Source organism: Streptopelia decaocto, assembly GCF_964273445.1.
Source record: "Streptopelia decaocto genome assembly, chromosome: 13".
Lineage (NCBI taxonomy): Eukaryota > Metazoa > Chordata > Aves > Columbiformes > Columbidae > Streptopelia > Streptopelia decaocto.
The window spans coordinates 612,906-754,685 of NC_138668.1; the positions used below are offsets into that span (position 1 = coordinate 612,906).

At 45.4% G+C, this 141,780-nt stretch overlaps 2 protein-coding genes and 1 long non-coding RNA gene across 13 annotated transcripts; 2 read left to right on the forward strand and 1 right to left on the reverse strand.

The window, feature by feature from the left end:
* Nucleotides 1-17,449: 17,449 nt before the first annotated feature.
* Nucleotides 17,450-27,766, reverse strand: TMEM130 (transmembrane protein 130; the record flags this gene model as incomplete). The annotated part of the gene is made up of 8 exons (XM_082064672.1): nt 17,450-17,982; nt 18,721-18,833; nt 19,663-19,865; nt 22,013-22,097; nt 22,741-22,910; nt 23,448-23,616; nt 24,180-24,470; nt 27,658-27,766. 8 exons carry the CDS (start codon nt 27,764-27,766, stop codon nt 17,806-17,808), a joined length of 1,317 nt encoding a protein of 438 aa, XP_081920798.1. The 3' UTR covers nt 17,450-17,805.
* Nucleotides 27,767-28,504: 738 nt separating this feature from the next.
* TRRAP (transformation/transcription domain associated protein) lies at nt 28,505-99,525 on the forward strand. 10 transcript variants are annotated; one of them, XM_082064061.1, is made up of 72 exons: nt 28,505-28,649; nt 29,113-29,180; nt 29,657-29,807; nt 30,164-30,213; nt 30,618-30,728; nt 31,262-31,366; nt 32,041-32,124; nt 32,821-32,877; nt 33,505-33,630; nt 33,959-34,036; nt 34,262-34,350; nt 34,984-35,080; nt 35,410-35,548; nt 37,225-37,303; nt 38,288-38,522; nt 40,161-40,488; nt 40,611-40,708; nt 41,084-41,278; nt 41,518-41,709; nt 43,397-43,562; nt 44,772-45,028; nt 45,885-46,085; nt 46,508-46,686; nt 47,698-47,897; nt 48,554-48,771; nt 48,911-49,108; nt 49,319-49,579; nt 50,532-50,693; nt 51,929-52,025; nt 52,435-52,556; nt 53,977-54,147; nt 55,051-55,119; nt 56,427-56,546; nt 56,870-56,989; nt 57,343-57,507; nt 57,890-58,071; nt 58,355-58,553; nt 58,964-59,092; nt 59,711-59,977; nt 60,557-60,763; nt 61,577-61,735; nt 61,819-61,953; nt 62,090-62,200; nt 62,756-62,902; nt 63,483-63,696; nt 64,366-64,491; nt 66,296-66,442; nt 67,317-67,519; nt 68,170-68,291; nt 69,102-69,315; nt 69,575-69,754; nt 70,113-70,259; nt 70,864-70,983; nt 71,264-71,551; nt 72,163-72,300; nt 72,687-72,799; nt 73,293-73,428; nt 76,278-76,469; nt 79,100-79,328; nt 79,547-79,812; nt 80,552-80,652; nt 83,201-83,402; nt 84,480-84,644; nt 86,526-86,616; nt 87,980-88,179; nt 88,943-89,204; nt 92,362-92,587; nt 93,168-93,385; nt 94,703-94,887; nt 95,584-95,787; nt 96,669-96,863; nt 98,291-99,525. In XM_082064061.1, the coding sequence occupies exons 3-72, from the start codon at nt 29,708-29,710 to the stop codon at nt 98,573-98,575; spliced, it is 11,574 nt and encodes a 3,857-aa protein (XP_081920187.1). In that variant the 5' UTR covers nt 28,505-28,649; nt 29,113-29,180; nt 29,657-29,707; the 3' UTR covers nt 98,576-99,525. The 10 variants fall into 10 exon arrangements, with proteins under 10 accessions (XP_081920187.1, XP_081920190.1, XP_081920193.1 ...); XM_082064064.1 differs by having other exon boundaries at nt 67,320-67,519; XM_082064067.1 differs by having other exon boundaries at nt 67,320-67,519; nt 79,100-79,295.
* A 4,426-nt stretch (nt 99,526-103,951) lies between these two features.
* Nucleotides 103,952-107,197, forward strand: LOC309445754. Of its 2 annotated transcripts, XR_014185331.1 has the most exons (4): nt 103,952-103,974; nt 105,312-105,417; nt 105,542-105,749; nt 106,820-107,197. It is a non-coding gene; the product is annotated as an uncharacterized lncRNA (long non-coding RNA). The 2 variants fall into 2 exon arrangements; XR_014185332.1 differs by lacking the exon at nt 105,542-105,749.
* Nucleotides 107,198-141,780: the final 34,583 nt, after the last annotated feature.

Here is a 141,780-nt window from a genome sequence, read left to right on the forward strand (position 1 = left end):
TGGATTCAGATGTGTACTCATAGCAATTATATAAGTGAATGAATCAAAAATATATATCTATAAAAAGACATATAAATATGGTGATTTAAAACTGTTTTGTGAACATATGCATGGAGTTTGAATCAAATCCCTTTTGAATCTTTGGGAATCTTTCCACCTTTGGTTTTGCTTCTTAACGTCTTCCTATGAACAGTTCAGGCTGTCAATCCCAGCGGCTGCTCTGGACGGTGGTACCGAGAGCGACTGTTAGCCGCTCTGGACGGTGGTACCGAGAGCGACTGTCAGCCGCTCTGGACAGTGGTACCGAGAGCGACTGTCAGCCGCTCTGGACGGTGGTACCGAGAGCGACTGTCAGCCGCTCTGGACGGTGGTACCGAGAGTGACTGTCACCGCTCTGGACGGTGGTACCGAGAGCGACTGTCAGCCGCTCTGGACGGTGGTACCGAGAGTCACTGTCAGCCGCTCTGGACGGTGGTACCGAGAGCGACTGTCAGCCGCTCTGGATGGTGGTACCGAGAGTGACTGTCACCGCTCTGGACGGTGGTACCGAGAGCGACTGTCACCGCTCTGGACGGTGGTACCGAGAGCGACTGTCAGCCGCTCTGGACGGTGGTACCGAGAGTGACTGTCAGACACTCTGGACGGTGGTACCGAGAGCGACTGTCGTCCGGTGCCGCGGGAAGGGCTGTTCTTCCGTTCGGCTGAGGGCAGAGCCGGGGCTGTTTGAGGACGGATGAGGGTGGAAAGACTTTCCACAGACTGGAAGAGGATCTCCAGAAGAGTATTCTTGTCCAACATGCTTTAGGATTGATACTTGGCATCAGCTGCAATGAAATGGCCTCTCATTAACACTAATCACACCTCTTACTTTTTGTATTAGATAATTAACATAGTTATGGACTGGAAAGCCCGCTCTCCCTTTTTCTGCTGTGACAGCATTAGATTGCTGTGATTTATACTCTTCATATAGGTAGTAATATGGTTATTCAGTTAATCTATTATTCATTTCACTCATGATCTATTCTTTTCACATTCTTATTCTGTGAGTCAATTTCTCTCTCTGCTGTTGTAATAGAGTAGCATTTTAAATGGTGAGAACACAGCATTAAACATGTATAAGATTTAATCTAATTTAAAATGCTTTCTTCTAGCAGGATATGCCTAATAAGCATAAAAACAATAATGTTCAAAATGCTATGGCATATTACCATGACACATTATGAAAGATCCTTTTTTCAAATAAAGCTAAGCACTAATGAATATGTAAAAGACTTTCTTGTCCGTTATCCTGAAGCTGTACGATTGACACAGATCTCCTGCAGAATACTATTGCAGACAAGCTGCCTTCAAGTTTACAAATACTATTTCTTGCTGTCTAATGCGATATCTTTAACGTAGCACAAAATGTGTGATGTCTCACAGCAGTAATGTCAGTCGGACACCGAGGTGCCCGTGAGTAGCTGATTTGCACCTGGTGCCGTGCTGGACGCGTGTGTGATGCAGTGGCTGAGCTGGGTTTGGGTTTTCTGGCTTTTCCTGCAGCCCCAGCGGCACAGCCTGGCTCTTGCCTCTTAGGTTGGAGTTTTAGAGACTCTTGCCCGAGTTCATTTATCTGGGCAATAATTATTTTTGTTAATATTTTTTTTGCAAAAATGCAAGAGAAAGGTCCCTGACAATTTTGGGAGGCTTTATAGAACAAGGCTATTGATGGCTGCTACTTCTTCTATAGGCATTTGTAAAAATCCTTGAAATGATAATTGGTGGCTTGGTGAAACAAATTATTACTATGGTAACAGCTGCTGAAATGTTACAGGAAAGTTTATTTCTACTTCTCTTTGTTGTTTTTTGTGCTGACATGAAGCCGTGCGGCCTTATTGCCGATGTGGCGGCACGAGCGCGTCGGTAACATTTGTTATGCGGCTCAAAAACAGACAAAGGAGCAAGCACGTAAAAAGCTTTGGATTCGGGGTCTGAGCACGGCAGTGGAAATTAACACCGTGTTACTGAAAGAAATTCAGAAACTGGGAAGAAACAGCTACGCACATCAACTGGAGGAATCTGATTTTTAAAGCCAGTGATTTTTCAAATTAAAATAGTATTTCTTATAGAATTTATATTGCAAATCTACAGTTATGAGCTGCTATTGTGTTACAAAAAAATCCCTTTATGGTAGGAATTTCCTATTTCTGCCAGTGTGTCCAAATGTGCCTTATGGCAGTTGGGTGGGCGGTAGAGGAGGAAGAACTGGCTGCTGTGCCTCAGCGGCGCGGCGTGGGCTGGTGCTGGTGCTGGTGCTGGTGACCAAAGGAAGGTGCCGGTCTCCAGGCTGTCCTCAGGACCCCTGAATTATTATATATTAATTGCATTGCGGGAAAGCCTTGAAGCAAACTTGTGTCTGAACAAGGTGAAATGTCACAGACTCTGCAGTTTACAGCCTAAAGTTGGGGCTGGTCCACGTTGCATGTGATACCCACTTCTTTTCTTTCCTTACATCTTCCTAACGCTTTGGATCAGGCCGGTGACAGAGGCAGGCGCAGCGGTCTCGGGAGAGCTGAGGGCCCTGCACGTCTGCAGCGCCGCTGTGAGCACAGTCCCACCGCTGCACCGCGGACCCGGCGGAGTCCTGCAGAAGCTCATCGCTGAGGGACCTCAACCCTGGTTCGAAATACAGATCTATCTTGTCGATGGGCAGAGAGGCAAAGAGGAGCCTGCTCCCTGGAGTGGTCTCCTGAAATTGTGGGCAAGTTTATGCACAAGTTCGTATCGTGTTTGTGAGGCTCGTGCCTTGGCTCCAGCGGGCTGGCCCTGGCGTGGGGAAAGCTCTCCAGGTGGTTCATCATTTAACTCCTTGTGACATTGCAGCCGGAATTACTGTCCGTGCCAGACCAGTGGAGGGGGTGACCTCAAGAAATGGCTTCTGCTCTGTTCTTTTCAGAAAGTTGCCTCTAGTGTGCTTTTAGAGGCTAAGACCTTTGGTGATGGATAAGATGATGGGCTTTGTTCTAAGCCGCAGGCACTCAGGAAGATTTGATTGGAAATGACAGCCAGCAAGCTTTGAGACACTGCTGTCAGTTCTATCGCAGTGTTTGGGGTTAGTCCGCCTGCAGCAGCGCGGTGTTTCAGCGTTTCGGGTGCTTTATCCTGTGCAGCAGTGGCTGGTTGGGGCTGGCTGGCCGCTGCCAGGCTGAGGAGCGGATTGAGGAATCTTGTGCGTGGAGAATGAAAAGCTACGAGTGGATTAGACAGTGGGAGGAAAAGTGGGTTTTGTTCGCAAACACCCACTCGGTTCCAAAGTGCTGGCACCAGAGATGGTTTTTGACAAATCCTGATTCATATCCTGTATAAATCAGTGGCAATTAGGAGCAACTTCACTGAACTGAATGGGATTGTCCATGTAAATATAGGTGAGATCGGAGTTATGCTTCTGTGCAACCAGTCTTAGTGGGGACTGAATCCTGAACAAGACTAAAAGATTCGCGGTTCAGTGCTTTTTCTTTTCTCGCTCTCCTTCCCATCGCTCCTGTCTCCTTAAATCCAAGATGCCACGTGGAGCGCTTCCATCAATAATTCACCCTCTGCCTGACAGCAGTCGGGAGGCACAAAGCTCCCTGTGTGCTCCTGCTGCTTCAGAGCTCGGCAGAACCGCGGCGGGATTGGAACTGAAAATCTGAAGGTTTTTGTTGTTCTGTGAGGATGGAAGAGGTTCAGGGACTCTGAAAGAGTCAGTTCAGGCCCCAGCACATCAAAGACTCTCTGTGGTGTTTGAAAGGCACCGCTCATTGATGCTGACCCCCAGAGGGACGCGGTGACGTGGGGAGGCTGCCCTGCGGTTAAGGGCCTGGGTTAACTCGTGGGATTTTGGCTGCAGCCCCTGCCCTGCTTTGGGTGGCGCTGAGCGAGCACAGGCAGCCCTGTGCTGGCAGCAGAATGGGAGCACTGCCGGGTGCTGTGTCCCCGCTGCCCGGGGGGTTCGCTGGCACAGCACGTGCGTCTCGTTTTCCCAATGACCTCGCAAAATCACGAGATTTCCATCCTCCCAGGGAGAGTCGTCACTGAGCGAGCTGTGGAGTTGGGGGCTGGTTTTCCGAACGTCCCGCGTGATCTCGAGCAAATCACTTCGGCAGAAATTTAGTGAAGTATTAAAGCATTTCAGTCCTATTGAGGGCTTATCTCTGGTTCATTTCAGTGGGATTTAGGCTTCCACTTTCTATTTAAGTACCTAAATCTCTTTGTGATGCACATGAATCTTAAAGTTTCTCTTTGCAAAAAGGGCACCATAAAATGTCTCATGGGATGTTTTGAGGAGAAATTAAAGACTGTGAAAAAATACCAGGTTTGACTACGAGGCTATGTGGATTTGATAGAGAATGATCATGCATTTCCTGAACGAACTCCCATGTACCTGCTTGGCACGAGTGTTGAACGAGTGTTTGCGAACTGGCAGCAGCACCCAGTCTCCATGTCGCATAAAGATCGTTCTATAATTCACAGCAAACCTCTGGAAAATATTTCTTTCACTTAAAACGGGAATACAAAAACTCCTGCCTGTGGCATGGCATCTGTAACACGCTTAGCAAGCAGCATCAAGCTCTTTATAATTCAAAAAGGCCACACAGATAACGAGATAAGGCTCCTTGCTGTACCTAGATATTCCTTCCCAGTGCTGCTTCAGAACAGCAGCACCGCAGGGCAGAGGGGCAGGACCCGTCCCAGCGCCGGCCGTCCCGCGGGCGAGAGCTGCGCGAGCTGCGCCGGGGCCGGGCGCCGCGCGTCGGCTGCTCCAGGACGCTCCAGCCCAAGTACCAAACAATAAACCTCTCCGGCACAGAACTTGGGCTGAAATGTCCAATCTGGGGCTAAATGAGCTTCAAACACTGTCCGAGCTGCCTTGGTGGCTCAGCTGCTGCCCTCTGCCACCCCCGCGCCTCCAGCCCAGCCTGGCCTGGGCGAGTCTTCTGCCTTCGGGCAGACCCAGGAGACATTGCAGGAGGAGAGGGAGAGCCGGGCTCTGGGCTTGCTTTGTGTCAGGATGACACTGTGAGCAAGGCTGAGCTGGGCCTGTTTGTGGCCCTGGGGAAAGAAAATGTCTGTGGGAAATGATTCTTTCACTTGGCACTGTTTCCAGTGGGAATCAGTGAGGATTTCAAAGATGCTCCCCCTGATGTGCTAAAGCTCAGCTTAAAAAAGCCACAGAGATGAAAGGGCAGCCTCCTCTGGCGCGCGATGGGATGTGACAGGGTGAGCGGCTGCTGCTGCAATGAGCTGTAATGAGTTCCTGTAAGGGTGGGCACGGGCGCTCAAACGTCAGCTGAAGAGAAGTGGCCTTGTGCAGTGATTGCAGCAACCCTGCGCTGCCCGTACGCGTGGGGTGTTCGGCCCCGCTCCTTCTCGTGGCTGTGCCGTTCTCCGGGGCTCTGCAGGGACCTCTGGGCTGTCTGGAAGGAGAGGGGTGTCCCTGTGCTCTGCACGCAGCCGCCTCCCTCGCTCACTGCTTTCTCCTTCTTTGTCTTTACCTGTAAGCTGCAGACTGTGATGCTATAGCAGAGGAGGAGGGTTCGGTGGCTGTGCTCTCCTGAGGGTGTTGGGGTATTTCCTGGTCTTACAGCAGTCCTTTCCAGCCTGTGTTAACACAGCTGGAGCTGTAGCGCAGTGGTGTGTGATTTCCCATCACGTTGCATGGATTGGCAGGGGAGGGGGCTGTCAAGCTCTGTAATTCTCCAAACCTCAGAAGCACAGGCTTCTGAGTTTGGGGAGTTTGGGGTCTACTTTCTCCCACGTGGCAAACTTGTAGGTGGAACGTGTTTTTATCAATGCATCTATGGTTTCCTTCTCCCTTCTCTCCTGTTTAGTTTCATGAATCTGCCAGAAATCAGTAAGGAAGACTAGGAGATGATGCCCACATCCCTCTGGCTGTGGCAAAGTCAAATGGAAGAGGGCCCTGAAGGAGAAGAAAACACAACAGTGGGGAGTGTGATGGCGTGGAAGTGCTTCCAGCTGCTCTGCCTTCCCTGCAGAAGCTCTGCATCTGATTGCAAACTAAAGAATGGGAGAAGCAACATTAGAGAGAGGTATAGGAAGGATCTGATAATGGTTATAAGCAGACGTCTGCTTTCCCTTTCCCCTCCTTCGGTTTGGAGCGTGTTCTATGGTCCCAGTAACACACGGACTGAGCAACGTGCACTTCTGCCTTGTGGCTGATAAATGGCACACAGCGACTGGGAATGGTGTTGCCTGCATCCGCTTCCTAAGCGGGTAAACAACCAGCTAACTCTATACACACTGGAAATGTAGGAGTTATTGTGGCAATAACCTGTTGAGTCACTGTTTTTTATTATACAATTATTTGTGTTCAGATGTGATGCCTAAATGACGTACAATACTGAAACGCTGCAGAAAAGGAAATGAATGCAGAGAGCATTATTCCATGTGGCTGAATGTCCCTGCTGAATCAAGTCTATAGCTGTTTCCCTTAAGCTCTAGTTAATAAGGTTCTAAAAATGATGGGTGAACTCCTTAGGGGCCGAGTGCAGCTCAGGAGAGCAGCCCCAAGTCCAGATGCTTCTCTAAAGCTTCTCTCGTCCTTTTGGATGTCGCTGGTCCCAAACCTGGGCGGCAAGCCCTGCGCGGACACGCTTCCCGGCACTGCCTCAGCTTCTCACGCTCCCACCAGAGAGCAGAACTGCAAAGGCACGCAAATCTCATGCCATTTCAAGCTTATAAACCAAAGCTGGTGGTGTGCTGGAAACAGGCAGAGATTTAGGGTGGAGGAACATCTTTGTAAGTGGTTTCAAACAATGGGAAAACCTCATCTTTGTCATTGTGTTAATGCAAAGGCAAAACGCACTCCTGTGTTTGAGCTGCCGGGATTGCTCTGGCAGCTCAGGCGGCGCAGGCAGGTTGTTCAGCCAGGGGGCCGGGGCTCAGTCCTGTCACACCGAGGAGCGGGCAGGGCCCCGCTCCAGGGCAGCGGTGGCAGCGGCTCCTGCAGCGCCGGGATGGGGTGCGCGCACCCCGCGTGTGACCTGCCTGTGTGCAGATCCGGGCTGTGCCTCTCCGTGGAGCAGCGCCCCGAGGAGGGCTGGCAGGTTTCCATAACAGATACGCTAGGAACCTCCTGTTCTGAAGAGAGATACTCCTTTTGTGTGTGAGAGAGCAAGCCACGCAGAGCCCAGCAGCTCTGGGTTTCTGGATTGCATCCCTCAGTGCAAGAGCTCGCAACCTGTCAAGTACAGTCTTTCAGAATATATATACATTTTTTTTTGCAAAGTGGCATTAACCATGGTAGCAGAAACCTGATATAAACAGGAGATGTTTCCAATCAAAAGTCAACATGTGGCTGGTCCGGCTCATCGTAGTATCTGGCCATGGGAGGCAGCGGGTTGCAGTTCCCGGCTCCCATGGGGTGCCGGACGAGGGAGGCAGGGGCTGAGGAGCACTGCAGCTCACTGGCACTCTGCCTCTCTGATGATGCGGTTCCTGGCTGGGGTGCAGCACCGGTACAGGGGAAGCAGGGGCTGAGGAGCACTGCATCTCACTGGCCCTCGTGCCTCTCTGATGACGCGGTTCCTGGCTGGGGTGCAGCACCGGTACAGGGGAAGCAGGGGCTGAGGAGCACTGCAGCTCACTGGCCCTCGTCCCTCTCTGATGACGCGGTTCCTGGCTGGGGTGCAGCACCGGTACAGCAGCTTGCTGTTCAGAATGCGAGCTCCATCCCTTGGCGTCCCGGGCTTTCCTCCTGACCACTCTTTTGTGTCCTTTGACACCACTGTGAGTTCTGAACATTTAATTTTGCCTGAACCTCACAAGACAATTTAGGAACTGGGTGACTACTGTGATGTGTCAAATGTTGTCTGTTCTGGGCTTTGCAGGAAAGTACCTGCGGGGGAGCGAGGAGGAAGTGTATGAAAACCCCTGACTTGGCTTTAAACAATGATGACTAAGGATTGTCTACACAGGGTTTTCATGTGCAATGAGGCAGGTTTGAAGCGAAGCGCTTTGCTTAGCTACCATTTCCATCTGTAATGTCTGCGTCCATCGTATCCCTCCTGCAGGTGTCTGGGGCAGTAGCACAGCTGAGTTAGCCGGGGACAGGAGGCAGAGAGACCTGAGGTGGCTGCTTTTAATGGAGACTTTGCACAGAGTGTGTAGAAAGCTGGAAATTCGTATTCATTTACAGCATTGCAGAAAAACCTTTGTGTTCCTTTGAAATGTTCAAACACAGACTGGGAGGGTTCACCTGCAGTGCTTATGGAGATGGGTCAGAGGTGGGTGGAACATGCACTTTATCATATGCCTATACATGTTCGGATGCACATACTTGGTTACTCAATGTCTGTAGCGCTTTGTGACCTAAGAGCATCTCTGCTACCTGTCCTGAGTTCCCGGCAGACCTGTGGTGCTCTCAAATGCCTGAAAAGATACAGCTGATATGGTATTCTGGCAACAGAGTTGTATACAAGTCCCAGTAAGGACAAAGAACTGCGAAGGCGTGTGAAAGATCAGTGAAATTTTGGCAGTGACGCAGTCTTGGGTCAGTGACTTTGTGAAAGCGTCTTGATAGGCGGGAGCCCAAACGGCAGCTTTCGAAGGCCGAGCTGGGGCTGTTCCCAGCAGGGCCCCTGCTCCGCCGGCTTCCAGCGGCACCCACGGCCCGTGTGCCCCTTGGCCGCGGGAGGTGGCCGGACACGGTCCCACGGCTCTGCAGGGAGAGCCTGAAATGACGTTTGCAGCGAACTGGCTGTCAGGGGTGGAAATGCGAGGACCCTCCCTGTGGTGTCTCTGGCCCCTCCAGGGCACCAAAGCTCGTCCTCCCCAGGCCGGGAAGCCGCGGAGTTTCAGTGCGGTTTGCGGGGTCCTTGGTGCACTCTTGAGGGCTTTTTGATTGCAGTGATATTTCCTCCCAGAGCCAATGTGATTCCCTCTGTGCCACAGAAAACCACTTAACAATCTTTCTTCCCTTTCAGAAGAAAGGAAGCAATATAAAAGAATATATAGCCACATATATCTCCAGCATTTCTAGGCTAAAAAATATATCACGTTTAAAATGTTGTGGCTGCGGCTCTGCAAGCTCTCCCCCATTGCACAATGCAATGGCATGCTCCAAACTCCATGACCTGTGAGACTCGGTGCTGCGCTGGTAACAAACATCAGACTTTTGGAAAAGTTACAGCGCTGCCGATCATTAGAAAGAGAGAATACTCATTTGTCCTCTGGTATCGAGTGCCGTGTCATTAGTTGCCATGTCAAATCTGAATTACTAATATTTTAAACTGTGGCACTCACCAGCAAATAAAAGGTGTATTAGATTATTTTAGAATGCTTTTATGGCTCCGTGTGAGTAATTCAACAGATGGTACTGAGGCGCTTGGTCGTAATGCTACAGGAATATTAAAAATTGTCTTGCTTAAAATAAGAAAGTAAATTCTTAAAAATTCTACAACAGTTTCAAAAGTGTGACATGTGCAGCATAGATAAAGAAGTGAATGTGAATCCTTAGAGCCACAGTCTGCCTCAGAGCCCAAGGAAACTCAGGCAGGCAGCAGCGCTGTCCCATGCGCGGGCGGTGACACGTTTGCGCCCCGTGGTCCCCTGTGCGCCCTGCAGACAGCTGTGTGTGTCGGTGCTGGCTGCGTGAGTTAGGGAAGCACATCCAGCTGCTGTGAAATCGTGTTCACTTCGTGGCAAACATTGGGTGGAAGTTTTCTGGATTTGTATTTAAAAATGGCATACTCAAGAGCTTTGGAACCAAACAAGCCCCATCTGTTTCAGAAATTATACAGCACTAAGAATGTGCCCCAGCATACATCAGAATTTGGGATGTTGTAGAAGAAACAGCAATTTCTAAGATATCAGAAGATTTCAAAAAACTTTTGTATATCTCTTCTTGAAGCGGTTGGTTAAATGCACTCATTGCCTAAAACTACTGAGCTTGTAGTGCTAATCATGAACTACTTTTGAGTCTGATTTTTGACAGAAGTGTTGGGCACATCCCGTGGCTGAGCGTGTGAGCGGCGGGTCCCGCTCAGCCAGGCCAGGCTCGCGCTGGCACCAGCCGACCACGGCCCATCTGCTGCACAACACCATCTCTGAACAAGGACGCTTCCACTGGAGATACCTCTGAACTCGATTGTGGCTGGTGCTGCTGGAGGGGAATATCCAGTGCCATCTGAACTTCCCATAGCCTTTGCATCAGGTAACTGTTTCTCTTGAGACACGCTTGGAGCACCAGGAGAAGGTCACTGGGAGCAGTCGGCACAGGCTGGCCAAGAGTGAACGTGCCTGACCGACCCGATTGCCTTCAGTGACAAAACAGCAGGACTCGTGGATGAGGGAAGAGTGTCCCTGTCATTTAACCTCCCTTCAGCAAGGCTTCCAACAGCCTTCCTGGTACTCCTCTATCTGGTGAGGGACGTTACATTCTGGATGGACAGACAACTCAATGGATGAAAAAAAAAAGAGGGTTGTATGATTGGGTTCATTGATCGTGGCTCCAGTGCTGCAAGATGTTACTGTAATAAACAGCACAGTGGCCACGCACCCGGGGTTTGCTGGGGGATCTCTGCACGTTCATTGTACCCAGGAGACACCGTATTGCCTGGGTTACTGACAGTGAAGCTGATGTTCTAGGGAGAGAGGGAAGAGAACAGAAAGGTTATGTGAGCTTGTGTAAACAATTAGTTGCGAGTAAACCAGGGTGTGAGCCGACAGCACATCAGTTGACGCCCTGAATTCCTTTGTGTGAAGCAGCTTACGTGATTGAGAAAGTGCAGTGAGGCCCTGGACAGATGCCCTTTCGGAGGCCCAGCTGAGCCAATGGAAGATGCCATTGATCTGGATGCTCCTCGGTGCTTCTCTGCCAGAGGCTGCTGCCTGTTCTGTTTGCTGGCGTGAGGATCTCGACTGTGGTTCAGGCAGCATCTGTAGGGCTGGCGCAAACTGGCCGTGCAGTTGGTGTGAGCCAGCCAGGGACTGGCTGATGGAATTAGGAACGCTCCGTGGGGTGCTTGGTGTGACAGGGACAGGGGATTAGGAACGCTCTGTGGGGTGCTCGGTGTGACAGGGACAGGGACAGGGGATTAGGAACACTCCGCAGTGTGCTCGGTGCGGCATGGACAGGGACAGGGGATTAGGAACGCTCCGCGGTGTGCTCGGTGCGGCAGGTGCACACCCCGGCAAGGCAAACGGAGGCAGCAGTTAACACATGGATGGAGCTGCTGAGTTTTCAGGTGGTACCACAATGGAAGTAGAGGTGCCGCTGGGTCCTGGCCAGCCCTGACCCCCACGGCAGCCCAACATGTGCCTCAGGGATGATACACCCGCAGAGGTGTAATTGTTCCCAATTAAAGCGCACGTTGTCTTGGAAGTGAGGTCTTTCTTTACTGATCAGAGAGCTGCCTTTGATTAATCGGTCTGGAAATGAATGAATTCCTAAGTTCTTATGTTTTTGCTTTTCTTAGGGGACATATTTCAAACGCATTCTGATCTTTGGTGGTTGATAGTATCTAGTAAAAGGCAGGTATGCTTCTACAAAAAGAGCCACGGCAGCCTTGTAAGGAGCGCTGTGTTCAGAGCCCTGATCAGAAGGCGCTCAGGACGCGCTCGGCAGGTCCGCTGGCCTCGCGGGCCTGTGCGCGCTCACCGGCTGCGCCTGTGCTCCTTCCTAGCACCATCAATGGCTTTAAAGAGGAAAATCAGGCTGCTGGTCTGCCGAGGAAAAAGAAGAAAAGATAATATCTGCTGCAAAGGTCAGAAAATATTTATGTGGCACCTACGCGAACAGAGAACAGGCAGCACAAACCCTTACAAACAGGCGTCCTGCTGGTACCAACTGAAATGCAGGAGGCAGTTGGTGTCTCTCAGTTCTGAGTGTCATTTGATCCCCAGGGAGGCATTTAATGGATGATATTTCCCTACTGCGCTTCCTGTCTTTTTTTTCTGTACTTCATTAGTAATAGTGGAGGGTCCTCCTGTTCATAAAATATGTATGCACTGCTTACCTGATTCTTCACATGCTGTACTATGAAAAAGGATGTCGTTGCTACAGAACTAAATACAATACTTTACCTGGAATTATACTTCATGTCTGCAAGCAGGTTTCCCCCACTACTTATTACCAAGTCAAGGGGAAGGAGAGAAGCAAACAGAAAAGATAGAATAAAACCTGACTAAAATAAAGGCTCTTTGTACATGCACTTGCCTCAGAAAGCTCCCCCTCCCATGCGAGCCGCCCGGCCTGGATCCGGCTTAAGGACACCCCAGAATGCAGCTCCTGCCTGGGGAGAGCTCTGTGGGAAACGGCGGAGGCGGCCTGTGATGTGACACACTCATCTTACCGCCTATGAATAATTTCATCCGTAAGTGAAATCTTGCAGTGGTTTGACAGGGGAGAAGAAAAAAGTCACAAGTAAGAACTCAAAATATCACACGTAGATCTACCTGGAATAAATTCCGATTCGAAACTCAAGCTGTGACCAAAATCGAAGGCTCTCCCAGGCGGCTCAGGGCACCGTATCGACCCAGCTCTCTTCCCCAGGATCGGGGCTGCCGCTGCCTTGGTCAGCAGCTCTCCTGTTTTCCCAAGATGTTTTCATTCAAATTTACTTTCTATGACCTTGATCAGCTCCACAAGTGTATAGATTACTAACAGGAATGCCTCACTTCAGCGGTAAATCAACAGAACAGTCTAACGTGCAGGTGCGGAGCTCCCCAGGAGCTGCTCCGGAGCGGCCGCGCGGCGCCCGGCGGGCACAGCTGCCCCCGCGGCTCCCGCACGGCAGCGGCGCGCGGGCGGGGAGCGCGCGGGCGGGGAGCGCGCGGGCGGGGAGCGCGCGGGCGGGGAGCGCGCGGGCGGGGAGCGCGCGGGCGGGGAGCGCGCGGGCGGGGAGCGCGCTGCCCGCCGGACGCCGCCCTGGGCGCCGTGACCCCAGGGGACACTCAGGATTCACTGCGGGTGGGAAGCGCACGTGGGAAAATCCTGATGGTGGGTGGGCCGAGACACGGGTTTAGCGTCAGCCAGGGGCTCCCGGCGCGGCTCGGCCCGGCCCCGGGAGGGGTGCGTGCCGAGGGGTGCGTGCCGAGCGGGCCGCTCGCCGGCCCCGCGCCCCGCGGCCGCTCCGCGCCGCTCCCGCTCACACCAGAACGCGTCGGTGCTTTGCTGAACCAGGATCAGCGGCCGCTTTCTTTATTGGCTCGTTTTTGTCAAACTGAACACGTGGTTTTGTTACATAGCTCAGGGTAGTGAGAGAAATCCATTAAACTTGAAGTTAATTAGTATGGGAGAACTGTCATTTATCAAGATTGCATGAATGAAAGCAAGGGCATTGCTACTTAATTATCGAGTACATTTGGATTTTTTAGCTTTTTTTTTTTATTTATTTAATTCAAAATATTTAAATAAGCCCTTTGAAGATAGTGAAAGTAGATTAAGGATAGGAAATTGAAAAGACATTAAAAACCTGCAGCATGTTTTTTTTTCCTGTTAAGTACATGCTGTTAATGGGATGAGAAAGCTTTTATTGCTGTGGTCTGCTTTCATTTTGTATCTAAGTTGTTGCTGTAAAGATGCTTTAAATGACAGAGTCCTAATCTACACCACCAGGAAGGACTGAGCGTATAGAGCTGTTAAACCTGAATGTGCCTGTTTGTTGCTGCTTCTGCTTCCCTGTTTCTGGGACCTTCCGCTGAAGCAACAGGGATCTCCAGGTGATTTCCAGAAGCATTTACACTCGGTTGTGTTTTGTACTGTGGGCTACTTTCTTCTTCATTTTTCTTAATTGAAGATAAGTCATCGTAGATTAAAACTTGCCAGTTGCTCTCCTTTACGGAAGGTGATGCTGCTTCCACTCACACGAATGGGCCTCGTCCCACCAGTTTCTACGCGCGCCGTGTCCCACTGATGTAAGAGACCATGGAACGGGGTTTTGTCGTGTCGAGTGCATTGAATAAAGCACAGAGAGCTCTTTCCCAGGAGCGCTGCTGCCGGCACAACCTGCTCCGTCTGTCCATGTGTCGGCATCCGGGGCCCACGCTGCGCGGGGCCGGCGTTCTGTGCGGGTGACCCACACTGAGCCACTTTTCACGGCTGCCTGGGGCGGCACCCACAGCGGCGGTGCTGAGCTGTGAAGAACATGCATCTTTTACCGAATCTGGGTGTGCATTTAGCTTAGATGCCACAGCGAGGCGTGCACAAAAATACTCACTGAGAGTGTTGGCAGCATCTCCACCCGAGAGCCCGGGGATGGAAACGCTGCAGTGTTCTCGTGCTTTGGGAGACACCTGCTGTGCAGCACATGAACCACAGCTCCGCGCCGCACGTGCCGCGCACAGGCTCCTCGGTACAGCTGCGGCAGGTAGGCGCGGTATTTACGTTGGTTTATGTGAAAGACAACCTGAATGTCGGGCTCGCTTCACTCCACGGACTGCAAAAAGAACCGAGATTGGGCCAATGGTCTGCATGGTTATTTAATCTTTTGAATCTTGAATTTTATGCAGGTGTCTACAGCTGCCTGTGCTCGAGCAAGCTCCCTATCTCTGTACGGCTCCTTTTGCCTCCTGCGAATGGTGATAATATCACTTCCCTGCCTCCCAGGACTGCTGTAAGTGCATTAGCAATGTATTTGGTTGGGGTGGTTTTTCACCAGTGCTCTAGCACAGTTTGCTGCTGTGTCAGTTGTTGTGCTATGCTATGGGATGTTGCATATAACCCACTGCGTGCTGCCACTGCCGTCCTCAGGCACGCTGCTGCAGGGGTGAGGCACGCTGGGTGAGCGGATCCAGAGCTGAGAGAGGTTTTGGAACTCCTGCATTCCCCACGGGGGTGGCTGCGATGTGAAGCTCCGCGGTTGTGGTGCTCGTGCTCAGAGCCCAGACCTTGGGATCTAAACCCATCCGTGGCAGCTGCAGGAGAGCCCTTCCGTTTCCACGGAAACTGGCGCTGACTCTCCAAAATCAAGGTGGAGCATTGGCCCATTATCTAATAATGATGCTGAGCATTTAAATACGAAGTTCTTCACCTTCCTCTTGCTGAAACAATTTCCATTCCTACAGCAGCCAGCAAATGCAATAGAGGTCTTGTGAATTCAGACTGTCTCACAGCTTGGGTTGTGTAATCTGCTTTCCAGAGATGGAAGAATTCAGCCTTGACCCATTCAGCCACTGAGCCCTATGCTCTGCTCTTAAGATAAAAGGCTAATTTGTCCCTACATCTGCTCCACAAACTGGTACCATTGCGTGTATGACAAATTACAAAACAGCAGAAGTTCTTTTGCTTTACCGTGTGTTTTTATACTATGACTTTCCAGAACATTTTTGTCCTCAGGTGTATTTCCTTGTAAATAATTCTCATTGCATAAACTTCTTATCTGCTCGCGCTGTTGCTTATCACCTGAACTTAATCGTGCTCTGGCTCTGCACTCACTGGGCTCCTGTTTCGAATCAGTGAGTTCCATCGTTTTGCTGAACGTTCCTTTTTCCAGGTCATTGATTTCTAAGGTTAACAGAATGAATCCTCCTGCTGATCCTTGTTGCGTCCCACTAATCTCCTTGCTATATCCTGAGCTGCTCAATTACCTTTTGTCTTCAATTTCAGAGGTGTTTATTGAACCCACAGATCAGTCTTTTGTGCAGGAAGCACTTTCATATTGGATTCAGGAACATGTTAAGGCGAATATTTCTCATACTTATACCTCAATTTGTTAAGGTTGTTTAAATTTTCTTGGTTAATTTGGTTTTTGACAGGCCCTTTTAAGTGTCCTTTCACCAGTGCTTATTTTTTGCAAAAGATGTCTTTCTAACCTCTGTTCTTTTCTATCTGCTCTTGAATAATCCACTGTTTGATAGTGTTGACTTTCCACTTTGCAGCACCTGATCTTTTCTACCCTTCTGAATCATTGTCTCCTTTGCCATCCGTTGTTCATTTTAGGACGAGAATAAGAGCCAATATTGTTCTGAAGGACACTTGCTCTGGATTTGTCATTAGGAAACTGGGGATTTTCTTAGGCTTGTCTTTCATATCACTAGCTCCATGTCCCTCTTGTTTCTGATGAGGGTTTGCTATCCACTTTAGCCAGGTTTGGCATGGCGAGCTGTATTTCAGCTGGGATGGACTGGGGAGAGCACGGCGGACTATTGGGGCTTCGTTCTGCTCCCCGTCCCCGTCTCCCGGCTCCGGGGTGCGTGACTTGAAGCACAACTGGTTTCACTGTTAAGGACTGAGGCAAAGAAGGCGTTGAGCACCTCGGCCTCCCTCGTCCTCCGCACCGTGTCCTCCCCGCATCCCCCAGGGGCTGGACAGTCTCCTTAGCGCCCCTTTTGTTGCTGATGTATTTACAGAAGCAAAGAACCACACACACACACAAAACCCACAGAAACCAGCCATTGCATTGCCTTGCATTGTTTTTGGTGTTGAGGCTTGCAAGCTGATCGAACAAATATGTGCAGCTAGGAAGGTTTTTGGCCACTGAACATACATCAAAAATGCTTGCTTATGTTTGCCATCCTTTCCAAAATATGTTTTTAAAGCATGTCTGTTTGTTGTTTGCTGAGCTTATACAGCAACAGACCACTGGATACATGTTAGCAAGGAAAAAAGGAGATGAAAACAGACATCTAAATCATAGTCAATACCGAGGAGCTGGACACGTTCTCTCTTGGGGCAGATCAGAGGCTGAGGCTGCTGGAAATCACAGGTCTCCCCGTTTTCATGGCACAAGACTGACCTCCCGTGGACACCGACAAGTGTCGTTGGCTTGTAAATCTGGGCGAGATGTGTACAACTCATCTTCAGAGGCCAAGCGCTCCGGTTTCAGGGCAGCTGTTTGCTCCTCGGCGCCTCTGGGGCCTGCTGGCATAGACCCAGCGCTGAGGAACAGTCTCCAACTCGGCCGATAAGTGCAACGTGGTTACACTGAGATGGGTGACTCTGAAGATGTCGTAGTGAGGCAGGGAGGAATTATTCTACCTGTGCCCTCTTCCCATAGAGCAGAGAGGGACACAGCAGACTGAGGAGCAAGCAAGGGGCAGCAGAGACAGGAAAGGGCCCAAAGCTTCTGGAGCAGAAGGTTTCATTCTGAATGAGGCTTTATCCCGCAGAAAGTCGAGGACTAAGGGCAAGGACCTGAGTGCAGTTCATGTGGTGTAGTCTCCCCACAGTAATTTGTGTCATTTCTTGGTGATCTTTCGTGTGTCGTATCTTTGTAGGCTGAGGGGACACACATTCCAACCTAACCTGTGGTTCCACTCACCAGGGTAACAAAGGGCTGGGCAGCAGCGCTCATCTAAATTAGGGGGAACCGTCTGTGTAAGGAATCACCAGGGTATTCCTTCCTTCCCACAGACCACGGTCGGAACACCGCTCAGCCTGGACATGTCAGTTCCCTTTTAGAAGAAATACACATGCAACAGCATTTTGGGTGAATTTCATTTCCAGTAATACTGTTTTAACATAGGAAAGAGAGGTATGTGTGTCTTAAACATTTTCTTCTTTAAAACAGACAGCAGAAGGAACAGAGAAATTACAAGAGGTAGTGAGGTTAGCAAATCTGCACATAAAACCAACTTTCATAAGAATAAAATGCTGCATTTACAGCTCTAAATGTATACACCCGTATAATTTAAAAATAGAAAGCTACTTGGACTGTGTTTCAGGGCTTGCTCTCTTCTAGTTCAGTGAATGAAACGCCCAGGTGCTGGACTAAAGGTGTTTAACCCCATTGCATGGGCAAACCCAAACCATTCATGTAGCGTGGGGCTTCCAACCCGGTGAGTGAGAAGGCGGCGGTTCGTGTAGCCAAGGTGCAATTGTGTTCCTCACACCGTGTACGTTTTGACTGGCTTGTAAAAAGAAAGTAGAAGTTCATGACTCTCTCTGGCGGCTTCGTGAGATGACTGAAGGAAACATGATCTGCAGCATATTTGGCCACAGCCTGACTCCGAATGAGGAGACGGGTTTCTGTCAGACAGTGGAGAAAAGTCAAAGTCAGCTACCTGGAAAAAGAGCAAAGAGATCAGTTTTAATTCAGGTCCTACTGGATCGAGTGAGTCCAGCAAGAATGCTTTGGGCCAGAACTGGCACTTGGTCCCCAACCAGCTTCAGTCGGTCACCAGCTTCAGGCAGCCTGCTGGTTTACACCCGCGCACACGCGGCTCACGGGCAGTCTCTTACAGGTCTGTTATTCACATTGTGCCATGGTGTAAAGTGTATGAGGTGATTTCCAAGGGCCATGAAAGCTCCTTTTGATTTAGGAGCTCATGCTTGTTACAAATACAATAACACAGCAAGTGAAAGCTACGCCAGAAATGGAGAGTCCTGGGGAGATAAAGGTCACATAGTAGGGTCCGGTGACAATTTCGAGCTGCTTTGGGTAACACACGCACTCTTTGTTACTGTCCTGTACCCCCTCCCACTGTCCCCCTTTCTCTCATGGAAGCACTCCGAGGCAGATCCTCTGGAGCGATATTTCAGTGCAAGCACCTGCTTGGGAATGTTAACAAGCAGCCCAGGGTAGCCCTGGCAACTTGAATTATAGTTATAGTTCTCTGCAACAAGCTAGAGCAGGAGTGTTGCTTCAAGTGTTTGCCTGCGCTGTTCAGATTTTTCCATGGACCGGATCAGATGCACCAGGGAAATGCTCCCCCCGCTCTGTTTGTCTGGGGATTAAAGAAGGGACGTGGCTGAAAGGTATCTCGTTACTATCCCGGCTCGAAGTAAGAGAAAGCGAATACCTCCACGAGATCTTTCTGTTGTGTGGTGCTTCGAAAGGTTGTGTACAGCACCAGCCCCAGTGCGACTGAAACCGCAGCAATGCAGAGCAGGACGAAGAGAGCCGGGCGGATCCCTAGGACAGAGCACAAGGGCACGTTCCTGGAGTGATACAATACGCTGGGAAGAGGTGATGGTGAGACGGAAATTAGGTTTTAGATGTGTTTGTATTTTTAGAATAAGGGACATGTGTGTAACAGGGAATCAATTTTTCAGCCTGGATCACATCTTTCTGAAATCTCAGAAGTGGGAATATGGGGTTGTGAGGGTCTTTCCCTTTTTACTCCTCTTTTCCCTTGAACAGCATAAAAAACCCCGCTCAGTTACTGATGTGAGCCCTGACGGCCCAGGGTGTCTGTACAGTGAGAGGTGTGACCGCCCTGCTCCCAGCCTGGCTGTGCCCTGCTCACTGGGCCACTGGCCACTCGGCTTCCTCAGCGTCCCGGGGCCCGCAGGGGGACGTGTGAGCACGAGGGACAGCCAGCGGGACCCGGCTGCGGGGACGGAACTGCTGATGAAACGGGGGCCTAGAAAAGATCTTAAAGACATCATAACTAAAATGAACAAAAATAAGAGTTGAGACTGCTTAATTAAGGGAGTGTTGCAGATGTATGTATTTTCCTAGTTATCGTCTCTAACTACAAGAGCCAGACTATTTCAACTGAAAAATATGTAATTTAAGTAACTCAGCCTTCCCAGGAAACTCATTCGCTTCAAGATGCTCTGGAGGCTGAGGGTTCAGCAGGATGCAGGGAGCTCAGAGCTTACAGTAGGCACGTTACAGCCTCTCCTCTCTCTTCTTCCTGTGCTTTTAGAGATGTATTCCAGATTCCAGAAACCTCATCCGCAGGCTGGTGAATCCACAGCTGTCCCTGACGGGCGGGGACGCCCGCGCTGCTCCTCACCTGCCGGCCGCACGCGGATCGGGTGGTAGGTCTGCAGCGCGGTCACGCCGCTCTCCACGCGCACGCTGAGGCAATACTGCCCGGCGGAGCGGAACGTGTGGCTGAGACTGTAGCAGGAGCCGTTCACCACCACGAGATGGCATTTCTCCCCGTCCAGGGGGATGCACTCGGCTTTTATCAGCCAGCACAGGGCCAGTGGAGGGCTGGAATTGTGAGAGCAAAAATTATAAAAAAGCAAAAAAACCAGTGAAAATTTTGCAAAAATTTCAGCAAAGAGCTGATGAATCACTTGGTAAAAATAGCATAATAATTTGAAAATAATGAAGTTAACCTAAATACAAATAGTGATGTAATTAACTGCGCAATTGTTTGCTTTGTAGCATGTGTGGATTCAAACAGCTCTCTGTGGTGCTTCTACAGGAGCCAGATACCTGCGGGTCACAGGAGGCCACGGTGCAGGAGCCCCGCGGTCCTCCTCCAGCACACAGAAAGGGCATCTTTTCTTTCTGCACTTCCAAGGGAGAATAGGTTGTTTCTCCTTTGTTCTTCTCACACAGAAGAAACCACTGTCCGTGCTACTGGAGAACACCCAAGATTTTTCTGATCAAAAAACCCACAAGCAAAACAGGGAAGAATGTAAGATGAGCTCGGTACAATGGACTAGTGGCTGGAAAGGTAAATAAATCGCAGGGATCACAGCACTTACTCCCTTACAATAACAAAGAGGTTTTTATCTGCTGTCAAGCAATGTAGGTGCACTCCGCTTTGTGACTGTCTGTCTTCTCACCATGTCTGCTTTGTGCCTTTTATTTACACTATCAGGGCCTTGTTCTGATTCTTCCTGGACTCACCTTAGGCACTGCGGACTTTGGTTCTGACAACAGGTAGAGGTTTTTTTATCCCATCTTATTAGTATTTTGTTCCTTATCTCTTTAGGACCTTCTCTGCTAAAGAAAGCAGCACATTTATGTGTTTAGCTTGTTTTCTAGCTTTGTTTTTGATAACCCATCTCTCCAGCCTTTGTCACTGCTTCTCTATCACAAACTCCCATTGCATGAGTCCCAGTCCTGTGGCTGGGAGGGGAGGGCTGGCAAACATTGTCCATCCTAAGTCCAAGCCTGCTTTCAGGATCTCACGTTCACCCAGAATGGTTCTGGCTGTTCGTATTTCCTGCTATGCCACCTGCACAGCTCCAGTTTCCCCTGCTGCCAATGGACTGTTCACTTCTGAATGCAAACTCTGCTGCTCTGTCTGTTGGGACCATTAATGCCTTTGGCAAATGGCCCTGTGCGGGTGCTGCATCCCTACCACCGGCCCTGTGCGGGTGCTGCATCCCTACCAACGGCCCTGTGCGGGTGCTGCATCCCTACCAACAGCCCTGTGCGGGTGCTGCATCCCTACCAACGGCCCTGTGCGGGTGCTGCATCCCTACCAACGGCCCTGTGCGGGTGCTGCATCCCTACCAACAGCCCTGTGCGGGTGCTGCATCCCTACCAACGGCCCTGTGCGGGTGCTGCATCCCTACCACCGGCCCTGTGCGGGTGCTGCATCCCTACCACCGGCCCTGTGCGGGTGCTGCATCCCTACCAACGGTCCTGCTCTTTTCTCCTTTTTTTTAATCTGGCATTAACCTAAACATCTCCCAGTAGCAGAATACGAAACGGTTACTCTTCTGAAGAATAAATGACTTCTATGGTCATGGAGGTTTTGTGGTGAAGGAGCTTTCCTGAGTGTTTCAATGGTATTTCAAATGCTTCTGCCATACAACAAGCTCTGGTCTGCTCTAAATGCGGCAGCTTGAGAGAGCTGGTGCTAAGGTCGAGGTGCTCCTGACTCTCCTGTATTCCTGCGATCCGCACTGCATGGAGCGTCTCTGTCTCAGTCATCCTGCGGCAAGCTGAACTTTGCCAGAGTTATTCCCTAAGCCCGTCGCTCCCGTTTGCCAGTCCAGGCTGCTATGGCACAGGGCTCCGGGTGTGGTTTAATGGCGGGGAGACTGGCCAAGGAGAAAAACTGAAAGGGAAGTTTTAAACTGATTTTTTCCCCCACTTTCTTCCTCTGGCTATTTATCTTTTAGCATTCTCTTTACAGAGATCTAAAATGAAGATTTGCTTCACGTATGAGGATTCTGCTTTGCCGTAAAGGTGTGGGCTCTTCCAGGCTCTTGGAGTTCACGGTATTTCAAGTCAGGAAAACGCAATATTCAACAGCATTTCATTCAAAGGAGCTTTTGTTTCTGCTTTAAGAAGCAGTTCTGTCGGGTGCAGCTGGCTAGTTTAAGGAAACAGTGGGGGAAAACCACTCAAATAGACAATGCTTTTTGGAGAAAGAAGTTGTGTTTGCTACTTACGTGCCGTTGATGTGAAGAGACAAACTCAAGTTTTCCATGACGTGGGTCTCTCTGGAGCCCACGACGTTAACGCTTCTCACAGCATCTGAGAGGGAACAAGAAGGGCAGGTCACGCTCCGCGGGTGCACTGCAAAGCCGCTGCTTCGCCAGTCAAGCCTTGTTTTAATACCTTTGCCCATTTTAGGTCCATCAGTTGCACAGATAGTAATACTCACTTCATACCCAAAAGGAAACCTACCGCTAGAGTTGTAAGTCTTCTGAATGTTTTGTGATTTCTTTTTAATACATAATCAACTACTTTATTAATAATTTACAGTTTTATTTATGTGTTTATTTACTCCTGAAGCTGACCAAACCACTGAGACTTTCCTGATGCTTATTTTAACTAATTTATTTTTTAGGGATAGCTGGCATTAATTAAACAAATCCTCTGTAAGTTACACTAAACATTTTATTGTAAGTTTTAAGTGTGAGACGTTTACAAAAGACAGTTAAACTTCTGGTAAATGAAGAAGAACCAGAAGATTTTATATGTAATATTTACTCCCATTATTCCTGTATTAGAACAGTGCAAAGTCCACTTTGTAATGGAAACTTTTCATTGAATAACGTTGACTAGTTCTTGTGTGCAAAGCAACACTGAGGTTGTACTGTCACATGAAGGCTGGATTGTATCTGTACATACACAGCAAGTTCCGTTTTGAGTACGCAAAATGTTCTACAATTACCGGACAGCTCCAGAGCGGTGGTAAAGTCACCGGTTTTCTGCACCGTTTCTCTTTCGTGTATGACGCTGCCCATCTGCTCCCATTCGGCGATGACTTTCAGGTGCACCGTGCGGTTCCCCGGGGCAGAGCAGTTATAGTAGACAAAGGGCTCCTTGGTGATCTGGTAAACTCTGTGTGCAACATGAAGAGATTTAGAGTCAAAATTGCCTTTTACTGAGTCCTTGTGTATTCCTGATTTTAAATGGAACAAGCTCTGACATATTTTCTTTATGCACAATGCTACAGTCGGCTGTGATTCTAATTCTACTTTATGTCCATGACAATGAGCATTAATGTCTGTGGCACTACCACCACAACTACAATCAGGATAAGACCCAGGGTAAATTATGAAATAATGACGTTTTAAAATAACAACTTACAATAAATTAGTTTTGCCAGTTCACTCAGTTCAGCTCATTGCACACACAGTAATACACCCACGCATGGACTTGAAGAAGAAATGTAGGTCTTTAAAATATCACCTTTTTGTGAGTGCACAGTGGCTTGTGCCAAGGTTTCCGTAGTTCACCTGGCTGCTAAGCTGAGTGTGCCAGCTCACAAAGGTGTGCGCTTCGTCCTGTGACTCGAGCAGGATTTTCCTCTAGATGAGTGTCTGAATCGGAGCCATCCTCAATCTTTGTTAAAGCAAATAAAGTAACCACACCTACCCATCTCCGAAATCCCAGTTGTAGACAAATGATGCTGCCTTGAAGAAATGACTTGGGTCATGAAGACAGAAGGAGATCCGGGTCACAGCCCCCGTGGAGGAACTGGAACCACGCGTGGTAAGTCTACTGTCTTCTATCTGGGCAATGGTCAGGTTCCCTGTGACAAATTCTGTGAAATAATAAGGTGGAAAAAATGTAGCATTTAGCAATATTTGGAAATGCAAACATGACTTCTCATCCTATTTCAGTGCACTCAGTCAGAACTTTAAAAGAACATGTAAGGGCCCTGTTGTGTTGGTGGCCTGAGCTTTTGCTCTGTCGTGCAACAGGGAAAATCCGTAAGTGATCACTGCTGCTGGTCACCCTAACCTTAGCACCAAAAATGCCGGGAAGCAGTACAAGCACCATTGTTTCAGGAGTCTGGGCATCACTGAACAATGCTGGTGTGTCAACTGCAGCTGCTGACGCAGCTGCTTTCTAGTTCAGTTTCTCTAAGTGACAGAGGCAGGAGAGCAGGGGCAGGATCACGCTTGGCTCCTGGGCGCAGGGAGGCTGCAGCACGGCCACTGAGTACAGTGCCGGCCAAACCACCTCCGATCAGAGCGCCACACAAATCAAACTGGTGCCAAAAGCCACACTGATGCCTGCCTTTCATTTTTCTGATGCAAAGGCAGCAAGTGTCTAGCTGTATACTGAATTCCTGAAGACGCAGAAGTTGTAAAGCCATTTTACCTGTAATCTGAAGCACGGTGACATTTCTAGCAACTGGCTGACATAACCAACAGTTTCTATGAGTCACCCAGACAGATACAGGAAAAGTCCCAGGAAATTCACCAGTCACTTTAATCACGGAGTTAAACTGCTGCTCGGATTTCTGGATCAGAATCAGAGGAGCATAAATCCAGTTAAAGTGATACAAATCTGATGGGTCGCTGTCATTCTTCATACTTAGGCTGGCGTGAACAGTAGCTTGAGCTCCCGTTGTGATGGGACCATTGTTGGTTATTTCCAGACCATACTCCCCTGTGGAAATCAGAAGGAAAACAAACCTCATTGTATTGCATTGTGTATTTTTTTATTTCCACGTTTTAACTGGTCAGCTGCTGTTATGTGACTCACAATGACATCCCCACAGAGGCTCTACCACCTTTTTTCTTCTACTATTCAAAAACCTGGAACAGAAACTGTTGCATCTATATATGACTTTAAACAAGTAGCATTAAACAACATGTTAGACCGGGTCCTAGAAATGTTAATAGTAGAAGGGAGCTTCGGACTAGAACCTGACGGAAGCCTGGGTGAGGTTGGGCAGGCAGAGCTGGGCGCTGGCTGCAGGTTGTGTCACTGGTGAGCTAACACAGTCTGACCTGCCAGCTGCTGGAAGCAGGTCCAGCCCAGCTCTCATCTCTGCCCTAGAAAAGTGAACTTTCAAACTCCAGTAAGATTTCATGCTTCAGGTTCCTTTGTCAGCCCTGTTGACCCACGAGTCTCCCCAACCTTCCTCCTAACTAAACAAGAAAACCTCAGTGCCAGCTGCTGCTTCTCTGTGCTCCACCAATGACTTTCTCTTCCAGGAAAGGACCAAAAATCCCAGTGTAAATGACACTTGTACCATGCTCTAGTGGCAGAGCAGTTGCCATCCAGCGAGGCCTGGACAAGCTGGAGAAGTGGGTCCATGTGAACCTTATGAGGTTCAACAAGGCCAAGTGCAAGGTCCTGCACCCGGGTCAGGGCAACCCCTGGTATGAATACAGGCTGGGGATTAAGAGGTTGGGAGCAGCCCTGCAGAGATGGACTTGCGGGGACTGGGGGATGAAAGACTGGCCTGAGCTGGCAATGTGCGCTTGCAGCCCAGAAGGCAAATCGTATCTTGGGTGACATCAAAAGGAGCGTGGCCAGCAGGTCAAGGGAGGCGATTCTGCCCCTCTGCTCACTCTGGCGAGACCCCACCTGGAGTCCTGCGTCCAGCTGGGGGGGTCCTCAGTACAGGAAAGACATGGAGCTGTTGGGGAAGGGCCACAGGAGGCCACAAGAATGATCAGAGAGATGGAACACGTTTCCTGTGAGGACAGGCTGAGAGAGTGGGGTTGTTCAGCCTGGAGAAGGCTCTGGGGAGACCCTGTTGCACCCTTTCATTACTTATAAGAAAGATGGGGACAGACATTTAATGAGGCCTTGTTGCAATAAGACAAGAAGTAATACTTTTAAGCCAGAAAAGGGTGGATTCAGACTAGATAGAAGAAAGAAATTTTTACAGTGAGGGTGGTGAAACGCTGGCGCAGGTTGCCCAGAGAGGTGGTGGATGCCCCATCCCTGGAGACATTCAAGGCCAGGCTGGACAGGGCTCTGAGCAACCTGATCTGGTTGAAGATGTCCCTGCTTATTGCAGAGGGTTGGACTAGATGGCATTTGAAGGTCCCTTCCAACCCAAACCATTCTGTGATTCTATGAGACAGCAAGGCATGAGAAGTGCAGGGCCTGTGACACTGAACCGTCCCTGCTGCTCGGATCGCTCACCGTTACCTTCCCTGCCTGTTTACAGAAGCTGCTCACTTCAGCTCTTACAACCACTGCAACAGGCAGACTGTGAATGAGGGTGGGTTTTATGGAAAGCACACATTCAATTTTTCCTAAAAATAACAGCACAACAAGATTAAATGACCTGCGTATGTTAAAAACAAACAAACCCAAATCCAAAGGCAAGGCAGTAACTGCTGAAAGCTGTGAACTGGGGAAGAGCCGGCAACAGGATCTGGTTGTTTGCCTCCCACGTGGAGCACGTTCCCTCCCCGCCCCCGCGCTCTGCACGGGAGCAGCGGGGCAGAGCTGCGGAGCTTCCAATGCCGGTGACCTTCCTTCTCCTCTCTTCCAGCAGCCACCAGATTGCTAACCTGAATCTTGGAGCTTAATCAACTGCATTTCTCACTCGTCCATGACCTGTCATGTGGAGGGAGCGCTCACCCCTCTGCTGCCTTTCCTGCACCCACCGGCTTGGGATGGGGTGGAAGGAGAACTCGAAGCATCTACTTCGTGCCCGCAATTAATTCAACAAATCAGAGGTGCTGAGCAAATCGGGATGTAAAAGGACTGCGAGAAAAAACTGTAACGTTACTGTCTGAGCAAAAACTTCACTGTTCCTGTTTCACAGCAGAAGGAATGGCCCTGAGTTCAGACTTTTGAGTTAGTAGAGAAATGCTTGTGATTCAATATAATCTGTCACAGAGAGGTTTTGGGTCTGTGGAAGCTTCAGGCTATGCTCCACTTTGTTTCAGCAGAACTTGGGGAAAAAAACAGCCAGCTACCTCACGCTTATCTAGCACTTCTCCTTGGAGGTTATCTCGGTGCTTTCCAAACAGGGCCATATTGAAGCCCAATAGCTGCAGCAGTTAGAGATTAAGTGGCTAACCCAAGGTCACCCAGCGAGTCACTGGAGGAGCAAGACATTTCACAGAATCACAAAATGGTTGGGGTTGGAAGGGACCTCTGGAGATCATCTGGTCCAACCCACCTGCTTTAGCAGGTTCACCTGGAGTAGGTGATGCGTCCAGGTGCGTTTTCAATGTCTCCAGAGAAGGAAACTCCGCAATCTCTCTGGGCAGCCTGTTCTAGAGCTCTGGCACCCCCAAAGTAAAGAAGTTTCTCCCATGTTTAGATGGAACCTGCTGTGCTTCTGTCTGTGCCCATTACCCTCATCCTATTGATGGGCACCACTGAAAAGAGTCTGGTCCCATCCTCTTGACACCCACCCTTGAGATATTTATAAGATACTGAAGATATTTATGAGATGTTTATAAGCATTGAATCAAATTCTGGGATTTCTTCTGCCTTTCCGACCCCTCTTTGCAGAGTGCAGCACAGGGAGGGTGCCGTGGCGAGGGACAGAGGCTGCCCGGGTGCCTTGTGAGCCACTGCACCGGGCCAGCGGGGGAAGCAGAACCGCAGGTTTCTGGTTAGAAGTGCGAAGCGGAGTCCTGGCTGCGCGGGATGCCCCAGCTTCCCTGCCAGCGCCAAGGGGCAGCGCCTGAGAATGGAGCCTGGGGCGGCGAGACGGTGCCCGAGCCGCCTCCATCCCCTGTCACGGCTCGCAGGTCCCGCAGGGCACTCCCACCGTCCCCACAAGTCGAGCCGCTCCGGGCTGAGAGCCGCCCCCCGCCCGCCGCAGCCGCCCGCCCCCCCGCCGCGGCGGTGACGGCGCACACCGGGCCCTTACCTGCCAGCGGGGCGGCGCGGCCGAGCAGCGGCAGCAGGCAGGGCAGCGGCAGCAGGCAGGGCAGCGGCAGCAGGCAGGGCAGCGGCAGCAGGCAGGGCAGCGGCAGCATGCTCGGCGCGGGGCGCGGGCAGGTACTGCCGGGCCGGGCCGGGGCGGGGGCCGGGGCGGGGGCCGGGGCGGGGGCCGGGGCGGGGGCCGGGGTCGGGGCCGGGGCCGGGGCCGGGGCGGGGGCCGGGGCGGGGGCCGGGCCGGGGCGGGGGCCGGGGCGGGGGCCGGGGCGGGGGCCGGGGCTGGGCCGGCTCTCGCTGCGCTGGGCCGGCGCTGCCCCCGAGCCCGCCCGCGGGACTGCGGCACGTCCGCCCGGCCCCGGGGCGCTCCCCGCGGCAGCGCCCAACCAGCCGCTCCGGGGGACGTTCCTGCGGTTGTGCTGCCAACGTAACGGGCTGCGGCAGAACCGCGGGGACTGAAAAGAACAATAAGTACCAAGCACAGACGCTGCCCATCCGCGGGGCGGGGGCGTTGGGGAAGAGCCGGGATCCCGGTGCGGCTCGCACGAACGCAATGCTTTCCTTTTCTTTTTTTTTTTTCACTTAAATTTTATTTTAAAGTACTTATTGGAAGCCTGTTCTTACTCCTGTGGTGTGATTTGTTTTTTTTTGAGGGATGAGCCCCCTCTACCGGCTTTGCTCCCGGTTCCCCGGCGTGTCGGAGCCGCTTCTCGCCGCTCTCCCGGCGCCGCCAGGCGGGGCGGGGCGGGGCCGCGGCGGGGCGGGGCGGGGCCGCGGCGGAAGGGAACCGGGCCCGCCGCGGGGACCGGCAGAGCCGCGCTGCCCGGGGAACTCCCGCCCGCTGTCAGCGGCATCGCGCCCGGCGGCCGCTGCGGTAGCGGAGAGCCGGGGCTCCGGGGCAGCCGGGGCTCCGGCGGCGCGGCCCGGCCCGGCCCGGCCCGGCCCGGCCCGGCGGCAGCGGGAGCTGGCAGGCGCCCTTCCCAGGTGGGCAGGGCAGGGTGTCCGGGGTTCCGGGCCGCGCTGGGGGAACCCGGCGGCCTGAGCGCGCCCGCCGCCCGGAGGGATGCGCGGGAGGAGGCGGCCGGAACTGGGCTCGGGCGCTTCCGTTGCGCCCATGCGCTGCCGCCGGCCTCCGGAGCAACAAAGGAGGAGCTCGGGGGCCAGGGCCGCCGGGCCCGGGAGCCGGGGGTAGGAGCGCCGGGGCGGCGGCGGCAGTAGCAGCAGGGCGTTTCGGCGGCGCCCAGGCCGGGGTGCGCGGGTGAAGCGAGGCGGCGGGGAGCGCGGCCCGGCCCGGCGCAGCCTGAGGGCGGAACCGGCGTGCGGCGGGGGAAGGGGCCGGAGCTGCTGCCCAGCGCGGCGCTCGCGGGCCCCGGGCCTCGGGCGGAGCTCGGGCGCTGAGGAACGGCGGGAACCGGCCTCACGGCCTTGGCGGTGCCTGTGTCCACAGGGCGGGCGGCTCGGCGGGGATGGGGCCGGCGTGACGGCGGCCTGGCAGCGGGGAGCGCCCGGCGGACGGTGAGCGGAGCGGGGCAGCGCGGCTGCTGATCGCCGGAGGGGCGGCCCGGCCCGGCCGGAGCGGGTTGTGCGGCAGCGCTGACAGGAGGGCGCCGAGGGGAGGCGGGGGGAGAGGCTGCCGTCTTCCAGACTGAGTTTGATTTCAGGTGTCTGTAGAGGGAGGAAGGCAGCCCTGGCGGCAGGACAGCGAGTCCTGCTGGGGGCGGGCAGGGGTGGCTGTACGTTCGGGATCCGGCTGAGTGGGAAGGCAAGATAACAGGTGTGCGGTGCTGGGAGCAGCCCGAGCATCCCTGAGCCTGCTGCTGCTCCTGGAGACACCAAACAGGCAGAACATGGCCATGATTACGCTGTGCCGTGAAGAGCCCAGGAACCACTTGTATCTACAGGTGTCCGTTACGTCAAAAGAATGGATGTAGGTGATGTGAGAGCTGCTCTTAACCACCTGTGTGAACTGACAAATACTTTTTTTTTGGTAGGTGTGTTGGTCTTGATTTTATGTACTGAAGGCTGATCCTTCTTCCTCCAAGATGGCATTTGTTTCAGCACAAGGGCCTACGGTGGTGGACCAAACCACTTTGATGAAAAAATACCTTCAGTTTGTGGCTGCTCTGACGGATGTCAATACGCGTAAGACACTTTTTTTCTACTGAAAGTTACAGTTCTTCAAGAATTTGTTTCACAAACATAGTAATATTGTTCAGACAGTTGATAAATGTGTGTTGAATCTAGTTTAAATTTCGTTTGAGTTTTAATTTTTTGAAGAAGCAAAATGATGAGAAATACTTGCATGAGCCAAAGCGAGCGAGGTGTGTGTGTGTGTGTGCAGGCGTGTGACGGCTGGTTGTGAGAGTTGTGTGCCTTGTAATTGGGCGGTGATAGCTAAACTGATAAGATCTGATTGCTTCTTTGGTCAATGAGCCTGGTATTTTTCTTCATGATGTAGTTTTGCACTTAATTTTTTTTGCTTGAATTTCCATTTTCAGCTGATGAAACCAAGTTGAAAATGATGCAAGAAGTCAGTGAGAATTTTGAGGTAAATAAAATAAAATAAAATTTTAAAACCCGCAAACAACAAAACCCCACCAAAAATCCCAACCTTCCGAAGAGTTCAGGAACATCTGCAGGGTTGTGTGTGTGTTGGTTTTTCTGTTTTCCCGTTTAAGATAGCCGTATGTCATGCCGATTTTGTGTTCTGTGTGAGGTGACCTTTAAAATAGAAAAAATCATATTACAGTCCGTTAGGACTGGGCGAAAGAGGTTAATTTATATTCCCTTTAATTTGTTTCACTAATGGTGATCTGTAGTGTGTCAGCAGGTACATAATCACTGAATCGATTAAAAAGTTACTGAAAGTGTTTAACAATGGCTTTGAATGTAAATTAATATAATCTATGTAACGTCTATTCTATGTCTCCCCCCTTTTTTTTCCATAACTAGAATGTGACATCGTCCCCTCAGTATTCCACGTTCCTGGAGCACATCATCCCCAGGTTTCTCACCTTTCTGCAGGACGGAGAAGTCCAGTTTCTGCAGGAGAAGCCAGCACAGGTAACCGCGGAGCATCTCTTGCCCGTTTGCAATGTGCGCACCAGACTGCTCATTCACCGAATCCCTCGATTTACCTGACGAACTGATTTACCTATAGACTTTGTTGTTAAAAGTAGTTCTGTCATTTGGAGTAAAATTGAAAAAGTCCAGTTCCTGAATAAGTTGCTAATAAAGTGGGCAAATCTAGGCTTCTATGGAAAATGAGGAAAAATGAGGTGCAACAGGATTGGCTTTCTCACTGAAATATGACACACTATTGCAAACTGCTGACTTGACTGTGTCATGAAATGCTTAAATTGAGTTCTTTAAATTCTGATAACTTTCATTTTTCCACTGTAGATTTGTTACATTTGCCTTATTCACATATGTGGGTAGTAGGAAGCATTATGTGTTTTTATGTTTACATGATGTAAAGTGGCTTTTTCTAAGTGTGCAGAAGTATTAAGCTGAAAAACTGTTGCAACCAAATGTTGCTTTTTGTGGACTTAAAAAAAAATTCTATCATAGCTTTATGTTTTGTTTTGTTTTTCCAGCAACTCCGAAAACTAGTGCTTGAAATAATTCACAGAATACCAACAAACGAGCATCTTCGCCTTCATACCAAAAATATCCTGTCTGTGATGTTTCGATTTCTAGAGGTATCTTTTTTCTCTTGAAACTGTTTTGAATTTTCAGAAAGATTTTCCTCATCTTTCTTCATCTCCAGAAATCGCCGGGGTGAGGATTTTAACGAGCTGTGCTCCTGGAGCGCGGGTGCAAGCTTTCATTCTGGTTAGGCCTCACCACGGTGATATCTTGTTATCCGCAGGTTTTCTGCATGTTCTCCTCTGCCCTTTAGAAACTTGGGTCTGACAAACGCAGGGAGCCGTTCTCCCACTAGACAAGGTTTCATTCATGAACACTTTTCCGCCTTACCTGAGCACACATGCCGTATTCTAGAAGCTTTGTTTGGTTTCTTGCTTGGAACTGAAAACATTGTCATTCAAAGCCCACGGAAAATAGCCTGCTCTGGTGGAGGTGCCTCAGTGAGCGAATAGCCCCGTGTGTCTGTCTGTGGGGCATTAGGAACGGGCCTGATGGTACAGAGGGGTAGAAGCTTCTGGTTTTTGATCCGATGGGGTGGATTTAATTTTAGGCCTACTCTTGAGGCTGCAAGGTGAAGTTATATTCAAGGAAAGGCATCTTGCTCATGCAAATTCATGTCAATGGGGCACTTGTAGGTTCTGAGATGGGTATAATTGTATGGGAAGTACCTATGGAGTAGTTGAAGAATGCAGCAGTAGGCTACTAAAGATTCTCTTTTTTTTTTTAGACGGAGAATGAAGAAAATGTACTGATTTGCTTAAGAATTATCATTGAATTGCACAAACAGTTCCGACCAGCAATCACTCAAGAAGTAGGTCATAATCTTTCTATGTGTTACAGAACTTACTCGTGTGCTCTTCAGAATTGTTATTTTGTTCAAGTGGGATGCTTGGTTGGTTTGTTTTTTCCTGATGTCCTTTTATGTTGGTTGAACTGTTGTGGTAACCATACGTTACTATTTATTTTTTTAACCTTAAAGTAATTTTTAAAAGAGAATTGCGTAGTGGTAGCACCCCAGGAAAAAAACAAACTGTTAAAGCCCGGTTGTTTGTGCTCTAAGTGTTTGTGAGCAGTATGATTAGACTAAGCAGTAAAACCCCATCGTAGAGAACTGATGCCTTTTTAGTTTGTGAAGGGAAGATCCTGAAAAAGGAATATTATGATTGTCTCCCCCACCTCTACTTCTCTCCCATGACTCATGAAGGAGTATTTTTATTCTGTTGTTTTATTTCCTTGGTTTTCTTCTAGGAATACTTGGTTGATTTATAGTAATTATTTCTAATAATACTGCACTGGAACTATAATAGGCAAATCGTGTTCTTTCTGAGCACAGTTTAAATTATATTGGCAAAACTGAAGGAAATAGGAGAACACTTTCAGATTCTTCTTAAATATAACGAACAATAGACTGTATTGTTGACTAAAGCTTTGGTGTAATTATACTGCTAATACTGAGATTCTAAAATGGTGATTTTGTTATCTCTGTGGTAAACCCACTTTTTCCTAGATCCATCATTTTTTGGACTTTGTGAAACAGATTTACAAGGAACTTCCAAAAGTAGTGGTAAGCTTTTTGTTTCTTAAATTGCCCTTGTTATAGTCAGAAAACTAGTTTTTATGTCTTAGTTTTAACTCTAAAAGATATTAACATAATTACTTTTGTATCTAGTGATGCAAAGTGAGTATAGTTTTAATAAAAATATTTAACAAAAATACATCTAAACTGGAGAAATTTAGATTTTGAACTAGAAAACCTGTTTCTAGCACAGTGTTACTGGTGTGAGGAAACCAAGGTAAGCTGGAATAATGAAGCACTAGTCGGTTGAGTGCAGTGGTGTCCAGGTAGCCCAGTGCTTTCCTTTTCTGAGGGAAGGTAAGATGCGGTACTTGGCAGGTTCTGCGGAGGCCGTTCCTGCTCTTCCCACTGACAGGCAGTGGCTGGGTGGGTTTCTTGGGCAGGAGCAGCACCTTGGGTGGGGATGCTGTTGTGCTTCGTGCTGTAGCAGGAGTGGACGATTGCGGGACCTGTGTGTAGTCCCGCTAGATGCTGCAGTGTACATGTCCCGTGTAGGAAAGAAAAGTGTCTGCAATAAGTCGTGTGGAAAAATAATACGGAGGAATTGTAATGAGATAAATAGCCTTTTGACTGTCACTAGCATGATTATATTTTTCTTCTGCTCTTTGCTTGTAGAATCGGTATTTTGAGAATCCTCAGGTGATTCCGGAGAACACTGTTCCTACTCCTGAAATGGTTGGCATGATTACAACAATCGTGGTGAAAGTAAATCCCGAGCGAGAAGACAGTGAAACGAGAACAGTGAGTATTCGAACTGCTCTAACCGTGAGGCCGCCTGTATCACTGTACCCCAGTCGTAAGGGCAGGTAAAGGTAATAGGCTTTCTTTTTGCTGTTTTTCTTATCAAGATTTATTTGTGGAAGCTGATTGAAACTTTTCAGATATTTTCTATGCAGCTGTAGTTACAGGACTTTTATTCAAAAGAATACCAAATGGTTTTGTGCTTTTAAAATGTTTTTATGACTAAATATATTGCTATTAAAATGAGCCGTTTCTTTAAAAACGTATTTCAAGTACTTTTTTGAAATAGTAATTAAACTGTTCATAAAACATGCACTCTTTCTTTCAGCATTCTATAATTCCCAGAGGATCTTTATCTCTAAAGGTCTTGGCTGAGCTACCTATTATTGTTGTTCTTATGTATCAGGTTAGTACTTTGCATGTCAATACTTTTTGTTACTGAACGGCTTGTGTAACTTCTGCTGGCTAATTTATTAGTAAAAATGGATGTAATGTATTTTTGAGATTTAAAACATGGTCTAACGCTGCTGAGATTTCTTTGTTTTTTCCAATCAGCTCTCAAATAAGTTGTGAGTGTCACACTGAGTGTGACAGCCAGAGTTCTCTAATAACACTCTTCTCTTTTTTTAAGCTCTACAAACTGAACATTCATAATGTAGTTGCTGAATTTGTGCCCTTGATTATGAACACTATTATAATCCAGGTTTCTGCTCAAGCAAGGTAAGAACATTTTAACAGTATTTTGATGATATTTGGGATAAACTACTTAAACCTGCTCTTCAATATTTCCCCAGATGTTTTTGTCTTAAGTCCTGTGATTTTTTTTTTTTTTCTTTCTTCTAGTTTTACTGCTGTTAATCTCAAAAGTAGCAATGATTATTTGACTGGAAATTGCCAAAGTTTTGTAGCTGAAGTAATTGACAGATCTAAATATGTCCATTCTATGTCATGGATCAAATCTGGAGTTGTGCAGTAGATGGGGTATTCTGAGGAGCAGCAAGTGGTGCTGAGCGGGCAGCAGAGACACATCCTGTCCTGCCCTGTCTGCCCAGAGGTTATGAATAAGTAAAATGGTTGATGCTAATGATAAGATGCTGATGCATTGGCTCTCTGTAGAAAGCTGACGATTGTATGACTGCCCCAGGGTTGTGCATTTCTGCTTAAAGCATAAGATGCTGAGAGTTGGAATGGCAGAGAGCTTGTAGAAAATGGTCTCTCCCCTGATGATTTTATTGCCTAATGAAGCAAGAACCTCACCACAAGATGATGTGATTTGAGACATCCGTGAATTTTCTGAACTAAGGTATTAAAGAGGAGGAACAAAATCGTAACCAGTGTTCAATTTAATTTCAGGCAACATAAACTTTATAACAAGGAATTGTATGCCGATTTTATTGCTGCTCAAATTAAAACGTTGTCTTTTTTGGCTTACATCATAAGAATTTACCAGGTAGGTTACGTTTTTGTTGCTTTGTTAGTGCAACAGCTCTCTAGTTGCTCTCTGGCAGGGAAGTTCCTGGGGGGCCGGGGTTGGAGAGGGGTGCTGCTGAGGGAGAGCTGGAGACGGGGCTGCACTTTGGCCTCTCACAAGTGTTCTGGGAGTGCAAGGCAAGTGCTGTTGCCCATGGCTTCTAGGGAACAGCTCTGGTATTCTATTTTTACGAGTAGACTTCTTAAAGAGAAACGAGAATTTTAATTGAATGTTATTTTGCAAGTGTAAAGCAAAGCTTAAAAATAGTGTCATAATAGTTATATTGGTGTTATTTTTTTTGGTGATAGGAGTTGGTGGCTAAATATTCTCAGCAAATGGTAAAAGGCATGTTGCAGCTGCTGTCCAACTGCCCGGCGGAAACGGCGCACCTCCGCAAGGAGCTGCTCATTGCCGCCAAGCACATCCTGACAACAGACCTGAGGAGCCGTGAGTACTGCTTCTAAAAATGGACCTGGCAATTGGAAAGATTTCAGCTGTCTCTGTGGATTTAGGAGACACATTGTTTACTATTCATTTCAAACTATTACGTACTTCCGATTATTTTGAGAGTGAATGTGATTTTTGTTTTGCCTTTTTTCTTTATCATTAAAAAAATAGTCTGATTAAGATGATGTCCTGAACAAGTGGCTTTTCTAACTTTCCATGTATCTGTTGTTCCAAGTAGTTACCAGTTGTTCATCGACATTCATGTTGGTTTGTAATTGTGCCTGCAGTTGTACTTTAAAATACCAGTCTGTTAACCTGAATGGAAGTGATTCTGTCAAAACCTGTTGCCATGTGTTTGATTCAGCTCGTGATATTCACCTCTGACAGAGGAAAGCTGCCTTTGGTCTGCCCGAATTAACTAAGTTTGCTGGTTTTGTTCTGCCTTGGGAGAATTGCAAGATTGGAAATGAATGTACATTGTAAAATATTTACTTCTATCTTTTGATCTTTCCCACGTGCTCCCTTTCTTTACCTTCCGCTAACAGTAGTTATGGGGCAGTGTGATGACTTGGAGGTATTAGATCACAAAAACAATAGCATGTTTCCTAGCTCTGGAATTTAGTATTGTGGTCACAAGGAAAGCTGTTTCTTGGCTATTTTTCTAAAGAGATCAGCTTACTTGTTCTACATTTCTCAGCTTCTCCTCAATAACTTCTGAACTTGATCGATTTCAACAAAATTCAGCAGAGGAGCAAAGTCTTAAAGCTGATGTTCTGCATCCTTTGTGAAGTTCAGTGTTTGGGTGGTGGAGAGGACCCGAGGTTGTGTCTCCGTTGTGGGGAGCAGCAGCAGCGGGAGCTGCCTGGGGATTGAACAGACGTGCTGCTGCCGATCCCTCCAGCCCTTCTGCTGCCTCCCTGGCAGCCCCAGAGTGGATGTAGAGGAGGAAATAGCTTGAAATGTTAAGGTGAAGAGGAAACATGGTATCGCAGGAGGAATAGGGAGTGTGAGGAAGAGGAGAATTGGGATAAAATGAATGTGGAGATCTGCAGAAGAGACGGGTTTGTTTGTTCTGCTGGTGCAGTTCAACTTCTTTGGAACAATGAGTGTTGAGGAAAGTGCTTCGTGTTGGCGTGTTTTGCTGTCACTATTGTTGTTCTCAGTGAAATGATCTTGCAAACTGAGTCTTCTGTGTTGATTGGGAGTTGGCGAATGGTGCCATATATCTTACTGGGATGCATTTTGTCTGTGTGGGACTTTTCTGATTCCTAGAAGAGAGGGAGCAGATGAAACTGCGCTCGTTCTCTCCACCATTAGCATTGTAACGATGGCTTCTGTCTAATATCACATACCATGTCAGCGAAGTGGTGTGCACATCAATATTAGACAGATAGCTGGTTGTGTTGTGTCGGTGCTGCGGCTGGGACTGTGGCCTGCAGTGTCACCCAAGGGACAGGTGTCGGTGCAGTTTATCGTCCTGAGAGGTTAACTGAAGTGTCCTTCTGGTAGCACTGACTTCTATGAGCTTCAGGAATGAACTTTAGAATAAAACCACTTGTGACTTATGTCTAAATACCTAAGTTTAATGCTTACCTATCTTATTTGGATTATTTCCTTTACCAGTCACTACATATAGCTTTTTTTTCCCCTCTCTGTTTTTTTTTTTTAAATTATAGAATTTATTCCATGTATGGACAAGCTGTTTGATGAATCTATACTAATTGGCTCTGGATACACTGCCCGAGAGACACTGAGGTATGACGGACAGTTTGGAACAGCTATCGAGTGCCTGTCAGGCCTGGTTTCTTCCAAGGTTTAGTGATATTTACAGCGTCTGTATAGGATCCTAAATCTTTGCTTTAAATAACTCATTTTGTTAGATTCCAATGTTGGAAGAGCTGCTGCTGCCATAAAGAGTCGTTATTGAACACAGATGGCACAGCATAGTAGTGTGAGTGTAGCGCAAAATTAGATAAATGGGTGAATGAGAACTATTTACATCTGACTTGCAGAGCACAACCAGTGCTCCTAGTGAAATCAGATCGATGTCTTAACAAGAGTGCATGAAACAGCCTCAGTCCCGTGTCCAGTGCAAGGTCCGAATGGAATTTCAACTGTTTTGTCATTACATACCTTAAAACCTCCTCACAACTGAAAAAAATACTTACTTTCTTCAGTAGTCTATGAAGTGCTTTTGCTGACCAAATTAAAATACATGCATGAGCGGAATTATTTCCTCTTGCTTAAGTATCAAGTGTACCTTATTGACAACGTGAATTAGAAGTATTTGGTCTACTAGGTGCTTAAACCTGGTATTTGAAAATAAATTATTTTTAAAATGTATCAATTTTCATAACTACCTTTGAGATCGTGAGTCATCAGTGATTAATTGTGGAAGAGTTTACCAACACTGCCTAAAATGTGGCTTAAAACATGCTAAATTTGCTCTTTATGTAGAGGAACGTGTGTGCTGGGGATGTTGAGCAGTGGGCAGGAAGCTCAGAGAGGTAATATTAGTGCTGTGGGACAGATTAATGCATCTTCGGTTCGATTATATGGGTTGTCATTCCCTTGTGTAATTGAGAGAACCTTGTGAACTCTGGATTTACATGTAAAAATAGAAGATATTTATTTAGAGTCTTGGAAGTAGCTTCAGGCAGTAATTATTGATTAAGTTAAATGAACAACCATTATAATTGTCCTCAGCGTGTTCTCTTCGTTTCTCGTTTTCGCTGCCAGGCCGCTTGCCTACAGCACCCTGGCAGACCTGGTTCATCACGTCCGGCAGCACTTGCCTCTCAACGATCTCTCCCTTGCTGTCCAGTTGTTTGCCAAGAACATTGATGACGAGTCGTTGCCCAGCAGTATCCAGACGATGTCTTGCAAGCTGCTGCTAAATTTGGTAGATTGTATCCGCTCTAAAAGTGAACAGGAAAATGGAAATGGTAGAGATATTCTCATGAGAATGCTGGAGGTATTGATTTGTTGTTGAATATCCTATTCTGTAGTATGTTGTCAGTCACGTTTTACTTTCTCCCGTCTTTAGCAATGCGAATAGGCAGAAGCAGTCTGCGTACTGGATTTTGTGTTGGTGCTTCAGAGAAGGGCTTTTGAAAGGTGTGCAGCTGGGATGGTGTCTCAGGGTGGGGAGATGTGCTGCCAGCTCCGCTTGTCATTCGGTGCCTTGACTCAGAGCAGGAGACCGAGTGGCTGTGATGCTGATGGCAGCTTAGCTCTTGTTGTTTTTTTTTTTAATTTAATTTTGAATTTTGGTTGTAATCTCCTTTTACCCCACGTAAGGGTATGAAAGAATGGTATTTTTTAATGCCTTCTCGTTATGTTTTTTTTCTGTTTGTGTGTGGTGGTTCTTGGTTTTAAGTTTTCAAATCCTGACAGAGGTTTATGTTGCGGGTCCTTGGCGTAGCCCAGCACAACCCGTAAAGTGCGAAATAGCCGCATTTTCCAGACCCACTTGTCCTTTTTAAGGATCTTGTTTAAATTGAGGATTTTTGGGGGGCCTCTTTTTGTTGTTATTTTGAAAAATCAGAGATGCACCCTAAAATCTGTCATCTGTGGCACAGTACGAGTGAAACGGCACCTGCTTGCTGTCACCACATTGTTAATGGACAAAGGTTTCCGAGTGTTCCTCCTGCCGCAACGTGAAGATGCACTTAATTGTAGGGTAAAACACTTCAAGGGTGAACACTGGTTTAATGATCTCATATTCGGATGTGAGAGCACATCTTGAAATCTGAACGAGCTGGTGTTAACACTTGAAGAGAGCTGAGGAAGCCGTACGGCTGCTTGTTTTGAAAGGGAGATGTGGGCGTTCTGAACGCCGTGGTCCCTCCGTCTGTGACTCTGCTGTCGCTGACAGATTGCCGTAGTTCTGAACGCACCAGGGGAGAGACTCGATCATTTTAATCATCTCCAGATTGTTCGGTGTTACCCTGAACTTTTTTATTTCTGAAGGTAGCAGTAGTTTAGGGAATGGCTTTCATCCGAAATGCAAGTACAAGTGGTGGTGCAAGTGAAAAATGTCGATGTTCTGCATTGCATTGGGTCCTTTATTCCACATTTCTCAAACTGAAGCAGCTTTCTAGTAGGGTTTGTCTTCCAAATCAATTTACACTTTTTTTTGATACTTTGAAAAAAGATCTGTATTGTAGCACAGTTGTTTGATCATTTGTTTATCAAATTAATATTTATAGTAATATGTTAATTCAGAGAAGCTACATCTAGGCAGGAAGGGAGCTTACAGAACCAGTGCTAGTGGGGAAATACCTGAGCAAGCCCATTAAATCTCGACTTTAAAATCTGGGGAGTACAGAAAATTTTAGACTGGAACCTTTTGCAACATGTGTCTTTACTAGGTTTCAGCAAGTATTTTGACTTTTGGAGCTTGTTAAAAGTAAGCAAACTAGTTCTTGTTGCAATTGAGATGTTTACTGTCATTTCATGGCTTTGGAAATGCTTAGGTGTACATCGTATTGATCTCAGTATGCCAAAGTATTAGTATTACTAAATTTAGAATAATTTTGGAAGAAGAAACGTACTTGCTCTTTTCTTCCCCGTCCCCGCTCTTCCATTTCCTTTGCTCTTTGTGCCGCAGGTCTTTGTTCTGAAGTTCCACACCATAGCCCGGTACCAGCTGTCTGTCATTTTCAAGAAGTGCAAGCCCCAGTCTGAGCTCGGGGCTGCGGACGCCGCGCTGCCCGGGGTACCCACCGCGGCCAACGCGGCGCCCGTCCCGGTTCCGTCTCCCGCCCCAGCCACGCCGGTGGCCCCCGCGCCGGTGCCCGTGTTTGAAAAGCAGGGCGATAAAGAGAAAGAGGATAAGCAGACGTTTCAGGTCACGGATTGCCGGAGCTTGGTCAAAACTTTGGTCTGTGGTGTCAAGACAATCACGTGGGGCATAACATCCTGCAAAGCTCCTGGCGGTAAAACTGCGTCATATTTAATTGCATTTATCTTTTGTGATTCTACAATGAAAACTCTCTAGCATGAAAGCGAATAGTATTTTTAATGGTTAACAAGTGTCTTGTTCTTTCTCTTCTTTCAGAAGCACAATTTATTCCCAATAAGCAGTTACAACCTAAGGAGACTCAAATCTATATAAAACTGGTAAAATATGCAATGCAAGCTTTAGATATATATCAGGTATGTAACCTGGCCACATAGCACTTTTATGTATACAGTTACTGTGTGTTAGATATTTTAATAAGGATTATTTGTAGTTACACAAAATACTAATGAAATGTAAATTTGCGTGATTTGGAATCGAGTAGCTTCACAAATACACTGTGATATCTCCTGCTCTTGTCTTCTTCCACTCCTGACTTCATGGTTTAAAATCCATGCTGAAAACACTCTGTTTTAACATTTTTGTTGTCACTATTGGCTCTTGTGCCCAAATTCGAATTGTATGGGGCTTGCATGTGAAAATCTCATTTTTTTTTCAAAAGGTACTTTAAGAATAGTGAGAAAATTGCTTGAGTTCTTTAATTGATACGCACGTTTTCTGAATTGCTGTAGGTGCAAATAGCAGGGAACGGACAGACGTATGTTCGAGTAGCAAACTGCCAGACAGTCAGAATGAAAGAGGAAAAGGAGGTTCTGGAGCACTTCGCTGGTGTGTTCACAATGATGAATCCTTTAACTTTTAAAGAAATCTTTCAAACTACTGTTCCGTATATGGTGGAGAGAATCTCCAAGAACTATGCTCTTCAGGTATTATGAGTTGGTTTACTTTTTCAGTTGATAATATACATTTAAGTATTTAAGTTTAAAGTTTAATTTTAAATGATATGCATGGTTGTTTTCGGCTGAGGATAAGCTGAACCGCTGGGGTGGCAGTGGAGATAGGGGAAGAAATTTGTCTGAGTGTTTTGTTTTCAATGGGTAGCACGTTCCTCCCTCTGTTCTGTTTGTTACAGCAACAGTAACTCCTCTGTGGTTTCCTTTTTCAGATTGTTGCCAATTCCTTCCTGGCAAACCCAACTACCTCTGCCCTCTTCGCAACCATTCTGGTGGAGTATCTTCTGGATCGGCTGCCAGAAATGGGCTCCAACGTGGAGCTCTCCAATCTGTATCTCAAGCTGTTCAAGTTAGTCTTTGGCTCAGTTTCACTCTTTGCAGCTGAAAATGAACAAATGCTGAAGGTAAAGGTCCTTTGTGTTAAAAACCAAAAAAACCTGTTTTGACTCCTGGTACATTCTTTGGGTGCCTGAAGAAATGTGAGAGTTTCACGCTAACATTTGAGAGTCTTTTCGTGTTTGAACCACTACTGGTGATACATCTCCATTTGTTCCAAATGCCAAGCACATTGCGCTATTTATCAGAGTGGTTTCTGTGAATGTTTCCTTCATATTTGAAACTACAAAGCAATGTGCTAATTCCGAGTATAAATGGCTGATGTGTGCCTGTGGTCTGATCAGAGCTGCCATGAACCCGTGCCACTCTTTGCTCAGGATACGCATATTGTCTGCATATTTTTCCTCTTGTTTCCATATTAATTTAAGACTTTTGCTTAGGCTGGAATAACTTTTTGGTGTGTTGCTGAATCTTGTTTGTTTGTGGCGTATTCAGTGACACGCACCTCTTGAGGTAGGTGTTTCTGTGCCCTTGACACGTCTGGGTTAAGGAATGCAGGTTTTCCTACTGACAGCACATTGTCTGTGTATTCCAAAGATCTATTTCTGTTGATGAGATCATCTCAATATTCAGTGAGTTTAGTAGTGAGCTTGAAACAGGAGTGTGCTTTTCTCGTCCAAGTGAAAGCTGCCTATATCCAGAAAAACATTGATTGAATGCTGCTTTTTCTCTTAATTTCTTTCCATTTATCTTCTTTCTACCTTCGAATAAACAGCAGTTTGATAGAGGTGACTGTGTGATAGTGGTTCCTGTGTTTAACTACTTGCTGCAGCAGCATTAGGTCAGTTTTCTGGGTAGAACAGAGTAGGGCCTACTAGTTTTTGAGATTCTTTGAAAGATAAAAGTAATATGAAGCAATATTTGTAAGTGATATGAAGCAATATACATATAATCTTGCTCAAATTCTTCTCATTTGTCATCAGAATCAAGGTCCTTTGGGTTTCATAAGCTGGGGATCCAATTCAAAGAGTGTGATTTACGACCTGCAGGGTTTCATGCTTCTGTTAGGTTTTTGTTTCTGCAGGACTGATGATGTGGGCCTTGGGAAGACAATAGAATTGAATGATGAAGGCTATTTGCAGCGTTTGCATAGCAATGTAGAAAATGCAGAATGTGCCCTGGTTTGTCCCTGGTCTGTGGGAATCCTTGTATTTATCAACTGATTGTAAGGATTCCTGCCAGCTGTTAGTGTCCTCTGCTCTAGACAGGCCCCCAGTGCTGTAACCGTTTTCTGCTTTCAAAGTGAGAGTTTGGCATCCCCAGCAATTAAGAAGGAGTGCTGAAGCTGAGCAGGAGGAGCTGAGTGTTGTGAGCTGTCTCTCTGGGGGTTCTGACACTTGTGATTTCTGCTGCTCATCCTGGGTTCTGCGGAGCAAATGCTTGTCCTTGTGTCAAATTTGTGGAAGGTTTTTTGTTTTGATCGAGTTACTGCTTGGAGTAGCAAGCAGACTCCATCGTTTGGCTAATATGGAAGCAGGGTTTAATTAACCAAAGAATGCTCTGGGTTCTGATCCTGTTCCAATACAGATTTACTTTAGAACAGTTCTTCAGCGGTGGTATAAGATCAGTGTGGTATCAGGGTACTTGGAATAGCTGAAGGTTTTTGATCTGAGCCTCTTGTCACATGCTAAACTCTTGTACATGATGATGATAAAATGGATACTTCATTAATCTTCAAGCTTTATTTTTTTATAGCCACATTTGCACAAGATTGTGAACAGCTCTATGGAACTTGCACAGACTGCCAAAGAGCCCTACAACTACTTCCTGCTGCTCAGAGCCCTGTTCAGGTCCATCGGAGGGGGCAGCCACGATCTGTTGTATCAGGAATTCTTGCCGCTGTTACCAAACCTGCTGCAAGGTAGAGCAATGCCTTCCTTCTCCAGCCCCGCTTCTCATCTTTTATGTAAATGCTGCTAATGAGGTTATGTTATGTAATTTGAAAAACAAACAAGAGCCCTGACTCTGATAAGCAACTTCTGATTTTGAGCTTAGCGGTTGATGAAATATCTTTAATGTGGGTTATTTTAATTTTCTCCCAGCTGCTCCAGGCTCCATAGTTTTGGCTGCTTCACAATTTCTGCTGCTTGTTTTTGTTTTTCATTGGGGGCTGTTGGAGGTTTTTTACTTCTTTCACTTGCTGTTTTTGGCTATGGGGAGCTTTGTTAGCTTAACGCGCCCAGGGACTAGGAGAAGGAAAGTTGCCAGGCCATCACTGTTACTTCTGGGAAAGACATTTCCGAGCAGCTCTGGTTGTCGTGCGGTTGAGGGCACGTGTGTGCACCTGCAGTGTGTGATAAATACAAACACAAGTGGTGTCAGTTTGCAAAAAGAAATGGGAATAACAATCAGTTTGATTAATTGCACATTCGTGCCTGCAGGAACTGTGTTCCAGAGATACTGAGGATGAACAAGGAAACATGGAGAGCTACTTAAACCTAAGGACAAGCTGATGGGAACAATTCCAGAAACGTGGAATCCTGTGTTTCCATCTACAGCCGTAGGGGCAGTTTTAGTTGTAGGTAGCAGATATGTATGCTATCTATAAATCATTGCGTGGAATACAGGTCAGCGTAGAAGTGCTAGCCAGGTTTACGGAATACATGAAATGTTGATGGGGAGAAAAATAAGCTGAGGAGTATGTTTAGTCTGTATGGGACAGTGAATATATTTGAACTTATTTAATGTTCCTTTTCAGGGTTCCAGGTATTTTAAAAAACATTTGTTCTGTGTGGAGGTTTTTTTTATTGATACAAAGATGAGGTTTGAGTCAAATTATCTTTTTCTGGTATTCAAATGCTACTTTATTGAGTCTTACGTTAAATTTGAGAATATGCATAGCTAGTTTCTTTATTTTGGATATGCATGTACCTACAAAAGCATTAACTGCATAAAATCCGTAGATGTATCATTATGAACAGTATTATATTTTGTAAACATGTTATTTACAGAGATCTAAACTTTACAGAATTAAAAAATGTGAGGCTGTGCTGAATTTAGGAAATAACAATTTTCATCAACAAACTGCGGACTTTTTCCTTTCATTGTGTAACTTGTCGATGATTTTCAGGACTGAACATGCTGCAAAGCGGCCTTCACAAACAGCACATGAAGGACTTGTTTGTGGAGCTGTGCCTGACGGTGCCGGTGCGGCTGAGCTCCTTGCTGCCCTACCTGCCCATGCTGATGGACCCGCTGGTGTCGGCGCTCAACGGCTCCCAGACGCTGGTGAGCCAGGGCCTGCGCACGCTGGAGCTGTGCGTGGACAACCTGCAGCCCGACTTCCTGTACGACCACATCCAGCCCGTGCGAGCCGAGCTGATGCAGGTAAACGTCTTGTTTCCCGTCAGACCGCACGAGGTCATTGATTTGCTAAGGACTGCTAGAAACTTATGTGAACCTTTTGGTTATAAAAGCTGGAAAAGTCTGTCATGAGAACCATACCCGTCTGATTTGTATGTAAAAGGCCAGCTGGTGGTGTCTTGTTAAACTGAAACCTCTGAAAAATTTAAAAGTGATTTAATCACTTTTTCTGTACCCACTCTCAAAGGGTTAAAGTTAAGATTTGTGACTCAATCGCAAGAATATTGCGACGTGTAAGTTGAATCAGTACAGAAAATGATTAACGTTTGTTAACTTTTTCAAAACAAGAACACTAAATACCTTCAGCATATCATGACTGGCAGCTGCATGAAGTCTTATATATACAGTGAAGATGATGTGGTTGAAATTTGGAAGCATGTTTTTAGTGTGGCTATTTCCCCTAATACAGTGCTTGCAGATACTTTATCCTTTAAATATAACATTTAATTTTTGTATTTCCAAACTAGCTCTTTGGGGTTAATTCCCTTCAACCTTAACTGGCCTTTTTTATTTTTTAATTCCTAATGTTTATCTACTCTGAGCCGTAACCATGAAATCACATTGCAGTGGGGCAAAGGTTTTGTAGCTGATCACATTAATCTAATCTAAAACTGCATTTCGGACAACTTTGTTGCAAAGCACTAGAACCACTGCAAACTGAGACTTCTTCTATTCAGTCCAGGTGAGTATTTCTGGAAGTTATGCAGGGTTGATTACGGAGATACAAGAAAAAGTCTTTTCCTTGACATTTTTTTACATTCTAACTAGAAAATGTTGCAGTGCAGCTGGTCAGACCACGTACCCTTTACAATTCTTCCAGGCTCTGTGGCGCACCCTGCGCAATCCCGCAGACAGCATTTCTCACGTGGCGTATCGGGTACTTGGTAAATTTGGTGGAAGTAACAGGAAGATGCTAAAGGAGTCACAGAAACTACAGTATGTAGTCACAGAAATCCAAGGACCCAGTATTACAATTGAATTTTCAGACTGTAAAGCATCCATTCAGCTCCCGATGGAAAAGGTAAGGGCATAGCTCATTTGCTGTGCTAGGAAGAACATTTTGGGTACCATTTATATGTGTGTATAAATGCATGGTCTAACTGCGGTATCTAGGGATTAGGAATAGCGGTTGTTGCTGATGAGGAAGGTGAGGCAGGTTTCCTTGAGGGAGGAGAGAATGGGGCTGTACCGCGCTCAGGGCTTCAGCTGCTTTCGGACTCTGAAATCAATGTATCTGCTGTAAAACTTCACATTTATAAAATACCATAACAGTTTCAAGTCTGCTCCAGGCTTTCTCTGTATTTCTTAATTTAGGTAGTTCAAATTGTACATACTTTTAAAGTTACTTTTAATATGTATTAAAGATACTGTTCCCTTGATTAGTCACCTTGTTGTGAATATGAAGAACAAGAACTGTTTGGTTGCCGTCTTTTTTCATTCTAGGCGATCGAGACTGCTCTGGACTGTTTGAAGAGCGCCAACACGGAGCCCTATTACCGGAGGCAAGCGTGGGAAGTGATCAAGTGTTTTTTAGTAGCTATGATGAGCCTGGATGACAACAAACATGCGTTATACCAACTTCTTGCACATCCCAAGTATGACAATTCTTTAAACATAAATGTGTATGTAAAATTTATAGTGTTTTCAGAACAACCTAATTTAGAGCCAAGGGTTTGTCTAGGCAGTGTATTCTTCATGGGGTGTTTTACCTACTGGTTAATCCTGCTTTCTTTTAAATGAACGCAAGACTTTCCAGGAAGAGGAATTTGGTCATCATACTATTTGATGCCAATGACATGTTCATTTTTCATACTTTTGCTTTCCCTAATAGCAATCCAATGTATAATCTGTTACATATAATCAGACATTTAAAAAATTACTTTTAGTTTAGTATATTTAAGTAGTTGGAATGTTTTGGTGCTTCATTGTGTTTTGAAGATGAACTTTGTGATTTTTGTATGTACATCTGACTTTTTACTAAAGTGAGATACTAAGTTGAGTTTCATTTAGCAACTGAACTACAGCATAGTCACACATGTAACCCGCGTTTGTCGCAGTGTGGGGGCTTCCTGTTGATAAGTTTTACATCTTTTACAGTGTCAGTCATTGATACGTAATGGGTGTATCACTTCTAGACAACTTCAGCATAGTAAATGTAGCTAAAGAGTATTGTAGCTTTTATAATATGGACTTGTTAGACTGGACATAAGTATAGCTTTGCCATGAATAGGTTTTGTTGGGCAGTGATTTGATAAATAATGTTTCAATCTTTCGAGATTATAATCAAATGTCATTTTAAAAAAGGGGGAAAATGTTAAAATATTGAAAATGACATTCTGTAATTGAGTTGCGCGTGATGCCTGTGTGCCTGTTATTTGTAATGTATGTGGCTTCTGAGCCACTGGCTTTAAATGTTCCCGGTGAAATTGAGCTATCCATCATGGTTGAGACCAGGGCTTGACAAAATTCGTATGGACCGAGTGAACTGGTGTAGCTCTGTTCAAGTGAGGGGGAAACAGGAGCTGCAGGAGGAGTTAGAGATCCACAGCAAACTTTAAATCAAGTGCTTGACAGTGCTCATGACTGAGGAGCCGGTACTGCAGTTTCGGATTATAATGAACTCTGTCTTTCAGCTTTACTGAGAAGTCCATTCCCAGCGTGATTATCTCGCATCGGTACAAAGCTCAGGACACTCCGGCCCGGAAGACGTTTGAGCAGGCGCTGACGGGCGCGTTCATGTCGGCCGTCATCAAAGACCTGCGGCCCAGCGCGCTGCCCTTCGTGGCCAGCCTGATCCGCCACTACACCATGGTGGCCGTGGCTCAGCAGTGCGGTGAGCGCGTGGGGGACTTTGTATGCTTCTAGTAGGCATTTGTTTTATGAAGGTCATGATACTGCACTTGTTCTGGGTACATGTGTTGGGTTTTGTTTGATGGCTGACTTAAGTTTTAATTCTTTTGAGCAGTGAAAAATTATGGAGCAAGTGTTGAAAAACAATCGATCACCTTATAATACTTTATAAGTGCTACAGCCAATGAAATAATTACAGCTTGGGACAGTTTATATTTCCAGACCATCAGGGGAACTGAGGAGACACCAGAGCACTGCGGTGTCTTCTGTCTATGAAGAAAACTTCTTGTTTGGGGTTGGACTGTATGACAAGTAGTTTGGGACCAGGCACACTGTAAGTGTGTCACTCTTCCTTGTCACATTAATGGAACTTGATTTTTTACGATTCTTCATTTTAATTAAAACTTCTTGCAGTGCATAGTCTAGTGCATAGAAGGAAATATGCAAGTAGATGTAATCTTTTTTTCTTCTAAGAGTGAAGAATGCCTTAAATCCATTTATATACAAATAGACACTGTGCTTACTGGTTTTGCCATGAGCTAGTCAGAGGAGCAGTAGAATCTGATTGAAATATGTTTGTTGAAATATCCGTTGTTTGATGTTTTTTCCCCTGTCTTTTCCTCTCCCCACCAATTGCAGGTCCTTTCTTGCTGCAGTGCTATCAGGTGGGAAGCCAGCCCAGCACAGCCATGTTCCACAGTGAAGAAAACGGGTCTAAAGGCATGGACCCCTTGGTGCTTATTGACGCCATCGCGATCTGCATGGCGTACGAGGAGAAGGAGCTCTGCAAAATAGGAGAGGTGGCTCTGGCAGTGATATTTGATGTTGCGAGCATTATCTTGGGTTCAAAGGAAAGGGTAATATATATATATATATATTTTTTCTTTTAAAAATATATTTAAATCATCCAGTTCAGCCAATGCAACTTTGCTTCTAAAATTTTGGAGTCTACCACTGAGCTGAAACCAGCAAACTGATACATTCCTTTGTTTCCAGGCTTGCCAGCTTCCCTTGTTTTCGTACATCGTGGAACGTTTGTGTGCTTGCTGTTATGAACAGGCCTGGTATGCCAAGCTAGGAGGTGTCGTGTCAATTAAATTTCTTATGGAACGACTGCCACTAATTTGGGTCCTCCAGAACCAGCAGACTTTCCTGAAGGCGCTTCTCTTTGTCATGATGGATCTAACTGGAGAGGTATTTAATGAATGGATTATATCAAATAGCGTGAGGGAAATCAATTTGTGTTCTTAAATCGACGCAGATTGTACTCTTGCTAATCTTGATGCTGCTTAACTTCAGAATGTATCATATCTGCAGTTCATCCACATCAAGTGCTCAGTTTGTTGATGGGTGGCGTGTAGATTTGTGATCTTCATTTCATAAAAATCATCTATGATACCTTAGGTTTCCAATGGAGCAGTTGCTATGGCAAAGACCACATTAGAACAGCTTCTGATTAGATGCGCAACGCCTCTAAAAGATGAAGAAAAAACAGAAGAAATTCTGGCGGCGCAGGAGAAGTCTTTCCACCACGTCACGCACGACCTCGTTCGAGAAGTGACCTCCCCGAACTCCACTGTGAGGAAGCAGGCCATGCATTCCTTGCAGGTGCTGGCACAGGTCACGGGAAAAAGTGTCACGGTGATTATGGAGCCACATAAGGAGGTGAGCAGCAATATTTACGGAAAGCGAGTTTAAAGTTGTTTACCAGTTTGGATTTGCAAAATGCTTTTCCGAGTACATTTTCCCACATGAGTGAATTAACTTCTTAGTGCTTTGATAGCGCATATTTGTCATTGGCTGGTTCCATTGTTCTGCAATACACTGTGGCTGGAGTACTGTAGAGGTTCATACAGGCTGTGCCTGACTGCTTAGCCAGTATTTATAGTGTCTTCAGGTGGGTTTACTTCTGAAAGTGGCTGCTCATCCTACCACCAGTCACACATCGGCTAGGCCAGGTGGGTAATGCATTTTGAACTTCATCTTTGTGTTATTCTCTAAATATGAGGCATGTTGCTATGCCTTTCCCTATCTAGAAAGAGACTTTAAATATCAAAGGTGCTTGAAATAGCTTTTTGCACGTTACTCCTTAGAGCTTGTAGCGTTCATTCTCTTGAAAGACAAAGAAACGTACATAAGCCATAAGGGCCACCACCACATATGAAATTACAGATGTCGTAGTTTGGGGAGATACAGAGAAGCCCCTTAACTGATATCTTACTTTGCTAAAGGTGTTTATAGAGGAGAGTGAGAAGCTGGTGTAATGGAAAAAACTTTGGTTAATGTTTTTGTTTTGCTGATGTTCTAGGAACTTAAAATATTCTTGTTTCTTGGCTTTAACATGCTAAATGCTGAAGTCTATGATTTTCTCTTTTGTTTTTTAACATGTGAAGTTACTAAATATCATAGATAATATGTCAAAATTACAGATACTGAGTTGATGTGCTAACTGCTTGTGAATTAAATTAGTTCAGAGAAATCCTGTTCTTCTTGCTTAGCGATGTGTAAAGATGGACGGACAGGAACATGCGGCAATGACTAATGATGTGTTAGTGACAAGCTCTGCGGGGTCATTTGAATAGGCTGCTAATTAAGAAATCTAAATTACATTGTGTAGGTTCTCCAAGACATGGTTCCTCCTAAAAAGCATTTGCTTAGACACCAACCTGCAAACGCACAGATTGGCCTGATGGAGGGAAATACATTTTGCACAACCCTGCAGCCCCGCTTGTTTACAATGGATCTAAATGTCGTGGAACACAAGGTTTTCTACACAGAGGTACTTTCTTTTCAATGTTGTTGTATTTGAACGTAGATACTTAAGTAGTGATGGTGTTGGAACTCTCATTGTTAAGAGTACACATTTTCTGTGTGCAATTTAACCTTTCACCACAGTGTAAGAGCTTAGCTCTGGAAATGCGAGCTGCGGTCTGGTCTGCCTTGGGCTCCCCCATGAGAGCTCCGAGCTGAGCAGAATATTCCAGTGTGTGTGAAGCATATTAAATGAGCTTTGGTATTATACTCCTGGTTTAGTAGGCCTGACTTTCTTATTTAGTGCACAATGTATCTGTTAATAAATATTTTACCACCAAAACGTAGATATTCTTTGCTAGATTTTTGAGTCCCTAACAGTTTGAGTAAAATCAGGTATGAAATAAGCGTGTAGATTTAATGTAGAGAAAGTGTCCAGTTCCTTAGTTTCCTGCCTGTCTTGTCCAACTGTAAGTGCTGAAGGTGTTTGATACCAACAGTAGTTGTGATTCCAAGGCAGGGGTGGGGTATAGTTGTCAATGCAGAGGATCCTCTGTTTCTTTCCTTAGGACAAACCGAAGTGCTGTAGATCAACGATGTCTGTAGAGGTGGGAGTGATGTGTTGGCATTGCGAAGCTCTTACTAGCGTTCTTGGATATAGGTGTCATCTGGACAATATTAACTCACAGAACTTTGTTTCAACCTGTTCGGTGTTGTCAAACAAAACCCATATAGATAGAGTGAAAATACTCAGCCTTAAAGAGGAGAGCTCTGTAGGAAAGAGTTGTCCCCCTGGGAAGAGACTCATGAGCATTAGAATCACTGATGACATTTTCAGCACATTTTTTCTCTATTAATCTCCGCCCGTTCTTTTCCCTCTTCCCTCGATATGTTCCGTGTTGTCGCTGCCATTCAGGCAGCAAGCTTCTCTGTAGACTTTTTCTATCGTATGAGCAGCCTGTTTGCAAATAGACCAGATAGATATTGGCCAATAAAATGCAAAAGGGTTAATTTTTGCATGACTTTTCTTCGGTGGCAGTACTAATGGGCTCTCTTGCCTCTGGCTGACCACTGCTCTCCATGGGAGCTTAGACGCTAATTTTGAGTAGAAATTTTACCTGTTGGTGGAATTTGGAGGTTGGCTGGTGTGTCGCATAAACTTGGCTCTTTGAGAAAACAGCACTGGAAAGGTCACTGATGACACCGTTTCAAACGTCCTTCACGATGCTGTGCTAAAACGATTGCTGATTTTTTTTCCCCTAGTTGCTGAATTTGTGTGAGGCTGAAGATACTGCCTTAATGAAACTACCATGTTACAAGAGTCTTCCGTCACTGGTGCCTCTTCGGATTGCAGCCTTAAGTACGTCAAACTTCCTAAACAAAGCGTGAGGTGGATGGGTGTCCTTGTGCGCAACGGGCGGTCTTGTGGCCGAGAGCATCAGAACGCCTGGCAGTGCTCTAGAGGTCACTGCTTAATGGAGAATAATGGGAAAACATTGCTGCTTCTTAATGACTAGGATTTAGTTTCTGAAATGAACCCGAAATATTTTTAGTCTAATTACGTTATATAGCATTAGGAGAACTTTAGAAGGCTGTTCATAGAATTTCCATTCTTTTACTGGTTTATGATGCCTCTTGCTTTTGGCAAAGCATCTGTAATTTAAGATGAAATAAAAGAAACTTGAAGAGCAGAAATGTAGAACGAGGTTTTTCCCCTCTCCTTTGAAATGGAGTTAACAAAGAGAACCAATTTCCTTTGATACTTGCAGATGCTCTAGCTGCCTGCAATTACTTGCCTCAGTCAAGAGAGAAAATCATTGCTGCACTTTTCAAGGCACTTAATTCAACAAATAACGAGCTGCAGGAGGCAGGAGAAGCGTGCATGAGGAAGGTGAGTGCGTTCCAGTGTTGCTTTCCACGCCGTTTCTCTCTGCTGAACTTCCTCGTTACAAAGCTGCTTGGAAGTTCTCCACAGGAGATAACGGCTGCTCTGTTCAGTTTTTGTTAGTGACACCAATGCAATTATGTTTCTCTCAGATGTGCTTTTTGGGGTTTTGAACTTAGCCATAAAAATTTCTTCTGGTTGAAATTACGCATTACAAGCTCTTGGCCAAGGACCATGGCGAGTCTTTCAGTCTGTCTGGTCTTTTGCCTGTCTGTTCTTTGTGAAGATAGCTTCTAAATAAACAGTGTCAGTGCTTCCCAGCAGTTTCGCAAATGTGCGTGCCTGGCTCTATTGTACCAGCTTTTCTCACGTCTCTTTGTTGCTGAGAGATGTGGTGGAGGCCCCAGGGCTGGTTCTGGCGCAGCACAGCCGCGCCGGGCTCTGCGTCCAGGGCTGGCAGCTCCGGAGGAGCGGGCCGGGGCGGCACCGCGGTCAGGCTGCTGTCCCTGCCTGGTGCTGCTCCACCGGCTGCTCCGCGGGCTCCAGGCTGTACAGTACAAGAGCTGGAAGGGCAGGGAAACGGGTATTCTCTCGGCGTGATTTGCAGTCCAGTAGATATGCCTAGTTCTGATTCAGCAAGATTTTAATACCATTCTTCTAAATATAGAAAGTGATAATAAAAATAGTTTCTTTGTAATGATGTGCGGATTGGCTGGCATGTAACAGGGAATGTGACTGTAGTGATACTGGTGGTTTACGGTTGTTTAGGCCATTGGCTGCTCAGAGGTCGGACATTGGCTTTTCATGTCACTTGAGCCGTGAGAGGGAATGTCCTTCTCCTTTCTGGCTGCTGCCAGTGCAGCTGGGTTGAGAGGTGAGGGGGAGCAGGTGAGGCTTGTTCTGACCTATGCATTTGATATACGTTTTTCTGTTTTTTTTCCTGCGATTAGCCCATGCCCACAGAGGTTCGGTTTTGACAGTAAATATTCTCTTTGGCTGCCTACCCCCAGATTCTCTTGAGCTTTTATGTTACTTAGGATGCACCCAGATTGTAACATAGAAACCTGCTCTATTGGCTTTGGCCAGATTCACGCACAGTTCTTAATAAAGCAGCATCTAAGGGTTTGCCCATAGCTGCGCTTTGAATTTATAGCTGTGGCAGTTCTTCAGTCTGTCTGTAATTAACATCTCCTACTTGATTACTTAATGGAGTATCCTACTGTGCGTTAGAAATACTTAAATACTTCCCGAATCCATCTTGTCACTGTATCTTTTTCAAGCAATAAATATTGTTTAAGCTATTGCGTTCAGAAAGAACAAAATACAAGGAAAATCAAGTCAGCAGAATTTGTTTTAAAAATAAAAGGGACTTGCACAGAAGTCTTTCCCCTCTCTGTCTGCATCTTCATCCTCTGCTTTCTTGCAGTTCTTGGAAGGAGCTACCATAGAAGTTGACCAAATCCATACGCACATGAGACCGCTGCTGATGATGCTGGGAGACTATCGGAGTCTGACGCTGAATGTTGTGAATCGGCTGACATCTGTCACTAGACTTTTTCCAAACTCCTTTAATGATAAATTCTGTGATCAGATGATGGTAAGTCCATTCCACTTATCTTTAGCTCTTCCAGAAGGAGTTTTCTTGTAGCTAACAATTGTATTGTTGAAACGTCAAAGAACAGTTCAGTAGTGACTCAGTGTATATGTTGGAAGTAAAAGATTTTTGTTTCACCATTTTGAGTTAATTTCTAAAGAGCTATTAAACCAGAAGGTTCAGAGACGTTCTTTTGTAGGGAAGACATACCTAGTTATGCTAAGGTCTGCTTGGACAAATTTCTCCTTAGGCAAAATGCCAGCAGCACAACACGCTAAGGAAAGCCTTGAAAATACAGGATGTTTCAGAAAGATGGGCCCAATTGGAAATGACTGTATCTCTGCAACCTCTTACAGGCTGCACAGCGGGTGGAGGGAACATAGAGCATGTATTAAAAGGTTACTAAAACTTGATAACTTACAAAAATTTACAAACTGTTTAATGTGATTGTAACACGTTGGGTCCACCTTTTTGGAACAGCCGCTGCTTCCTAGTGGGCTAAGTCTGTTTTGTTGTTTTCTTGGTTTATAAAGTGATGGAAGGTATTGCCCTTATTTGCAGTTTTTAAACCGTGTATGTGAGTCCTTTAGCCTTTTGCAGTGGATATTTCAATATTTAAATGCATATGTATCAAGGAAATCATTACGCGAGTGGACCTTATCAGTCTTGAGATTCTTGTGCCTTTACCATATGTGCGGTTGTAACCCCTGCCTTCTGGACCATGGGCGGGACGTTGAGCAGCAGTGAACTCTTCACTCTGAGGGAATGAAAGTAACTCATTGTTGTTTGAAGGAAACAAAGGGAAAAACAATTTCTGCCTCTTGCTTTTCTTGTAGCATATGCTGTCATTTGCTAAAATGGAACAGTGTAATTAGAAGAGTAACACTAATTATCCTCTCTTTATAGCAACACCTTCGTAAATGGATGGAAGTTGTAGTTATTACACACAAAGGTGGACAACGGAGTGATGGAAATGTGAGTTAATGAATGCTTTTATACAGGAAGACAGGAAATAAATAGTATTAATGCTTTGGGATTACAGAACTAATTTAGTTGTTGCCATAACTGATTATGCACTGATGTTTTGTTACAGGCTAATGAACTTATATGTATATTGAATATTTGTTACAAATCTTAGTGAGAGAAGCTTCTTATCTGCTGACGACGGTTGCTTTACAGCCTCTACTATACCGGTTAGGATGGGAGTAGCTCATTGACTTTATTCTTCTTCTCCGGATTTTCTCCTTAGAAGTCCCTTCTGCACTGGAGTGGCTGATGAGCTCAGCAGCATAATCCCTCTGTTTTCATGGATATGTTTGATATTCATAACATAACGTCTTTTGAAAATTATACAGAATAATAATAATATAATCCCAGTTGTTTTTCACAAATGGTATTTAAAACGAAGGTCAATGTTTAGCAGTTGAGATCACGTTAATATCTCTCTCCCGTCCGAACTAACGGCCTCAGTGCTGAACTGTGGAAAGCTTATCAGTTTTCTCATAACTGGGCCGTTGTGCAGCATACTGAGTGCGCTGTGCCCTCAGCAGCACCGCTCTGAAGGGGATTCCCGCTGCAATGTCGCTTCCTGTAGATTGCCAGAAATCCTGTAATTCCATTAACATTACATTAAGTGCTGAGATTTATTATTGCAACTAGGAAAAAATTGGGGGGAATTTTATTAATTTTTTTGTTTTTCGAATTAGAACGAAATTAGATTGGGTTCCTATTTCCCTCAAAACATGGAAGGGGCTTAATGGCTTTTCATTACTGTTCCCTGTCATTGCAGAGAGAGCTTTTACATCTGAATTCAGTCACTGCTCTCTGTTTCATGGAGGTGTTCTTTAATGGAGTGGAATTCATTTCAGACGTTTAAACTTCAAACCTGTTGGGTTAAACACATTTTATTCAAGTCAGAGTAGTTCCCAGGCCTTCATTAATTAGAAAGGCTTCGTAATGCACGCGCTGCTGGGTGAGCGCAGCGAGTGCTCCGTAGCTCTCCCGTCACCAGTGTCATTACACGCCGTTCAGCTCTCGTCTGTAAAACACCACTGCACTGACAACATCAAATCAAACCATGATATTAGCGGGGGGAAGGCAGACTTCCACAAGGGCAGTTTTCTTTACATCATGGTAAGTAGATGCTGTATGTATGTTAAGTCTTTGCGTTTGGTTGCTGACTATACTAATGTAGAGAGAAAAAAAAAAGGTGGGATATGTGATGCTGGTTTTATACATCTAGCTGGTGGTATTGATTTAATCGTGTTTCTGTTTGTCTGCAGGAAATGAAGATTTGTTCAGCAATTATAAATTTGTTCCACCTGATCCCAGCTGCCCCGCAGACGCTGGTGAAACCTCTGCTGGAGGTTGTTATGAAAACAGAACGAGCGATGTTAATTGAGGTAAAAGTGGAAGTTGACCTTGCTGATATTTTTGCTTTATAGTATTTGTAAACATTAGTATATAATAATTATAATATTTTAAACAAGATGTGGGGACATTTGGTATAATAAATACGCTCTTCAAGCCTTTTGGGAGGTGTTAACATTTGTCTTAGGCTCTTAAAAGTGAAGTTTTGAAATTGTCAATAAATTCTCATCATAGAAGTCCTGAACACTTTGTATCTGCAGAAATGCCAAGTCACGTGTATTTCCCTGAGCGCCAGTAATTAGTAGAGAATACTCTGGTCTGTGCGTTTTGAATCCGAGCTTTCTGAACCTTGCAGGCTGGCAGCCCCTTCCGGGAGCCGCTGATCAAGTTTCTGACCCGCCACCCCTCGCAGACCGTGGAGCTGTTCATGATGGAGGCCACTCTGAACGATCCCCAGTGGAGCAGGATGTTCATGGTACGCTGGGCGGGAGGGGAGCCGAGAAGGCCCTCACCTCACACAGCGGCTCAAAGAAAGCTGCTTCATCTTCTCCGTCCTCTTTTCCGTGTATGACCTTGTCGTCCTCAGTCGTGGCCTCACTCTGGCTCTAGGGTGCCCGCTCTCCATTCTATATTTGCTTGTTCTGAGCTGTTGATTTTATACCTTTCCTGATCGTGTAGGATTATTGCTGAAGTTGTAGAGGTTATTTTTATATGTGAGATATAACCTCTGCACCTTCAGTGAGGAATATAAAAGCTCGGGATGATATAGCCTTCCGGTATCTTTGCTTTTAAAGGTGGTTGTTAAAATTATTTCTTCCCCTTTTCCAGAGTTTCTTGAAACATAAAGATGCCAAACCCCTGCGAGATGTCCTGGCAGCCAATCCGAACCGATTCATCACGCTGCTCTTACCCGTTGGCACCCAAGCGGCTGTGAGACCTGGTTCTCCGAGCACGACCACAATGCGGCTTGACCTTCAGTTTCAGGCTATTAAGGTGCCAGTTTATTCTTGTTTGTCTCTGCACCAGATAGTTAAAAACTCTTTAGCTACAGTCCGTACAGGCTTCCGAGTGTGTGTGTATGTACTAGAGCCCCTACAAAAACACGCGGGAAAATGGAAAGAGTCACTCTAGGAAGGGAAATGAGACTCAAATGAACTGTAGTTTTTAAATCAAATAAGATATAAGAGGAAAACATGGCAACCAAAGCTTTTTTTTAATTCCTTCTAAAATTGGTCTAAACTAGGTTTTATTTGACCTTTTAAAAAAGTATTTTAGAAACCTTAATTGCCCTTGAAGAAGTGCTGCTGTGTTACTGGTTCTGCTGGCAGACCTGCTGCATGCTGACTGTGCGCTCATCCTGGTTTGCTTTTGACAGATCATAAGTATAATAGTTAAGAATGACGAGTGCTGGTTAGCAAACCAACACTCCTTGGTGAATCAGCTGAAGCGCGTGTGGGTGAGCGAAGCTTTTCAAGAGAGACACCGTAAGGAGAACATGGCTGCGACAAACTGGAAAGAACCCAAGCTGTTAGCTTATTGCCTACTGAATTACTGCAAGTACGTAAGAACGTTTATTTCCTCTGGCTTGGGTACCTTTTTCTTCTCTTGTTTTTAAATTTTGAAAATATTGTCAAGGTATACAGAGGTGCTGAAAGGAGTTTGAAGTTATTGAAGAGGAAGTTTCATGCATTTCATAATGCTACCGTTAGCTCTGGAGCCGTGCATGCTCTTGGCTCTCTGCTCATTTAAAACCAAGACTAGTTTCTTCACCAGTTCATCAGTGTAGTAGTTTGGTTGGGTGTTTTTTTACAGAAGCTTTTCATGTTTTGTGTTTTTCCAGAAGGAATTATGGCGATATAGAGTTGCTCTTCCAGCTGCTTCGGGCTTTTACGGGTCGATTCCTCTGCAATATGACTTTCCTAAAGGAATACATGGAAGAAGAGATCCCCAAAAACTACAGCATTCCCCAAAAACGGGCTTTGTTCTTCCGGTTTGTAGACTTCAACGACCCAAACTTTGGAGATGAGCTCAAAGCCAAGGTAACTAAAGCAATTAAATCAAAGGAGCCTGATATTTAGGTTTAATTTTCTTCTTGGGAACTAGGGCAACAAAACTCGCTTACTTAAATGTCAACAAGTTTGATAATTGGCAGAGCCATTTAGGTGAAAATATCACACCTGAAGAGCAGTGCTAATAAACAGAGGCAGCAATTCATCTTGCTTTCAGCGCTCACTTCTTTAGTTTGCACTTTTGGAGAATCTTTGCCCTTAGAGGGGGGAAAGAAGAGGAAAAAAGTCTACGTGTGTCTGTTTGTGAAGGTTTTAGTTACAGCTTCCTCTCGTGATGCACTGAGCGTTTCCCACGGGCAGGTTCACGTGGAATTCCGTGCGTGCTGCCTTTGGGAGGATCCGCAGTTCACTGTAACTGGGTTCTTGTTGCCGTTCTCTAGGTGCTGCAGCATATCCTGAATCCTGCGTTCTTGTACAGTTTTGAGAAGGGGGAAGGTGAACAGCTGTTGGGACCCCCAAACCCAGAGGGCGATAATCCAGAAAGCATCACAAGCGTTTTCATAACAAAGGTGACAACCCTTGTTTACATCAACACGTTTGAAAATTGAAACAAAAAGTTGTTCCTCTCGTTGGCTTTTTAATCCTGATTTGAATGCATTATGCTGTTTCTAAATACTGTGATAGTTGTGTCAAATCTGTCATAACGTGAATTGTCGTGAGATCCGTCGGTCAGGACTGGGCCGCACTTTTCAGTTTCTGGTCTCTGTGACTCGAGCGTCTGTCTTTGGGCTACAGCCCTACAAGGCCTGTTTCTGGCCCTTTTCCTAAGCAGAGCTGGCCGTGATGGAACACCGATATCTTTAGAATTCACTGCAGTTTCGTTGAACCAGTTTGCAGTTAAAAAATAGATGTTGAACGTAAGGGTTGGGTTCTTAATTTTTTTTAGTAGCTTTGGAAGTTCCTAGATGTGCACATGTTTAAAATATCTAAATATCTCACCTCAGGAGGTTGTTTAGTGGGTATTAAACTGAATCAAACATGTGGTGTTAGTTATTAGTTTTCTTAAAAAACACTCAAAAAGGAAAAAAAAACAACTAGGACTTTGGTTTTATAGATAATAAAGTTGGGTTTTCCTGTTCTGTTTTTCTCATCTCCCTCCGCTCCTCTTTGATCATCCCTGGGAGCAGGTACTGGATCCGGAAAAGCAGGCGGATATGCTGGATTCCCTCAGGATCTACCTGCTGCAGTTCGCCACGCTTCTGGTGGAGCACGCTCCGCACCACATCCACGACAACAACAAGAACCGCAACAGCAAGCTGCGCCGCCTCATGACGTTTGCGTGGCCTTGCCTCCTGTCCAAGGCGTGCGTGGACCCGGCCTGCAAATACAGCGGGCACTTGCTTTTGGCACATATCATTGCGAAATTTGCCATCCATAAGAAGATAGTTCTGCAGGTATTGACTGGCAGCTGCTTTCACACAGTGAAGGGATGCTGATAAGTTCTGTGCTGTGCTTGTAGTTCAAAATGCAGAGTGGAGGGTGGACAGTAGTTTTGGAGACTCAGTACGCAAGTAACAGTTAAATTCATACACAACAAATAAATACAGAAGCAGGAAGCCAAATATTAATACAAATTTATTTGGGGATAGGAGAGTACAGAAAGAAGTTTGAAGGTAAGTGAAAACAGAGAAGGGTGATGGGACAATTGAAAGTCCTTGGTTGGATTAACAAAATTGGTAAAGTTTCTTCATTTCAAAGAGACAGACATTTCAGTTGAGACAAAGTGGGAACCATGGCAAGACTTCAAATGGGCCAGTGGACAGGGAGGAAGAAAAAGGGAACGTAAGGGAGACGGAAGCATAAGCTGTAGACTTCTGATGATGAAGTATCATCATACATTTATCAAATTATGGGCCTTTAGGAAAAAATGGTGTTGTTTAGGAAAAGTATGTTGTACTTTCTCTTTCTTTATAAATACTTTATTTCTGCAAATATGTGTAATATTAATGTTGGTCAGCAACTTTGCTGTTCAGGTGTTCCACAGTCTGCTGAAGGCCCATGCGATGGAGGCCCGTGCCATTGTCAGGCAGGCGATGGCCATTCTGACCCCGGCTGTGCCGGCTCGGATGGAGGACGGACACCAGATGCTGACTCACTGGACGCGGAAGATCATTGTGGAAGAGGGGCACACGGTTCCCCAGCTGGTGCATATTTTGCACCTGATCGTACAACATTTCAAGGTACTTGTACCAATTATCCCTGGTAGTCACCGTATCTCAGATATCATGGAGATAAACTGCAGTTCGATATACGGTTTAGTTTCAGAAGGCATCATCTGTCTGCCAAGATATTTATTTAAAACTGAAAACAACTATTAAATAGCAAACCACTTACTAAGCTTTATCTCAATTGAAGTTGGAGCTCAGAATGTTAGGTGAAGGTCGGCAGGATTGATTCACTGCCGAGCTGTGAAGATTCTGTAAGAGTTGTTTAAACAAGTGCAGAACAGTATTCTTTTCCATCCTCCTGCAGTCCTTGTTTGTTTGACTCTGTGTTCTGTGGGGTGGACCAGGTAACTGTGCAGCACTGAACAGGTGGGAGTGCTGCCCAGCGTCAATGTGGGAGCGGTTTTGGGAACGCTTGTTAAACCAGGCTCCCCGGTGACAGCTCCCCGGCTGATCAGCTCTGCAGCCGCTTTGCAAGAACTGGAGCCTCGCTGTTGCTTGAAAAAAAAATCTGCCCGTTCGGATGTGAGTTGTATCTCTCCAAAAGGGTCAGCATAAAGCTGGAATTATTGTTCCTTGAGAAAAATTATGTATCTTAAAAAAAAAACTTAATGCAGGTAAGTGCAATCAGTGGTCCCCACTGAAAATTGTAGCCAAAGTTTTATTTTCAAAGCACCAGTTACTTTTCTGGATTGAAAAATTCGAGCATGGTAGAGATTTAGCAAGCTTGTGGATGAAAAACTGTGTTACCATTTTATTTTGGTGTTAGTTTTTCTGTAGAATTCTGTTGGTGAACGGCCTCCCATGACTGTGAAACCATCGTTTCAGGTTTATTATCCAGTGAGACATCACCTGGTCCAGCACATGGTTAGTGCCATGCAGAGACTGGGCTTCACTCCCAGCGTCACCATCGAGCAAAGGAAACTGGCGGTGGATCTTGCCGAAGTAGTTATTAAATGGGAATTGCAGCGGATTAAAGACCAGCAGGTAGGAAGTGTCGACAGACTGGTGAAGATTGAGCTGCTGTGCAGTTAAATGCTTTCTTAACATGCACGTCACTGGTATTGCAGCCAGATTCAGACATGGATTCAAGTGCAAGTGGAGATGGATCAAGTTCTGCCTCGTCTGCTGTTAAAAGAGGATTGTCTGTTGATTCTGGCCAAGAAGTGAAACGATTCAGGACAGCTACGGGAGCAATAAGTGCTGTGAGAAAAACTCAGATTTTGTTCATAGACTCTGAAATTATAACCTGTGAATGGAAGGTTATAATTCTAGAAAACCCTTTCGATCTGTTCTTGTTGTTAGCGTTTTCCAGCGAGGTTTGTGTTTTGTGCCGCGCAGGTGTTTGGGCGCAGCCAGTCCCTGCCCGGCGCGGACGCGCTGCTCTCCAAGCCGATTGACAAGCAGCACACAGACACAGTCGTCAATTTCCTGATCAGGATCGCTTGCCAGGTAGCGTGGTTATTCTGAGAAGCGAGTACCAATGTGGCATTAGTAGCCACCACCAGAAACCCCTCTTTCCATAGGAGTCCTTTTGTGCTTGGATTATCCTAGTATTTGTGGACTTTGTTTGGCTGATAGGTTAGAAACTTGAGTGCAGAATTGTAAAAAAGTGTTTTAAGGAGGAAAGAAATTGAATTTGATAATCAGTTTCTGCATGTTTTCATTTCACACCTGGTGGATGTTATACATGAGAGGTGGGTTTCAGCTCCTTATTGTTGGCGTTATTTGTTTATAGCTGATGCAGGGACCGTGCACTTTGCTGCTTCGTTACTTTCTCTTTTCAACAAGTCCTGTATAAATTAGCTAGCGGTTTAGATGCCAGTGTTGATATTTACTACTAGTTGTCAGCTTTTTGTGCAGTTAAAGGCCCTGTGACTATACTGATAAAACTACTTAAGCTCACCCATTTCAGAAATAAGAAATTATGTGCTTGCCTAGAATGGATAATAAGTTAATGAGTTGGCTACAAAAGGGTGTCATTTGTGAACTCTGATGAATTGCTAGGTAAATGACAACTCAAACACGGCTGGTTCTCCTGGGGAATTACTGTCTCGCCGCTGTGTCAACCTCCTGAAAACGGCTTTACGACCAGACATGTGGCCAAAATCAGAACTGAAGTTGCAGTGGTTTGATAAGCTGCTAATGACTGTGGTAAGTACCATTCTAGGCCCGTAGGTCTTTAGGTTTCTCTGTCACATATTTGGTGAATAGTGATATCCAGGAGGTTCAGGAAAAAGAAAAATGCTTCTGCGGCAAACAAACTAACAATCTCAGTGGTAATTTTGTAGCTTTAGAATAATATGTCTAGGAATATTTTATTTCCTGTTGTGTTTTTTTTTTTCCTAGTTCCAAATAGCCCCTTTTCTTACCTTTAAGTATTACTGCTAGTAGAATGTGCTGGTTTAGATCTTCATGGAAGGCCTGTGTCTGGAAGCTGCTGACAAATAGATAAGCCATTATCATCTCCAGAAAGCATTGAGAGCCAGCGAGCTTGTGGGCAACTTTCAAAACTGAGGAACATACTGTAAATGCTTAAGTAACATTTTTATGGGTAAAGATTTCATAGCACCTGGTATTTTACTGTTTTATATTGTGTGACGTCCAAAAGATTGATTTGAAACTTGGCTAGTGTAGAAACTCAGCTTTATTACAGGTTGTCAAGAGGTTTGTTCTGAACTTGCTGCTGCGTGGTTTCCCCCACTGGCTGCATTTGTGTGTGTGCTCCCTGCAGGAACAACCCAACCAGGCCAACTTTGCCAACATCTGCACGGGGCTGGAGGTGCTGAGCTTCCTGCTGAGCGTGCTGCAGCCGCCCGCTGTGCTCAGCAGCTTCAAGCCGCTGCAGCGCGGCGTGGCCGCCTGCATGACCTGCGGCAACACCAAGGTTCTGAGGGCCGTGCACAGTTTGCTCTCTCGCCTGATGGGGATTTTTCCTACAGAACCAAGTACGTGCTATTTTCTTCCTACTTTTATCCTTTATTGCTGCATAACTTAAGGGATTAAGGGCAGGGTGAAGACACTCTTTGGAATGTGTTAATATTCTGTTTTATGATTCCTGCATTTAATGGTCCATTTTAGCTTGCACTTTGAACCTCTGCTTAAAAAAGTAAAGCTGAAATAAGTAATCATGTGGAATACATCATTATCCATTGACATCAAAACTTAATAACCTGTGGCTGTCATAACTTCAAGAAATGCATGTTATAAATTTAATGTATTTTTGCAATTATCATATTTCAGCTTAAGAAGTGCAGTTTCTTTTAGTTGTTAAGCTTTTCTGTTTTGCTACAAGGAAGGGAGAGTGTGAAAAAGAAAGACAATAGGTAATGTGCTATGTCTTAATATAAACTAATCTCGATAATCTTTATTAAACACATCAGTAATGTAAGACTTCTCATCCATATGAATTATTTAGAGGTAGTGGCACACTATAGGAACATACTGGTTGTATAATAAAGAGGTTTATATAAGTGAAGGATCTCTCGTGTCACCTTGGTTTATTAGCGAGGTGAAGTTCCCGCGATGGTGTGGGTGGGTGGATGTTCGCAGTGTAACTGTTCCTTGCTCTGTGCCTGACGTTACCAGAATTAAACACGACTCTCCAACCTCTGCAGGTACCTCGAGTGTCGCTTCCAAGTATGAGGAGCTGGAATGCCTTTATGCTGCGGTTGGAAAGGTTATTTATGAAGGACTTACCAATTATGAGAAGGCCACCAATGCTAACCCTTCTCAGCTCTTTGGTAAGCCTCACGGCTGCAGCAGCCATTGTGCAGTGCCCCCTAATGAGTGTGGGCTTTGTCAGGAGCTTTTCTTGTCGGTAAGGAGCTTGCAGTCCGGCACCCATCGTGCAGAGGCGGCTGCGGGAAGCGTTTGGAGCTGACTCGAGACGTCTCGGGATGTCTGTTCTCTGGGAAGGAAGGGACGGGGGCTCGTTCCACGCTGTTCCTGGCAGCTGACGTGGCAGCTCTTACTGGCAGTGGGGAGCTCCAGCTGTGCTGGTGGAACCTTTTGTACTCAAAGTGCATTGGAAAAAGATGCGGCACTCAGATTAACCAAAATACAGAGTAAAAGTTACTGGAAACTTGTTACGTGGAAAAACCAAAATCCTGTGGGTACTACTCTAAGGTATAATAGAGTATTTCAAGGGATCTGGGCAAACAGGTGTTACTGCCTTATACTTCATTTTTCAGTTGTCTTTAAAGCCACTTTTATCGGCTGATGTAGGTAGTGTAGGAAGATTTATGTATTTATAAATCTTGAGTTCTCAGTAAGCAGAAATTATGAAAATACTATTTTTTCTTGATTGAGCAAGTCTGAATTTTTAGCATATGCCATTCTGAAGACCTGAAATTTTATGTTCTTGTTCTTTGTACTTAATTAACTGGTAGGGAGCTCAGCTACATACTATGATTACAAAGATATATTGGATAATGCTGTTTGGCCCAGAAGTGGTTGTGTTGGTCATACGGACTAGAAATTGCACCATTTTGGAAAACTTGTTGCTTTAAATGGCAAATGACCTTCACTGTTGTGCTCTGTGATCTGTGCAGGCAGTTGTGATTTCGCCTGGGGAATTGCCTGTTTCTCAGGTGTCAGGCGGTGCCTTACAACAAACTAACCAAGAAAGATGTTTCTTACACTGCGTCCGGAGTCCCACTGGAAAGCATCAGCACAGTCTCACCGTCAGGTGGTGCATAACTTACTAAATCTGTGCTTGAGAGGCTGAGCTGCGTGTGCCACGTTCTGTGCACGTCTGGACAGCTTCGGAAGCAACCGTTCAATGAACAAAGCGCACTTCTGTGAACGTTGCTGTGGGCCTCTCCGGGCGATGGGGCTGCAGAAAGGAGAGGAATAGCTGCAGGCTTTGTGGAGGGTACAGTTGGACAGGATGTTTGTACTTTTAGAAAGAGTTAAGTACTTTAAAACAGAGATGTTGCTAAAAGGGACTGGTTTGCGTGGATGTGGATAAGCTGCCAACAGCTGTGTCGTTTGAAGGGAGCGTGGTCTCGCAGGCATCGTGCGTTCACGAACTGCCAGAAGTACCTGTTTCAATAGTGTTCACTTCTTCACTCTACAGTAATGGATTTATGAAACTTTAGAAAACCAAGATTGTGTAACTTTTTTAAATTTTTAATTACTAAACCCAATCCTATTCATGTAAAAGTTTTGCTAGTTTTTGCCACTAATGCAAAGCTGCAACATTAGGAGTTAGTTTCACTTTGCCTGGTTAACTGTTTGTTGTTGTGAGGCCTTGGAGCAGTATCTGCTCTCAGTTCCTCTCTTTCTCTCTTTCTCCCCCTTGTCCATCCATCACACACATAGATACAGAACTTCCCAATATTTTGCTTATTGCAGAAATTAAACTTTAGATTAAAGTTGAGACTGAAAGGTTTTCTTCCAATCTACCCAGGTTTCTAGTCTCTGTGACCTGGGTAGGCCCGTGCTGCTTTCATGGCAGGACAAAACACAGGTAGAACATTTCCTCTTTCTTGCTTGTGTCACACTCAATAGAGGTTTTACATAAGTGTTGTTTTTTATCCCCAGGTACTTTAATGATCCTGAAGTCTGCGTGCAGTAACAACCCCAGCTATATCGACAGGCTGATTTCAGTTTTCATGCGATCTCTGCAGAAGATGGTCAGGGAACACTTAAACCCACAGGCGACAGCAGGAGCAGCGGAAGCAAATACAGGTATCGCTTTAATAGACTCTTTGTTAATACTGGAACAACAGTTTGTGAAATTACCTTGGTAGAGCTGATGCTTTTGTTTTCGTGTCTGTACAATTCTCTCTAAGCAAATGAACTGGGTCACGAGTCGTTGCAAAGCTAATCAGATGTTCTTTTAGAAAAAGAATCCCGTGCTAGTAAAGACGGCTGCAATTTATTAATGAATAAGCTGCTGAAGAAAATACTCTGAAAGAATTGCTGCTGTTAGATTCTGAGCTCATATTTTAATTAGGTAAATGAGAACCTTGGAAATTTTATTAACACTGCGAAAGAATTGGAAAATTATTCAACTTGACAGATAAGCAAGTCAGGAAATTAAGAGAACAGAATAGATGTGCTGCATCATATGATATTTCTTTCACAAGTTTAATTGCAGTTTTTCAGCACTGGGATTTCATGATATCTCTTAGCAAAGATTTACTGAAATGGAAGCCCACAGGTTTGCTTTAGGATTCTGAATGGATTTGGGTGCTTTGGAAGGAGTCTGTCGCACTCCTTTAGGAATGGAAAGTAGTGCTTCTGAAACGGTTGTTTCTAGATATATATGTCCAGGTAGGAGATATCGTGAGTGACCCCCGGGTGTAGTGAAAAGGTGGGAGCTGTGGTGCTCAGGGATGGGGTTTAGTGCTGGACTGGGCAGCGCTGGCTTAGCGGTTGGACTTCATGGTCTTAAAGGTCTTTTCCAACCAAAATGATTCTGTGATTGTTGTATCTGTTTCTAAATTACAGTAGCTTATCTTGAAAATGTCTTTACTAGGCGTTTGATAGTCATATATACATATATATATATATATATATACACATATATACAATGCTAATCCCCCTCCTGCATCCATAGCAGGTACGAGCGAGCTGGTGATGCTGAGCCTGGACCTGGTGAAAACTCGCCTGGCCGTGATGAGCATGGAAATGAGGAAGAATTTTATACAAGCTATTCTAACATCTCTCATTGAAAAATCAACGGATGCCAAAATTCTGCGTGCAGTGGTAAAAATAGTGGAAGAGTGGGTGAAGAACAATTCCCCAATGGCAGCTAATCAGGTACATTGAGAAGACAAAGTCATTATTGCACTCAAATACTAAATATGTGTAAACCACTGTTACAATTCATCGGTTTCTGACAGTGAGGCATCTAAGAGTCTGTTGTATATGTGTAGATGCCCCTGATGAGGTTTGGAATGTTTTGTGTCCCCTGGGAAGGTAACTGGAGGGGCTTGGTGTTTTTTAGGCTTATGTTAGATGTTTGATTTCAGATGCTGCTTTGCTGAGATCTTGTTTTGAAGTAAAGAATTTAAAATCCATTTCAGATGAAGTTGGCTAGAGAGATCCTTCCGGAAGAACATGGCTAATGCTGGTCTAAATCATGTTATTCGTGGAACATCTTGTGGCCTCAGTTTGCCCTATTTTCTGTTAGAGTTTAGTACTTGACAACCTAGAGCTGTATAAAAAAAACTACTCTTTTTTGTAATCTACAACTTAAACCTGTTTATAGTAATGATTTTAAAATTCTCTAGCATACATTGGAAGGATTAGTTTGTTTTTAGGAGCTCTGACCCCTTTACCAAGCTATTTTTCAGTATTGAGAGCAAAGGAGCGACACAAAGGGAGGCTGAGCTGGGCTTTGGATGTGCCAGTTCTCTGCGTGTTTTAAGATGAATTGACAAAATTAATCATGTCTTCTTTTAACACAGACGCCTACTCTGCGGGAAAAGTCCATTTTACTAGTGAAAATGATGACTTACATTGAAAAGCGTTTTCCAGAAGACCTTGAATTAAATGCCCAGTTCTTAGACCTTGTTAACTATGTCTATAGGTAATTATGGCAATTAATAATTTATTGCAGCTTATTGGTTCATAGTTTGTTCCATATATGACCTTTGTAACGTGCCATCAATCTTTTTAGGTCTGAATTCGGTGTTTGTGGTATTTACGGAAGACAATGTGAAAACACAAGTCCCTTAGAAGGGGTTTTGGGTTTGGCTCCACTAAAGTATCTCCAGAGTAGCAGCCTGTTCCTGTTCCGAGATGCCAGGGTGTCCTTGCAGCTGCTCGCATCCAAAAAGCTGCGGTGGCAGCTGGAATCTGACCGTCTTTTGACAGCTGTAGCCTATTAAGACTTCTGTTTGTAAAACTGAGTGTAAATTATACTTTGAGGAGACTTTGCTAGCTAAACTGGCAGGTTTTGTAACATGGTGAAATAATGAGAATAGTTACCATATTAAAAAATGCCAGCTATTTAATCTTGTGCTGATGACTCACGTTATTTTGAGTTCCCGTTTGCTGCTGTTAGTTTTCTGGTTAGCTGTGTCAAACCCTCATATGGACATGGTCAGAAGGTTTTATCAGTGAATGTCATTTGGCATTCCCAGCAGGACACAGGTGCGGCTGAATTTGGTTCACGATTATGATAAGATTTTATCCTGAAAGAGTTTTTTGCAATAGTTCTGGGGAAGTTTTCCAAAAGCACCAGTCTGTGCTGTTTCTCCGAAGGGCTGCCCGGGACGCGTGGCGCACCAGCCGGGCTGCTCCAGAACTTCACCTCTGTGCATTTTGCTGGTTCTGTATGAAACCCAGAAGGTTTCTCTGTCTGATGTCTCTGGCACTTGGTTTCTATCCGTTTCAGGGACGAGAGTCTCTCTGGCAGCGAGCTGACGGCGAAGCTGGAGCCGGCGTTCCTGTCGGGTCTGCGCTGTGCCCAGCCGCTCATACGAGCCAAGTTTTTTGAGGTCTTCGACAATTCCATGAAACGGCGAGTTTACGAGCGCCTGCTTTACGTGACCTGTTCTCAGAACTGGGAAGCAATGGGCAATCACTTCTGGATAAAACAGTGCATCGAGGTAGGGAAATTATTCGTATCAGAAATACAATTGTAATTTGACAAGTATGTTTTATTCCCCATTTTCCATGGCTGTGTTTAAAAGCATTATGCAATTTGCATCTTGTAACGTGTATTATCTGTATCAAAGCTAAAAATACCAAATCTGTTGCCTCAGATACTTCCAGTGGTTGATAAATACTAAACGATAGTGGTGTTTTCCTTGAAATGCTCCAGTAAAACGTATATTTAACAACTCTTGTTGCTTTTTAACGCCTTAGCTGCTGTTGGCGGTGTGCGAGAGGAATACGACGATAGGGACGAGCTGCCAGGGCGCTATGCTGCCCTCCATCACCAACGTCATCAACCTGGCTGACAGTCACGACAGAGCAGCCTTCGCCATGGTCACCCACGTCAAACAGGAGCCTCGCGAAAGGGAGAACAGCGAATCCAAAGAGGAGGTAACGGACAGAAAATACTGCACTTACAGAAATCCTTTTGATGGAATACAGCTCTTCCTGGTTTCTCATCAAGTCAGTCTGGAGGCTGTGTCTTGAGCTGATGTGCACAGATTATTCTGTGTATCTTGTGTTTAATACATTGTACTTTAGCCGTGCGTGGGTTTCTCAGAACTTCCTTCATTTGCGCTGACCTTTACTACAGAACTATAGCAATTCTATATCTGAACCTGAGGAACTAGCAGAAATAAATAGTGAGACCTGAAATAAGTTGATTGGAAGGGTATTTTGTGTTTGTTTGGAAAAAAGCACAAGTGCTTAGGAAAAATGTGCACACTCTGCGTTGTTTGCTTCTGCATAGGATGTCGAAATAGACATCGAGTTGGCTCCGGGGGATCAGACCAGTACACCCAAAACGAAGGAGCTTTCCGAGAAGGACATTGGCAATCAGCTGCACATGCTGACCAACCGGCACGACAAGTTCCTTGACTCCCTTCGAGAGGTGAAGGTGGGTACGGGTGGGTTGTTCTGACTCCCCAGGGTGATCCTCCCTCCGCCTTCAAACAGACCTGATGGGCTTTTTTTTTTCCTTTTTTATCTCACACTTCTGACTTTTTTTTACTTCTTTTTAATGACGACGTCTCTCATGATCTCGTGTGAGCTCTTACTTGCATAAAGTAAAAAATTCTTAAGCCTTCACTTCATTGCTGGTTGTTACTGTATCCCATTCCACCTGCAAGTGTGTTATAACCGTTCAGTTAAGGAAACAATGATGGCAAAGACCAGGTATAGGATCAAAAAAGTGTATGGTATCTTAGGATTAAATAATTCACAAGAAGATAATTTTAGCTGAAAGCCATGTTGAAATCTCATGGTAGCAACAGTTCTATCCATTTTTTTTTTAAATGGTTACAGTACTGATCCAGTCTCGATCCATATGAAAATACGATTAAATTCTTGTTACAGTCGTCTGTATTGCTGAAGGAAACATTTTTTTCATCTGTTGATTGGAAAAGGCATTTGCATTTCTGCGTAAACAACTGTATAACTGTGAACTGTTTTTCCATAGTATTAATTGTATTTTCCCCGTTGATTTACATCTCCGTTTCTAGACGGGAGCGTTGCTGAGCGCCTTTGTGCAGCTGTGTCATATTTCTACACCATTAGCAGAGAAGACCTGGATTCAGCTGTTCTCACGACTTTGGAAAATCTTGTCTGACAGACAACAACATGTAAGAGTCTCCTCACAGATGCTCTTTGTGAATGACTCGTGTTCAGGAAAATGTGTTTGTGTGATCAATGACTCGTTCACTTGCTTTGAGAAGTTTGCCGTTCTTGGTGAGCAGTGAATGCTGTATGCCTCTGTCAGTACACCTTTTGAAGGGAACAGGACCCTTCAATTTAAACAGAAATACACTTATCAAGTGATTGTTCCCTGCATTAACGAGATTTTTAATCAAAACTCTCTAATTGAAGAATCAGAATGAGCAATGGTGATGTGTTTCCCTGCAGGCTCTAGCGGGTGAAATCAGCCCTTTCCTGTGCAGCGGCAGCCACCAGGTGCAGCGCGACTGCCAGCCCAGCGCCCTCAACTGCTTCGTGGAGGCCATGTCGCAGTGCGTCCCCCCCATTCCCATCAGGCCCTGCGTCCTGAAGTACTTGGGTAAAACCCACAACCTCTGGTTCCGTTCTACGCTGATGCTGGAACATCAAGCCTTTGAAAAAGGACTGAGTCTGCAGATCAAGCCTAAACAGACGACAGAATTTTACGAGCAGGAAAGCATAACTCCTCCTCAACAGGTAGCGTTCTATTGATTGAAATGCCTTATGAAATGTGAAGAGAAAACACACAGTGACAGTATAGGACAATAATGTCATAGAACCATTTAGGTTGGAGAAGACCCTTAAGATCATTGAGTCCAACCATAGACCCGACACTGCGAAGTGCACCACTAAAGCACGTCCCTAAGCGCCACGGCTGCGTGTTTTTTCAGCACGTTCACTGGTGGTGACTCCAGCACGTCCCTGGGCAGCCTGTGCCAGTGCCTGACAACCCTTCTGTCAAGAAATTGTTCCAGATATCCAATCTAAGCCTCCCCTGGCGCAACTCGAGGCTCTTGCCTCTTGTCGTACTGCTTGTTATCTGGGGACACTGACCCCACCTCGCTACCACCTCCTTTTGGGTGCTTACAGAGAGGAAGAAGGTCTCCCCTCAGCCTCCTTTTCTCCAGGCTAAACAACACCTGTTACTAGTTGCTTGCTTTCTAGATTTTTTTAAGAGAGTTCCTGTCAACACTTTGCTATTTCCATGTCTTTCTCAATTTTCTGCAGCGTAGAACGTGGTTTTGCTACCTGCTGTGCTTTATAAGGACAGCTTGACTGTGGAGAAATCTGTGTGCTTCACATTGTAGGAAATCCTGGATTCCCTCGCCGAGCTGTACTCGCTGTTGCAAGAGGAGGACATGTGGGCCGGCCTGTGGCAGAAACGCTGTAAATTCCCGGAGACAGCAACAGCTATTGCCTATGAGCAACACGGCTTTTTCGAACAGGTAACGCCAGTGGTGTTAGAAACTGTTTGAGTAGTTCTGCTGTCAGGATGAATGTTCTGGTCAGCAAGAAAATATTCTGAATATTAATAAACAACTTAGTCTATTAACATAGTGCCCCAGCTGCTTTACTGGCTAAATTAGTTTAAGGCTGTTTCATACCCAGATAAGGTGAGAGTTTAGAGCACATCCATCAGTTGTTTGTTACAGCTCTAAAGCTGCCAAATATTGACGATATTCAGGAATGACTTAACACACTTCACTTTTTTTTTTGCTAAACTTTGAATTTATAAAAGAATTTATATAAAGAATTTATTTTTAAATAAAAGAATGTTCAGTTAATGTGGCTATAGCAAATGGAAGAATGAAGTGGTTTGGATTTTATTTAGGCACAGGAAACTTACGAAAAAGCAATGGAAAAGGCTAAAAAAGAGCACGAACGGAACAATGCTTCCCCTTCCATCTTCCCCGAGTACCAGCTGTGGGAAGATCACTGGATCCGGTAAGGCTCTAGGGCTCACGTAGAACAAGTGTAAACCCCGCAATTGAAGTAGAATACTCTGCTGGTTTAAAGCATTAGTCACGGGAATAAACGTGCTCGGGACTTAGCTCAGATACAAGGGCACCTTAAGGGAATAAAGCCCGCTCTTCTTTACTCCCTTAACAGACCCTGAGAAGCGATCTGCCTGAAGTGCTGTACAAATGTAATTTGCTGTTGGTAGAACTGGAGCTAGAATTTGTTTTTCCGATTTAAAATGGCTGTTCTGGGAGACCCGAAACGCAGCTCTTCCCTGTCCACAGATCTCTGTGTTAGAACTGGGAATAAGTTCAAAAAAGGAAATCTTCCCATCTGGATAGAAGTTCTGCAGTGGTGGCAAAGCTGTTCATAGACAAACAAATATGCAGATAATATTCCAATACACAACATCTATAGTCACTTTTATTGAAATTTTTGTTTTTCGTCACCGAATTGACACTGGTTTTGATTTTCTCAGTTGCTCCAAAGAACTGAATCAATGGGAACCTTTGACAGAATACGGCCAGTCCAAAGGTCACATAAACCCTTACTTGGTCCTGGAGTGCGCGTGGAGGGTGTCCAACTGGACTGCCATGAAGGAGGCCCTGGTGCAGGTGAGCGAGGGCGTCTCACGCTCCTGTTAGTGTCTTTGTTGGTCTGACTGCGGCGTTTTTAACCAGTCGGAGTCACGGTTCATTTCGCACACACCGTGAGCTGCTCTTTGGAAGCTTTTCTCGGATGTCCCAGCTCAGCTGGGTGGTTTGGCCGTTGAGGTCATTGCAGCAGACGAGCTTGGCTCTCTTTCCTGTCTCTTTATAAAGCTGTACTATGTAAGGAATGCAGCCAGGACAGGTGAAAGACACGGTGCATGCTAACAAGACATTAAATAGAAACAAATGCTTGCCACGGGAGTGTGTGCCAGCAGGGTATGCAGAGAGACTTAAAATGGGACCCTTGCATGTATATGGGATTACTGAAAATAATTTGATATTGAGGAGGGACTGTTTTTGTATTTAACACCTTTACAGGAACAAATTTCCCTTTTGTGAAAAGGAGTAAAGTAAGAAAATATATCTGTTATCATCTCCCTGTCTGTGGGAAATGTAACTATGCTTCCGAGTGTAAAAAGACAAAAGGCCATTGCCTCTCTTGCTCTTCCAGAGCCTTTTTTTTTTCATGGTAAGTAAAGTTGTTCACCTGTGATCAGTTAATGTAGAAACATAAACCAGATGCAGAACTGAAATCTGAAAGGTGAGAATGCTGCACTACATCACAAGTGGAAAGGAGGCTGCTGATCCTCATGGCACCGTTGCTGTGTAGTGTGACATGACTGGAACTGTTCTGCTAAAGGTGCCAGAGTTTGGAATGAGGAGGCGAATTGCATATTTAAAATAAAGTGGTACTGACAAAGTTCTGGGTAGAGCCAGTTTTTTCATATTACAGAGAGCGAGCTGAAAGAATTAGTGCCTGGCTTAGTTGGGGTTTATTGTTTCATCAGGAGCGTTTATCTACCAGTTAAAAGTAAAATGTGTCAAGTTGACAGCTGACAGTTTAGTTTCATAATATTTGCAAAAGATAAAACATGATTATGAAAAATGCTGAGAATCCCTTAATTCAAACACCTTGCAGGATTAAGTTCCTGTATACAGAATATCCTAACGGCGTGCTTCATTGTGACAGCTTAGTCTCACATGATAAATATGGCACGTTATGTATCTCTTCCTCAAAATCAGCCTGAGCATTACATGTTTTTAATGCAGCATCTTTGTTCTTCTGTAACGCTTCATGTTGTCAGAAGGGAAAATAGGTGGATACAATCAGTGTGCTTAGCTTTAAAAGCCAATTTATGCAAACGGTGAAAGTTGTTTAATAAGTTACATTGCGAATGGAATTTTTAACTATTAGTAATACTGATGGTTCAAATTAAGTGGGTGTCTCTAAAGATTTTATCACTTTTTCAGCCCATATGTGGCCAAATGTGTAAGTAGCAAGCTGCATATGCTACCAAAATTATACGTTATATTTACATTAACTTCTTTTGTTCTTACAACAATTGGTGTTTTTGCCTCCTATTTATGTATGCTACTTCAATGGCTCATTATAGAAGTAATATTATTTGAGAAACCTTTTAAAGCCTAAACCAAGAAATGTCTTGTGCAGTAAATTATAAACCCTGAGTTCAAACCAAAGGAAATAGGTGACGTGTGGCAGGTTCTGGGTGTGAGGTCTGCAGGTGAGCGGAGGTGACAGCGCGAGCCGCTGCCGTGTGTGCGCGAGGGGCACCGTGCCGTGCCGCGGGCGCGCGGGGGGCGCCGTGACGCTGTGACGTGCGTGTGCTCGGTAACGGGACCCGTACCGAGCGGCTGAGGAGACGGTGCTGCTGGAGCCGTCAACGGAGCTTTCGTGGCTCTACTCAGATCCTTGTAACGGTGTCAGGACACGTTTGCATAAATATTAAGATATGAAAGAATAATTGATTCTCTGCTGCTATACTTGCTACTCCAGTTTTATTGGCATTCTTTAATGTGACTGCAGTTCTATGGCTGATTCACAAGAGAGGTCAGAAAAGACAGCAAATGTGTATCAGTTTTCGTAAATCTTAGTGAAACATTTTTAATAATCTACCTAATAAAGTTGAGCTATTAACATAGCAAGTGGCCTTTGAGAGCACCCAGGACTCATTTCCATTTGCTCACATGGCCATTGTGGTTAACGATCCAGGAGATAACGTAATAAAGACAGAGATGATTTCACAGTGTAAATGGAAAGTGCTACCTGGCAGTTTCTCTTTGCTGGCTCAGGCGCAGAAGTCAGTTGAGGATAACAGAACTAACAATTGGTGGTTGAGGTACCGTGTATCAACGAGGAGATAACAGAGGGATCGCTGTGTCGTGTGTCAATCCGTAAAGGGTTTGGTGTAAAGCAGCAGAAAGAGAAGTGAGCGATTCCAGAGCGAAGGCCCGCGGGGTCAGCTGGTGAGCGCTGGTGCAGGCTCGCTGGGAAACACTCCCTGAGCCCGGCTGCTGGAGGCACTTGGCAGTTTCTAGTTGCTGTATTTCTACTGTTTGTGGATTTGAAGAAAACGGTGTAAGATTATTTTGTCCCTGATTTTAGCACTGTGACCTTGCTTTGCACCTGTCTCAGGAGTTACCCCAACATAAATGGGACGGTCACTTGTAGATGTCTTAAAAAATATTAACTGTTTATTCCCATAAACTTAGTGGTGTCCCAGAGCAGGCAGTTAGGGACTACAGTGCCAGCACAGTGTGCTGACGTAAAGGGACAGGATCCTTCCAAGGGAGAAGCTGACAGGACCTGATTTTGGAGGCAGCGCGCCTCATCTGCAGGGAAGCATCTTGTTTATTGACGCGGGGCGAGCGGGTTTGCGGTGTTTGTTTAGTTTTTTAAAGTCTGCATTAGAGTATGAACAATCTCTACCAGGCTTCTGCCTGTTCCCTCGCAGGTGGAGCTGAGCTGTCCGAAGGAGATGGCGTGGAAAGTGAACATGTACAGAGGGTACCTGGCCATCTGCCACCCCGAGGAGCAGCAGCTGAACTTCATCGAGCGCCTGGTGGAGATGGCGAGCAGCCTGGCCATCCGCGAGTGGCGGCGCCTGCCGCACGTGGTCTCGCACGTCCACACCCCCCTTCTCCAGGTGAGGATGAAGGTGCTTTATTGCCAGTTATCTTCCTGAAGCAGTTTTCAGGACTTCCAGTAACTGTGAGCATAAAATATTTTACTGTACGGTACTGATTGGTTTTTTGTAGTGGTATTTTTATGGTAAAAGTTGCAGAATGTGCATTTTGATTTGGATTCCTTTTAAAGTTTTTGTAGTTCACCTGAATCCATTCTGTTTGTGGCATACTGAGGTAGCTCTTTAAATATTGATCAGGTGGCTCAGCCTTTTTTGTGGGCTAATGCATGATGCACTGCAGTACTTGGAGACCTTGAATGTTCAGTGGGTTTTGAAGCGAAGTCCATTTTGGATGGATATATTACTACATTATGTTACTTGCAGAAGTGTTGAAATAACCACCTAAGTGTTCTTCTCAGTTAAATGTGTTACATGTGGTATGGAATTTTGTCAACTCCAATGTACTCCTGTATTGTTTTAAACTTTTGGGCCTCGAGATGCTTCCAGAAGCTTCTGGAGATTGAGCCTTGTGTCCTGTGATGTGTGTTGGGCGGCTGCAGCCGGAGCGCGGCAGCGCGCCGGGCAGGACCGGCTGCAGCGTGGGGTCTGGGCAGCATCGTTCGCTTGTCCTTTAGGCTGTGTCCTTGCTTAGGTGTCCTGATGGACGTGCGCCCGGTGGCGATGAGCTGGGTCCCTGGCGAGGGAACCCTTCATCTCCAGGCAGGAATTCGGAACAGCCGAGCGCAACGCGAGCTGCCGTTCTTGAGAGGGCTGCGTTTAGTGATGTGCTGCTCGCGGGGCTCTGCGTGGCCCTCGCCTGCAGGAATGCGGGGCCCTGGCTTTCCGAGCTGTGTGTGATGTGGTGCCTCCTGTCCCTCTGTTCGGATCGGCGGTTGTGCCCCGCGCGCTGTGCCCGGCGTGGTTGGCGGGTAACAGATCCGCGCGGGCTGAGGTGCCTGTGCCGGAGCGCCCGGCCCTGCGTGCGCAGCGCAGACACCGGCCCAGGAACTGCCGCTTTGTGATGTAGGTTGATGCACCAGGTGAAGCAAATGGAGATGGAAGTTTACTTCAAACGGAGAGGACATTGTCTGTTAAATAGGTACAATGTTTGCTTTGTTGAAGCTCTACCACTAGCAGGCTTCTCCATGAAATGAATTCTTCCTGCTCGGGTTTCACTGATGTTTCACGTTTTTCCTCCCCCAGACTGGCAGTGTCTGCAGCATGAAAGCATTAGTGCTATGAAATAAAGTGTTTAAATGCTGTCAGATATCAATTAAAACAAGCTTTACAAATAATCTAATATGTATATATCCCTCCTGAAGAAATGATAAATCAGTCCATGACTGACCGAGGTACAAATGCAGCCATGAATTTGCAGTGCAGTAATTACTTTTTTTAATATCAGATAGTATGTGATTAAATACCTGTGAGAAAATTAAGTTTCTGTGATGAATGGGTGCAGGGTGAAGGTTAAGCTATTGTGAGAGCTGATACTGAGATGATTGTAGGAAAATATTACTGTGTTTAATTCATTTTATTTCCAGAGATTTCACGCTGTAAATTTGGACTGCCTCTTTTTTTTTTCCCTCCAAATAGTTATCTTATTTGGCTGATGAACAATGCATACAGCTGTTATCTGCCAAGAGGTAGCTTAGAGAATACTGCAGTGGTTTTATTGTGCTACAGGTAATTAAATTCGGTGTGAGTTCCCGGGCCCATTCTATGGGCGGTTGTTCAGCAGTGGCTGCTGCCCCTTGGTTTGCTCCTTCGCTGGAGCTGGCGCGTGACACTGGGAGCCGTCCTGACCTCGAGAGCGTCTCCAAGCGGAGGTGTGGGCAGAGCATCCTCGCGCCTTCCGGAGCACGCAGGCTGTATTTCTGTACATTCAGGTTTCTATCAGGATTTGGATCAGGCCCAGGGCATTTAGACTAGGAAGTTCTGTTAAAAGCTTTGATTTGTATTTCTTCAAAGTTCTGTTAAAAGTTTTGTTTAAGGTCCATATATTTACTTGATCCTTGTCTTTAGCACACTGTATATATATTTACTTGTGCTTTCCTGTGATTAGGATTGACGTAGTAAGTTCAAACCTGTATGCTAGAGTTGAATTCTAACTTGTGGTTTTATTTAGAAGTGTGTGGGGGTCTTTCCTTGATAGCATGTATATCTTAGTTGCAAGCTAAATTTAGCAAGCAAACCCATAGCATTACAGGAAGAACACAGTGATGTCTGCTTGCGGGCAAATGATGTTGGGTGTCCAGGTTTTGTCGAGTGAGGCCTGTGTGGAGTGACACTTGTACCCACCCCTGGAGAGCCGGCAGCCCAGGTCACGCAGGGGCTTGCGCACGCGTGTGAGGAAGGACTTCATGTCACCATTAGTGGGTTTTTAATCATTTGTTTGTTTATTAAGACTAGCGACCCATTGGTGTAAATTCTGTGGATGAATTCACCATTTCAGTTAATGACTAAAGTGTTTCCTATTTTGTCATTGATTAGACTGGCTAAAGGTCATTGAGGTCCCTAAACCAGCATAAATAGCTTCGTCTTGATCATTTAAAGGTGGCATCATGCATAGAGATCTTCTTCTAACAGTGAAATGGGCGAGTTTGTTGTACTATCCTTCATGAGAATTTATATTGTTTAATGGTTTCTAGGCAGCACAGCAAATAATTGAACTTCAAGAAGCAGCCCAAATAAATGCAGGATTGCAACCAACGAATCTGGGGAGGAACAACAGCTTACATGATATGAAGACTGTTGTGAAGACGTGGAGGAACAGGTTACCCATCGTGTCGGACGATTTATCCCACTGGAGCAGCATTTTCATGTGGAGACAACATCATTACCAGGGTAAAACTGCCTGGTCCAGCATGCATTCATCATGTAATTTTCCAGACAACACGTAGTTTGAAATAAGTTGTTATTCTTTTTATTTAAACATACAAAGATGCTATTGATTTTGACAAGCATTTGTTTTTTATTCTATTTCCATTCAAGTGTTTCATTATCTTAAGTCATCATTTCATATGTATTGCTGTGCAAGATATTGCTGAATGTATAATTTCATTTACAATGACAGACATTTCATGTGTTGTTTCTAGCCATTGTAACTGCATATGAAAACAGCTCTCAGCATGATCCCAGTTCCAATAACGCGATGTTGGGAGTTCACGCTTCTGCATCGGCAATTATCCAGTACGGAAAGATCGCTCGGAAACAGGGGCTGGTGAATGTGGCTCTGGATATTCTGAGTCGCATTCATACGATTCCAACCGTGCCCATTGTGGATTGCTTCCAGAAGATTCGCCAGCAAGTGAAGTGTTACCTTCAGCTGGCGGGAGTCATGGGCAAGAACGAATGCATGCAGGTACGGCGGCGCCGCCTGAGGCTCCTGGTGGGACCTGGAGCATCCCAGGGACCGCCAGATCCGCGATTCCAGGAAACTGCCTGTATCCACAGCAGGCGCTGAGATTTGCTGGCCGTGTTACGCCATGCCCAGAACGTTGTTTTAAGCAGTGCTGTTAGTCAAAAGCAGTCTTTGTCCTCTTTGGGCTGAATATCTGACAAATTAGCTGGATAGAAACCAAAGTGGAAATATGTGGGTTGTTTTAATTTTACAAGATAGGTAAATGGGAGGAACTTGGAAGATGATATGATTTACAATAGGAAGAAATGATACTGTTGCAAGACTAAATGGAGCTCTAAGGCACTTTGGAGCTTGACGCAGCGCGGGGTGCTGGCATGCTGAACTGACATCATGTGCTACAAGGAAAGGAAAAGACGTGGCTGTAGGCAAACCCCACTGACATGGGGTCCCAGCAAAATGGGACCTTATAATGATAACATAATATAATATAACATAAAAGACAAGGTGGAAAAGATAACCCATCACCTGATGAATATTGCCTATAGTATCTAGAGATTTTGCATAGACCAGTGGAAACGTAACATTTTTGTCAGTCCAGATTTTTTTAAAGTGAAAATTAAATGCTAGAAAGTCACGTTATTTAAATGTCAGGATAATATTTTGCCTATTTTTATGGCACTTTTGTTTTAATGAAAGCTTCCATTGTAGAAGGCTTTTCTCACTAAGGTGTATTTAACAGGGCCTTGAGGTCATTGAATCAACCAATCTGAAGTACTTCACCAAGGAGATGACCGCGGAGTTCTACGCGCTGAAGGGGATGTTCTTGGCGCAGATCAACAAGTGAGTACGCTGCCCGGCGCCGGCTGCTGCCAACAAAGATGCAGCTGAAGGTTTTCACCACAGTACTCGAGCAGGAAAGCTCTTCCACATGTTTGTACCAGCCTAGAATTGTCACAACCCTATAAGAAAGAAAAGGTACACGTGAGAGTTCCTTTGCAGTTTGAAGAGGGAATGGCTGCTCATATTCCCAAGTATTGTAGAAAAAAGCTAGTTAAAGCAAATGTTGCGCCAGTTCTCATTAAAAATGTTTGATATGTGAAGGGTGGGACAGGAAGGGACAGGGAGAACAGGCTTGGCCAAAGCTTGCAGATTAAGATACTTCTTGTTTTCCTCCCTTGGTCCCGTGAGCATTTAGTTCGACGAACTGATGTCTGACTGATGTCCTGGTGTAACTGTCAAACGGAGGTGCCTTTAGTTGTATTCTTAATGTAAATATCGCATAGAAAACCACAGAAAATGAAAGTTCAGTCTAGAAGCTCAGAGCTGCTCCAGCATTAGCTGCCCTTGTTGTTTCTCTAATTTGTTTCGCTGCTCATTGTACGTGTCGCATGCGTAGCTGCAGCGGGTCAGGCGCAGGAGGGTGTGCTGGCACGGTCCGCGGTGCTGGCGCAGCTCTGGCGAGCCCTGCCGTGTGGAAGCAGCGCTGGTTGGACAGCTGGACTGGAGCGGCTGGTGTGCGGGGCGCTGCAGACACCTTGCGCTGAGTGGTTCAGCACGAGGTGCAGGCCTTGCTTTCACACACCTGCCGCTCTGAGTTCTGCTGTATGCTGGCGGGCAACTAACCGTTAGGAGGAAGATCTCTCTTTAATTCAGTAAAAAAAGCCATCTCAGCTGTCAAATTTCGTTCAATGAGGCCAAAAAAACCCTTTTCAGATTTCCACAGCTTTTAGTACGGCTGGTATTTAATGGCAGTATTGCTACCTGTTATGTATGGGTGGAATTATTTCTTTGCCGCTACATTGTGGACACTTTGGGAATGAAATCCATCAGCTGGTAAGCTGTACACAGCAACCTCACGTAGCAATTTAAGTCAGGAAATGATGAATATCTTCTTCTGTGGTTACAAGAGAAAATTTTAAATAGGCAGAATGTAATTACTTTGATGGAAAGCACAATGGACTTTTTTTTTTTGGCCATAAGCAAGCTTAGTTTCAGCTGAGGTGTAAAGAGAGGGAAGTGTACCTTGCCCCCGTCTTTTTTTTATTATTATTTTTTTTAATTCATGCAGATGAAATAAAAGGCAACTCAACTATCTCTATTACTTCTTTCAGGATAGAATGCGTAAAGGCTTCTATTTAAAGCGTGGTTCTGTTGTACTTACAGCTTCCTAGTCTTACCAGAGCACGCGTGCAGTGTTAGCAGGGCGGCCGGGTCAGGGGGCGGGAGGTCGCCCTTAGGAGCGCAGTGAAGGGTCACCCAGCTCCCGCGGCTCCCCGGGCTGCCCGTCTGCGGCACAGGGGATAGAGACCGCTGGAAAGAAGTCATCACGGGCGTCAGGAATGATGGATTGCAGAGAACGAGAAACGAGAACCAGCGCAAATGTCCCCTTTCGTAAAAGGGAAGGAGAGATACAAAGTCATCCATCAGGCTGCTGCTGCGTAGGTCACTTCGAAACCTCCATCTAGGGGGCAGAAAGCCTCTGACGGCGAGGAACGTATCTGTGTGCCTTAAAATCTAATGCATACTTTGACAGACTTAAAAAACCCTCAGTCAGACAAGCATTGTGTTACTTCAGTGTGGTTCATCTCAATGTTTATTCTGTAAGCGAGAAGTGCGGCACTTTCTGTTAATGAGGAATCTTGGAACGTTTATATTTCTTCATTTCAGTAAAGCGTATGTGAGTTTTCTCATCCTGCAAAGTTACGCAGACTCAAGGGCCGTGTGTGTATCAGGGTGAATCGTGCCGACTCCTGGGCTGGGATCACTGGAGGAAACCCAGAGAAAACAGAAGGCTCTAACCAATAATTGTCTGGTTACCAAGAACTGTGAGATGAACCTTAATATTGCTTCCATTTTCCTGCTGAAAAATAAACTGTTAAAGCTGTGGGGATGAGGAACCAGCTTCTTCCAGATACTGTTGGCGGCAGATTTTTTCATGACTTTGGGAGAACAGTCCTTCAAAAGACAGCAGATGGAACACTTGCCCAGTGTCACTTTTGCTTCCTCCCTTTTCTGCTCAGCAGGGAAGCACTTTTTACTGCATTTGCTTCTGCTGTTCTTGTGTTCCGTGTGTTCTTTATCGCAGTGTCCTCCCTGCGCTGCACTTGCAGCGTGCTGGAAGGTGTTTTTAGGGGGTTTTTCAGGGAGAATCTGGAGATCTTGGACATTTACACAGTTGTTCCCATTATGAAGCATTTGGTTTCATGGGTGCTGATCTTAAGGAAAACTAAGACGAAACCATCACAAGAGGCCTTTCTGGAGAACTTAGTGGAAGAATGCCATTGAGTATTAAGAAAGTAATTGAGTGCCCTGTCAGAAATGTGACTCTCAAATAATTTAGTAACTTTTTGTTAGTGTAAGAGTAATATTTCTCCCGGTCGCAATGCAGGTCTGAAGAAGCAAACAAAGCGTTTTCCGCAGCGGTGCAGATGCACGACGTGCTGGTGAAAGCGTGGGCCATGTGGGGCGATTACCTGGAGAACATCTTTGTGAAGGAGCGGCAGCTGCACCTGGGAGTCTCCGCCATCACCTGCTACCTGCACGCCTGTCGCCACCAGAACGAGAGCAAGTCCAGGAAGTACCTGGCAAAGGTAACGTCTCCGTGTTGAAAGAGAACTGGAGCTCCACTGCTGCAGAAAGGGCTGGGATGATACCCAGTGCCCAAACCGGTGCAGTGAGAGAAATGGCAGTGACTGATGGAAAACTGCGATGTGGGTGGAGGTTTGCATATGGTTACGTGTAACGCGTCGGGGAGTTTTCTGTAGGTTTGGAACCTCTTTGTGGGAGAAAAGGGGTCAAACCCCATCCAGCTCTCGTACTGCATGGTGCAGGGAAATAGCTGCAGGAAGGTGTCGCATCCTTTGGTGCTTTAACATAATTTGATGTCTGTTTATCATTACTATGGATAATTCATAGTAACTTTTACTTCAGTATTGTATTATATTCCAAATGAGCCTTTTCTGTAAATTTTTACTCTAATTCAGGAGAATTTCAGCCAAAGCTCTTTGTTTTATGTATTTGTCAGTTTGGGGATATTTACTTTAATCTCTCTCATGATGAAAGTTTAAAATGATAGCAGACTCTGCAGTACAATCTATTTTGAATATGAAACACAGCAAACATTTTTGTAGATGAAAGGTGGTGTCCATAGCGCTCTAAAGTGTATTGTTACCCTTGTCTGCTTGCGAAACCCTTAGTCATTTTAAGTCAGCACTTAATAGATTTGCATTTAAATAATTGTAGAAAAGATATAATTGGGGTGGACAGTTAAAATAATGAAAAACACTCAAAGAAATACTCAAGTTCTTGCGTCAGAGTTAATTATCTGCATAGCAGACTTTAGGTTCTACAAACATGCCTCATTTTCCACCCACCCCCCAACCAAAACCTTGAAGAATTTGTGGAATGCTTTTATGTTCACTGCCTTTCTTCTGGCTTCTTTCCTAGCAAGTACTAAAGTTAGATTTATTTCTTACATCCTTTAAATATGATTTTTAAGGGAAGGAATGGCGTTGGCTGGGCATAGCGAATGTAAGTTCCTGTGTCAGAGGCAACTTGAGCATGTGCAAGGACTCCACTACCGTATTAATAAAACACCTGCGATGTTTGTGCATCGTACTGATGTGTCTTGAATGTAAGGCCTGAGATGTGCTCTTGATTCTCCTCAGGTGCTTTGGCTGCTGAGTTTCGATGACGACAAGAACACGCTGGCCGACGCGGTGGACAAGTACTGCATCGGCGTGCCCCCCATCCAGTGGCTGGCCTGGATCCCGCAGCTGCTGACGTGCCTGGTGGGCTCGGAGGGCAAGCTGCTGCTCAACCTCATCAGCCAGGTGCGCGGCGGGCGCTCCTGCTCCGCTGCCTCTAAGCTTTGTTTCCAAAATGAGCCACCAATATTTTTCAAAGCAAATTAAGAAAAATACTATTGATTGCAGCTGTTGAGGAGTTTAAAAATGATAAGTAGAATATTTTAAATTTCAAAGTGAGCGTTGCTTAATGAGATTAAATCCAGTGAAATTGTGTGCCATATGTGCATGGGGTGTTATAGCTTTCCCTCTGGAATTCTGTGTATCACATATTTATGAACATTATAGAACACATTTAGAAATATATAGTTAAAGGCTTGTAATGTAGGAGTAGGGATAAATAATTGTTAGCTTTAGTGACTAAAGGGCAAACTGTTTCATTAGGGCTTTGGTTTTTATTGGACTTGATTTTAAAAAGCAGGCGCTGTCTGTCCCCATCAGGAATCTTTGCCAGGGGCTTTTTGCAGCCGGGGACAACGGCCGTGCTCGCTCATGTGGTCATTGTTCCTCTTCCCTTCCACTCCTGCATGTCGAGATGTGGACCTGATCATCTGTGTGGGTCCCGTCCAACTCGGGATGTTCTATGAGTCTGTGATATCCAGCTTCTTTTAGACTGTCCCTTTCAAATCTCTGAGAATGTGTATTTCTGCAGAGAGAGATTACGCACACGTGTTTGCTGTGTACATAAATCTAGATGAGTACGCATGTGCACTTGTATACATGTTTCCTTCCCTCTCGCTCCATAAAATTAAAATGAAACTTGGAAGAAGAGACGGAGCACCTGAGCAGCTTACCACAGCAAACTATCTGTGGCTGCGTTTCTGGTGTATATGGCTTGGTATTGGTTTAGAACAGCAGTCTGCTCATCTGTCTCCTGACAGCCGACAGCAAAAACTAATTTCAAGGAGCTGTAGACAGTTTCCATTTGTTGAGGTCTGTATAGGGTTTTTAGAAATGACTGCACGCTTGGCAGTCCTGCTGTCCTTGGGGCCCAAGCTCATTGGGAGCACAGATAGTTTTGTTTATCTTGCCTTTAAACTTCAAGTCCATGAAGGAATATGAAAGAAAAACCCATGACATTTTCTGTGTTACTAATTTAGAACTTCAATGTGCAGAAGTACTAGAACCTACACCTTACAATTCTCCTCAGATAATTTACTCTTGACTTGCAGCATGAAGCTTATGTGTCAGGCCAGTAATCTGCCGGAAATGTCACATTACTGAGCACTGAGGTGCCACTGCAGAATCTCTGCTGCTTGCCATCCCCCTTTGGGTGGAGGAAGAATCAATGCTTTAGTGAACTTGTGGCTGCAGAAGCCTCCGATCACGTCTGAGATGTGCTCTATCCTGGTGGTACTTAGACACGTGGTTTCTGTAGTAGATACTGAGATGTGCAGATTTTAAAGGGGATGCTGAATGTTAATATCTCTCTTTTCTTTTTGGGGTGAAATTGGTGTCCTCTTACAGTAAGTGCCACATTTAGGAGTAAAGTTACTCTCTAATGGGCCTTCTTATCAATCTGGCGGGGCTCGCTGGGAGCTGTGGCCTCATTGACAGCCCAGCCGCTGTCGTCATGTCCATTTTCTGCCGTTCTGTGCGTGAGTAAGATCCTGGAGCCTGCCCAGCGGGTCCTCTGGCATTATGCTGCTGTCAGGTTTATTAGGCAATATGCTCTGGAAGCCCTAATTAGTTAATGCCTTAGCAGTGTGCGCAGGGAGTTACCATTTAATCCTCTTCGGGTTTCTGTTACTGAAGGAATCCTTAATTTCTTAGTTTTCCGTAAGCTGTTCTGTAGCACAGGGAGCTGGTTATTACTGAACCGCACTCATTTCCAAAGGGGCGCCGTGTGTGCGGCTCTGACCCGCGGTCGGGTTCCGTCCTGAGGGCCGTGTCCGTGTGTCTCCGCAGGTGGGCAGAGTGTATCCCCAGGCCGTGTACTTCCCCATCAGGACCCTGTACCTGACGCTGAAGATCGAGCAGCGGGAGCGCTACAAGAGCGGTGAGCGTCTGCCCAGCCGCGCCTCGGGCTCTTTGGCACTTGGGCTTTCACCTCATTTTACTGGGAACACGGTGTCTCTAGAAATCGTACCAACTTATCGAGGCCAAGGAAAGAAATATTGATAAACTTCGTTTTCATTTGTCTGTTCCTATGAAATCAGATCTACAGATGGCTTAAGCTGTCTTGCATGAAATATTCACCAATAGTTTATTCTCCTTCATTCTTATATCACCTTATTTATTGAGAATCACATGTTCTTTACTGGATTTTCACCTTTAAAAATTGGTGGGGAGGTAGAAAATTCCTGGATTACCGATACAGAAGAGCATCATAGTGTTCTAAGATGTTCCAGTCTAATTTGGATTAAAAGCACAAATCGTGGGATATTCAATTTCTTTCCAAGGCTGTCAAACTTTTAAAAATAATTTAACACAAGGTGAATACTCTGTACTTCTCCACAATAACTTCTTATGGTGAATTTTCAAGTAAGTAAAATCCTATTTAGAATTGTTATGTCAATGATTCCCCAGAGTTAAATTCTGCTTTTGTCGTGTGTAATTTCCGGGGAGTCCCAGGAGAGCAGCTTGGAGAGCTCCACCCGAGCCGTGTTAAAGGGTGTTGTGAAAAACGTGCAGCCCCCTCGGAGCTGGTCCAGAGCACAGTGATGGACGGGACGGGACGCTCCTTCGGAGGAGCAGGAGGTGCCCGTGTACCCCAGCACTGCACTGCGCTCACGTCCAGTGACGGGGGTTTCTGTGCCGAATTCGTGATGTTGCCACATGCGCGTTTAGAGAGAACCAGAAGAAGGTTTTCCTGCGGGTTGTGCCGCAGTCGGCTCCCGTTGCTGGTTGCGGCGTGAGGCAGGGGGTGTCCTCCGAGAGCACAACTCGGCTGGGTCACCCAGGAGCTTGCACTGAAGTGACACCCAGCCGTGACGTGTGTGTTGCACCAGCACGCTCATCCTGCAGTCAGGTGTGAAAGGTCTCCCCAAAAGGAGGGGAGCAAAGCCCCCATGATGTAGATAATTTGATCCTGTGTTGAACCATGTCAGCTCCTTCTGGAGCGTGGTTTGGTGGTGTGAAAGCCGAGGCTACGCCTCCCGCGTGTTTGTACACAGTGTTTCTGTTGCTCTGAGTTTGAAGTCTGGACCCCTGAACAGCATTCGGAGCAGAATGTTTGCTTTCAAAAAAATAATTCTTTCTAAACCACACAATTTTCCTCAATTGTTTTGAAATTCAGTAGGTAAAACATGATTAATACTTAAAGCAAATCCAGAGCAAATTCTTGGATCAATTTATTTCGTGCAGGCATCTCCCAAGTTGCTGAAAGGTGATTCTGATACTTTTAAATGTCCCCGTTGCAGACTCGGGGCAGCAGCAGCCGAGCTCGGTTGGCAGCCAGTCGCACTCCGCATCAGACCCCGGGCCCATCAGGGCCACCGCGCCCATGTGGCGCTGCAGCAGGATCATGCACATGCAGCGGGAGCTGCACCCGACGCTCCTGTCCTCGCTGGAGGGCATCGTGGACCAGATGGTCTGGTTCAGGGAGAACTGGCACGAAGAGGTACTTGACTTGAATACACCTTCATATGTATAATACGTATCGTCCGAGGAAACGTTAACTGCAAAATATTTATCTAGAATGATTTTTAAATATTAAAACATAGCTATTTGTTTTGATTGGTAAACTAATTTATTTGTAGAACTGATTGTGCTGATTGGAGTTTTAAGGAGCTTGGTTATTTCTAGAAGAAATACAGAGGTTTCCCAAAACGATCAGTTTGATGAAGGCCTCGAGGCTATCAGCTGTTGCTTGTACTAACTGAACACGGATGTTGTTGCACTGCGTTTCAGAGGCCGTTTCCTTGGCCTGGTGTCCGTGACAGGCGGTGGTTGTGCTCTGAGGTTGGAGTTGCACCGGAGCAGATGGACGTGCCACTCCACTTCGGTTCTAATACCTGCCTCTTGAATCTCAGGCTGTTCTGTTCTGTCTACCTGGAACAGTGTGTGTTTGAAGAAGGATTCCTCATATCACACAATTTTCTGATATATCATAAAATATGAAATCTAGAACTTAGCTATGGTCTAAAGAGCACGGTGCACTTCGATGCAGCTTTTCCACTGCTCCCTCTGGTCACTTGCAGGCCAAGAGGAGTCAGGACTGTCATTGTGACCGAGCCTCTGATGCGCTTTAAAAATACAGTTTTAAATAAATATTTCAGAGAGGATAAATTTCCTATATAAAATGCAGGGGAGGAATAAATACTTGGTGTCACATCAGAAGGCCTAATCTTGCTGACTGTTTTGTGTCTTTTTTAAATCCTCAGGTTCTTAGGCAGCTGCAGCAGGGCTTGGCAAAGTGCTATTCAGTTGCCTTTGAGAAAAGTGGAGCCGTTTCAGATGCCAAGATCACTCCCCATACGCTGAACTTTGTCAAGAAGCTGGTCAGCACGTTCGGCGTGGGGCTCGAGAACGTCTCCAACGTGTCCACCATGTTTTCCAGCGCAGCCTCCGAGTCCCTGGCTCGGAGAGCACAGGCCACGGCTCAGGATCCCGTCTTCCAGAAGATGAAAGGGCAGTTCACCACAGGTAAGTGTTGAAAAGGATTTTTAAGTGTTACTTTTAATCTTCAGAGAAAGTTCCTCCCTTAAGCTCAGCTGTGAAAACATTCTGCTTTTTCATTCTTCTTCCAATATTTTTCCTGAGAGAAATTTCAGAAAATAGCACCTTTCTGTCATTCACCACACCTGAAATCGTTTGTTCCAGTCTTGTGTGGAGTAGTAAAGATAATTCAAGTGAAGAAGAGACCTTGCTATAGAGAATGAGTATATCGTTGTCGTTTTATTCCCTAAAACTGTGGTCAGATCACATGTGTTTAACGATAAATTAGATTACTTCACTGTAACAGTTTTGCAAATTGCATGGAGCCGCCGGGCGCAGATGAGGGGCCGTCGTGACCCCTGTCCTGTGGTGCTGCCAGATTTCATGAAATATCCACCCACAACTCCAAACCGAAATATGGTGTCAAGTCTTTCAAAACAGTCTACTTCTGATGAACAGGATTACTGTTGTGTTCTGGATAACTAGATTATAAAGATCCTATTGCATGAATTTACATCATTGTTAGGTAAATCGAATCAATAACTTTATTCAGATCTAATAAAAAAGATACTTAAGGGAAGTAGCTTCTTTCCCTGATTTGTTTTCTGTTCCGGTGGAGCTGCATGTTGAAGTATCTCACGTTGATTTGAAATTCTGAGGAGAGCTTGTGCACAGCAGAGCAGGTTGTTGCTGCGTGTTCTGCAAAGTGTCAGTGTCACGCAGGTTGTACAGCAGAAGGTGACATTGAGGGGCAGAAGGTGACATTGAGGGGCATCAGTGCGTGGATTGTCAGGATTTTGAGGTTTGCATGTATCTGTCTGAACTACATCAGCTTTTCCTTAAGGTTAACTGTAGAATTAGAGGAGAAGGAATAACTGAGTGTAGGTGGGTGGTGGCATGGTGGGGTGGGTGGGTTGGTTGGTTGGTTTTAACCGAATAATTCAAACTCGGTAGTTGTTCAGAACTGGACAGCCAGAATGTTTGTGGAGAGCTGGGGTTTCCTCCTTGTCTGATGTGCTGTTCCGTTCACCCTGCTGGGACCGGCTTAGATGATTCTGGCATGAGTTCAAACTATCATCTGAACTTTTATAGTGACTTAACAAACATCCCCTTTCCACGTCAAGCTGGTTCCTCTGCAACAGTGAACCTGGCATTGAAAAGGTATTCTTTTTAGAATCCTAAGTTACATAAGGTTGCCTTTAAGTTAGAACTATTTGAGGTCAACACAGCTACAGAGCTTTTGCAGAGTTTAACAGGTAGACGTGTGGTGTTTTTTCAAGCATTTTACTGATCATGTGAAGACCAGTGAACCGAGGGGAATCTTGTGAAGGTAACTGGGCTGTAGATCTGAGCTGCGTATCTCGTGCCTGCGCTGGGCCTGGGTGTTTGAAGCGTGAGGCAGCGTTTGTCCTCACGCCCGTGGTGTCCCGTGTCACAGCGGCGCTGCGTGTGTGGCGGTGACGCTCAGGACCGGGTGCGTGGAGACGATGGACAGATAATGACAGCGCTGCCTCGTTTCAAAGTGTCCAAGGCGAGGAGCTGGCTTGGAGGAAACTGTTTGCTGCAGTTATTTCCAGATGAATGCTGACAGCTGTGTTTTACAGACACTTTCAACTGTTGGGTTGCATAATCTCCTCCACCACCATCTGAGTTGCCTCTCGATTCCTGTTTGGAGCCGCTGGGGACTCTCACAGCGTTTCTTACCTGCTCAATGCTTCATCTGCAGCCGTCCGCGCCGCTGGAGCTTTGATAGGTCGTCTTTTCCCATCCCAACATTAGATATTTTAAAAGCAAATTTCTCTTTGAGTTTTTTCCCGGCACTTCAAATGCACAGCTCTTGCCCATCTGTTCTTTGTTGCCTCTCTCCTGTTCTGCTAAACCTTTGACATCAAAGAGCAGGCGGGTGCTGAGAGCCGCTCCCCGTGGGAGCGCTGGGAGCTGGGGGAGCTGCCTCCATTGTTCTTGTGTGGGCAGATGACAGCTGAGTTGGGATCGTGCTGCTTTCTGCAGCCGAATGGGAACGGAAAATTCCAAAATATACCCTGAAAGGGCAAGATAATTTTCTTGAGAGTTTTGGCACCTGGCACAATGAATTCTGCACTGCAAATGGAAACTGTAATCACAGGGAGGCTTCTTCAAGTCCTGCTGTTCTCTGAAGTGTGGGCAAAGGGCAGACAGAAGAGCTCTGGTATTCATTTTCAGCTTGTCTAAGGGTTTTTAGCTCTCAGAGCGAGCACAGCAGCACTGGGCAGCTCCTTCTTTACTTCCCTTTGGAGTTTTAACTAACAGGACTTCACCCAGAAAATCCAGATCAAGAATTGCCGTCAGCATCACATTTGACCTTGGTCTGGTCTCTGCAGTGCTGGTTTCCCAAAGCTGAGGATACACCCGGGTCCTGCTCTGTGTCTCAGCTCGCTTGGCACTGACATTTTTCATGTTTGTTGGTGCTTCCCAAAGTTCTTGTGAGAAAGTACAGAGTTTACAAATGTCTGAATCACCATGTCAAAAGCAAGACAGGTCTTCTCTTGGAGAATGCCTGGATCTTCTTCAGTACCACGTGTGTGAAGGATTTGAACTGCTCTGCAAAGCCAAGCTTACCTTTCAGCCCTGAGTGGCATCTGACATGATGGGAGTCCAGGCTTTGTAGGTGCAGATCTTTGGGTTGTGAACTCTCAGTGTAATCAGACTTTGTTTATGGTCAGAAGCATCTTTACAATCTTGCAGATGAACTATTGCTTGCTCTAAAAGCTTGAGTTGCCTGTCAGTTTTCACTGATTGGAGCTGTTTTCTGCCAGTTGATTAGAAGGCTTTTGTTGGTTGGTAAGTCTTGCTTTGAAGGTGTGGGTTTGGTCGGGTGTTCTGTTTGTTTTGTTTGGGGGGTTTTGTGTGCGGTTTTCTTTGTTTTCTTCCTTTTTTTGTCCGTTCAGTGTCTGGGGACAGGGCGACACTTCTCTGCGCCACTGCAGAGCAGCTGCCGTGCTCCGGGCGGGACTCCTCAAAGCATTGTGCTTGAGGGCGCGTGGCTCAAAGAGCCTCTTTGAAAGTGCAAACTTCAGACACTCCATAGCTAAATACACTATAGCCAATTGGAGACACTCAGGATGTAGAGAGATATATATATATATATTTCTTTTTTCTCTTTTAGACTTTGACTTCAGTGTACCAGGGTCAATGAAACTTCACAATCTTATATCTAAACTGAAGAAGTGGATCAAAATTCTGGAGGCAAAAACCAAACAGCTACCGAAGTTCTTCCTCATAGAGGAAAAGTGCCGCTTTCTGAGCAATTTTTCAGCTCAAACTGCAGAAGTAGAGATACCCGGAGAATTCCTTATGCCAAAGCCAACACATTACTACATCAAGATCGCAAGGTAACCGGAAACACCCTGGGGTGGTTGTCATTCTGCAAACAGAGAGAAAATGAAAACCTCCCGCATCCATCCATCCATCCGCTCCGTAAAAGCAGATGTTGTGTACACTTCACATATTTAAATTGCATATATGGAGACGTACTTTGGTATATGCCTTTATTTTTTTATTTCCTCCTCCTCCGGTAATTGTACATTGCCTGAGCAACCGTGCTGTTATATGAAGAGTATATTGGGTTTTCTGTTGCTATAAGTTGAGATTAGTTCTCCTGTTGTAGTCAATAGTGGTACCAATCTTCAAAATGGTGATAAAGGCCTGACCTAATGATTAATGTTGTGCAAGAACTATGTTTGCTTAGAAACAAATAAACAGAATCAAACAGAATAGCTTTTTGACTACAAAATAGAAACCATGTGCTTGCTGGGTAGGAGTTGTACCTGGTAATACTGTCGTGCTGGTTTTGTTGTTGTTTGGACGTTTTGGGTTGTTGGTTGGTTGTGGTTGTCTGTTTTGCTCTTACGTCAGGATTTGATACCAGAGCAGGTTAGCTCAGGTGCTTTGGTCCCCTTGTCTTCCTCCCAGGTTTATGCCCAGAGTGGAGATCGTTCAGAAGCACAACACGGCGGCCAGGCGGCTGTACATCCGGGGCCACAACGGCAAGATCTACCCCTACCTGGTCATGAACGACGCGTGTCTGACGGAGTCGCGCAGGGAGGAGCGGGTGCTGCAGCTGCTGCGCCTGCTCAACCCCTGCCTGGAGAAGAGGAAGGAGACCACAAAGAGACATTTGTTCTTTACAGGTACTCAAAAGAGACATTTTAGATTCTTTTTAAATACGTGTTGTACTCAAAGATGAGAATTGCTAAAGTTTTTGAAAGCTACTAATCACCGATGCTGAAGTTGTGGAGCATCCAGAAGGTAAATCACATCTGTCTGGGTACTGCGTCTTTTCTGGCGTGGCAGCACCTCTGAAGCAGCCGATTGCATGTGATCTGAGGCTGTTTTTAGGAGAGGTGACACAAATCACTTATGGTATGAAGTTCAGTTGTGAATAACATAAGGCAGAGGATGCACAGAAATATATCCTCTGTATAACATGATTAGTAAGGTCACATGTTTTCCTTTAAAGAGTGGTTTTTCAGCTCTGGTGTTTTTGGGGGGGAATTCTGTACCTTGTGGTTTGATACTATTTGAAAGAACCTAAAGAGCATTCATTCTCTGCTGCCAGAGGTTAATGGGAGCAGAGCAGAAGAAACAGCTCATTAGCAGCCTGTCCTTCTGCAGAATGTATTCTGAAGAAATCGCATCAAACAACTTAAATGCGTTTGAGCGACTTTTCCCTGTATTTCTGAGGTGAATCGTTGTTGCTCCTGCGCGAGCTGAGCAGAGGACGGTTCTGGTGTGGCCGCGGCCTCTGTCCCAGTGTCTGCGGAGCGGCCGTGCAGGGGCCGGGGTGACCCTGGTGTACGTGGAGGTGGGGACGTATGGAACACTCGGGACGATCCAACAGCTCTTGAGCACCATCACACTGCAAACAGGGTTTCTGCCAGTTCACCACTCAGCACGGAAAAGCTCAGTGGTTTAAGTTTTATTACTACTGAATACTTCCTTGTGTCTTCCCAATATTATTTTCAAATAGTGTCATTTAAATGCATATTCCTCAACTATATTAAGATTTTTTTCCTCCAGTTTTTCACTTTAAATATGCTGTGGAGTTCAGTAGTTTTGCTCTTCAGAGTCATTTTTATTGATGTAATGTCATGTAATCAGATACTACAAACCAGTTTGCATCCGAACAAAATATTACCCTCTTTTCTGCAGATAAAGAAAAGTAGGAAGTATAACGACTTCTCGGGGCTTTTTTGCTAAGAGAATGGAGATGTTTCTGTTGAGGTTAAAAAATCGCTGTCATACTTGCTTTCTTTTTAACTGAGCTTGTGAATTAGTTATGAGCGTAGTAATAAGAATTTTCTCTTGGTACACTTTGGTTGCTTATCACAGTCGTATTTCAAGGGCTGATACTTGCATGCTAGTTCTCTGTTGTATCTGGGCTATGGTTTAACAGTGTCCCTTGTTCTGCTCTGTCTGTGCACCCCGCGCCCCGTCCCCGCCCCCAGTGCCCCGCGTTGTGGCGGTTTCCCCGCAGATGCGCCTGGTGGAGGACAACCCCTCCTCGCTGTCGCTGGTGGAGATCTACAAGCAGCGCTGTGCCAAGAAGGGCATTGAGCACGACAACCCCATTTCTCGCTACTACGACCGGCTGGCGACGGTGCAGGCGCGGGGCACGCAGGCCAGCCATCAGGTAGGAGCGCGCAGCGGGGCTTTGCTTCTGGACCCTACCGGGCCAGTCCTCCCCCAGCCTGGCCCTGCGCCTCTCATTTGATGTGAGACACGTATTTTGCAGAGGGGGTATTTTGGGGTTTTTGTGTGGGTTTGGTTTTGCTCAATGTTTTCTTGGGAACTCTTACATCTCCTTGGTGTTTTAGATTATCTTGGAAAGCTAAAAATAACCTGTATTGGTTTTACTGTGGGCTTTTTGAGTAACTGCACCTGCAAACAGACAAGGCACTGATTGCTTTTTGGCCACTCCAGATAGTGCTTTGAAAATAATTAATTGATAACAGGAGAAACAACATTTCACATCTGTTTTCTTCTAAATCTTGAATAGGAGATATTTCAGATCAGGTTATACAATGTTCCAGTCACAGGTTTTCTGACGGGCCTGTTTGCAGTTCTCATGCTTACATGGTTTTATTAAGAATCTAGTCTTTTCATATAAAAATACTTTCTAGCTGTGCAGGGGATGGGCTAACAACTATTATGTGTGTTTTGCCAAAGACGTCAGGAAACAATGTAGGAGTGAAAGCGTCGCAGGTTCAGGATGCTTGTCCTAAAGCGGGCCGCAGCAGCTGAGAGGTCTGCAGCTGATTTGGCAGAGCTGTGTGTCGCTGGGAAGCGCATTCAGAGTGACCGTTCTGCTCCCGTTGCTCACACGTAGGTTCTCAGAGATATACTCAAGGAGGTGCAGAGTAACATGGTGCCGCGCAGCATGCTGAAGGAGTGGGCTTTGCATACGTTCCCCAATGCCACGGATTACTGGACCTTCCGGAAGATGTTCACCATCCAGTTGGCCTTAATCGGCTTCGCAGAATTCATCTTTCATTTAAACAGACTCAACCCTGAAATGCTGCAGATTGCCCAGGTAGGATTTAGTTTGTTCTAGGTGCGTACTGGCATCTGTCACCAATGGAAATTTGACTGTACTTTTGAAATGAGTCAAAACGGTAATTCGGCGTACATAATGAACAGAGCATTTCAGCAGGCTCTTCATTCTATGTGACTGATTGCACATCGTGGAGGTAGTCATTTAAACTGCAGTCCCTGCGGACGTCAGCTCGAGCTTCTGGGGTAGGAATTTAGAACTTTGTCTGCAAAATAGTTCTTAGATTTTGGAATCGTTCGTATAAATGACTGATAGGTCTCTCTTTAGTCCTTCTTTGAATATATCTGTGTCAAACAGATTTAAAACAAATTAGAACTTCATTTTCGTAAAGGGAAATACCCTTGTTCAAATGCTGTTCCCTTTTCAGCATTGTCGTCACGTCAAGCTACAACTCCTATTAATAGTGATTTTTCTGTTTAACATTTAAAATGAGGTTTGCCACCTTAGCAGGGCAGAGGTGGTATATATTAAAGTCTTAATGCCATTTTAATGCATGGAGGGCTGTACTTCATATAGCGATTAGGATTCTTTAGTCCCTCTAGATAAGTCTTCAGCTGCTTACCCAGAGTGGGCAGAGATCTGTCTGTTTGCATGATCCGTATAGACCATGCTACACAAGAATCTGTTCCTTAAGTTTGATATTGCAATAATTCGTATTTAGTAAGGGGGTTTGGACGCAGTTTTTGGGAGAACACCCGGCTTTGTGCATGACTTCAATGTTAACGTTTTTACTCAAAAAAATGTTTGGCGGAAGGAGTAAAAAGCTGATGGAGTACTATCGGTGCTCTGAGTATGAACAGTGAACAAAAACCCAACCTCTTTTATTTTCATTAATGAAAAACGGTTCCTTTTAACCCCAGGATACTGGCAAGCTGAACGTCGCGTACTTTCGCTTTGACATTAACGATGCTACCGGGGATCTGGATGCCAATCGCCCGGTTCCGTTCCGGCTCACCCCGAACATCTCGGAGTTCCTGACCACCATCGGGGTGTCCGGGCCCCTGACCGCCTCCATGATCGCGGTGGCTCGCTGCTTCGCTCAGCCCAACTTCAAGGTTTGCTTATCTCTCGAAAGGTTGTTTGCAGGCTTGTGAAATCTGACATTTGAGAAACTAAGCAGCACTTTCTTGGTTAAGGCCACGACAGAACCCAGCTGGAACGTTTGCAGTTTGCCTTTTGGGAAAGAACTGAAGGAAGATGGGTGTAATTCAATTTTTTGTCCAAACGTGTGTACTCGGGCTGAGTGTTTCAGTGCTCGAGCCTCCAATCATTACAAATTCTGGCAGTGGGAAATAGTAGAACGACAAATGCAACATCATCTAGAATCTTCATAATAATCTGTGACTAGAAATGCATCTTGGCCCTTTGTTAGCAGAATAGAATGCTGAAGATATGCTGTTGCTTTGATGGATTCTGGCTCTTAGCGTAGTTTTCTAAAGGAATTGTCTACCTTCCTTTTAAATTCTAAGGCTTTCCAAAAATGAGGCATCTTGCACTTAAGCAAGTGATTTGCACCAGAAAGACATTGCACATAACGTACCGGGGCTGCGGTGTGAGCCAGTTCCTTTTCAAAGCATGGAGAATATCCTGGAGTGATTTTCTCTTTATCTATCACACAGAAAGCTGTGTTAGACTATTCTTTAATGAAGTATCATCTTCCCTTATGAAGCCGTGCATAGACATGCAAATGGATTTGCTGACATCACCTGGCGTTTCAAAATCTGAACGACGTATGCCCAGTGTGGCACATATTTAATAAGTGTTTATGTATGTTGGCCTCATACTTAGATGTGTTATAAGATGTTTTATTTTTTATGTTCAAATGTTGAATTTGACCCGGACTGGGTGTCTAAAAGTTTGTTCTAGAAGGTCAAGGCTGCTGGAGCTGCCAGAATAGTGTCAGTAACATAACTCAGTGATGAGAAAAAACAGGAAACCGTTTGTTGCAGGCATTGCTTATTCATCCAAGGATAGAACTGGCCTATATTTTCGTATGTATGTATATATATTACATACATATGTATGTATGTTGCAGTCTTTCCCTGTTTGGCAGAAAACTGTATTCTCTGAGAGCATAATTGTTCTGAAAAAACAAAACACAACCAGAAGAACCCCAAACAAAAGAGTTTTGCAAAGCACTTTGCACAAGAGTTCTGTGAATGTGTGGGGAAAGTCGTAAACGTAGAAGAGTGCTTTAAAAATAGAATATACATGACTATTTTTCCATGAAGATCTTAATATATGTTATAGTTTATGTCATTTTTCATTTCTGTAGAAGTCATTGTGTTGTGTTTTCATGAGAGCTCTTTATGAAAAGAGAGGAAATAGTGAAGACAGTTGGACCCCACACGTTTTGAAAAGACCGAAATTGCCGAGTGGGACCAAAAGCGTCAGAATGCTGTTTGCTAACATCTACTTACAGTTCTATAATCCGTTGGTTCTTTGGATTAAATAACTAGTCTGATTGTTCTCCTTCATGTAGGTCGACGGCATCCTAAAAACCGTGCTGCGGGATGAGATAATCGCGTGGCACAAGAAGACGCAGGAGGACACGTCGTCGCCGCTGTCGGCGGCCGGGCAGCCGGAGAACATGGACAGCCAGCAGCTGGTGTCGCTGGTGCAGAAGGCCGTCACGGCCATCATGACGCGCCTGCACAACCTGGCGCAGTTCGAGGGCGGGGAGAGCAAGGTGAACACGCTGGTGGCAGCTGCCAACAGCCTGGACAACCTGTGCCGGATGGACCCTGCCTGGCACCCCTGGCTGTGACCTGACACTTCTCAATAGCTGCTTTTGCTGCTCTTTGTGGTGTGGGCCATAGATTGTGTTAAGAAAATGTGAACAACGCTTGCCAGACCGCGGTTACCGTCACACCGCGCCTGTCGGTCCTTTCAATCCTGTTTACAGTAACGTGACAATTTTAATTTCAGGAGGGGACATTTGCTCCCGTTTAAGAAATGTTGTTAAATATGCAACAGCAGCTTTCACAAATAGCTCAAAATGAAGAGAGGAAACTTAAATAGTGTACAGAGAAATCTTATTTTATGATGAGGACTATCAAACTAGCACTGTTGGATTTGGGGTCTGCCATTCTTGATAACCTGCAGTATATAAATTTTTTATACAATAGTAATTATTTAAAAAAAAAAAAAGTATTCCCAGTTACTGAATTTTGTGAAATTTTAGTTAATCACTGCCCCTTCGTTATACCAAATTGAAGGCACAAATAAATACTCTTCCTTTAAGTTTGCTGCAAATTTACATGTGCAAAGTTGGTTTGTACAGAGAATTTTGTACCAAATGTGTAGAGGTGACTTTTTGTCATCACTGGGAAAATGATGATCAAACTGTGCTTTTCTTGGAGCACGAGCTGTGTACAGTGGAAGTGGAAACCAGTGAGTATTTGCTTTAGTTGTGGACAGTGTTTGGTGGGGGGAAGCTTGTAAAAAGGATGGAACAAGTCATCCTTTGATACGTGTACCTGGCTGTAATAGATAAGAGTCAACTCTTATAAAGTTCTCTCTCTCTTTTAATGTTTAGAGTTACAACAGCTTCTTTAGCAGGAATCTGTTTCAGTGGAACTTAAGAAAATATCATTTTAATGTTTCACTCGTCGTTCTGTTGTGTTAGCAATTTTTATAAAACATCGGTGTTGAGAATGTTAAATTTGTACAGAGTGATTTTTTTCCAAAATAAATATTTTGTAAAACTCAACAGTATTTATTTTATTGAGAGTATTTTTAATACTATGGACCAAACAGAAAAGACTCCAAAGCAAGTGTAACCTTTACTAATGAAAGCAGCCTGTGTGTTAAAGGTGACGACTGTATTAATGAGATGTGGTGTCATGTTCTCATGTACAATGTTGAATTTGTTTGCAGAGGAACTGCACACAGGAGGTATGTATATGACAAGAATTTCTTCATTCAGCGTACAGTCTTTCTTCCTAGCTGGTCAATTAATGTGTTAACCGGCTGTTTTCTAGAAGTCTTGCTTTAAACAGAATAATCTATTTTGCGTCTACAAGAAACTCAGCTTTTAAGCAATTGTTCAGAAGTCAAGATGATACCTGCAGGTGAACTCTGTTAGGGGATTCTGCTCTTCCCACAGAAATGATGGTTATCTTGGTTGCCCTGCCAAAGGATGGGCTCTCTGTCTTTTAAATGTTTTATTAATAACGGGTCAAGAGGTTCTTTAGAGGTTTCAGAACAACACGAGGGGCATACTTGAAGTCAATCAGCACCGTCCAGTACTGTGCTGTCGGTCAGACCAGGGGAGTTTCTATAGACAATCTGGTGACTTTTCCTGGCTGGGTGAGCTCACCTGCACGTTATCAGAGGAACAGCATCCAACTCTGGTTACCTGCAGCTTGCCGTAAGTGTGGCTGTAGTCAAGTCGTTACGCAAACGCAAAGCATCGTTTACTTTCCATAGGCCTCTTACAGAGTTGCAAAAAGACCTGTTCCTTTCATCTTTGCAGCCACCGGCAGAAGCAGTCGATGCAGAAGGAACCCGAGTGTCAGCAGGGCGCGGGGGGCACGTCCCGCTGCTGGTCATCGCGCTCAACAGTTCTGCCAGCGCCACGAGCGGCGCGGAACCTGCTGCAGTGAGACTGGTGGACAGAACCTGCCATGTATGTATGTCTATCTGTACAAGTATATATGTAAGTACACAGACGGTTTGCAGCCATGACTGCAACGTGAACTAAAATCGTTTTATTAAGTTGATGAATTTAAACCCATTTGAAGGCCAAGTGTTAAATAGGTTTTGAGTGTACGACGGGCCGGGAGGCACCACCTCGTGGTGTCAGACAGACCTGGGTAGCAGCTCTTGGCTCAGTCTTCATCCCTTTCAGCCGGGACCTTCCGGTGCTGGACTGGCTGTGATGCCTCCGGCGCTTGGTACCGAGGATGGCCCAGAGCTTTGCCAGAGGCGCCTGCTGCTCCCGCTGGGTGCAGAGCAGCCGGTACTCGCTGAGCTCCGGCAGACACGGATCGGAAGCATTTACTCCTCTAAAGTTTACAAAAGAGTGGCAGCCAGCTGCTCCGTGGCCACGCGGTGGCAGGTCAGGCTGGTCACTTCGTGGGCTTGAGATGCCGGCATTTAGAGCAAGGGGCTGAAGCCGATCTGCTTACGGCAGTTCCTGCATGAATCAAAGGATTTGCTGTGGGATTTGGCTGGGAGGAAGATTTTATTACTTCTCACTGGACACATTTTCTTCTAGATTATGGTTCTTTTTCCCTGTATGATGAATTAATCATGGCCCCTTTATTGCTATGCTTCTATATCGAAGAGAGGATGATAGAGTCATGCTGTACTTAGTATATACAAGTGGAAGCTCAAATACATGAATGGTAAGGACTATATAGGGATTTAGAAAACCAACATATCTTCTTTTTTTTATTTGGCAAAGACTCGCTTCCTTATTGAAATCATGTTGGCAAGAAGAATCTGAACTTATAAAACAAAACTCTTCCTGCATGTGTCACAACATCGTCTACACGCAGTCATTCACAACGAAGCTTAGTGCTTTCATGGAGGGAACTGTTGGCTTCCTTTTATTAGAGACTGTAACGTTTGTAGCTGTGAATATGACACATGCTGCATCAGAGGAGTTGTGGTATTTTTTCCTTAATCATTTGCATGTCTTAGATATGTCCGATCCTGGGAGATGACAGCATTCCCTGAAAGGAAATCATCAGATAACTGCGCCGCTTGGCTGTTCATGATAGAAATCATAATGGAAAAATGAGAATTCAAGTTAAAAGAGACAAATTTTGTTGGTTTTAGATTTGTGGCATCTCTCTTATCTATTCAAATGTACTCCTGAAAGAAAACCTGGGGGGTGAGGGAGCAGAGCTAAGAGGGAAAAGAGTTATTTTAATGAGGTCCCTGACAGTGTTAATGTGCAAATGTTAATACTTGGTTCCCTTATTCATGAATATATGCTATGGATTTACACAGTCTTAACCCAGAGTTTTACCACTGCCTCCAAGGAGTTAAGTCCTGAAAGCTTTTCGTTATACATGAACATCCTGAGTCTGGAGGAAATCTTCTGATGTATCTTGTATCAGCAGCAGCGGCCATTAGCAGGTACGTGGTTTGATGTCGTGGAGTATATGAAGTTCCTGATTATCTTCACAAACATGTGCCATATATCTTAGCTGCTTTCAATTTTTTATGATTGTAGATAAGGTTTTCCTCTGTCTCATTAGTTCAGATATATGCTCAACATGCATCTTGCTGAGCAGATACTTGAAAGTGAAATACATTAATTGTCGATTCACTCTAAGTATTCCCTTTAAGGTTTCTGCCCTCAGATTAGATATTACACAAAAAATCCCCATGTTATTACTTTGTAAAATCAAATGCTTGAGAATTAAAAGAGATCAAATTTAAAACTGTCTCTGAAATCGTGTGCATGGGCATTATGTCATTCTTAAAATTTCTCCTGGCTGGTTTCTTTGGCTGGTTGGTTTTTGTTCTCCTCTTCCCTTTGAGTCCTGGGCAGATGTGGCTGCACCTTCCTGGGGTAACTAGTGACCAGTCCGTGACACCCAAGTTGTGCCAGCCTTATTTTAAGTCAGTATGAAACGTATAGAGCTATACATGTCCGTGGAGTTTCGCACACGTACCTCTATTGGTATGAAATGGGCTTTATGGGATGTAACCTGAGTGACAGAAATTTTAGTAACTAAGAAGCAGATTTGGCATGGAAAAACTGTAGACAAAAATGTGAGCTGTGGATTTTATGTGGAGAATAAATAGTTGTCAGGTTTCTCAAATTATACTGTATTATTTCAGTCTTCTGATTTTTGTAAACATGTTTGGCTCCATCTTGATTAGATGCTGCTGCTGCAATTTAACCATTTATTATTACAGTCTGCTCTCAAAGTAAATTATCAGAATTCATTTAAGTGAATTATGCTCCAAAACAAAATCATTTGACTTTAGTTGGGTATTTGAGTCCACCCTCTGAAACTGGTATGCTGCTTCCCGCTCCTGTAATCGGGCTGTCCATGAATTGTCAGATACAAAGGGAACAAGTGAGAGATTAGTTATTACTGGAAGAAGATGACTCAAAGCATTTCAGCGGCAGACAATGAAAGCTCTGTTTCATAATGGCAGTAGAATAATGTTGCTTTTAAGGCTCCTATCTGTTTCAAATACGATGTATTAAATGTTCTTTTGTGGTGTAGAAACCTATTCAGGGAGAAGAATTCACACTCCCAGGAGCTTTTAATCAGCTCAGTGTGGGTGCGTTTCACGTTTCAGAGGTTGGAGAGCGCACACGAACCAGCGGGTGCGCGTGGGGACGGCGGGTCCCCGTGTCCGTCGGGTCCCCGTGTCCGTCGGGTCCCCGTGTCCGTCGGGTCCCCGTGTCCGTCGGGTCCCCGTGTCCGCGTGCGCCGGCGCTGCGGCTCCTCGGCGCTGCGGCTCCTCGGCGCTGCGGCTCCTCGGCGCTGCGCGGCATGGCCTCCGAAGGAGCTGCTGGAAACGCAGCAAAAACTAACAAACAGAAAGGTGTGAAGTTGTTAACTTTAGAATTTCATCTCTTGACTGAGGCCTTTGCATTTGCTCTAAATTAGCACTGCTTTTCCCTGAGCGTTTCAAGAGCAGAGCAGAGGAAATGCTGCTTCTGTGTCAGCCATGTTGCTTCCCCTCGCCGCTTTCAAACTTCTCCCTTCCCACTTAAAATCTAATGCTTTACTTGCATAAATCCTTCATTTCTTGGAGTTACCCACAGCGAACACCACGTCAGTGTGTAAACGCCCGGTCTGGGCTCCTGTGAGAGGGGCTGCAAAGCGGCCCTGCAGGCCGGTTCCGGCCGGTTCCAGCCGGTTCGGGGCGCTCCGGAGCACCTGGCGCCGCACGGCGAGAGCAGCAGCCGTGCTGGGGCCGGCTGGGGGACCCCTGCGGGGCAGAGCCGCGGGAGGAGACAGCGCTGGGGAGAGGTGGAGGAAGGGGCAGGGAAGGGCTGGCGGGCACCGTGAGGGGAGGGCGCGGGCACCGTGAGGGGAGGGCGCGGGCACCGTGAGGGGAGGGCGCGGGCACCGTGAGGGGAGCGCACGGGGGCGGGGGGGGGGCTGAGGAGCCGCTGCCGGGGCAGCGCGCCCGCGGCCGGAGGAGCCGAGCCTGGCGAACGGGAGGGAAGGTGCTTCCCCACGGGTTTGTTTCCTTGTTTGTCTCTCAATAACTGAGTCAGTAATTAAAGTTTTATTTTAATTTGCGATAAATTAAATTGAGTGAAATGCCCCCAGTTCTGCTGCTGACAGTAAGCAGCCTGGCAGATGTTTCTAGCTGTGGTAATTTTGATGGCTGGATCTTGTACAGCCAGGACTTTGGAAACATTGTCATGGAAGCTCATTAAGGGAGATTTCGGTGCTACAAAAAGCAGTTGTTTCTTTTTTTCTTTTCCTTTTGTCTTCATTGTCTGGTGCTTTTCCCTCTGGCTGCACTGAGGTTCTGCATGTGGTTAATATGCTCTTGGAAAATTTTTCTTGAGGAGCAATAAAACTTGTCCTGAGCTTGTAAGAAGTGAAGTGCGCATCTTGCTGTCCCGGTGGAGTTTCAGGTGCTGGTGCTGCTCTGCTGTCTGGTTCCAGGGGAAAGCAGGAACTGCGCCATGTTGCGGCAGTGGACTCTTGGATTTGCGAGGGCAGAAGCTGTTTATTTCTCGTGTTCAAGAATGTGAACCTCATTAGCACTTTGTATAAATATGTATCTCGCCATTTTATCAGTGGTGGTCAGATTTCTTTGAAGAACAGGTAACTGCCCCAGCAATCAGCTGTCATAACAAAGTGCTGATAAAAGCCCTTTTCCAACCCACCTGATTCTTGTGCTCCACTACATGGTAGAGATATTTGTTATATTAGAAGTTACATTTGCTTTGGCTTTTAAAATTCATGTGCCCTACGCCCTAATACCAGGCCTCGCTTCCTGCCTGTGGCCTATTGGAAGTTTTTTAGGAAAGGGTATTTTTGCGGGCTCTAAGATGCTCTCAGGTGCTGTCTAAGTGCGGCCTCAGTGCAGCCTCCGTGGGCTGGGACAGGACCCGCTGTGTGGAGCTTTCTCAGTCTGTGTCTGCGAAAGGACAGAGACCTTTGCAAGCGCTTTGTTTCCCTGATACTAACGCATTAATTATTGTTTCACTTCAGTCCTTGCTGCTGTTTGTAAGAAGCTGGCATTAAATAATCTATTCTGCTTATTCAGCAAGAGTTCCCATGAGTAGCAATTCATAAACCACTTTACAGTGGGTCAGTATTGCTTAACCATCCCTTGGAGCAATACCAAGTGGCACAGAACTTTTAATTGGGGTCTGGTGGTGTCGCTTAAATGTTGTTTCACTGTGTAACAGATGTCCCCATTCCTTTCTATAATAAAAAATAGCCATTATCAAGTAGAGAAAGATGGCATATTAAAATTCTGTAAGTTAAGCACATGCATTATTATAAAAGCTGTTTTTTTTAGCATCTCATGCAATATCCTTCATTTTTTTCTTTCAGCATGAGCGTGTGAAGGGAGTGCTGTCTGAGCTTCTGCACAGGACCCACACTCGGGACTTCAGACTCCTGGTCTGACTCTGCACATGATTTACGTTCTAAATATGAAGTAAGTGTGGGGAAAAAAAGATTTTGTACTTTGGATACTTTGGGGAGTGGGTGTAAAACATATTTGCTTTGTAACCCATGGGTGAAAAACGCTGCTCTCAGTTAAAATAATGTTTCTCGTTAAGGTACTGCAATCTGGGAGGTCCAAACTCAATTTTCTTGGGATTAAAGGACTTTTGAAGCATTTGTGAGAGTATCCAAAACTATATGATCTCCCAAAGACCCTTTATCCTCTTCTCCCTTTTACTGCACATGCCTGGCAACAACTAGCCGAGACTGAATGTGTGGACATACACAGATAATATAGAAGATGGCAAGATCACAATAAGAAAAGTGAGAGTCAGATGAATTAGTCTTGCAGGCTGTATCTGGTTTCCAGATGCGTAGCTACAAGCATCCTGTGTGAGATGTGTTGCTCTTGCTTTAGCCTTTGGAAACTGTATACATCACAAACAAGCTAGCCGTAACGGGAAAACCATTTTATCAATATACTGTGTCAGTTCTATGGAGATTAAGGGCAGTGGAATTCTAGCACAAGTACAAAATGTTGTACAAAGTACTCCTATACAATTTAATCCTTTAATCCATGCAGTAAATAAATGTTTTTGATGTGAAACATAATCACTTTGATTAATGCAGCAGAGGGGGATATTTTTTCTTCTGCTGCTTTAGGTAGGATAAATAAGAAAAGGACTGGTTGAGGTTTGACAGAATAAGCCCTGTCCTTCAGACAAACTAATCTTTGGGTTATGGCACTGTTATTAGCAGAATACACCATGGCTCAATTTGTCATCAGTGATTTCTCGAGTATGATAAGTATTTCAGAGAGTTTTGTTATTGATAGGGGATAATGTATTTTTCTGAAGCTCTGCTCTTTAAAGTGAATGCCCACTTGATAACTTCAGTGTCCTGACCCTGCGCGGTTCAGTGTGTACAATGTCAGCAGAACCTGCTGAGAGATACGGAGCCGCCAACATCAAAGCATTTCGTTAGTTCATTCACATTTTATGGAATTGTTTTATTTTCAGAAAACAATATAATGGTCGTTCTTTTTTAACCATTTCAAATAAAATTAATTTCAATTTTTTTTGCAAACTTTAAACCAGACACAAAGTGAATTGCAACTTTTTGATGGGGTGCAGTTGGGGTGTTCTCAACTTTACAAGCGTTGCATGTCAACTTAATACCAAACCATATATTTTTATTGTTGAAAACTGCAAGCAAGTACTATGCTATTGATAGCTTATATGTGCGATAAATAGTATAAATAGTAAAGCGGTGATGCATTTTCCTCAGAAATCCAGAGGGGATTTTTAGTGCAATTTTTTGTTGTTGTTGTTAAAATGTAATATTTTCAGTCTGATTTTTCCATCCTACAAGCTACAAATCTTACCTGTTTACAGGTACGTGTAGAAGTCTGCGGACTAACGATTTCAAAGTGCTATCACATGAAAACAATGGTGTCGCACAATAGTTGACTCCCTTGGGAAATTACACAGCTATCTGCGTACTCAGGAGGTTTGAAACTGTCAGCTTGGTAAAGATGAGTAATAGCAATCCTAGGTGTTCTCAGCCTTGAGTTTTAAAGTTGTTTTCAGCTCTCAATGCAAATGTCCCTTTCAAGGTGAAAAATGTCATACCAGAACGGCTGAAAAGTTTCCAGGCAATTACACTGGTGAATAAGTGTGTGTGGATTCTTGATAACTTCTAAATAAGCTCTTTTTAAAATAAATAATAATAGCGAAAAAGACAAGAACCTCTGTAATTTATGTATGGGTTGGCTGTGCTGGAGAAAATAAAGTATTGAGGAAATCTGTAAGGCTATTTACTGATTGTTGAAATCTATAAATGATCTTTTAATCAGTGTCGTGCTAAGCTTGCCACTGCAGATCCGGCTCTGCAAAGACTGTCGGGTATTATGCAATGACATGATCTAATCACAGTGACGTGTGAAGCCCTGGGTCTGGTTTTTAAATTGCAAACCAATATAATAAGCAGTAACCCATTCACAGATTATCTCTTAATTTGAGAGACGACATAAGCAGCAAAAGAGCATATATAAGCAGCAAATGTGGTGTCGCTTCTGTCTCACCTCTAGCTCTGTTTGCTGTTGGCAACATGAAGTCTCGTACTGTAACGTTTTTCATGTTCATGTTGTGGCAGGAGTTTGGCTGCATGTTCCCCTGTTGCCAAGAGTCTGCTCTTGTCTTCTTCTGGTGGTTTTAGCAGCTTGAAACACAAAAACACGGAGAAAGGATTGTTACAACTGTGATCACTACTGAGCAAATGAAGGTTAATATTTCAGAGAAGAGGAATTTGTTTAATGTATGCTGTGATTTTCATACTCTTCTGTTGACTGCACACCCAAATGGCACCACGTTCATGTTAAGCGCAACTAAGATTTAATTAACCTGTTGCTCCTGTGGTATGGCCCCTGTATAACACCTGAAAGCAAGAAAAATTTGGGTCAGAGAGGTTACATGACAAGCTCTTGGTCAACCTGTCTGTTTCTGTGAGAGTGGGATTATAACTGCCCACAGTGTGAGGAACATGTCAGTTTTGCCTTTGGTTGCAAGTACGGCAACCATTTAAATGCTGGCTCTGCTATTGAGTCACTTGGTGTTGGATGTATCTCCACCTCTGTGGTTATTCCCCTCCATTTTTCTGCTCCTTCATTCTTGTTCTCTTGTTGCATCATGTGAAAAGGCTCGGGATAGATTCCCCGCTGCACTAGCTCAGCTTCTCTGCAGTTTTCACATTTGATGCACTGAGACCAACTCAGCAGCTGAGAATGTGCAAATTGCCGGGAATATGTCAGGGGACTGTGAAATGAGAGCAGCTAAAGCCTCTGTATCCTCCCTGATAACTTTGTGTCTCCTTGAGCATGAAGCAGAACACATAGAGGGTGTTGTGCTAATGCCAAATGAGTTACAGCGGAGCCATCGCAGGGAGAGTTGCACTGTGGTGATGGAAAGGGCTGAGCACGGTGTGCCCGGGCTGTTCCCGCAGGACGGGGCAGCCGTGACCCGCTGCTCCCTTTGCCCGCACAGCTGCCGGGGAGCCGCTCCGGGGTCTGAGCTGTCCCCCAGTGAGCTGCAGGCACTCCTGCTGAGGGGGATGAGGACACGTCTTCTAGATGAAGACAGGCTTTCTAAAAACAAGCTCTAAGATTCCAGTGGGAGTAAACGAGAGTCCTAGTCTATGAGAAAATATACATGCTTCCTTGAAACTCTTATTTGTAGCTACCTTGAAAAATGACTTTAAAATCCCTGTTTAGCAAATTTCCTTATGCAAAAGGGAGTTTTTATTACTCTAACAGTTATTATTTAATGTGAATTTGAATTTTAAATAACCCATTTCCAAAGAAATATGTAAACTTGATTGCAATTCTTTTCCCCATCATTATCCTTTAGGCAAATAGTACGTGGTGTGCCTGGAGAAACCTGAAGGCCTTCTTAGCAAACTGCCAGTTATGCTGCAGAAGGAAAGGGGATATATTTGGGTGATTTATAAATGGCAGAAATAAGTCTGGTGCCATTTGGTATCAGGTATAGGTTTGTAGGATAAGTGGGAAGAATATTTTTTTTTTAATGTTGTAACTCTCTGAAGCATAGCAAGCAAAAGAGATGAAAATACAAATTTAAAGCAACTTCTCTTAAGGCAAAAAGAAGCAAAGAAGTATTAAAGCAGGTAAAGGAAGTACGTAAATGAATAACTGGAGGAAGGTACTTCTGTGAATCATCTAGTACAGACAACTGTCAAAGATATGAGGCTCTACAAGTATTTTTATCTAGTGCTTTATGGCTGTGATCTGGAAAAATGCTTGCACACATCTCTAACGTGGAAGCAATTCCACTGCTCTCAGGAACAAATGGGCAGCCATCTGTGAATACGTTTTCAAGCGTAGAGCTATCAGACTCTCATTCTTTGTGCACGTTCAAAGCATCCACCGAAGTCGGTGGGAATTTGGGCCAGTGGAGATTTCATCTGGAGTTCATTTGGCGCAGTCTTGTAGCAGAGCTTGTATTTCCTTTCAGGATGGAAGTCGTTAACAAAAGAAAGAATTAGGCAGCCATTTCACCCTTCCACATCACCCACTCAAGACAAAACGTACTCTGATTGCTGCTCATGGAGGCTGACGTGCTTGGCCTGGAGACGCTTCTCCTCCCGGCCTGGTAGCCTTGGGCTGATGGCGTCAGCAGCTTGCGGGGCCTGCGGAGACAAAGCTGGGCAAACAGGGCCAGGCGAGCCTGGAGCTAGTGACAGGGACGTCTGCTGAGGGCAGAATCCCTAAGCTTTGAGAAAGAGGTTCTTTAAATTGGGGGTTCCTGCCCACATGGGGAGTGCCATGAATGGGTTGATGTAGCATAGGAACTTGTTCTCTTGTATCCCTCCTGCCGGGACTGAGCTCACTGTCCGTATCTTGTATTCCACAGCTACCCGCTCTCCAGCCTGTCCCAAATGTGGCTTGGGACAGCCAAGCCCTGGGTAGGCTTGGCATGGCAGGGTGGCTTGAAGCAACGGGCAAAATGTGGCGTTTGCTGAATTTTTTGTAGTGCGGTTGAAAAGAGTGGATACGTTGATATCTGTGTATCTCTAGAATTCTCTGATCTAGTCCTGAAAATTGTAATTATTATTTTGGTTATGACTCTTACCTTTAAGGATCAATGATGTGCATAAAGCTGCAAACTGTTTCTATTATAACTTATCAACAGAGTAGGATTTGTCTTTTTCTTGGAAGCCTCTCCTTTTTGAGTGTGAGAAACAAAGCAGTTTGACAATATTTTTTCCTGAAGGATTAATCTTCTAATCCATATTGATACACACTTGAAAAACAGCACTTACCGTACAAACATCATTCCTTACCTACCAATTACCTGGAATCATTTAATTGAAAGCCCATTATACATTCCTACCATGTGTAGATCAACACTGTGCATCTGTGAAACAGTCCATTGATATGGACATAATTAGATTTTTATCAGTTTGAGCTAGGTGTAACCATTTCATTGTAATTGACCTGGATTAGTTTCTACATGTCTCCCTCATTAAAACGTATAGCACCTGTGCTAATGGGTTTTGTTTCTATCAAGATATAATGAGGACTGGCATATCTGCATATTCTCCAAGCTCACCAAGAACAGAGACAAATACTCTATTTTATTACCATCTGACAGAGACATAATGATTGCTGAGAAACCCATTACCATCGTATTATGCAATGATTTAACTTTAAACCTCGCCGTGCTGCAGCCTGGAGTGTCAGGGCTCCTGGAAGTGCCTGGGTTTTTGTTTGAATAGTGTGAGCTGAGCTGATTCCCTTCTCCCCATGTGCTGTACACAGTCTATTTGCTTTGTAGATTTCCAACTGATTTTGAGTGTATTTCATTACTGTGCTGTGTAATTAAGGAATATCACTGAAAGACTGAGAGAAAAACACATGATAAAACTGCAGGTAGAGCAGGAAGCTTGTACCAAAGACAGAACTTTGAACATATTTTTTCCTTCTCAGTACTCCCTGATTCGCACACCCCCGTGACGCTGTGGTTTATAGGTAACGTGTCCTGGTGCCTCTTTTGAGGCAGCTGGTCAACTTCTCTGCAGCTTTGCAGGTATAGACAGGTACTTACAGATACAAGCGTTTCAGCTGTAATTTGTGTCCTCATTCTCTGTACAGCTTACGCTCTTCCAAATGCTACTGCTGAGCTGATTTCTTCAGAGCTCAGTTTAGTGCAAACGACCATGACAGAAAATGTCACTGAGCACAGTTTATCATCTGAACACAAAACCCCTCAGTAACGCAGAATAACCCAGCTCATCTGGGGAATGCTGGCTGCAGTCTCTGCCTCCGCGCTAGACAGGGGAGAGGGGTATGTGCTGGTAATTTGTCTCTTTCACCTGACATCGGAGGTCCTTAAAGATCCTAAATGTCTATAGGGTAGTTGGGAATGCCAGCTCTAAGCCCTTGTAGCCTGTTTGACAAATTCATCTCGCGGTGTGTTGTTTCACTGTATGCGGAGGGGTCAGTGCTTTGGAGAGAGATACCGCTGCTCTTCCTTACACTGAGTAGTAATACTCCTGAAGATAACCAAAGTTCTGTACAAGTGCTGAATAGCTTGAATTAGATGTTTGATTGTTTCTATGCAGTTTCTGGAGAGAAACATCCATACTGCGAATTACTCGCTAATTAACAATCTCGATAACAGTACTAGTATAGAGATGAATCACAGAATGACAGAATGCTTGGGGTTGGAAGGGACCTGGAGATCATCTGGTCCAACCCACCTCCTAAAGCAGGTTCACCTAGAGTAGAAGATGAAGATGGAATTTATTTCTGTCCCAGCCCAGTGGAATCATGGTAGTAGTGCTCAGAAAAGCAGACAGGTAGGTTGTTCTGGAAGCAGTGTTTCAGTTCTCCTTTCAGTGTGTCGAATTCACAGTGTTGAAGTATTTTTAAAAGTTCATTCTTCCATGTACGTATACACGAATACACACTTCCGAACGGGGGGACAGGAAGAGAGTTTTGTCATTTTGGGAACTTTCTGAAGTTCAGAAGTTGCGATAGAGACTAAATGTGGATGCCCCAAATTAGACAGTGATTTGTATTTAGCACGAAAAATGACAGGAATGTTTCGTAAACCTTGTTTTCATCTAATCGGCAACGAGAACTTTGCAATACGATGACTTTTAAGACTGAATTCCACCCTGAGCTTGTTTACCTGTGTTTTAGCGTTTAGAAAGGAGGGAGGTGGGAAAACTTCTTATTCTGTGTCTGTGTCTGAACACTGGTGAGCAGGTTAACAGATTGAAATGCCTGCTGAAAAAGATAATGCAAAATTGATAAAATAGGCTGTGCACACCTGAAGATAGATGGAAAGCTTTCTCCATATTCAGTGTTTGATCATGTAAGTAATTTAGCTGTGTTATGTCATAGAATCGTAAACACAGTATTTCACCTGGGAGAACTGCTATCGGTTTATAGAGCAGGTTTCCCAGTTGGAAAATGAACCATATGGTGCATATGTCAAACCAAGGGAAGGTGGTAAGCCTCTCAATACATAGAGTTAACAGATTGACTCTTAATTAAGATCAGATGGTGCCTACCATTAATCAGATACCCAGGAAGCCTATTTATAGTTGCCTTGATCTTGGGTGTAAAGTTGTTATATGAACAAATTTCTCCACTCACCCAAAATCAATGGAGTTTCACTGATGTGAGTGGATGTTGAACATGACCCGTGGTCTGTGTTGGGGGAATTCCTGTGAGTGGAGACGGGCGGCGATGTGGCCGAGCCAGCTGGCTGCTGCTCAGGCGCTTGTGAGGCTGTCGCTCTTGGAGGAGGACACGACACAGAGCGGCGGGGAGCCAGGACGGGCTGCGCGTGGTAGGACTCGTTCCTGAGTGCAGAAAGGGTGATCTCTCTTGGTTTCTCCACCTGCTTCCATCTGGCTCTTTGCTCTTCAGCATGCTTTCAGATTCTAGGAAACACCAAGGCATTTCAGTCTATTGCAAAATCCTTGCTCTCAGAAATATTAAAGGTTACTTTTTAAAAGTGGTGGTGTGTGTAGACCAAAGAGATCTAAAAGTCGGTGGTCCCCAGAGAGAAAGAGCCAAGACTTGTCTCTTACCCCTTAAAGAGGTCCTTGGTAATACAATTTGCGCAGCCCTGTGCAGGGTAAAGTTGTACCCCTTGGTTATCACTTCCAATAAGTTTAATTTTATTAATGGCTTTTCCATGCAGTCCTGCCCTGCATTGCCGGTGTTTCAAGCTGAGCACTGAACTAAGACATTTGAGAGGAAAGGATACAAACCGATAATAAAGTTTGGTTTTATTTCTGAATTCATTTAAGTCAGCCCCTACTGGCTCCTCTTCAAAGTGGCACAAAAGCCTTCAGCAATATTGTGTCAGCCCCGAAAAGCTGACCTGTTCTTCTCACCCAGTATGTGGCATCAGGCTGGCGTTTCATTGTCAACGATGCCATCAAAGAAATATTGTTTGCAATGCAGCTTATGGGGAAAGGTAAGAGTAGATTCCTCCAGAGGACTCTGTGGATACCAGTTCCTAGCCAGTTCAGTCACTGGGGCTATGAAAAGATTTATGCAGTTCAGAGCATTTCCTTTTCTTCCCTGTAGCTTTTTCTGCACTTTGGCTAAAGTGATCATTCTACCTAAATTGTATATCCGTGTGTATAGAGTGTGTCAGAAAGTGCCATAATGGTTTTTGAGTAATGAGAAGGAAAACACAGTTGTGTGCAGAAGTTTTTCCAACCAACTGTAGGATTGCTGTCACAACATATAACTGCAGAGCTCAAATGCTTCCCCATCTTGCATTATTATTGCACATAGAATTTTATGTTGTGTTGAATAGGAAGAAATAAGGTCGGTGCACAGTGATGCTTTAAGCTTATTATTGATGTTTTAAAGGATTATTTTTCTTACATAAGTACAAGATATTGATAGCTAAACTGTACCCATGTGTTTGTTTCAGGTAAACATTCTGCTGGGATTCAATTTATGAGAGGGATCTTTCTCTTGAAAGCATTGGACATGTCTGCATACTAATAAGAGATTATGCTCTTTAGTCCTACATATCGGAGTGATTGAAAACAGGTCATTTAACTCCAGCAGAAGTTTGTTTAGTGTGTAATTATGAAATGCACCCAAAATGACGCTGAGGCTGCTGGCTTTGGAAACCTCCTCTCTTTGGAATCAAGTGTTCATTCGTGTGTTTCTTGGGCTGGAAGACTACTGTGTTTTTAATGTTGTAGAAAGAAAAAAAAAGAATGCATGTGTAGAGAAAATGACTAGAGCTGTGCAGACCTTGGAGGGACGGGAATCGCTTCCTCCCAAGCCCAGGTTTGTGTTCGCAGTGCACCAAAAGGAGCCTGTTGGCGGTGCCTGTTGGCGGTGCCTGTTGGCGGTGCCTGTTGGCGGTGCCTGTTGGCGGTGCCTGTTGGCGGTGCCTGTTGGCGGTGCCTGTTGGCGGTGCCTGTTGGCGGTGCCTGTTGGCAGTGCCTGTTGGCTGTTTTTGTTTTTCCCCCTCGAGCTGTGGCCAAAGCGGGAGCTTACTCTGTGGGGAGCAGTATTTGGTGCATTAATGAGATGTGGAAGAGACTGATTTGTGGTTATGCTGTAAGAATAAATTCAGGGCGAATTTCTTTTACATCTGCAAGAATTCAATCCACATTCCAGAGTTGGGCAAGTGATTCCAGTAAAGAAAAATATTGTTTTTCCCCTATCCAAAGCCATAAGAGTTTTTCTGAGTAGCGACATTCCCAGTTTAACTCTTGATTAGAAGTGCTTCCTCAGAGGCTGTGTGTGCGTGGCCAGGGAGGCCTGGCCCCAGGCCGTCACACTCCAGACGCGGGGCCGCGAGCAGAGGTGCCGGTGCCGCAGCCCGTGGAACGCGTGCCGCGCTGCGCTGTGCCGTGCGGTCCCTGTGCCCGTGTCCCACCCGTGCCCGTCCCCAGGCTGCTGCCAGCGAGCGTCCCTGCGCAGCCTCTCCCTGCGGTGCAGGTGAACAGCCACAGATCATCCTGCCGCGGTGGTTTCCCTCAGGAAACGTCACACCGTAACAGAACAGCTCTTTATTTGCTGAGTTTTCATTGTGTTTTTGGTGAGTTTTGGTTTACTCTAGGGGAGTGTTTTCTGAGTCAGCCAGAAACTGTATTTGTGAATCTGATAAAGCAAAGGCCTTTACTTGGTGTGAAATATGAGCCTGATTCAAAGCCCCCTCGAGCTCTTGGAAATAGTTCCATTGATTGCAGCAGGCTTGGATCTATTCTTTCTTCTGTGAAAATTCTGTAATAAATGAAGCTGCTTTGGGTCGTTGGGAATGAAGGATAGCAGCTCTAGGTAGTGTTATTACTGTGGTGCCAATCATCTCCAGCTGTATTAGGGCTGTTACAGCATGTCCGTGGGAAACGGTTCTTTTTGTGAGTTCCGTAAGAACTTTTTGGCTTTTCATTCCTGGTTTGTACTGGTTTCTTTTAGGTTCGTGGCTTTTTGTTCTTTTGTCTCCATTGGTGTTCCAGTCATCCAGAGAGCCAGTAGCTCATTAGGTACCTTGCTGGATTCCAAAGTTTAGCTCCTAACCTGGATAATTTATTTAGACCATCAGCATCTTGCGTAAGAGACTTTATCACGTAGCAGTCTCAGACGGCGCCAGCCTCTAACAGGGCGCTCGGTAACATACTGTGCAGCGCTCTGTAACATACTGTGTCTGTACCATGGTTCTAGAATGTCCTTTCAACTTCTCTTTAGTTAATAAAATGCTTTTGATACACCTCAAATTAAAAGTTTCTCCTGGCTCATTTTTCCTATATGGTAAGCACCTTCTTCCGATATCTGAACTTACAAGGTATGTAGCTTTATCTGTCCGGTCTTTTGCTGCTTTGTGTTAATTGAGTTATGTGTAGCCTCAGAAAGCTCTGTCGTGTGGTTTCGTTTTTTGAAAGTTACTCTTCCCATTCAAAGATGCAGGGGCTCACATAAAGTTATTTTCCAAAATGTTTCAATTTGACATGTCAGTGTCCAAATAGGATCCTCTGAAATCCGTTGAACCCTGACTTCTGGAAATACTTGAATTTGAAATTTGAAGAGAATGGATAGCAACTGTACCACTCTTAATATTGATTTAGCTAAATAAGAGAAACTTGTGAGAAATCAACAGAAACAAAGTCTTCCTCCTTGCCCTGGTCCAGTTCTGTGCAGGTTGTTTTCAGTAGTGCACGTTCCCTTCTTTTCTGGCTTTAGAAAACTTGGTATTTCGATTCCTCCCTGGTCTGCTGAGCTTTAGAAACTAACCCTAATATATCAATTAGGATGAGAAATACTCTTTCCCTGGCATAGACCCATGGAGATTCCTGACGGCCATTTGGATGAAGCCCAAGCTCTTGTAGTGGTTGCCTGTGGTGAAAGTCCAGCTGCTTTTGTGTGTAACAGACCTCTGGGCATGGATGGAGCATGTTTGCATGGATCCAATTGTAGGATCAAAGCCCTCATTAGCTCTGCTCAGGCTTTGGTTGGAAGCCGATCTTTCATTTGCACGGATCTCTGCTTTAGCGCTGTGGATGTGCAGCGAGAGCAGATGAATCGGCAAACAGGCTGAGCAGAGACTCTGTAACTGCCCCGTTAATTCCTGCTCTTGTGACACAGCGGGGACTTTGCAGCCCACCCAGCTGCTTGTGTTGTACCCAGACCTACGAACACATGTAGAAACGAAGCTCATCTGTCTCCTCCAGCTAAAAGTTTTTTACTGACCCTAATTAAAGAATTTTCCTTATGAGACAGCGCCTGCCTTCCTGTCACTGCTTTCTGTTCCTGAATTCACCGTCGGGTTTGCACCGTTCAAGAACCTGCATATTTCAGAATAGCTTTCAGTGGATAACTGTTGCACTGATTCGATGGGGGAGCAGTCAGGACGGAGGGGTTTTGCCCAAGAGCTTGTATTTCTGTAACAATACCATTAATTGTCTAAATGATAGTAAGTGTCGTTTCACACGCACTTTGAGCCAGCCGAAGTAGATGCTGCTGCCCAGAGTAGCAGTTCAAACCTCCCTACGCCCTTGGCTGCTTTTTCCCATCCCAGAATTGACCCCTTTGGTGAACTGCATTGTTTTCATTCAGATAAGTTGCCTGATGGACTTTGCCCCATGGCCACACGGGTGAAGGAGAGGAGCTGGGAACAAGTGACTGGAGCCTGGGGGAGGGCAGGACCGCCTCTTCTGGAGCCTGTCCTAGCTTAAGCCAGCGTAAAGTGTATGTGAAATTACTGCCTCATGTAAAATAACGTTATTTTACATCCTGCTCCTTTAGTTCTTCGTGGGGTTCCCACTTCAAAGTGCCTGTGCTGTAACATCCGTTTGGAAGAGCTGCAGTGAGAGAATTTGTTATGTATTAGAAGATGGGCCTGGTTAATTAGAGTTTGAAAAGGGATTGGATCTGCTCTCTGAAGTCAAGAAATCTAGAGGTGACTGCAGGGACGGAGCGGGGAATGGTTCTGGGGGCATTTTAAAAATCTGTCATCTGCAGGCATGGATTCTCCTGGATTATTGGCTTTCTCTCCCTAGCAGATTTATTGGCTGGTCAGACCTCTGACTCTGTAGCAGCCTTTGCAAATCTGAGCAGATTTTGAGTTGGTTTATGTTATACACAGCTGTTTCTTCTCTGGATTTGCATTCGGGAGAAAGAGGGAAGATGGTGTCTGGCCAGCTCAGCTGCCTGTCTCCGGTGAACGTGAGTTTGCTGCCCTGTGGAGCATGGGCACAGCATCTGCCTCCAGCACTGGGACCCCCGCCGGCTGGAGCAGCGCAGGGTACTGGGACGCATTGAGTGCATTGCCCGAGCTGTGAGCGCGAGGTGGACGTTTCTGCTTTGCCTCGGTGTGCTTGCTGCATGCTTAACTCTGGGAAGGGACTCGCTCATTCTTATGCAGAGCCACCTTTACTCAGTCTCACCAGTCATGTCACTGCAACTCAGATTTAAGTGGTCAATTTTTTAAAAGCTGCTATAGTCTTTAGGCTCCTAATGACTCCTGAAACATGAAGTGAATTCCTATTTGCTGAGACTGAAACAAAAATAAGAGAGCTCAGTGCTTTCTCTGTCTGTTTTTCTTGCCTTTCCATGGGTGAGTTATTATAAAGGAAGTTATGTATCCATGGAGACACACATTATTATAATGATAACTGGAAGGGGCTTCCTGTTGAGGAAATAATAAGTGTATCCTGGGTTGAATAAATTCCAAGAGAGAAAACTCTCTCCGCCTGCGTGTCCCAGCACGCTGCCCCTCCGCAGGAGCCCTGATGATTTCTGCGTGGAGCACGAGGGAGAAGCTGCTGCTCACAGCACCCATCTTGGGCTGTGTTGGGATCTCCAAATGGGAGCGCACATGGGAGGTAGTAGAGCTGGGAAATGCATTTACCTCCCTCTAGGTCCCATCTGCTGTCACCTCGCAGGCAGGAACCCTCCCAGTGCTAAACTGGGTGCCATGTCCCAGCAAAGGGAAGGTATGATGAGAAGTTATTTGTTTGCTGGGGGAAGACTCCTGGCTGCTGCAGGAGGAGAATGGCTCTCAAGGGAGAACTCTATAAACTGCGAGTTCAAGAGAAGCAGAGCTTCCAGAATAGCAGCCACTCAGTGCTTTTCTCTGTTAAGGGCTGTTTTAGAGGAAGGAGCGAGAGGGAAACCTTCGGGGTTCCTCCCTGCTGTGGTGAGCTCTGCAGCAGCCGGCAGTCTGCCCTCCGGCCTCGCGGCCGCTGCAGGACGCCTGGCCGTGGGCTGCTGGTAGCAGGGCCGGGAGAACGGAACCGTGTGGAAATGGGGTAGCTGAACTCTTCCTTCTTTCTGTGTGCATTTACTTCTCCTGTGTGCCTTTGGACAGGTAGGGTCATTTCAAGAGTATTTGCCCAGGGTTGTCCGAGGTGTTTTTAGGTTGTAAGCTGGGGAAGCGTATCTGTTCCAGCAGGGAGAGCGGGGAACCACAGAGGATACGGCTGACTGGAAAAAGAAAATTACAATAATTAAAGGAGATCATTGACCTTAGATTGAATGTTGCTGTCAGTTGCTCGGAGCGTGCAGCTCTGCGTGGCTGTGGGACAGTTATGCAGATCAGGCGTACAACCAACCTGAAAACAGGAATTCTGTGTGGTGAAAGGCTGGAATTGTGCAACAGTGCCACAGGAGCATCTGCAAGCCGGGTGTCCGGGCAGGACCCCTCCGGTCTGCGGCAGTGAGCCACTCACACAGGCAAATCAAAATGCTCTTCCGTTCAAAATCCTGTATTCGAGATAAAAAATTTCATGGTTAATCATTATCATCGTGTTCCCTTGCTAGGTAATTAGTATTGCATTGTTGCTTTGTGCCTTTCCCTATGTTCCCTTCATGTCAGAGTAGTTTAATTGACATTAAAAGAAAGGAAATTAAAGGGATTTTAATCAGTTGGTCTGTCCTATCTGTTTTAAAAAGAAAAGCTGGAGTAATAGAAAAATAGGCTGGTGTCTACGCTCTCTTATCATCCATTTTGCCATTCATTACTGAATTGATGAGAATGTCTGCTTTGCATATTTAATCATATAAGCGATTAAAGTACTGCTGGGGTTTCTTCCTGTTGCTGGGTCTGTAGGAAATGCTATAGGTGCTCAATAGGCTCTTGCTTAACTATTATCTCAACTTTTTTCAATTTTCACTCAGAAACCAATACTGTGAGTGCGGAATGCGTGCTTACTGCAGCGTTCTCAAAGCGCCCGGTGGTATCTGCCGCAAGACTTCACCTCCTAAAGAGCTAAGGAAGGAAATGATGTTCTGCTCTGTGAGAACTCTTTACATGTATGCTTCAACTTAAACGTTTGCTTGAACTTGTGCATGTAAACATTTTCTGAATCGAGACTTTGGTGCATTAAGTTTGCAGAGTCTACAAATGCCCAATGCCCTAGTTATGAAATGACTAGTGAAGTTACACCGAAGGCAGCAAGAGAGCAGTTGAAGTCACACAAAAGAATATTTTCAACTATATTAAATAGTCAAAGCCTGGGAAAATTTGAAAACAATCTAAAAAGTCCTTTCTGGAATTTGGCCCGATAAAATCAGTTTAATATACTTCAATGGCCTGAGTGGAGAGGAAAATGTCTCATTTTTCTTAATCAAAGATATTGAAGAACTCTTATTTGTTTTCAATCTGTCTTATAGTGAAGAGGAAGTATGGATTTTAAATATAGTATTTATTAGGCTCTCTTCTTTTCTGGAACTTGCAACATTAAAGAAAATCAGAGAACATTCTTTAAATAGCCTTGGAGAATTTGCTAGAAGAACTGGACTTCCACGATTTATTGTGTGCTGTTCAGAGCTGAACTCAAACGTGCCTCTGCAAGACAATTAGTACAAAGCAAATTGTTGGGGACTTGGGGCCGAACACGCTGGGATAGGCAGGAGGCTCCCAGTGGTTCCAGTGTGCTCGCTGTTGGGCGGTGGAAATGAGATCCTGGCCGTTCTCAGTGCACGCCGATGGGAGCAGGACTTCGTGCTGGCTTTTGCTAAGACTTCATTCCCAGGAAGTTTTTATCCTCAAAAGACGGAAAAGCAGGAGGTGCATCTCAGCGGGTCTCTGCTATTGCTGTGTAGGTGGAAAGCCCCTCAGTGCTCTGGTCAGCTCTGGATTCAGCAGCCTGGTTGTGATGGGAGGTGGCCTTCAGGACCTTCAGTAGTCGTTGTTGATGGAGTCTCTGAGGAGGAGGTGTTTACGCGCTCTGACTGTATAGAATCTGCAGAGTGACACATTGGCAGGAACGTGCTGCGTAAATGATGTACATGGAGAAGCCGCTTCCTCGCTTCTATCCTCTTATTAGCTCTGCTCATTCACCTACATCTCAAAACCATGGAGGTGGGTAACGTGTTCTGAATCCGATGGGGCAGTGTTTCTGTTTCATGGTTTTGTTCCTTTCTATTCTTAGCATGTGATAGCAAGTTGGACAGTCTCTCCTGGGACTTGTGTTGCTAGGCTCTTCTTTTCAGTGGACCACAAGGGGGAGGTAGATCCTGTTGTATCATCAGGGAGGAAGCCCATACAGCAAGGAGATGCGATCTGAGTGACCCACGAGGGCAGGGAGGCTGTCTGGCCAGAACTTAAACCCCAGACCTGTGATGAGCTGCTAAGGACTCACTCTCATCATCACCTTTCAGGAGTCAGACTCAGTGTTTTCAAACAGTGTCACCGTGTCACTAATTTCACAGGTGGACAACCTGACTTACAAAAGTATGGTGTGAGCTGACGAGGATTACTGTGAGGAGCCGGTGCCGAGGCGCTGAGTGCCCGTCTCTGGCCCAGGGCATTCTGTAAAGGGCGAAGGCTCCTTCCTTGTCTTGTCCTCACGCTCACTTGCTAGGAAAGAAGCTGTGTTGTTGCAACATGTGTCGTATTGTGTGCGCTACTCCGTTGTTCCTCGCTGCTCGAAGGTGGCCTTTTGCAGTCCCTTTTCTATCGGGTGTTACAGATATTTTTCAGCTCCCTCCAGCTGGGAACACGCCCTGGGAACTTGCTTAAGCAGGAGTTTTGATGTGCTTTGTTAGGGAGCTGCGACCCTTCTGAAATGCTAGCGTTGCCCTCAGTTGTCAGCAAGATGAGCACATATTTGCATCTTCACATAATTATATTTTGTGATAACCTGGTGCTAATGCGAATACCAAATTGAACATAAGAATGTAATTGTGTACTTCCTGTTGAATAATGCAAGGCAGCAGCAGTCATTAGCCTTGTACTGTCTGAGAATACAAGGCTCTTCCTTTTGTGGAAGGCACATGAACAGAAGATAAAGAAACAAAGTCTTCTCACAAGGTTGTCATTGTTCCTTTCTCTCAAATCAGAAGCCGTCTTAGTGAATCAGATTCCCAGCATTGAGCACTCCCTGGTGTGCCGGATACTTAAAAACAGGGTGTAAAATATGTTGTACCAGCTAGCGAGTCACACTAGCTGCTTTGAAATCAGTGCTTGCACTAAATGCCCATCTGGTCTTGAAATATGTAGTGTGTGCTAATGTGGGGAAGCGGAAAGGGAGGAAGGAAATGACAAATTTCATGTCAAGGCTAGAGGATAGAAAGAATGAGAAGTAGCAAATGGGCCGGCGCTGCCGTGGTAACATCACCTGTCTGTGGGTGACCATGTTCATAGCATTCTGTAAAGTGTCTGGGTCCAGATATTTCCAGGTACACCTGCAGGTTCAGGACTTCGTGTGAGATCTTGCTATTCAAATCTCCTTCCAGTAGGGAACTTTCTGCCTGGAGTGCAGGAGGCAGAATTTTGTTCAGGAGGTACAGTTATCGGTTCAACTGAAGCAGTAAGCAAGACCCAAGAACCTACAGACCTAGCTCATTAATGGAATTTGGTAATAGGCTGCAATGTTTTGGCTGTCAAGGCTATCAAAACTATTGTTTCCAAATATCTGACCCAAGTTGTGGATGTGCAGGCCTTCTGCAAATCCAGGCCTTAGTGTGGGGCTATTTATCACTTCAGAGAACTGAAAAGTAACTGTGCAACAAGAGGAATTTGCAAAATGGAACGGAGTAACAGACCAAAGATTTTCAAGTGTGTGCCTCAGCCTTCTTCTCTGTCCCACTGGTATTCAAGAGGCAAACAAAGAGACTAGAGAGGATTCTTTTCTGTAATGTAATCTCCCAGCAGGAGAGAATTTTCCTCTTCAGCAGGCAGAGACCTAGGAGAGAGATTAAGAAAGGCCTGAAGGTTAGCCTTATCCCCAGTGGAGACATGTTCAGTGCTGGCAGTAGGAACAGTGCGGGATTTAATCCACAGTGTGTTTCTCTTGTCTGTCCTGTGGCAGTCACATCCCACTTATTAACAGTCCTCATACTCCTATATCCACTCTGGTGGGATTCTGACTTGCACTGTGGCACATCCAGGTAGCATCGCCTGCCTGGTATCCTTCCTGTCTGTCAGCAGAGCTTGGTGGGACAGCACCCCCACAGTCCTGAGTGTGTAGAAGTCCTGAAGGAGGTAAGAGCGACAGCCACACACGGCTGCAGGTTTGAGAGCGTATCATTACGTCTGTCGGTCTGCACTGGGAGTACCAGCTGCCAATACACAGCAGTAGGAGCTCTGACTCACTATTGTTCCTGTTCCTGGCAAATGCAGTATTTGCAATCACCATTGGGCTAATTGTTATGAGAAGTGCCACTCTGCTTCACACATCTGATGTGTGTTGATTGTAGTTGTATAACAGAACAGTTTATAACCTTCTGCTTCTTGTCTGCACAGAAGGGGTGTTTCTTTTCACCCTTATGACACTTGAGAAATTAAAAGCTGTCTCTGCTGGGGCTGTGCATGATCTAGGACTCAGGCCTGTCTTCTGTCATCCAGCTCCCTTTATTCCTTTGGGGCAAACGGTGGAAGTAAGGGTTTGCTTTTGTGTGTAAGTGTGGTGGGTTGTGCCTTCAGATTGCAAGGGTGACAGTCTGAATTTCTGAGAGTTCAGAAACTATGCATAGTTTTCCAGACTCTGAAGGTGCAAACCACTATACCTAAAGTCGACGTAATGTGGTTTGCGGGGAGAGCGGGCGTAGCAGAACTGTCAGTCCCTGGACTGGGTCCCCTGTCAGACCGGGCTCTGTAAAGCGCTGCAGTCACTGGTGCTGCTCTGAGCCCAACTCTTGCTTCTGTGGCCCAGCCTGAGGAGGATACAGGGCTGCTTGCGGCCGCCGTGCACTTTACACACTCGCTTAGACAAACGTGGCTGTATGATGCCCTGCCTTCCCGGGTTGATACTGCTCGTGTCTTTGGTATTTGCAATAGCTTCTTTTTCGGACTTCTTTAGTACTGGTCAGTGTTTCCCAATTCAAAAATACATAGCTCCATTTAGCTAGTGTTCCAGGGGAGCTAAGGCCACATACTCTGATGCCTATGAAAGTTTTACAAGTCTGCCCACCTAAGCAGCGTATAACACTAGGATGGTAAATGAAATGTGCATGTAAAAACAACAAAAAAGTACTGTCCAAAAGCACCGTAAGAGGCTGAGCAGTTGTATGAAATGAAAGAAGTGTGGAAGAGGATGGAGCTGTGGAGTATATCACCACACGATTCTGGGAAATGGCTTGAGATGGCGTGCAGCAACACTTCCTAATCCTGCAGGAGCAGAGGAAAGGCTTTCAGCTCGCTGCTTTTAGCACTTCGATGTTATGGCTTGGCTTCATACTTAAATCCCAATAATTTAATATTTAGCTGAGGGTCTTTGGAAGCAAGAGGGTGAGAGCAGCAGCCTGCAATCTGGAAGGCTCGATGTTTTAGGCCTGATTTTTGTTGTATTTTTTTTGAATGTAATGAAAATGCTCTTGATACATTGATAACAAATACCTTCTTTGAGCTTCTTAAATAAAAAGCATGAGCAGGTGTTGTGCAGAATGACGTCTTGTGCGTGCAGAGCTTTTCCTTGGCTGGTTGTGCCCTTTGTCGTTGGTATGTGACACGGTGAGCTGAAGCACTGCCAGTGTTTTGGAAGATGAAGGATTTTTTTCCTCCCATATTTTACCTACTTATGCTACTTTACCTTAAAGTAGATCAGCCTATTGACTTACTAACTGTGCAGTGACTACACAGGAATGTCAAACCTACCACACTCTTCATCTGTCATCTGGCAGGAGGTGGTGTCTAATGCTCTTCTGGTTTTTGTTGTTGCTCTGTCGCTGCTTTGTACCAGTAGCTTTTGGTTCGTTGTTTGCATGAACTATTCTTGTAGTCCCGCTTCTCCCTTGTGTTCACCACAAATGGAGTCTCTAGTTAAAAATCCACTCGCTTCCCCCATTAAATGTTTCCAGCTGAGAGACAAATCAGGCCTGTATCATTTCCATTTGGTAGTTGTCAATGTCATTTTCCTCTGAGGTACTTTTTGTAAACTGTGACCATGATTGTTTTGTAGCTGTTGCTTTCAGACATGCCATGTACTTCATCTGTCAAAGCCAGGAAATGTGTCTGAGCCTAATTATGGTCTTTGTGAGGAACAGTCTAATCAACTGAGCTCTAGTTTATTATTTCCAAAGATAGACTTAAGTAGACGTATGCACATAACGTGGTGGCTCTTTGCGTGGTCAGGAGAGCTGACAGCACAACCTGGGGCAGAGGAAGTGGCCTGTGGACGTTACAGCTCTGCTGCTCGTTTGTTCCGGGACTGACCAAAGGAAGTGGGTGAAGGATATTTGATGTTCTGCCCCGCTTCATTTAACCAGGCGTGTTTTGACCTGTGGTTTTTTTTTGAGATGATTAAGCTGCAGCACTTGTAGGCGTTTCTGTACACAGACACAGTTCTTATGGTTGATGTAGTATAGACATGAATACTGACCAAAGTTTGGTTTTAATCATAGAGGCAATTGCCTTCTGGAGACTGATTTTCCTGCTTCTATTTAGAAATCTGCTCCTATAATGCCAGGTTGCTCTATGCAGAAGAGCCTCTACGTGCCTGCACACTGTTCTATTTCACGTGTCACCCTGAAAGAGAGAGCACTACTCAACAAACAAGGCAGTATCTGCTGTGTGGGATGGCAGGGTGAGCATAGCCATTGGTCGGGTGTTTCATAAGGCTTTGTGAGACCCCCGACTCTGGAGTTTGGCCGTCGCGTTCTCTGGTGTCAGAGAACTCCTCTTCTTCCCCATATGGCGGGAGGAGTAAGTGAAGGATGTGAATGGGGTGACCTGTCCCCAGCAGAAAGCAGAGCTGTAGGGAGCGCGGTCAGGGTCCAGCTGGTGAAGAGAACTTTCCAACACGGATTAAAGGATCCAGACAGCTTTCAGGAATTCCAGAGCTGAGTGTGCACATGTGCAACCAGCAGCTTCATTGTGTCATGTCTGGAATCCTGATTAAACCGAAGTTAATATCCTTTTTTTTATTCTTGACGTTTTAGGACACAGAGAGATGGACCCGGTACCTGTGAACTGGTTGTGTGCTGTATTCTGGTGTGTTGCTTCGGGATTGTATTTAATGGCATCACTAAAATAAAAACCCACACATCATCATCCTAAGACACACCAGTGAGAATTTGGACTTTTTATGCAGCAGCTTGTGTCTCAGCTGTACCTGGCAGACGTTACGTTTTCCTTGCCTCAGATGGCAGTTTGTATTTACTGCATTGTTTTCTTTAGGAATCTCAATATTTCACCTGCCAAACTGCAACTGAGGTTGAAGAGGAAACACTTTGAAGTATCCAATTTTTACCTCGGTTTACCCTCATGACATTGGGGGACTGCTTGGTATTGTGTGAAGTCCACTGGATAACAGCATGAGGCAAAGCAGGCAGAGAACGGTTATTGTTCTTAGGGAAGCCTTGGGATTTAGGAGCTCAGGTACCGGATTTTACCTGGTTCAGCGTTACTCGTGAAACAAGTTCTACCATTTTCCTCTCCCTCCAGAAGTTGCTCACACAAGTGTAGCAGGATTGCCTGGTATGACAATGCAGTAGTTGAGCATTTGCTGTAGAAGGGCTGGGTAAGAGAGCAGTTGGATTTCTGCCACGCTGGTGCAGCAGCATCGGACAGGCCTGGAGCAGCCCCCAGTCTGCCAGCCTGGGCTCCTGGGGCCGTTCAGCTCCTCCGGCTCCTCTCGTTGCCTTGCTGGCGGTGCAGTGTGCGGTGCTGTGTGTGTGCGGTGCAGTGTGCGGTGCTGAGCTCCGCTGAGCTCACCGGGGGGAGCCCCGTGTGCTGCTCAGCTCTAGAGTCGAGGCTTTAGCGGCCAATTGCTAATTTGATTACGAAAAGGAAAAGAAGAAAAAAGGAAAAAAGATTTGCAGTTACAGAACAGTCTCAATGAACTTTCTAGCTGTTATCGTAATAACCTCTATTGCATTACGTTTGAAATTTCATTATGCTCTAGTCTGGCACTGATTCACCTGAGCAGTGTGAGGGTATTAAGATCAGCTTGTCAAACAGTTGCAGCAATAAAATATTTCCTGCTTTTCTGTGGAGAGCTGTATAGAGTTAGGGAAAAGGTAGAGAAGGACAATTGACAAGAGCTTCGCGATGGGTTTGTGATACCCCCAGTACTGCATGTTTCTCTATTTCACAGTTTGTATCAGATTTCACAGACAGAAGACTAATTTTGTTGCTTTTCTTGGCTTAATTTGTTTCGTCTGCTTCATGCAACCAGGTGATTTAAATGGTCCACAAGTGAGAGATACCTTGGGGATAAAACTTAGTTTTATGCTTCATATTATTCAGACTCTAAAGCTCAAAGTAATTGAATCTCTACTCAGAAATGAAGATGGAGTATTTTTATTTTAAATTTAAGTGTCTATATAAACATGATGCCTCAGGGCTTTGCTGATTTATAATATCTGTGATTTGAAGGGTGCCTTAGTGGCTTCAGCAGAACCCTTTTCATTGTATTAATCTTTGGGAAAAAATATGCCGCCCATAATTCTTTTCCTTCCTACACTACAATATTGCTAATGCTCTTTTCTGTCATGATCCTGTATAATGCTATTAGCTAAGCAGCTGTTCCGAACCTCAGACACATGACAAAACACCTTACAGAATTGGTTCCTCCGTGCACTAATGGTAATCTCCATGCAGTTTCCTCCTCCTTTTTGTGTTCGCCTGCTTTCCCGCCGCCTCTCAGCCAGGTGTCCTCGGCCCGGCGGCCGCGAGAACAGATGATGTCGGGCACGGTGGCTGGGGCAGCGGGTCACTGCGATGGTTTCTGGCCGGCTGGTGGGCTGTGCTCTGGCTTCATCTGTGTCACATGTTTCCAGACACAGTAGTTCAAAATGCATTCCTTTAAACTAACAACTGTGGCAGCTTAGGGAGAGAGCAGACAAAAGTCCTCAAGATGCCCTGCTGGGGACCAAAGTGAATGCTACGTTGTGAAGACATCCCGTTCACACCCAGTTCGGTTTTTATTCGAGACCCAGAATAAAGCATGGAGGTTGCAGAACTGCCAGTTTTACCGTGAGAGTCAGCTCAGCCTGACTCTGATAAGGTTTCACAAGCCTGTATTTTCCTGTGAGGGCCTCTTGCTGCCTCTTTCACTTCAGAGATGTCCAGTGGTCCATCGTCTGCAGGCCAGTCTAGGGTTAACATTTGGAATGGCCACCTGTTTGAGTGGTTTGCTCGTAAATGCAGCAATTTATATACTGTGACCTGATGGTGAGACCACAGTGCTGCTTGAAGAACTGTGTTCTTCTCCTCAGGGAGCAACAGGGAATGTGCTCCAGGTTGATGTGGCTGTTGTGGTGACACGGAGCGTGCTGTGCCTGGGGAGTCAGGCTGGGGTAGGTGCTGCGGGCAGCGCTCGGGCAGGGACAGCGGGCAGGACCATCCCCTGCTTGGGAGAAACCTCCCACCTTCTGCAGAAACACAGCACAGAGGAATTGATTTTTTAATTATTATTTTGTTTTTGAATTTCTTTCTCTCCTGTTAGACTCTCTGACTGGCTGTCGGGATATGAGCGGCTCCTTTTGTGTGCAGGAGGCAAGAGTCCTTTGGCAAGAGTCCTTTTTTCCTATGGGCTCTGTAGAAAAATATTCATTAGCTGTACAACTGACAAGAAAATGAGCTTTAAAATGTTTCATATTATTTGAAATTGGTGTTTTCATTGCTGGTGCTTAGGTACCAGTGTAATAGGTCCCTCAGAAATACCTAAGACAGTGAGACTTAGCTATAGGGAGGGTACTATTAACACTTCCACTGTCATTTTTCAGTGTGGACTGAAAATGCTTAAAAATGTTGCCTATTTGCTGGTAAACTTTTATCCAGACGTCTTTTCAGGCTCTGTGCAGGAGTCCATGCAGGTATACCTGCAGAGGAACCTGCGTGTTTGTTCCTGGCTGGAACGCAGTAGCTGCTTCCTGTAGTCTGCTGTGCATGTGTGGTGTGAATCTGATCTGAATCAAAGGGATGTGTTGAGACTGGTAAATTCTGATGGTGCAAGGTCTAATCGTGTTTTAAGGAACAAGTGCTGGTTCATGCATAGATGCTAATACGTGCAAGCACAGGCGCTTTCGGTGTGCAAGAGTGTGCATGAACAGCCTTTCACAGGCAAAAGGCAGTGCTAGTGTTTGAAGGATGAGGTCTGCAAATCACCTTCTTTATTGAACCCTTTTTCTGTGTGCCACATATCCCTCAGGCTGCGAATTATCCCGCACCGTGGGCCTGTTCTTACCCCTGGGCTTTCCTCCTCTTCACATCTGTATCGTGACATGGTTTACCGAAGTACATGCCACAGCTCAGGAAGAACGTTTCTTTTCCTGACTGCTGTTTCAGTTCCCGTTTGCTGCTGGTTTCCTCGGGAGCCGCAGAGCACCAGCCAGGCCGCAGCGTGGACTGCAGCACTTCAGCGAGGGTAGATTTGGCTTTAGTGCCTAAGAAACAACCATCTTGTTTGCTGTTTCCAGAGCAGCCTCTTTTCCACCGAGAACAAATACAATACATCAAACTAGGAATATTTCTCTCACGCCTGACTAAACAAAACAAATGAATGTTTAGTGTTTCTTGCTCTAAATACTTCTGGGAGGCATTCGGACAGTTACTCAGAAGTATTCCCAGTTCTGCCAACTTCACAGGTGAAAAGAAAGGGAAAGATAAAGAGAGGAAGGAAATGCATCAATTGAAGGAAAACTGTTTTGTCTGGAACGTGTGAGATGAAGGAAGAATTTTTAAAATCTACCTTTACAGTTGAGTTTTTCTCTTGGCTTTCAGCCCCCATGCCAGTTTTGAGCTGCAGGAGATGTGTTCCCTGCCCTGCCCTGCTTCTCCCGCAGCACAAAGTTATCAGAGAAACGGAAAATCAGTTCTCAAAATGAGGATACAAATGCCAAACCTTTCCATTTTGATGTGGTGATCTGTGGGGCAGGTTCACAAGACAGACATATGGTGCTTCTACTGAATATGGATGAGCTCTCTGCTCTTCCTTCCCCAGGAGTTTCGGTTTCTGTCGTGTGGGGGACAGACTGTGTGCAGCACAAGGAGTGAGTGGTACCCGTGGAGTGGCGGAGCCGGTGGATGATGTGCCCGGCCCGCGGTCAGTGACCGCGTTGGCGGAGCAGGGGCCGAGGGGGTCGCTCTGGGGTTCGTGAGCCTCCGTGGCCTTTTCTGGGGGTATGGCCTTCTTGTTTGCTACTGCCGGTTTCCTTTGGTGGTTTGGCAGCGCCCCACGTGCATTCTGATGGACATCTGAGAAATGAATTAAAAAATCAATTAATGCCATGAAAAAGCAGTCAGCCATTTCAGTGATAATGAGAAAAGGTGTGGGCAGAAAAATAAAACAAACCAAAAACACCAACCAAGTAAGAACAACCAAAAAACCCACAACACAAAATCGACCGAAAACCCACACAGAGAACCACGAACACAGAACAAGTATCTCCTGTAATAAAAACATGGAATCGTTTGGGTTGGAAAAGGCCTTTGTGGACATCCCTATTCACGAGCCATTACTGAACTTTTCTTTCTAACACCTGATTTTTGTTTTTTTTAATAGCCTCTTTCAGGAAGGAGGAAAATCGGATCAGAGCTGCAGTACAAAATGACAAGTGTTTAGTTTGTTATTCGTTCCAGCTAATAAATGTGAATATTGCTGTGAGCCTCTTTCAGACTGGTGGGCATAACAACTGCAATTCCATTCAAGCTAAATGAGGGAGCAGTTAAAAATGTCTTTATTAGTGAGGGCTGAAACAATAGGGGCTGCTGCCAAAAGCATGAAATGGCGAAGCACAGCAGAGGTGTTAGTCTGGGGGGGTTGAGGCGTTTCCTGGGGTTAGCAGAGCAAACAGAGACTGGGTGCTGGAGATGAGAAGTGTATCTTGAGAGAAGGAAGCAGGACCAGAAGAGCTGAGGAGATGGTCAGAACAAGCATTGCCACCATTGCCTTTCAGAAATGAAACAGGAGACATTCTTCTTGCCCCAAGAAAATGGGGTATTATTCCTTCTGTATTAAAAAAAAAAGGCAGGATTGCTTGCAAAAAGGGTCTCATCTCTAGGACGTGTTTCCCTTTCAGATGTGGAAAGCAGCTCAGGTTTGGCTCAGTGCTCAGGTGAGACGGGAGGTGAGGAGGTAAATCTTCTGGGCTGGATTCTCAGCTAATACCAGCGAGCACAGCTCTGTGCTCTTGAGCCTTTGTGAGGACAAGACGTGCAGAAGCAAGCGGGAAAGGTGAACGAGTTCTCCTCTCCTTTGTTTAGGGCAAATTAGATGTCATTTGACACAGGGTGGTTTCCAATTTTGACATATTTTACTGCCAAAACATGATGCTAGGATGAAAATAGCACTGCTGGAAAGAACTAACATTCCTCCCTCATCTGACCACACTGCAGAAAACAGGATAATTATAGGTGTGTGTGGGATGAGGAACCTTCTGAACTTTGCCCTTTCCCTGTAAACATGGAGCCCACTGAGACTCGTCCGACTGCGTCTGAAGTGGCGCGTGGGGTCCGGAGCTGCGGTGAGGCGTGGGCTGGAAAAGGCATTTCTCTGGCTTGGTTTCAGCTTTTAGGTGAGTTGACCGTAACTTTGAACAGGGTGTACGGTCCTCAGCTCACGTCCACGCACCGTGGGTGTGCCGAGGCCCAGAGCCGTGCTTGGGGTATTCGGCTTGTCGGAAGGCAGGTACCATTAGCAATGAACGCCCTGGCGTGTGCTCAGGACCTTCTTTTGTGGCTTCGAGTGTATGTGTGGGGGAAATATTTTGAAATATTTCAGCTGAGTGCATTCATAATTGTGTGGGGTTTTGGTTCTGGTTTTAGGCTAAGAGTTTTGTTTGAACTTGAACTCTTTCTCCTCTGGATCCTACATCTCCATGTATTAAAGTAAGCGTATTAAAAAACCTGCCGTGTATCTGAAATAAGCATTGTGATGGCAGGCCCACAGCCAGCCGCATCTCACACCTGGGAAGAGGTGCATTTTCCTCATAGTTTATTTTTTAGCCTCAAAAGAGCAACTGTTCTGCTTTCGCAAGGCAGAATGTTTGGCAAGGCTTTATGTATAATAAGTATGGCATGCTGATTACAAATGAATAGTGCTACCACAGTAAATTGCACCCAGACATGGTAAATAAAACAATAGGAAATTACCTAGTCTGTGATTTGCTGACAGATTTTAGTTAGTCAGTTGCTATTTCACTGTTTCAGTAACTATAAATTCCAGACCCACACGAACTGCTTGCTACTATTATCATCCCACATTCTCTAGTTATTTTGCACTTTTTATGGTGTCAATGTTATTTCCTATTCAAGTGCATAACAGCTAATTTAACTTAGATAAATTGGCTGAAATGAAAACATAGTATGACTGCAGCCCCGATTGCTTGCTTTTTATTAAAAAAAGGAAAAAAAAGGTTGTAGAACTGTGCAGCATCTCTTGAGGCTGTGCCGCTGGCCCCAGACTGCAGAGACAGCCTTGAGGAAGGTGCTGCGCAAGTCACCCGTCGCTGTCGTCACTTCTCACTGGGTATGTACCGTACGGGCACGCTGAGCAGCGGTTCGTGTTGAGGCCAACACCGTCCCTTGCAGCGGCACCGAGGAGCAGGGGCTGGCAGGCCGCAGTGCTCGGATTTGCCTGTAGAGCTGCATTTCAGTCTGAAAACCTTCCTATGTATTTTGCCCTCTACCCATCCTCATTTGCTTTGCTGAAGATCTGGGGTTTGTGGAATGGGGAGGCAAAGTTAGCTCCACACTGAGCTGCCTTTACCTGTTGGAATCTCATACAGCTACTGTGTCAGAAGACCTACCTGGTTAACTTCGTTAACTTTCAGTCTGCTTTTGGCCTGCTTTGTGTAACTGAAATGCAGCCACGTTGCCGGTTTTCACAGACATCCTGGATGTCTGGAAAGCTCCGGCACTCCTCAAAGGAATAATAAATTCTGTACGCTAGGTGTGTTTGGTGAATAGTTGTTCTGTGCGTGGAGGTTTGTCCGCTATGGTAAAACGCACTTGGGGTGAGTGCCTGGCCTCGCTGACGGGACTCGTGTCTGAACTCGCCGTTGCAAGCGGGAGTGAGGCGCGTTGGCTGGCGCCACAGGGTGAGGTACTGGGATGGCCTCCTGTTCTAGAGTCTCGTTTGCTTTACCTAACCCAGAGACCTGGGGATTTTTAGTTACTTTTTTTAAAGGTAGCATAGGTATAATAGAGGCATAACTACAGTTTTGCTGGAGAATAAAGGTGTAAGTATCCTTTCACTGAGATGAGAAACATATTCTCCAGAGCCTGAGACATTAACTGCTGATTGCTATTTAGATATCTGTATGTATTTATCCCTGCTTCTTCCTACTGTGTGTTCAGTTTGAAAGATGCTAATTTACTGTTCAGCTGCAAATTCTGTTGCTGTATTTCTGTAATAACGAACCCGACTGGAGTCAGTATAACTGTGGTGTCACGAGGCGCGGGGGCTGCTGCTCGGGGCTGTGGGGAGACCGTCCTGCTGTTCATGCCTCTGAAGCTCAGGCAGCAGCTTCCACCCTGACGAGGAATGGCTGGGGCAAATATGGTAAGAAAAGCTTTTTAAACCAGCATTTCTGCCCCAAAAATTACATAAATTATTTTACCCTGATTTATGATAAGGTAGCAAACATTCAGGGCTTTCATGAGTTAGAAAAACACCCTGGTTTAGCTTCATCTGCTTTTTGAAATAGTTCTTAGATAGTCCTGACAAGTCTGTGGCCTACAAATTCTTCTAAGAAACGCTCAACTCCTTTTTCATGTGTTATCCACACATCGTGTTTGAAGCGTTCATCTCAAATCCCATTAAATCACCTCCTGTGTGCCGACATTCTTCTCCATCTTCTGACCCTTACAAGCGAATTTAAAAGGCGCTCATATACATCTCTTTAGCCACGTTTTTCTGTTCCTAAGAATCCTGAGTGCTCATCTAACACTTTTCAGCTTCAAAGCTCTTCAGAAGTGAAGGACCCAATCCAAAGTCCACCAAAATAAATGAGTAGTCTTTCTGTGAGCTTCACAGTGCCTTAAACTCTAAATTGTGCTCATATTCTTGTTATTTTCCCCCATCTGTTCTCTGAAGACCTGCCGTCTTTTGCACCTACTTGAATTTTAGACTCTGGGTAGTAACTCTTGTATCGTGCTCCTGTTTAGCAGGGGCATAATGAGACCATTTCTTACAGTAGCTTTCTGAGAGACGCTAAAAATTGGGGTATAAATATAATCTTATAGGCCCTTTGTAACTAACAGTTGTCTTTCTGTGTGAGCCTCTAGCCTGTCATTCACAGGAATTTCCTCAGGTGAGATGTCTCTGGTGCCGACACAAGGCCTGCCACGGGTTCCGGGGGCTTCCAGGAGTCTTCCCGAGCCCCGCTCGCTGTACAGAGCTCCTCCTGGCCTCCTCCTAACAGGCTGGACAGGTAATTGCACTTCTTGAACGACGATAGGAGGCGTTAGCCTTGTAACCCTCTTTGGGCGGTCTGGAAGGCCTTGCTGCTCACGTGTGCTCAGCGGCTGTCTCTGCGTGGGGCTGCGGCTGGGGACCGTGCGCTTAGCAGCTCCACTTCGGCATCCTTTGTATCTCCTGGTTTTCCTGATTTTGCACCCTCACTGCTTGCTTTCCGGCGGATTTTGATTTCTCTGTGCTGGTAAAATGCGCTAGTTCTTTTTCCTCTTTGTGTTTTCTCTTACTTGTCTGTTGCATGCATTTTATTTCTGTGTTTTATCAACTTTCCCACCATTTGTTTGTTTATTCGTTCCCAGTATTTGTTTTTCTCTTGTCCTTACAGGATGCTGTGCGTCTGTGGAGGCGAGGGCGCATTGTCAGCTGGCGATGTGTGGGCAGGTGGTCTGTAGGGATTACTGATACCAGAAATAGTCTTCCCTCGGTCTGTTAACAATGTGCTTTTGCTGTTTTCATTGTTGCTCATTTGACGAGTCAGCTGGAGCCATTTCAGATCTCAGTGTGGCAGGCGGTATGTGCGGCTTACAGGCCGAGAGCTGCTTGGCGCTGGGCTTGTGATTTGCCTTGGTGCTGCTGCTGGTTTTGAGCCTTGTGGAACCCACGTTCAACAAAGTACGTAAGCCGTGCTTTTACATGCCCGTGTAACCTTCTGTTCCTACCACTGGTAGGCTCTTTGTTACCAGTTATCTGTCCTTCCATTAGGTTGGAGCTTGCATTAAATTAGCTCTCAGTTCTACTTAGTCCTGCACTGCACTTCCTGGACCCTGCTCAACTCACATTTTCATTTGTCCTTGAAGAGCATGACCACTTAGATCTGGTACAATGGATGTTCATAAACCAGCCTCATCTTGCCATTGCAATTAGATAATGCTGCAGCTGATTTACCTCTCATTCTCTGGTCTTAATATAAGAAAAACGGATTGTGCCAAGGCAGCCAGATTGCCTCTTGCTTGTCTGCTTTCCTCGCAAGTATCTTGGCACCATCTCTCCTTTCCCTTTCTTTGAATGATGTTAAGTCCAGATTTATTACAGTCAAGATGCAGCTTTTATTGAAGAGCTGAAGTGATTACCCATTAGAGCATGCTGCTGTAGAGGGGGTGGGAATCCTCCTCTTAGAGAGGAAACGTGAATCAGGGGTTTAACTGTGGCTCGTCTGGGTGAAATCCAGTGTTGTTTTTTAGGAAATGTGGGTCTAGGTGGTGTGGTTGTCCCTCCGCATGGCCGTTATGCTGAGGAACTGAGACATGCTCTTGTCACTCAGTGACCTCTGGGATTGCTGGGGTGAGATCTGGGGCTCCTGGCGCTTTCAGAGACGGGGTCGATGGGCTGTGTGAGCTTCCTTAACACAGTTGAGTGATCACCATCTTCCACGTGGTATGGAGAAAATACTTCAAGGAAATTATAAAACTGCGAAAATCGTATGTTTGAATGTAGCATTATAGACTTGTGTGCTGTTCTTCAGATGTAAACCCAAGTCCTTCTCCAGAGTTGTAGCACTAGGCTTATCGGTCCGTTGTGTGCATGCTCACCTTCTGTTCAAGCACACACAGCGCGGCTTCCAGAGCTGCATTTGCTGGCTGGAGCCAGCGTGACTCCATGAGGATGTGATAACATAGCCAAGGAAATCATGACATACCATGGCATGTGAATGCGTTTTTTTAAGGCTGCATTAGATGCTGACTCTAAGGCTAAAAAAGATGACTATTTCACTTCAAATATTTGTTTGTTTTCAGCAATTCTTTCTTATTTGTTAAACAGTGAATATTCTATGGATGGCTGAGGTGTTTGGAAATAATTTAATATGGTATTTGGTTGTAATTCTTGTTTCTTGTAGCTGCCAACAGTTTAAGACTTGTGAGCTGAGAGATTAATGTTATACATCGGTTCTTTGGGGGCTAAGGTTGGTAGGGAGAAAATTTACATAGAAACAGCGAAGATGGCAGCTATTGGTGTAATTATTGGATACTAATTGGTGATAGACTATGGAGATCGTTTATAGCCTTCAGCTTTTCTCTCATCCATCATAATGATTAATTTCAAAAGCTGTATGTATCTTTCTTCAACCGCGTCTCTTCTTGATACTCTAGCAAAGAAATAGGATTTTCCTCAAGGCGATTTCCTTCCAAGCAGCAGCACAGACCATTTCCTTTTGGACTTCATTGCTGGCAGAAAGTTTTCGCCCTGGTAATCTCTACAGCAAATTGAAGAGTTTATAACAGAAAAGTGAAGGCAATTAGTTTTCTGATTAAATTCACCTTTGAATTGAGGAGCAGGTTTCATGTGCATTCAGATGAAACAGACCTCGTAGAACAATGGAAAGGCCTTCGTATAGAAAGTAATAAAAAGATAATTGGCTCCTCTGTGTTTTTAATAACTGTCTTCTTTGGGAAAACACACACGTCTGTCCAGTACCTGGGTCATTGTAATCACAGGGCTGCGTGTGCCCGCACATGTGTGTATTATATATGATCAGTTTGATTTGGCTTACTCTGTGCTAATAACCAGCATTGCTTGTACAAGCATCTCACAACCGGTACTGTTGCCAGCATTGGTGTTGTGAGGCATTGGCGGCATGGCCTATAGTTTTCTGCAGACTTGAGCAAGAATCATTCTGGGGGTAAATAGGGCTAGAGTGGATACTGAGGGTTGGGTCACACCTGGAAAGAGGACGCGTGTCCCCCGCGCGTGGAGCGGCAGCTTCTTGTGCTCCGAGATGGCCCTGTTAGCAGCGCTTCCTGGCTCTCGTTCTCTCCAGGAGAAGGAGCAGGATGATAAATGTCCTGTCACAGCCCCAGATGTGCTCGTGCCCCTCCATGTCTAGTGAAAGGATATATATATAATGTAATGCAGGGTCTGCCTTTCCCCTTCCCCTGGCGCCAGCTCCTCCGTGGCTGCTGACCCATGGAGAGCACGTGAAGGTGGGATTTCAGGCTCTTGGCTCCCGTGCGGGTCTATTATCTGTGTTAAAAATCGAGTCTTAAAATGTGGTACCTTAAAGATGGGGAACTGTGAGTAGCTCTAGATGGTTTGACCCTATAAAAGAGGTAATTGCTGGTAAGATGGTGCTTCATGTAGGCAACGTCATCATGTGAGAGTGAATGATGACTGTGTGAGAGCATTTATTTAACTGCAGCCCTTGTTCCTCCGGTGTTTCATCAGGTTGAATTTCTTTTCTCAGCCATGAGATTTATGCTTGCATTCTCTTGTTTGAAAATAGTTTTGTCCAATGAAGAGAGTCTGTTGTTTCCACTTGCAGGGAGGTAATTAGCTGTTGGCTCCCAGAACTAGAAGAGAATATTGCCCTTGTGTACTGAAATGGAGATGCTAATTTTTAGATCAGTAATTAATTTAATTTTCATGGCTTCAGTACTTAAAACAGCCATGTATGTGTTGTTAGATCACAGCCTGAAGACAAGACCAGCACTTCTAGTTGAGGGGTTGAAATGTAAGGATTTTGTGTGCATCTGAGCTTTACTGGCCCAGGCTGACGTTGGCTTTTGGAGGGCATGGTGCTCTGGGGCCTAAGGAGGGCGGGCTGGACGGAGGTCTGAATCACCACAGGGGCTTGGCTGCTGAAACCCCTGTGTTCTTTACAAACTGCCTTTGCCCAGCGAAAGTGGAGCAGCTTCCCTCAGCTTTGCACTGCTCCTGTCCCAGAGGCTGTCCTTGGTGTGAGGGTGTAGCCACAGGCGGTTCTAGAGCCGCAGCCACCATCTGCGGTGGGTTAGTAATGCCCAGGCAAAACTGCCTTTGGTTTGAGGTTGTTTCCGCTCCGAGGAGTTTCCAGACTGGGGCAAAAGGACAGGTATTTTCTCTCTGATGACTCTTCTGATTACTCCTATTATTTTGTATCATTTTTTATCGTTTATCAACAGTGGCATGCTTGACTGAGAAATGACAAAGGTATCTCAGCCTGTCACGTATTTCTTACTTTGCTGAAGATGGCCCTTCACTTTAATCCCGGCTTTACCTGGAGCATGCTGCTTCCTGAGAAATCGTCTCATCCATCACTTGACATGTGATTTTTGTAGGGTCAGGTGTGAAACAGCCCCACAAAATGCATCGTCTGACCTGTTTTGATGGGATGTGACAGAAGTCGTAAGAATTGCTACTTTTTTGCTGCCGGTGCAGTCATTTTAAGGGCACTTTACCCGCATTGCCCATGGAGCAGCAGTTGAGCCTGTTTGCTGACAGTACACATCACTTCGGGGATTCAAGCGTATCTCTGGCTTCCACTCTGCTTTAGGAAATCCAGAGGATTCTTAGGAATATATTTGCAGTATGATTTCCAGGGATTTGCTGCACACCTATTTCTGTCAAGGGAAGTTATGTTGTTGTCAGCACATTAATCTCAAGAAAGATGAGCGAGTATTCACCAGGCAGTGTAATATGTTGAAGTTTCATTTCAAACCCCTTAAAAATCATAAGGCAAATAAGCAAAAGGGGGGAAAAAACCCCGAACCTTCACCACTTCTTTTCAAAATGAATTCTGCTTGTATGCATTTTTAAAAACTCTTTTTGCATTGGGCAATCAAGAATATTTAACACAGTTTTGTAAGGATAAAAGAGCAAATCACACTAATATATCTGTTTATGCTGGAAGCTTTCCAATGCACATTAAAAGCCCCAAACACTCATTTACAAGGCACTGAGCTACGTCGAACAGGTTTGCAATAGCAGCTTCTGACCTAATGGAGAATGGTGGAAATGCCCACTTACTCAGCATCACATTTTCTAAAAGACACCCTGTTCTTCCACAACTTCCGTTACAGATCACGCGAGGCAGGAAGCACGTTGGTGCTTTTGCAGTGCCCGAAATAACAGAATCCCGACCCGTGACCTCTTTCGTGGCGCTGCAGTACAGATAATAACTAATATACTTAAGAGGAAAATATGAAGAAATACCCACTGTAAGAAATTCACCCTCTCGTTACCAGCAACATCCACCTTTAAAGCCTTAGAGCTATATAAATATATTTGGTACAGTGATGTGCAAGTGTATATCAAGTCATTTCACTGCCATCTTGGAGCAGTTCGAAGCACACATAACTGAGTTTCACCAGGACTTAGGCACACACTCACCCCTCAGCTTGGGGTCCTCCGAAGGTGGGTCCAGGTGCTCTCAAACACGTTTGGCCTTCCAGTCTCACCGGAGTGATGACCGTAGCAAAACTGCAAACCCTCCTGAGCTTTGAGGAGCTTTTGGTTTCACTGTCAACATTTAATTCAAACCTGAAATCTGATGAGATGAAGCTTAATAGGGAGGGTTATTCACTCGGTCACTTCACTGTAAAGTCCCTTTGTTGTCGCTGGTGTCTGGGCTGTAAGTCCAGCGGGAGGCTGCGGGTCCCCTGGAGGCTCTGCAGTCAGGGTGATGCCCCGGGCGCCGTGACGTGTCTGTGTGGTGCAGTCGGGTGGTGGAGGGGAAGAACAAGGAGGAAAAGCAAGCACAGTGTTCTCTGTGGGCAGTGATTTTTGCAAGATACTTCAGGGGAATTTTTAAATGAGAAAGAAACCTGCAGATGCTTTAGCAGTTTAATTATGTCTGTGTTAATAAAGAGTTTGAAGGGGGCTGGGAATGATTGTTACGGTGTAGGGATCTGCTCAGGGACGGTGGTGCAGTGCAATGGGGCTGTAGAACCTGGCCGGAGCATCCCGGTGCGGAGCAGGAGCGGCTCAGTGGAGCAGGGTCGGTTTGTCTGCTCGGGACCTGCGGCAGCGCTCGGGGAGGTTCCGCGAGCGCGTGCGGGGAGGCTGTCTCTGCTTCAACAGCACTGTGTTAATCGATGCTGCACTGTGCAGATTCAGAAAGGTGCTTTTCACAGGTATCTTTCTTCTAAGCAGCGAACCCTGTGCAGCCAGGATGTATTCAGGTTTCACCTCCGTTTCTGCAGCCAGGCAGGTGCTGCGTACTCAGATCCCACAACTCAGGTACCTTTTCCCTTGATCTGTGCAGGCGACTGCTGGGAAGGATGAAACTCCTTTTCCCTTTAATTGCAAACCCGTACAATGCTGGTTCTTGTTCTGCAGTGCATTGCTGGGTACATTTCTTTTAATAATGATTTCTGTATCAGAAATAGCATACGTATCACATAACGGAATGCTGCTTTTGAACTTGGCTTTGACTGAATAGCAGTGTCTTTCAAAATTCAACGTGAACGTCTGGAATTTCTATCAGAAGTGACCCTAGGCAATAGTCTTTGAAATAACCCTGCTTTGAAATTTCTAATAACGTAGCCTCCTTTTGAGGTCAGTCCATCCCTCTCTAGCTTTGTTGGTATCGGGAAGGTGAAGGGAGGTGCTGTGTGCAGGGAATGAATGCAGATTTAATGAACAGGGGAAAAGCAGATGACATTTCACTGTGAGCTGGTTTTGAGCAAAGTCCTTGGAAACCGTACGCACATAGAGGAGCTGTCTATTAAATGGGCTTCTTCGTGTCAGCTGCAAAAGGGGATGGAGCTGGTGTTCGTGTCTTCAAGAGAAAACTCTGACACAGTGACGTGTTGTAGGGGAAGGTGCAGCACCCCGGGGAGGAGCCCGCAGCAGGCAGATCAGCCGGGCTTCAGCCCTGTGAACGCTACTCACGATAAACTTGCCAGCCGGAACAACAGATTGCTGTGGTGCTCTCCCGTTGTACTGCGTAATTGTCTCCATTAATACTTTGATCTTTGGCTGTGTGCATGAAAAGCATTTAAATGCCCACCAACCCAAAGTGTTATCGAACAAAGCAACCTTTTGTATTTTTCATCCTTGCCCATGCAGTAGCATTTGGTTTCATATTAAGTTTCTTTTTATATGAATTTCCCAGCAGATTTTTTTACTAGAGAAACCATATGAAAATACCCACAGTTTGTACCTGATAAATTATTAATCCAGCAGCAGTTGCTTGCTAAACAATTCTCTGTCATACTCCAAGTGCTGTTCTGCAGTGTAGCGGAGAGTTGTTCTGAGCTTTTGTTTAGAGATGAAGTTCACGGCAGATTCAGAGTTAGTGCGTACGGCAGTGCCTGTCTGAGCAACCGGAGTGCCACGGCCACCTCCTGACTCAGTTCTGGTCACCTTTTTGGGGGCTGTTGAAACCAGATGGCAAAATACCACAACTTCTGCATCTTTGGCTTGTGTCTGCGACCTTTGATTCTTCAGCCCTAGGGAAGAGTTTGTACTTGTCAGAGTCAGCTCTGAACAGCCAACTGACATTCATTTGTCTTTGGGAGATTTAATGGAAGACCTTTGTTTTAAAGCGGGTTTTGGAGACCTCTGGAGCTGTAAGGCTAAAGCCAACCACGCTGTTAATAGGGCTGGACTGACGTTAGCCCTGCAGATAACCAGCAGGACTTCAGTACGGAGCTGGAGTCATGTGTTTTGCATAAGGTCACTTTAATTACTTCAGCAACATTAATCCTAAATTAACAGGGCTTATGTATGGCAAATGACTTATCGGTATTAAAGAGGGCATACTTCTTCACCCAGCAAAATTGGGATGTTT

What these genes read in the sequence shown, in the direction of transcription:
- TRRAP (XM_082064061.1), top strand. Translation starts at nt 29,708, where the DNA reads ATGGCATTTGTTTCAGCACAAGGGCCTACGGTGGTGGACCAAACCACT. An exon ending in CCAAGAACTATGCTCTTCAG is followed by an intron (nt 41,279 to 41,517) that starts GTATTATGAGTT and finishes TTCCTTTTTCAG; the next exon opens with ATTGTTGCCAATTCCTTCCT. An exon ending in TCGCTCAGCCCAACTTCAAG is followed by an intron (nt 96,864 to 98,290) that starts GTTTGCTTATCT and finishes TCCTTCATGTAG; the next exon opens with GTCGACGGCATCCTAAAAAC.